At 35.1% G+C, this 135,826-nt stretch overlaps 6 protein-coding genes and 3 long non-coding RNA genes across 11 annotated transcripts; 4 read left to right on the top strand and 5 right to left on the bottom strand.

Annotated features, from left to right (window-relative positions):
• The first annotated feature begins 9,393 nt into the window (after positions 1–9,393).
• On the top strand, positions 9,394–11,662 carry LOC122299902 (probable isoaspartyl peptidase/L-asparaginase 2). 2 transcript variants are annotated; one of them, XM_043110385.1, is made up of 4 exons: positions 9,394–9,635; positions 10,026–10,259; positions 10,565–10,651; positions 10,767–11,662. In XM_043110385.1, exons 1-4 carry the CDS (start codon positions 9,474–9,476, stop codon positions 11,262–11,264), a joined length of 981 nt encoding a protein of 326 aa, XP_042966319.1. In that variant the 5' UTR covers positions 9,394–9,473; the 3' UTR covers positions 11,265–11,662. The 2 variants fall into 2 exon arrangements, with proteins under 2 accessions (XP_042966319.1, XP_042966320.1); XM_043110386.1 differs by lacking the exon at positions 9,394–9,635 and adding an exon at positions 9,651–9,806.
• Positions 11,663–22,972: 11,310 nt separating this feature from the next.
• LOC122299852 (transcription factor MYB44-like) lies at positions 22,973–24,321 on the top strand. Its single transcript, XM_043110315.1, has one exon. It carries the CDS (start codon positions 23,061–23,063, stop codon positions 23,982–23,984), a length of 924 nt encoding a protein of 307 aa, XP_042966249.1. The 5' UTR covers positions 22,973–23,060; the 3' UTR covers positions 23,985–24,321.
• Positions 24,322–43,380: 19,059 nt separating this feature from the next.
• Positions 43,381–46,049, bottom strand: LOC122299666 (putative receptor protein kinase ZmPK1). The gene has a single exon (XM_043110065.1). The coding sequence runs from the start codon at positions 45,919–45,921 to the stop codon at positions 43,528–43,530; it is 2,394 nt and encodes a 797-aa protein (XP_042965999.1). The 5' UTR covers positions 45,922–46,049; the 3' UTR covers positions 43,381–43,527.
• A 4,365-nt stretch (positions 46,050–50,414) lies between these two features.
• LOC122299692 lies at positions 50,415–51,945 on the top strand. The gene is made up of 2 exons (XR_006239727.1): positions 50,415–50,561; positions 51,072–51,945. It is a non-coding gene; the product is annotated as an uncharacterized LOC122299692 (long non-coding RNA).
• Positions 51,946–52,684: 739 nt separating this feature from the next.
• On the bottom strand, positions 52,685–55,464 carry LOC122299653 (putative receptor protein kinase ZmPK1). Its single transcript, XM_043110045.1, has one exon. The coding sequence runs from the start codon at positions 55,274–55,276 to the stop codon at positions 52,883–52,885; it is 2,394 nt and encodes a 797-aa protein (XP_042965979.1). The 5' UTR covers positions 55,277–55,464; the 3' UTR covers positions 52,685–52,882.
• Positions 55,465–85,940: 30,476 nt separating this feature from the next.
• Positions 85,941–88,836, bottom strand: LOC122299757 (putative receptor protein kinase ZmPK1). The gene has a single exon (XM_043110185.1). It carries the CDS (start codon positions 88,674–88,676, stop codon positions 86,277–86,279), a length of 2,400 nt encoding a protein of 799 aa, XP_042966119.1. The 5' UTR covers positions 88,677–88,836; the 3' UTR covers positions 85,941–86,276.
• A 4,542-nt stretch (positions 88,837–93,378) lies between these two features.
• LOC122298677 lies at positions 93,379–96,725 on the bottom strand. 2 transcript variants are annotated; one of them, XR_006239502.1, is made up of 2 exons: positions 96,683–96,725; positions 93,379–94,641 (listed from the first exon to the last, which is right to left on the bottom strand). It is a non-coding gene; the product is annotated as an uncharacterized LOC122298677 (long non-coding RNA). The 2 variants fall into 2 exon arrangements; XR_006239503.1 differs by lacking the exon at positions 96,683–96,725 and adding an exon at positions 94,991–96,616.
• A 23,164-nt stretch (positions 96,726–119,889) lies between these two features.
• Positions 119,890–121,405, bottom strand: LOC122298550. Its single transcript, XR_006239441.1, has 2 exons — positions 120,823–121,405; positions 119,890–120,126 (listed from the first exon to the last, which is right to left on the bottom strand). It is a non-coding gene; the product is annotated as an uncharacterized LOC122298550 (long non-coding RNA).
• Positions 121,406–122,683: 1,278 nt separating this feature from the next.
• On the top strand, positions 122,684–123,803 carry LOC122298747 (probable carbohydrate esterase At4g34215). The gene is made up of 2 exons (XM_043108607.1): positions 122,684–123,286; positions 123,606–123,803. The coding sequence occupies exons 1-2, from the start codon at positions 122,684–122,686 to the stop codon at positions 123,801–123,803; spliced, it is 801 nt and encodes a 266-aa protein (XP_042964541.1).
• The last annotated feature ends 12,023 nt before the right edge of the window (positions 123,804–135,826 follow it).

The raw sequence follows: 135,826 nt of genomic DNA, 5'->3' as shown, positions 1-135,826 counted from the left end.
ACATCATACTATATCAGTCTGTGACATAGTTTCTTATGATTATCTTTGTGAATCTAGATGTTCTCATCTCCTATTGATGTCTGTTTTAAACTCTTTAATACTCAAACATTACTTCTAACAATTTCTTTCCCGAGATTCATAAGTAATATGTTTGAGAGCTTGAATAATGATTAACAGAAAAGCAGAACTGACAGCCAAACATGGTCCATTTTGTGGCCTATTGTTTTGGGGTAATGTGGTCCAAATGTAGGGTAGATGGGCCTCTCTCCAAGTAACTGCAAATTGGCTTATTCCCGGTGTGGGTTTTGTTGGAGATAATGATTTGTAGGTAATGTAAAGCTCTGCAGATGATTTTTGGGCCTCACGTGTTCCTTTCTGTGGGGTAAGAAAGAAATAAAAGGATGTTGCTGTAGTTTAGGGTGTGTCCAGGCGGGCTTAATGCCCTCCACCCAAATCTTCAAAATTTGGAAGCATGCAAAAAGCAATTACTTTTGGATGGTTTAACAATATCCCTTTTTTTTTTCAAAAGATTTTGGATTGCTCAAGAATTCTTGGAAAGGAGAAGATAAGATAGGGCACATAACTGGTAAATTACATGCTTACGCTATATAAAAATGTGCCTATAGATATGTGTGGAGAGTTCTGCTACTTATAAGTTAGCGTGTAAACATATAATTTATCGTGGAATTCATTAGAGTTATTAAAAAAAAGTTTAGACATCAATATTGTTTTACTAACTGATATGAGAAGTTTTCACATTTACAGTGTATTGGATATGCACCTAAATGAAATTGATTTTTTTTTTTTTTAATTGTATATATGCATGTATGGAAGAGTCTTAGAAGCAAGGCTACAACTTTCTAGAAACAGCTAGGGCAAGCTGACCCCATTCTTCCAAAATCTTTTTGGAAGGACCTGGCAAATCAAACTTTGAGGCCCAGGCCCAAGATGACTATACCTCACTGGCTTTCTGTTTGACAAGTTTTCTTTGAAGATTTGCGTTGTTGGGCTCTTCAAATAATTGGGTCTATTAATAAAACAGAGGCACAATTTATTCGAGTTTCATTTTGCTAAAATTCTTTGGTTAAACCTGAATACTTATTTGAGTCCTATTTAGGGTGGCAATATGTCACACGACCCGTTAATTCAATATGAACACGATACGATAATAGCGGGTTAGGGTTTAACCTTAATGGATTCGAGTCAAAATGGGTTGACCCGTTAAGACACGATTGCTTAACGGGTTGATAACGGGTTAACCCGTTTTGACCCGTTATGACACGTTAAGAAAGTTAAAATTACAATTATATCCTTATATCTAAAAATAAAATTGTTAGAATTTCAATTTCGATATTTTTATTATTTTGATTGTAGTTTTAGATTTATAATTAGTTTTATAATTTTTATAGATATTGTAATTTTAACATTTATATAAAATTATGCTAAATTTAATCAGGTTAAAAAGGTTAATTTCAGGCCTATTCAACCCATTTATATAAATAGTTTAAAATGAGTTGTATTGTGTCGTATTAACCTATTTCGTAATATTTTCTTAATTTATTTGTTTACTTATAAAAAAAACATATTTCGTAATATTTATTAATGGGTCAAAACGGGTTGACATGACACGACCCGTTATGTTAATGGGTCGTGTTAGGGTTTGAGATTTTGACACGATAAGCTTAACGGGTCGGGTTAGGGTTGACCTATATGACCCGTTAACACGATTTGACACCCCTAGTCCCACTCCTCCTTAGGAGGCACGTGGGTGATTATACTCCTCTTTGAGAGGATAAAGTATAGTTGTATTCCTCTTTCTTGAAAGGATGGAGTTTGTTTGTACCTCTCTTCTTTAGAAGAGAGGTCGGTTAGCTCTTTTTTAACAGAGCGTTTTTTCTATTGACTGTTGTCAAGAGAGAGTTTATAGAAGTTAAGACAATATCCGTCATAAAGAAATTTGTGGTCGGAGGAACCCCTAACAGATATGTAGTTTGGCTAGTAATCTGGGTTTTTCCCTGTATTGATTAGTCACAGCTGTAACTTCGGTTTCATTGAATGAAATGAAGTCTATTTCTATCCAAAAAAAAAAAAAAAAGATGCTACGTTTGAATATTGAGATGAGTTGAGTTAAGTTGTAAATATCAATATTTTGTGAGTCCTATTGAGATGAGTTTAACTTTTAAGATTGAAATATATGAAGTAGGTTGTGATGAGTTTAACTTTTTTATAAGAAGTTGAAAAAATAGTAGGTTCTATCAATGATTAGTTTGAGATGAGTTAAGTTTGGTTCGACAACCAAACACAACCTAAAAGCTATTTTTGGCACGTACTACTAGATCTTTTAACTTTTATTTTTTCTTAAATAACTTGAGAGAATCCATAGACGATGCCAAAAGCTGACAAAGATTTCTGAAGAGCTCCCTCTCAAACATGGCTTTGAGTGGTTAAGCTTAATGTGCATGCCAAGAGGAAAAGAAAGAAATAAAGCAAGCTTGATTTTCTTTGTGCTCCATTAGAATCCCATTGGGTTTATGGATTTACACGATAAAAGGTAAATCTATATTTTTCTAGTCTGTTTAATTACAAACCAAACGCATCGCTGATGTGAAAGGCTACCACATCAATTTATATATATATATATATATATATATAAGAGTATCAATATTTTAAACCTTTTTATGGATATAATATGCCCCACAAGAAATGTTGTTACACGCCAGACTTGCAAATAGCAGAAGTCTAGAAAAAATACACTTTGCATGCTCAAAATGGTTGGCAATTTCAACCTTGCTTGTTTTAAATTTTTATAGTATATAGTGACTTCCACTCATGATCACAAGCTGAAAACAGGGGTTCTAAGATTCGAACAGAACTGTGTGAAAGCAATTGCTTCCTGCCCACAGCAGTGAGTGGGGGTCTATGCAGCATGCATTTACCTGTCAATAGGTTTATGATCGACAAAGTCGATCTACCTAGCACTGTCCTGCAACAGAGACTCACTCCCCACTTGCCTGAAAAAAGGCAATAGGCCAGAGAAAAGAACGTTTCAAGCTATCACAACTAAGAAAAAGTGTGGGTATTGATTAAGATTGGTGAATCTGAGCCACCATTTTTACGGTGGAATGCACACGACATCTTTGTGACAAAAACATACAATTTTTCACAAACATAATGATCATCCTACTATTGTGAATAACATAGTTTTTGCATTTTAAACTACATACCTTTCACCTAGACCCCATGTTAGTTTAGAATGCAAATAACAAATGCAACTCTTTCTATCTTTATAATTGTTAAATTAGTTTTGAGAAATGCTTTAATCATGAAGAGATTCTATAAAAATAAACTCATAAACTGATGTGGTTTGATGTGGTACATTAGGTTGTAGAGCTACTTTTATTGTAAAATAAATCTAGCGTGCAATATGAAATCACGCAAGTTTATAAATTTTTTTTTTTTGTAGAATCTTTTTGTAATTACAACACTTTTTATAAATTTTGTCTCAAAAGTTTAAAAATTTAATTCTATAATATTTTTAATTTTTAAATTCTATAATATTTTTAAACGATCATCCTTATTTTTAGCCTCTCCTTTGACTTCAAAGGTGTGGAATCATGAGCCCATGTACAAACAAAATAAAAATTACAGATGGTCCCTTACCACATGATGTACAGCCTTACTGGACCAAAATTTTAGGCACAACTAAATTTATGTTATATTTCTTTGTTTTTTATGAATATTTTTTATTCAAAGGAAGTCTATATATTTACCCCCAAGTCTTTTGCACTTAATTTGGGAAAGTCTACCATTAGGCTTGGAATGCCCTAAGTCGGGCTAGAGAATACAATAAATCTCTAAATAATGCAAATGTCTAATGCAAGTATCGATTGGTGCAATCACAGTCGATAGAGCTCAACTAAAAGAAGTTCCACCAAGTTCACAAAACTCAAAGAAGTGCCATGAAGTTTACAAAATTTTCAATTTTATGGGCACAATTTCTGATAAGTGCTACATATACATAAATATTTTTATAAAAATAAAGATATAAATTGACGTAATTTCATATGATATGTTAAATTTATTTTATAATAATATAAATTTATAATATAATGTATTATATTGAACTATCATATCTATTTATAAGTTTATTTTAATGCTTAAAACATTTTTTCTTTTCTCTCGAAAACTTACTGAAATTATAACCTTTATATTCAGGAAAAAAAAAGGTGAAACAAACTCAGATCAGAACACTTTAAAATATTTTATTTTTATATTTTGTCCCCATGTATTAGCAAAAGAAAATTGAATATCTCTTCATAGATTTTATTTACTTTTTGTGGACTTTGGAGTTTGGACAGACAACTTTACGAGCCAAGCAGCTTCCTTCCTTTGGAAAAGCCGAAACAAAAAAAAAGGGGCGGTGGAATCTGTAGATTCTGTGAAAGACACAACACGTGATGCGCACAAAGTAGCCCTGGGTAATTGAGAGAGAGAGAGAGAGAGAGAGAGAGAGAGAGAGAGAGAGAGAGAGAGAGAGAGAGAGAGAATCTTTGAAGATTCCACGACATCTGTGGCTGAGTAATTCTGACGTTTACCAATCTTTGTGCTGTGGTTTTGTTCAATGTCTTGGCCACCTGTTCGGCTTCGTACAGTGCCAGAACCTCAACTTGCATTGGTTTTAAATACAAGTCGAACATCTTGGAAATGCAGTCTGGAATCTGCATACTCCTCTGCCTGTGCTAGCTGCTACTTTAATTTGTGTCATAACTGGGGAAATACGAGTGTTTATTGTTTTATGGTATCTCTTTCTTGGCATAGTTTTTGATGTTTTTATTTTTCATTATCTTCTTAAATGGCATACCCAATGAAGCTAATATAGAAAGGATATGTATGCAGGCCGTATCTAACAATACTGAATCTCCCTAGCAACACCACCTTCCATTAATTGTGTTTGTCATGTTCTCTACCTGACATATCTTTCCATCTTGCCAGGATGCATCTCAAGGGTTGAAGGTGGATGGCAGGAAAGGAAAGAATTAGGCTGCGTTTGGATATTAAGATAATTTAAAATGATTTGATTTAATTTATAAATAATAGTATTTTTATAAGTCTCATTAAGATGTACGTGTTTGAATATAAATAGATTGAAATATCTGTTTTAATGTATGGAATAGGTTGAGATGAATTTAATTTTTTTTATAAAAAATTAAAAAAATAATAGATTTCATTAATGATAAGTTTAGTATTTCAAATCACTTATCGATGTAGTGTGTCTAATTTGTTGGTAAGGAGTACTTTGTGTTTCGCCTTTGTTTTGAGACTTGAAATGTCAAATTAAAACTACATTACCTGTGTTGAATCAATATATATATAATCAGTTGATGTATGAGACATTAATTCAAATCAATTGATATATATATATATATATATATATCTATATGGGGAAATGAAAATGCTCATGTATTTAATATCAAATATACACGTATTATCGAAACACTTGTCAAGCGCCGGCCACGCAATTAATTTGCATTATATATTAAGACTAGAAGTTGCTTACGCATCTAATACCTACCTAAAATTAGAAATTAAAATCACTTTTTTGTTTGGCAGTGTTTCAATAGAATGCGAAGAGTTGAAAAATGGGATGAATATCTAATAAAAAGGTGGACAACCTACAGAGACTTTCATCGGCTGTCCGTCCTATTAAAATCTTGATCATGAATATATATGAAGATCATGATATCACACGTATGCTGGTCGAATCATGAGGCGGGAAAAGAAGCGAGCACGCATGGATGCATGCATGCAGATCAAAAGTGCTGAAGGTGGTGGAAGTGGAAGCGATGCAATGTACACAGCAACCGGTCGTGTCGCTGACGGGGACATGGTATGAGTCATCACCATCCTCAACTACCTCAATTTTGGGAGTGCTCTTAATTATGCCGTTTTATATATTGGTTTTACCCCCACAATAATCCATGTTTGAATGACCTTTCTTAAAGTTCTTTCCACTTTACCTTCTTTTTTGTCCGCCGCCTACCCTACTTCCTGGCCATTTCACAACGAGCTAGAGCCCACCTGAGCCATGCAGCCAGGGTTTCGTCTTTTTCCTTTTTTTTTTGGATTCTTTTGCCAACATTCCTGCATTTTTGTCTGTCCTCAACTTCTGCACAGCTTTTCGGAGCTTTTGTTTTCAGATCTATTTTCTCCCTAGCTCTCTGGGGTCTTTTTTTTTTTTTTTTTTATATTTTTTATTTTTAAGCTTGCCTTTGTTCAGCTACTGTGTCTACTGCACAGCTTTTCGGGTCTGCTGGAGCCAACTAGCTTTTATTTCATATATATTTTCCTTTTTTTTTTCTTCTTCTTCTTCCTGATCTTCTAAGCTTGCTTTTCATCTCCACACCTGATTATGAGGTGATAATTGTTTCAACTAGCACGACAATTCTGATATTCATCCAAAGTTATATTCATCATCTAAAGTACTGTTAATTCATACAAAAAACTAAAAATGAAACTTGCATTAAATCCCGGTTTCCAAATAAGGCACATTGGGAAAGCTGATCCTCTCTCTCTCTCTCTCTCTCTCTCTCTCTCTCACATTATGGTGTTTATTTTATAATCTCACTGGCCTATAGAATTCTGACAAAAACATATAAGAAAATCTTGATTCTTATCTTTGATATACAATTGCTACATTCTTAATTGGTTTGATAACTACCAGCCCACGTTCAATGAAGCTTAAATAGCTAGATGCAGTCATGCAGATAAGTGAAAAACATAAATAAATGTTAGTTTTGCACTCCTCAGTTTTCGTGTTTATATATTTAAACGTTCAATTAAATATTAGATTCCGTGAGTGATCAGGAATAAAATAATTACTTATGTAATTCCAGACTAAAATATGACAATTCCATTTTTCACTTAAAGCAATCTTGTATTGGGTTTGTGGAGCTTAGTTTATTAATTGTTGTACAATGATTGTTATAGTTTTTAATTAGATTTTCAATGAGATTTGTGCCATGAAGTGCAGGCTTGACACCATTTTTACTCAAGAAATGTGAGACAGAATGTTCGCTTGTCGATTAAAATTTAGACAAAAAGTTTGCTTGAGTTTAGGCTCGATAGCGGGTACGAGCAAAACTCAAGTAAAGAGTTCGTTCGATAGTCGCTGGACTCGACGCTCGAACAAAAATCAAACGTGCAAAAAGTTCGTTCGACAGTCATTTGACTCGGCGCTCGAGCGAATATAATAGAAAAATAAAAATTAGGGTTTCCACCATATAATCCTATAAATATTTTTTATTATGAACAGTATCCATATGAACAGTAAAAATTTTCCAAATTGTATTTTATAATTCTTCAGCATAATAAAATCCTCTGTAGCTTTGTGGACTTAGACTTGTGGCCGCACCAAGTAAATTTGTGACATGTGATTGCTTGTTTAACGGGATGTAGGCCAAACCAATTAATGGTTCTAGTCCGGAATCTAATGATCTGTATTGCTCTCTTTACCATAGAAAAGTAGTAAACTTGTTATATCTACGCCTTTAATATGAAATGGGCTTGTAAAAAAAAGGGACATGGAAGTAATTACGAAGGCATGGAATCGTGGGAGGAGGAGGAGCTGAGTATTGATCTACTCAGCAAGGGAAGTATCTGTTTGTGAGATTTTAATGATGTCTTTTGTTGCATTGCTAGGTAGGTCTATCAGCATCAGTACTATTAATACTGATCTCCAGACCAAAAAACAACAGCACCTGTGTCGACTCATGTATCATAGAATGCTACAGTCAGTCATGCTAGCTGTTGGTTCTTCAGATCTGCATGTTGATTAGAGTACTACTATCAGTATCATCATCGTCATGCTCGTTGCTTATATATATATATATATATATATATATATTACTAGTTAATTTCCTTTCCGGCCATCCCACGCGACGAACGCAAAAAATAATTGTCACAAGACAGATAAAAGAAGCTCATAATCTAGCTGTATGAATGTGATAGGCAGCTGCCCAAGAAACATGATCTGGTTCCATTATTTCTAGGATAAGCTTCTATTTGCGAGCGAACAACACGTTTATCCGATTTGAGAATATTTAATGATTGGCTGCTTAAAATAAAATGTTAGGTGCGTGTTTTTTGCAACCAAATTTGATTCAATGAATGTGATAGCATTGGCATTAATTAGCTGCCTAAGTGGTTTAGTATTTAGAGTAATGACATTAGCTGAATGTAGTATATCTAAAGTAGTAAATTATGACTAAACCTGAGTACTTAAGGGAACGCATACAGCTTTTAACCATCTAGATTCCTTCTGGTTCCCAATGGGTAGGTGTTACTATAGTTATATCTAGATAGAAATTAAAGCTACTTTTAAAAAATAAGTAATATTATATACAGTTATTTTTATAAACTTCATGTGCATTTCAATACTGATGTGATTGGCTATATAAATTTTTTTTAATACTCAATCAACTACATGAGTGGAATGTGTAAAAAAATATATAAAAGTAACTGTACGTAAAATTTTTATTCAAAAAATGCAGAGTATATTCATTTCCTTTTTAAAAACTACAATTATTTCGTGTAATTTAAATGAAAATGGCAAATATGACTCCCTAGCTAATATATCTTTCCTTGAAATATGGCAAGGATGTAGGTATGCTACCCGCCCCCAACAGGCTGACAACAACTGCAAGGGTCGGGGGAGGGTTAGCGAGTTTGGTCCCCAGGCCCTAACCCTGTCTAACATGAGTAGGTGACCCCGCTCGGATGTCAGTCAAGAGGTTGACCTATGGGCCATCCAACCACTCATGATATTGAGCGGCAAGACAGAGAGTTGATAAAGGAGACCAAGAGGTGATAATAGTGAACTCGGTGGGGGGTTGATATTACCCTATAATAAAACGACATCATTTCATTTAATTCTTTTAAATACATGCATTTATGCATATATAATGTATTTATATAGATTTATATAGATTTGAGTAGGCGACCCAACACTTGCCCCTGCTTTTTCCATGGAGCTGGTGCTTAATTTCTGTGAGTTTTGTTATATATAAACTAATTTATGTATTAATCTGTGTATTAATATTATTATTTTTATATTTAAAATTTAAATTAATATAATTTTTATTAAAATTTAACTTTTTGACTAATTACTTTAGATGTTTAAATATATTGATGAGGAGAATCATTTACAACTAGATCTTTTTGTCTGCCTGCTCATATGGGTAGCTACCCTGCCCGCCCCATGCATGTCCCAGGTGGGCTAGGTGTGGGTACCCGACCCCCACCCGGGATGGGTGCAAAGGAGTCTAAATCAAAATTAAACAAACAAATAGAGCCTTGGAGTCCGCCGCCGCTCCTATTTAAACGCACCAAATTCCCTCAGCGTCTTCTCGTAACTCAGTAACGTACTTACGCAACGACAGCGGGAGAGAGCGAGCGAGAGAGCCGGAGAGAAAACAATGGGAGGGTGGGCTATAGCGGTGCATGGTGGCGCTGGTGTGGACCCAAATCTCCCTCAACAGCGTCAAGAGGAGGCCAAACAACTCCTCACTCGCTGCCTCAATCTTGGTATCTCCGCTCTACGCTCCAATCTCCCTGCCATCGATGTCGTCGAACTCGTTGTACGTCTCTCTCTCTCTCTCTCTGTTTGTGTGGGCTTTTCTAATCTGTCCCCTTCAGTTTCCCTTTCCTCTGTTATGTCGCCATGCAGTAACCTTCGGCATTTGAATCACACAAAAGAAATAGGAAGAAAAAAATCCGGAGTCTTGCGAGTACTGTCACTCCAACCCCATGTCTGTATTTCGTTTCCTTTATATTTTCTTGGATATTAAATAAACAAGTGCGAAGAAAAAGTCGTGCATATCCCATTTCTTTTATAGATTGTTTAATTTGTTTGCATGGCCTGTGTGTCTTGTCCGCATGATGGAATGCCAAATGGCGCTATGTGTTGGAGTTTATTACCGACAAAAACAACTTTTACATGATTCTGTGATTTGGTTTGCGCAATACAGGTTAGAGAACTGGAAACCGACCCCCTGTTCAACTCCGGCCGTGGATCTGCCCTGACGGCGAAAGGTACGGTGGAGATGGAAGCGAGCATCATGGACGGGTGTGGGAGGAGATGCGGTGCTGTTTCGGGCGTGACCACCGTCAAGAACCCCGTCTCTTTGGCCCGACTCGTCATGGAGAGATCTCCCCACTCCTACCTAGCTTTCTCCGGCGCCGAAGAATTCGCCAGGCTACAGGTCTAATTTTCACCATAAAAAAGTTCGTTTGGCTTTTCTTTTCACGAGTAGAAGGATTGTACACTTGGTTCCACGTGTTTGTTGTACTTGGTTCTGCTAATGCAGTTTGTTCTGTGGCAGTGCTGCTTTTTGTGTACGTGTATTTGGCCTTATTTTTTTGGTTGATTTTCTGATTTAAGAACTAATCGTTGAAGAGGCAGTGTTTAATCCTTTCATTCGAAAATAAAAATGCATGTTGTTACTAGTACGAGGGTACTGAATCTTTACTCTGTTTTCATACATGGTGTGGATTTTAATTTCTGCAGGGTGTGGAGGTCGTGGATAATGAGTATTTCATCACGGAAGAAAACGTGGGAATGCTGAAATTAGCAAAGGAAGCAAACACCATCGTGGTACTTATAATCTGTAATCTGTTTAATTATCATCGGAATCTTCAAAAGAAAAATTATGAAACCAGGTGATGGGAGCCGGATGCCCACTAACTTTCCTTAAATGTCCGGATCTCAGTTTGACTACAGGATCCCAGCGCTTGGATTGGAGACATGCAGCGCCGTGGTGGAGAGTCCAATCCAGATGAACGGCCTGCCAATCAGCGTGTATGCGCCGGAGACGGTAGGGTGCGTGGTGGTGGACAGCCAGGGAAGGTGTGCGGCTGCAACATCGACCGGCGGGCTGATGAACAAGATGACCGGTCGCATCGGAGACTCGCCGCTGATCGGTGCCGGGACCTACGCATGTAATCTCTGCGGGGTGTCGTGCACGGGAGAGGGCGAGGCGATCATAAGGGGGACTCTGGCGCGGGAGGTGGCGGCAGTGATGGAATACAAGGGGCTGGGGCTTCAGGAAGCTGTGGATTTTGTGGTCAAGGAGCGGCTGGATGAAGGGAAGGCTGGCCTCATAGCAGTGTCGAGCAAAGGAGAAGTTGCATGTGGGTTCAACACAACTGGGATGTTCAGGGGCTGTGCTACTGAGGATGGATTCATGGAGGTTGGCATTTGGGACTGAGTGGGGAATTGGCTTCTTTTCTTGCTGGTTTGGTTGTGTTAATTTGCTGCTGCATGCTCTCTGCTTTGGCTGCGTTACTGGTGACGTTGTTTCATGATTTCATTACATTGGCCATTGGGGGTACCTTTGATGTAGTCTATACGCCTAAGTATGTAAAAAACCTTGGAAATAAAAAAGAAAATGCCAAGGCCAAGTTTCCTGTCTCTCTGTTTCTTGTTCTTTTTTCTTTTTCTAACTCAAGTCGGCTTGAGACTGGTGCATGCATGTTGTGAGATTAGAGACTGCGTAACCAAAAGCTCGAGACTACAATGGCAGTCATGTTACCTTTGATGACAACATGTACACGTTCAGAACTTGCACACCTTAAAATTATAATTATATTTAGCATTACTCGTAAATGAATAATTGCTATGTATCACCCAATTTCAATTCCACACGTTTGATTAGGTTTGTTTATAGGGAAACAAATAGAAACCTTTGCATATGCGAATTGGTTTATTGTTGTTAAAATTAGATACAATTAATGTATATTGCAAAGTAGAATTTCGCTTCTGTTTTGGTCGTGGAAATGGAAAGAAAAGTCTAGTGGTGTTTGGTGAGTTTCCCAAGTGAGAAGTGTGCCTGCGTGTGGTAGTCAACATCCCATATTTTGCCTTTCCTTTGTGCTTATTCCCCTTAAGTGATGAGCGCCGGCCATTGATGGTGTAACTGAGAGAACTATGTGAGGAAATGGGGAAGAAACTAGGGCTCATGATGATAGTTCAAAACATAATCTTTATGCTTATTAAGTTACCATATCACTACAACACAGTCGACTTATTGCAACGAGAAAAACTAACAAATTTTCGTTGTAAAAGACTATTTGTAATATTGATAATCGAATCAGATCCTACCTCCTAATTTTCTATTAGAACGTATATATAATTAAGGGGGATAATGTTCATATGTTATTGTTATTTACTTTGGGATTATATCAACGATTATTGCCGAACTTGTTAAATAATATTATACTCTGATCCCACTTTTATTCTGTTTCGTTAACGTGGCATCGTCAATTTTTTGACTAGCTTTAAAAAGGTTTCAAAAATTTAGTAGATATTGCATTCTATTTATGGAGTCCTATGTTGAGAAAAAGTGGGATTGAGCATAATAACATCCTATATAATCCTTCAATTGCCAAAACAAAAACTAATGATGACAGTAATTAGTAAGAGTACTGCTATAGCCGCAAAGATATTACACAAAAGTAATCAGTATTTTTATATATTTTATTATATATACTTTGGATTAAAAAGTAATTTTATAATTTAATGAGCTACATTATGCTAAATCAGTTTATGAGATTATTTTTGTATCATTCGTTTGTAGTTAAGATTATTTTTCAATTAGTAATTCAACAAAGCTAGACGAAACTTATAGTGCTTCTAACCCCCACATTAACTTGTGACACAAAGTTGTGCCCACCTCCTCATTAATTTGTGTTAATAAAAAAAATTGTCACATTTGTTCACTAATTAAGATTCATGTCACACCTCTTCATAAACTATGACCCATCCTCACATGGATTCTAGTCACTTCCATCTCCTCGTGTCCTCTATTAGGTGTATTTTTTAGTTGGGACATCAATAAATTATGTCCAATATATATTTGATTTTAAAATTTCAAGATTTGGGATTTAGAAGTAATATCAATTGCATCGATTTTAACACATAATTGAGAATAATATATATATATATATATATATAATTGAAGGTATAATGAAAACGATAAATATTAGTTTAGCATTGATAATCTAATCAACTTAGACTTCTATTATAACATTATCGTATTACATCATTAAATGTCTCCAAGTTTCAAACTGATGACAAAAGAAGATTTTAATCATTGTGGATCAAAATATGAGTGGTGAGAGACAATCGAATCTCAATCTAAGAATTAATGATTTCAAATCTCATTCTCCAACATTGGAAAAAATCCGATATCTAAGCCAAAAAAGGCCTACCGCATGCCGAAATTTAGGCAGAAAATTGGGTTATATGAGGGTCAAATAATGGGCCTTGTTAAAAAATACAACCAACAACAATAGGCCCAAAATTGATCTGGGGAACAAAACCAACCCATTAACATATAAAAAGTTGGGCCAACAAAGGGAAAAGAAAAGATGGCCCCCACGTGTAGGCGGTAGCCATGCATTGCCCTTCGCTTGTGCCTATCCACCAACCATTTGTAATGTTCAGAAACCCCAAGCCCAAATGTTTTAACTAATTTTGCATATAGCTCTTCAAATTCTATTCTACCTATTATTTTTTTTTAAGATAGCGAAAATTAAATCATTTAATTACAGTAATGAGTAAGTTTTAAAAGCACTAATTTTCATTTAATTACAGTAATGAGTAAGTTTTAAAAGCACTAATAGTTGTAATTTGAAGTTCCATATCTAATCAATCAACCTGTTGGAGTATGAATGCAAAAAGGCAGTCTTTGATTCATCAATAACTTTGTACGTAGCCATTCGAAAAATGTTCCAGCCACAAAAATATTTTATAAAAATAAATTTATAAATTGATATGATTTTATGTAACACGTTAAATTTATTTTATAATAAAATTAATTTTATAATCTATAGTATCACATCAATTCATATCAATTTATGAATTTATTTTATAATTACAAGTGATTCATCGTTACTTTTGTAGAAGAGAAGTATTATATCCATAAAGAGATTTTATAAACTGACATAATTTTATATTTAGGATATATTAGATTTACTTTACAATAAAAATAGATTTATTATTTATATATTGTATCAAGTTATATCAATTTGTAGATTTATTTTTATGAAATCTCTTTGTGTTTAATGTATTTTTATTTTCATAACTGCATAATCAAAGCCTTTATATTCTCCTCTAGTTTATCTTATGAATTCATTTATTTATTTTGACTGATTATATATTTTAATTTATTATTATTATTTTTTAATTTAATAATTAAGAAAATAAATATTAACACTCATTTACAGTGAGGCGCCCAGCGATGACGGGACTGTCATCAATTGACTGGAAATTTATGTATAATATTTGTTTTAGCTACAAAATAACTAAAATGGCTAGCTAAAAAGTGGTACGTACCGACGCGAAAAGTCAAATATGGCCGGCTGCCCTTCGATCCTTGACGAGATTCCATTACTAGTGGTTCCTGGAATCACTCGTACGAACAGGGACACATAGTATATATGGCCTTCCTAGTCCTCTCTTATTTATCCAAATTGCTATCTTCTTGTCTGCATCATTCTAGTTGGGGGTTGGAATAGTAAAAGCAGCGACTCGGCCTATACACTTTCCCCGCTCGTTCTGATAATTGATGGATAATGTCACTTCAACGTAAATGGGATTACAAAAACTCATACGAGTCTTGTAGAGGTCAAATCAACATCATATAATTTAGCTTTAATATAAAGCTGAAAATTAAGTTTGAAAATAAAACTAAAGAGAGATAAAATAAATATAATAAATAATTTTTATTTTATTATTATAATTATTTTAAATTTTTATATAAAATATAAAATATAATTTATTTTTTTATTTTTTTAAATTTTAAAATAATAATATTTTAATATTTAATTTTAAAATTTTAAATTTTTATTTAAAAATTTTCAGTGACCAAAAAAATCTTAAACTTTTAAAAATGAAGAGATTTAAATTTTCAAAAGGAATGAACTTTACAAAATAAGTTGGAATCAATTCCTCAAAGAAAATATACCTCTAGATAATGCGAAGACTCACCACAAACTCTAGAGATAAGTTCCTTCAACAAAATCTCTCCACATAAGTTTCCTATGCCAAATTTCATCATACATAATAACTCCAAAGAATCTCTATTAAATTATTATATTATATTGAGTAATATGTATGTAAGTCTGAGAGATTGTAAAACTATCAATTATAGTAGATTTTACTCTAAAACAACTCGTGGATGTATGGTTAATTTTATACTAAATTATATAAATCTATGTATTTTTTTTATTTATTTTTATTCTCTTATTTATTTTATAAATAAACGTGAAGACCACCGTATCAAAGCATGAATCATCAACGTGGATCGAGAATCATTCTTTCTCCTCTTCCAGAAGCCTATTGTATAAATTAAGGGACCAACAAGTCTATTAGGTTAACTTATACTGTTCTTGGAGGCGCATGTGTTCATAACATCATGCCCATATTCATGATCATTTACTTTCTAATTCTTTTCTTTACCAAAATTATCAAAATAATCATAGAACTTCTACTAAGTAGATATAAAATATCATATAAAGTTATATTAATTTAAGAGTTTACTCTTGTAGAATTTTTTATTTTTTAATAGTTGTAACATTTCTCAATCTCTAATGTTTTCTAAAATCAGTCCTTAAACCCTCCACACACACACACACACATATATATATATATATATATATACACACACTTTATGAGGTTTTTATTTTTGTTTTCTCATATATATACTACAATTTAATGTTTGAGGACTATGCTAAAACATTTCAGGCCATACTTGAACTTAGAAAATTGCTAATTAATATTGTTCATGTTCATCATCAAGCTGCAGCCAGCCTAAGCCAATTTGGACTCATTCTTCCACTCACAAAACCACGCCATGCATGCTTATATCTTGATCATCAATATATAATTAATAAGCACGTTTAATTACTTTCCATGCATGTTTGTTTGTTTTTCTCTAATTTGGTGGGCCAACCTATCATTTTGATGCCAATCCATTGACCATTGTCTTAACCATTGGGGGAGGGAGAAAAAAAAGAAAGAAAGTTAGCAAGTGATTCCAGCACTTCTGAAAATGACCCCCAACCGATTGCTTTCAGAGACGTGTAAGGAATTAACTACGCAAGTTGTACTTGCCAAATCGATCCTGTATATACGCTTGAAAAGTGCATAGTTAAAAAGATAAATTTTAAAATTTTAATATTATAAATCGATATTATTTATCTCACGTAGATGATATGTGGTATAAAAGTTTTTAAATAATATTATTTTTATAACATAATATTAAAAAGAGATTTAAACTTTAGAACTGACTGATCAAATCTAAATCCTCATTTTTAAATTTGATTGTTATAACCGATCATTATATATAATATATAACTATATGTAGGTATATAAAAAGAAAAATTATATTTATAAATTGATGTGAATAACATTGCGTATCAGTAAAAATATTTAGATGACATAATTTAATTTAAAAAAATAATTTTAAAATTTAAATCTTACAAATCAGATCTTATTATTTAAGTAATATAGATGATATACCTTACATATTAACTTTAAAATAAAATAACTCATATATATATATATATATATAATGTGACATCATGGAATTCTTTGTAAGGTAGTTGTAACGCACTTGCTGATTACTGTATGTGCATGTCCGGATCACAAAGACGTTTCTTTCAAACCAAACTGTTTTAATTATTGAGTGGAGAAAATGCGATTATAAATTCAACAAGTTGGAGTTTAAAAGGACAGGCCGACCCATAACGCTTTCATGCTTATAAACAACTTCCAACCCTGACTATCTGAATATATATAGTCAATTCCTGGATGGAGCCTCCGACGTTGTATGTCTTTTTCCGTGAATTAAATATGCAGCACGACAACCACCTTAATTATTCTTAATTCTAATCATTCTAATTCCCTTACTATTATTATCATTATTTTTATTAGTATAGTTAGCATATACTACTGTTATGTAGCGCGCCCTGTTATTTAGATAGAAATGTCACTTTACACGCATTAATTATAATATAAACTTTTTTTAAAAATGAAACAATTTTTAGATTGATAAAATAATGATAGATACAATTTTAAAGTGTGTAAATCTCGTATTCACTTTAGAAAAAGAAATCAAAATTTTCAGATTTATTCACTTTTTTTAAAAAGAAATTCACGAGATTGTATTATTTTACATAATTAAAACCAACGAAATATAATCGAACGAGAATGTGACTTATTATAATTTTAAATTTATTACCGTGAAATCATTACTTGTATATAAAAGATTATGTAGGTGAAAGATGTAGATTTTATTATTTATATTTTATATCTTAACAGTTATGATTATAATTGGAATCAAGACCTTGAAGTTGTTATAATTAAACTACCATAAGTATTTTTGGTGTTGTATAGGATGTGGATTTATTCATCATTTTATCATACTAAGTCCAAAATGTTATAATTACAAGCTAATTAATTATTATACAAAAAACAATAAATTTATGTTAATTTATATAAAGGCACATGAATATATCCCAAAAGCGAGAGAGAGAGAGAGAGAGAGAGAGAGAGAGAGAGAGAGAGAGAGAGAGAGAGAGAGAGAGAGAGAGAGAGAGAGAGAGAGAGAGAGAGAGAGAGAGAGAGAGAGAAGAAATTAAAAAACTAACAATTGCAATAAGGCCAAGCAAACACAACCAAATCCCCAACTAAACAAAACCAAATAATAAGACAATCGACAGTGACAAACTTGATGAATGTCAAAATCAAATTACGTAAAAAAGTGGTGGTCGAAATAGATTTAGAAAATGTGGACTAGCTATTGTTTTATATAGAAGCGTGACTATCAATTTATGAATTTAGTAGCCTTACATCACATATATGTTAAAAAAAAATAAAAAGATAAAAAATAAAAGAATAATTTTAATTCTCATCTCCACACACCACACATTACATATATTTTAATTTTTTTCATTTTTCCTATAACAAATATGTGATGTATGAATGATAAGTAGAATAACTCAATTAGTTTAAGAAAAATAAAGTAATTTTAAAATACATAAAATATGTGATATGATTAGATTATAAGTAGCATCCCTCAAAATAAGAACCTATGTCACTAAGTGTGTGGTGTAAATCAAATGAATAGAAGAAGTCTTAATTTATTATAAAATGTATCATCATTTTCATATAATTGTAATTGTTGCAAGAAAGAGATATCCTATCACCCTTTGAAAAGAAAAGAAAAAAATAGAAAAGAACACCATAAAGAACAAAACCAAAGCATCAATTTAGATTAAAAAAAAAAGGTAACCCCATATATAATTATGTAGTGTATAAGTATTATGTAGTTATTTTAAAAAAGAGTATAATTTATTATTAAAATTTTAATTTTTTAATATGGATCTTATTTTAATTTTTTTTAAAATGATTATACATAACTGAAAATATTATTTCAAAAAAATAAAAAATAAAGGGTTAAGAATTCCTAAACAATTTTATAGTATTTTCTATAGGTATATGGAATTTTTTTTCCTTTTGTCACCGTCTGCTATTATAGGATTGATAGTCACCCTTGAAATCTGGAAAATAGAATTACGTTTGGGCTAATCATTTGACATTATCGCATTAACAAATGTTAAGAAGATAATAATAAATAAATATGTTCTCCTAAATTATGAATTCGCTCATTATTGAAGTTTTACGTGGTTGAATCCTATATACCATTTATTGTTATAATAAAATTTTATTTATAATTATTTTTGTATATTTTATGTATATTCTATTAATCTAATTGATTATATTATTTTTTTAATATAAAATAATTATTTTGACTAATTATATTAGTAGAATACATAAAAAATATATAAAAATGACTGTATATAACATAACTTACTATTTAAATATCTTTACATTATACATTATCTACGTTACATAATTTGAGTTGTAAAATTTAAATTTTAAAGTTTATTTTTTAAATTAAATTATATTACATAAATGGCATGTGATGTTAATTTATTCAAGAAAATTTATATTTATTGATAATTATAAATAAGTAATATAGTTAAACATTCTTAAGCCTACTTTAGGGTGTTGGGTTCTGTTATAAATAATAGTATTTTATAGATTTTATTAAAATAAATTTAATTTTTTTAAATTGAGATAAATTTATTTTTTTAAATTAAAATGTGTAAAGTAAGTTGACATAAACTTAATATTTTTTATAAAAAATAAAATAATAAAAAATATATCAATAATTAATTTAATATAATTTAAATATGTTAAATTTGAACAAACCAAACACAACTTTAATTTTCATTTAAAGAAAAGAAAAGAATAGGGTTAATGATGAACATCAAAAGCAAGCCAAATTTCCCCAAGTTTGGCGCGGAAATACCGTAGGTGTGTGTCCGAAATTGATATAAACTGTTATAATGTAATATAAAATAATAAATGCGTCATACCTCGGCTGGTCACATCGTACGGCAAAGATTCATCTGTTGATGCGGAAAGTCATGGTCTGGGACCCACTTGAGGCAGCGCGAATCCCAATGGTTTTATTCTTTCTTGGAACTCGTGATGTGGTTTATAGCTGGCACCAACTGACGTGTCCGATGATTTTTTCCCGCCTTCAGTTAGGTCCGTTAATAGCCACGTCAGTCACTAACTTGCAGGATTAAATTACGGGGTCGCTCACTGTAACGTACCCTTCCCCCACCTGATTCAGTGTCGGTAATTAGCTCCCCATGGTTATCAGAATACTGGTGCTACAGTTACATAAATTTCTTCAATTTTTATTTTAAATATTTTAATAAGAATTATATAAAAATAATTTTATAAATTAATATGAATTATATGATTTGTTAAATTATAAAATTATTTTTATTATAAAATAAATTTAATAAATCACATAAAATTATATTTATTTATGAGATTATTTTTATATAATTTTTTTTATAATTGTAGCATTCCTTTTATTATCTATTAAATAGTAGATTTTTTTTTAATTTTAATTTTAATCATCTTCAAATATTTTAAAACCCATTTAAAAAATTTTAAAAAATTTAAAAAATAAAAAAAATAAAAAATTAAGAAAAAATGCTTTCTTAATTATTAAATAAAAAAATTAAAAAGAAATTCAGTTCAAAAGAGGTTTAATTTTTTGGATAATTCTATCATTTCTCTTATTAAAAAATCCACGTGGCATCATTGACCCCAACCCGACGACCCCATCCCGTCTTTGCAAAGAAAGAAAAATATATTTGTTAGGAGAAAAGAAAATAAAAAAATAACAAATAAAAATTGACATCAAAATTTTAAAGAAAAACAAAAATGTCAGATATAATTTCAGTAGTAACGCGTTTTGTATATAAAAAAATTTTATATGCAGTTATTTTTATGTATTTTTTTATATTTTATTAATAAGAGAAAAAACATTTCTTGTCAAAAATATAATTTTTTTATATAAATTTATAATTTGTTTATTGTTATCAAGAAGTGTGTTACACATCTAGACTTTAAATATTATTTACTAAAAATTAAAAGAAAAAAAAAAAATAGCATGGGATAAGCTGCAACTCGTAATTGGAGAACCACAAGGAAGCGTCCCAAACCCTTAGGAGTTAGGACCATCCTACATTTTACTACAGTCTATACTCTGCCATTCTGTCAGGGATGGACCGAAACGGCATGGTTGTCGATGTCGTGCCAAGAATAAAGAAGTTGCTGGTCAGTGGTCACCCCAACGGTCTTATTATTATTATTATTTTAATAAAACATCAAACCTTCATTCTTAAAGAAGATAACGATCGAACATGAACCTACACAGTTCCATGCCACCATCTATCATTACTCTAGAATGAATAAATTTGGACAAGCATGCCATCATGGTAAGTTTGTAACGTATAATAAGGTAAGCATGTCGTGTAATAAGATGGACGACTTCTTTTCCTCGACGACCAACATGACATACATTGTATGAACCAAATCAAAGAAGAAAATTTTGAATTTCAAATATCACGAACCCCTGATTAGATAGATTAGTATCTTTAAAACGAATAACTTCAATAATGGTTAAAAACCCACTTACAAAATCGGATTAGTTATACTCATATATAAAATTAATTATGATTTCGTACTATATATTAGATTTATTTTATAATAAAAATAATTTCATATTTTAAAATATAATATAAAGTCACTTAAATTTATTTTTAGTAAATCTCTTTATGATTAAATAATTTATCTTTATCCATGTCTCGAGACTTTAATTAGCATAGACAATTTGAATTATTTTAAATCTATCATTTGAGTTTTAGTTAATTTAAAATTTTAAAATATATTAAGTCGCTTTAATTTGAAGTGTAATTAATTGGATCATATATATAAATTCTAATTTGATAATTTTGAGGGAAATTGTTAGTTATATTAAAATTTTTTAATTCTAAATTTTAGAATCATTCCTTGTGTGTCAAAACTCTCGAATAATTATCGATCATTTTTGTTAATTACGGTGAGACTGAGAATAAGTATTTAATATATTATAATCAAAAGTAATAAAGATACAATTAATTTTTTATAAATATTTTAATTATTCTTAAATATTATATAAAAATATTTATAAAATAATATAATTTAATATGATACAATAAATTATACGCTAAACATGTGGAAGATTTGGAGACGTCGGTTATGACGGTTTGGGAAGGTCGAGTAAATATGTGACACGTGGAGAATGGTGTGAGTAGTACTGTTGGGAGTTGGACAGATTGGAGTGTAGTAGTTCAGCGAAGACATGTTTAATAAATGAAATCGAAAGTGAAATAAAATATAATTAATAATATTATTTTATTATAAAATTAAAAAATATTAAATTATTTATTTATATTTTATATAAAAATTTAAAAATATAATAATAATATGAGATAGTTTAAAAGTAATTTTTCTACATCTAAATTAAGAAAATTTTATTTTATCTTATTTATAATTATATTTTTAAATTTTTATATAAAATATAATAAATAATTTAATTTTTTAAAATTTTAAAATAATAATAATTAAAAATAATATTTTATTTAATTTTTAACTTTTAATTTAAAAACATTTTAAATCATCTCATTATTCAAATAATCTCTCAACGCGTTACTTTTCTTCCCATACAGGACAAAAAAGGAAAATCCAAATTGCTCGAAATTGCTCCCCACGTTACCTCGGTCAAACCATATCCGCTCCCAACTGCATCTCGTATTTCCTTTTCATTTCATTACACTTATCTTTATTTCCTTTTATTTTCTCTTAAAAACGGCATTTTTATATTTTTATTTATTTGGAGTTATTTGATGCATCTCAATAATTAATAATTAAGAAAACATTTAATTATAAAGAATTTCATAAAAATAAATTTTAAAATTGATATAGTTTAAATGTAAAATTATTTTTATTATAAAATATATCTAACTTATCACATAAATTTACATCATTTTATATGTTATTTTTATATATAATTATTTTATTTGTTGATATGTAGAGTATTTTATCGGTAACTATTCACATTATTTAAATAATAAGATTTAATTATTTAAATAAATAAATGGAAAGGATTTTTGGTACTTGTCAATCTGTGATCCTTGTTAATTATTATTTATTTATTAAATAATTGGCGAAATGGTTTTGGTATGAATTTGACGACGTGCTTAGTTGGAACGGTACGTAGACGACGCCAGTCGTCGAAAGGGACTGATAAAGACGTGTAAGCTGGGGAGAGTTACAAGACGACGCGTGTCAGTTTGACAGCTGTAAGCTAGTAACTGCCTTGCCTGGAAGAATCCCCCTCAACACACACCCCCCCGACTCTCAACGGTCATGACCGGTCATTTCCACAGCCTCAACCGGTCATCCTTATCCTCTCTTATATATCTACCGCTCCGCTCGCGGTTCTTTATATTCTTCTCTTTGTGTAAGAACAGGAGGCTCGGCATCCATCCCCACTATCTTGATCTGTTCGCTTTTGAAATTGATTTCCATGGCGTCCTCGAGGGATAGAATTAAAGGTCCGTGGAGTCCTGAAGAGGACGAAGCGTTAAAGAGACTCGTACACTGCTACGGACCGAGAACCTGGACTTTGATCAGCAAGTCGATCCCCGGCCGATCCGGTAAGTCCTGCCGGCTCCGTTGGTGTAATCAGCTCTCGCCGGAGGTGGAGCACCGTCCTTTCAGTCCGGAGGAAGACGATGCCATTATTAGTGCCCACGCCAGGTTCGGCAACAAATGGGCAACCATCGCTCGCCTCCTCAATGGTCGTACCGACAACGCCGTCAAGAACCACTGGAACTCTACCCTCAAGCGCAAGTGCTCGTCCATGACCGACGATTTAAGTGACGACGTGCATGCGCATCAGCCCCATAAGAGATCGGCCAGTGTCGGCGCTGGCGCCGCCGTCTCTGGTCTTTGCCTGAACCCAAGTAGCCCGTCCGGATCCGACTTGAGCGATTCGAGTGTTCCCGGCATATCGCCATCGCACGCATACAGACCCTTGGCGAGAACCGTCTCTCTAACGCCTCCAACCCAGCATCTTGACACCTTGTCTTCGAATACGGATCCGCCTACCTTACTGAGTCTCTCTCTTCCCGGATCAGATTCGTGTGAGGTCTCGAACTATGGTGTGGGATGCAATCGGGCTGGGAGTCCTACTCAGGCTATAAATCCATTGGTGCCTCCACCAGCAGCAGCAGCAGCAGCATCCGTGCAGCAAACTCCGGTGGCAGCTCAGAACGGGTACGAGAAGAATTTCTTCCGCGCCGAGTTCTTGGCGGTGATGCAGGAAATGATCAGAAAGGAAGTGAGGAGTTACATGTCTGGGATTGAACGGAGCGGGCCGTGTAATTTGCAGACGGACGCCATTAGGAACGCCGTGGTGAAACGGATTGGGGTTAGCAAGATCGAGTAGCCAAAACGGACTTGGTCTTAAGTTATTGGAAAACCCAGTCCCAACCATCAATGAATTTGGTTTAAGCGAAGGAACTGGCCGGTAGTGGGAAGAATGAATTAACCCTGGCCTTTGGTTTTTTCTTCTAGTTTTTCCAATGGAATAGAAAATAATTTTGTTAGTGTACAGTTGGAGAAAATGGGGTTTGAAAAAAGAGGAGGGAGGGAGAAAATTTGAGAAACATGTTATTAAAAACCGAGAAAACATGAGAATTTGATCTTCCAGCTAACTATTTTTGAGCTATTTAATGGAATGACAAGAAGGAAAGGAGCCGAAAAAGAAGTAATATTTTCAATTATCTTGAGGACTTAATTAAGTCGCAGTTCATGATATTACTGATTAGATACAAAGAGCAAAGCTTTTTGTTTGGTTACATGGAATTGTAAAGAAAAATCGTATACCCAAGTTTTGTTTAGGGTACGGCTCCTGTTTGCTGGTCGTGTTGAATGATACATGTAAAATCCAAATAGATGCGTTTGAGCTTATTCTCTTAAAAAAATAAAAAAGTATAAACTATATTTATATATATATATATATATATATATATACTAAGTTGAAATAACGTGTAAAGTAAGTCTAGTTAGATGAAACAAGAATTTTGATAAAAATAATATATTTTTTTATAAAAAATTAATTAATCATCAAATTGAAGTCTTTGTTGCAATATTTTTCAAATATGATAATATTTTTTATATAAAATATAATAAATTATTTAATTTTTTTAATTTTAAAATAAAAATAATATTATATTTAACTTTTAATAAAACATCTCGTTTTATCTAATCTTATCTAAATTTCATAATTAAACAATATAAAGTTTGTAATAATTTAAATTTTATTGAAAGATAATATAATAATCTAGTTTATTACCATCAGATCACATAAAACATTTAAGTTTGTATTTTTATAGAGAATTTGTTAAATAAAATCTTAAAAAATGTAATCGTTTTTTCATTTATTTTATTTTTGGATATATTTGAAGGAGTGGGATTTCAAATTTTAGACTTCATTTTAGAAACGGTAAGTTATGTCAATCAGATCACATATATTTAATAAAAAATGTAATTATTAAATAAGAACTGAAATGAAATTTTTATATATGATCTTTTGTATTTATTAAATAAAAACTTTTTATTAGATCACTCTATTATATTCATGCATATTTTCATTCCTTTTAATTTCTTAAACAGTCATAACAATTACAACATGTTCACTTGTACTCAAAAGGATGACTAGACAAACTCAGGTCTATCCATTTGGGTATTTAAAAAATAAAAATAAATCCATTGTCAGAAAGGAGCTGAAAAAAAAAATTTGTGACTAGCACTATCCCCTTTCCCCTTACCCCCTAAAAGTGGCCGTTAGTTATAATTTATTTTTTTAACACAGTGATTAAGAAAGTAATTTTAAATGTATTAATATATTTTTTAAAAAATATTTAAATATATTAAAAAAATATGAAAAGAAAAAAAAAAGGTCCTAGCAGTCAGCTTGAGCAGTGCATTCTGAGCGGCAGAGTAGCACTGCCAAAAAAATAAAAGTGTATCTTCAGTTTTATTCAACATTTAGATGTGTCCCAAGGCTAATTGTGTAATTGCACATCTCATTTCCCTCGCTTTAAAGCAATAACCTACTAAAAACAGAGGAGAGAGGGATACTAATAAAAGAACTGCAAAAAAAATTTCCCCTTATCTCTCTCCCTATGCAATTTAGTCGTATTTGACTCTCTTTCTTCAAAATTGCAGGGTTAGGTTTTGTGAGCCTCCTCATTTGACTTTTCTTCAAAATAACTAGAGACACCCAAAGGCACGGACGCGAGGACGGAAAGAAAGGAAAAAAACATATGCTGGAGGGCGTATAAGAAAGGAAAAAATGGCGTAGGGGGTGTTTTTTATTTTTTTCTCTTGGGTTTTATTTTCGGGACAAAAAGAAGCGTATCTTGAGATAATCTTCTTTCTTTCCCTCTCTCTGCCCAGAAACCAAAACCCCAAAATCGGGAAGTGAACTGAAAAAATATTGGACAGCACCCTATTTTTTTTGCGCTTCCTCATACACATCTCCACCCATCACCAGCCACTGTCTACCAAACCAGAGATTTCCAGCAACATCTAAATACACAAGCACGAGGACAAAAAGAAATAAAAGAAATACATGTTGGAGGGCATATAAGAAAGGAAAAAAATGACGCATGGGTCTTCTTCGTTTTTTCTCTTGGGTTATATTTTGGAACGAAGTGAAAAGATCAGAAGAATTAAAGAAGAGAGAAGACGAAGAGACAGAGAAGGAAATGAGTTTGGTTTTGAAGAGAGAAATGAATGGAAATATGCAGAAAAATAGCGAAGATGTAAAGGTGAAATAAATTAAATAGAAGAACTAATATCGAAATTTACAATACAAACGGCGTTAAGTATAATAATAAAATATAAGGAAAATAAGAATTTCTGTTAGCAGCCTAGATAGCCACTTTATATATATATAAATATTTTAAAGAAACTTAGATTTCGTTTGTTTATAAAATACAAACTATTTTATTTTATCTAAGTATTATACTTTTTAAAATTTTTATACTAAATATAATAAAAAATTATTTTTTTTTTAAATTTTAAAACAAAATTAATATTAAAAAATTATATTCAAACAATATTTTACTTAACTTTTATCTCAATACATATTTACCCTTCCAGATTTGTCTCTTTAAAATTTGTAGTTAGCTTGGAAATGTGATATATATGAGGTGGAGCTTGGATTGATTTTCCAATGTTTCTACTGAAGAAGTTTATAAGCCAAAGCATATTTATGTCATGGTCCACATCTCTTATTTTGTATGATTTCATAATTGTAGCACTTTTTATTTTAAAATTATTAAGAAAAAGTAAAAAAGAATATTTAAAAGAACAAATAAATATTTAAAAGGTTTTACAAAAATAAAAAAGTGGTTTTTTTTTAATCTAAAATTTTTTAATTTTTTTTTTTTTAAATTTGAAACATCCAATCCACTTGCTCTACGGATTGAGCTCTCCAGTGTGGTAGTTACCTTCCGATATCTTCCTTGATCAATCCCTTCTGCTAAAGGGTATAATGTTAAAACTCGCATAAAATGTTAGGAATGGGAGAAAATGTCATTACCGGTCATAGTGGCGGCTTGGAGCGTCCAAAAGTACATGTGTAATAGTAAATAGAAAAAGAATAATGGAAATGTAAATAGAAATGGAGATATACGAATTTATGTAATTTGGTACAGGGCCTATATCCACAAGTCGTTTGTAGGACAAATTCACTAAAATAGGTGTCAACGTCGTGTTTCACATGCCTTTGGGCCATGCTCAATGACTTGGATTTTTGGGGTTGGACATGCACACTTAGAGAGAACATAGAGAAGCGATGGCCTTAGTGGAGGTAAGGGATTCTTTGATACTTAAGTGAGTATTACTTTAGCAGTTCATGCGAGAGAGTAGAGGAATCTGAAAGAGTTCTTCATACATGGAGATTTGACTTTTATATCGGATTAATTGCTCATACTCTGTGTCAGGGCGATATGTTCTATCAACAGTTCACTTAGTTAGATTCCTTTAATGCGACGTGGCTCCTTGTCTCTTCTATCCTGTTGGTGTAAGCCGTCAGACTCCTCCTCCTTTGCCTGTATAGTGCTATTTGAGACTAGGTGTCATAAGGGAATACCGGGGTGATGCGTCCGCTCCTTCCTTGTATTTTGGGGACTTCCCGCGTAATTATGGTCATGGGCTGACTTTTGATTCAAGATCGAGGACCTCTAATGAGAGGAGGGGTCACCTAGTAGGGTTGGGCTTCCCACATTTGGACTTGTCTTCTGGACCTTCGGCCCAAGGGAAAAAACCCCCTTACAGTTACCCTGCCAATTCCTGTTGGACTTGTTTGATGGGAATTTCTTCTTTCCTTTGTCTTCATGTCTTCCTGCAACCACTATCATTTGAAATCCTCTCTTTTCGAAAGGGGGGTCCATTTTACTTCTTGGCTCTTCCACGTGTCAAGTCCTTGGGCACCCCTGTATAGTCTTTTAGTCATTTGATGTGACATGTGATGGTTCCCTTCTCTACTTTATTGGCACGTTTTCTTACGGTTGGGTTTCGGCACTTGATTGCATCCGTTGCTGTCCCTTACACATTGATGGTGTCAGGAAGTCCCCCCACGTCGCATCGTGTTGCATGTTTCATGGGATTTGAATTGTTTCATATCCCACATCTAATACATGGGGGCAGAAAGCCTACTGCCACTTCCCTTTATAAGCTTCACCCTGTCCTCTCTTTTTCCATTTATCACATTTGCATTCTCGTGCCCCAACTTTCTCATTTTTCCTCACTTGTCTCATCCTTCTTCCTATTACTTTTCTTATCCTCAACTTTAATGGCTTCCAAGAAGGTCATCCAACCTAAGATTCCTAGGAAGTTAGACGAGTCTGAGGTCTGCACCACGATGCAAACCTATGCTGGTTACCATTGGCACTTAGAGGCTATCCTTAATTTCTTGTCATCGCTGATTTCCACCTATTCCATTTTAGAGAAGGTAGTTTTCGAGGTCCTTGGGCCACAGGAAGGGGCCATCGACGATAAGAGTTATGCTTCGCATGTTGCCCTCTTCCCTAGTATGTTTTCCTATTGGTTGAGGTTACCATTTCCTCACCCTGTTCGTGACGTATTGGATTGTCTCGAATTGGCCCCCTTTTAGCGTGGAGGATCTTGATGTGTTCTTGTGTTCTATGGTGGCACGCTTTGTTGAAGTTGAACCTGGAGCATGTTTACCTCACTAGTTGCGAATTTCTCCTCGCTCACAATCTTATAAATATGAGGGAAATCTTTGCAGCTTTAGAGCGATGCATGCCCTCGTAACACTGGAACAGTGCTATCGCAAGGTCAAAGACTTGACCAACAAATTTTTCTTTGTGTCGAGCTCAGGATGGAAATTTCCCTTTGGGTAGATAACGCGTCGGGAGTTCCTTGTACTGGCCATATAGGAGGTTGTCCTTGATGACATAGAGGTATGACCGATGACTTCTCCTAAAGAGTTGCATTTTATCACCCTTGTTAAAGAGTGGGTGAAGAATCACCCAGATGCTCCTCTCAAAAGCCCTTCTTAGGGAGGAGAACCTAATGGCGAACTTGCCTCCCCTTAGCCACACCTTCTTTGGCTATTGCACCATTCCGATGCGGTCGTAAGAAACCATTCCGATCGCACCAATCTGGGGCCCTGCTGATGATCATGCCGAAGGCCCCAATCCAAAAGCAGAGAAGGTGCCTTCATTTGAGCCCCTTGTCCTCACTGTCGTCGGGCATATGGTGACTTCTACTGAGAAGGTGGTTGAGAGAACTTGTGAGGGAGAAGCTGAGCTGAACTTGGCCACGGTCTTTGACCACACAGCTGAGGCGCCAATTGCCCTAGTCTCTTCACCGTCTACCACTGACTTGCAGTTGCTGAGGAGGAGGTGTTTGTGGAGACAAGGGCTGAGAAAAGAGGTACGCACGCTACTAGCGAGGGGAGGGAGTGCTCAAATCTCAAGGAGGAGCTTCCTTCTGCCATAAAGGGTCCTTCTTATTCTTCAGCTATTGACCCTACTGAGAGGACTGCGGGTGCAATTGAGGATGTGGGGGTGACCATGCGGCCATGTCCTAAGGATTGTCCAGTGGAGTCTATCCCCATCTCCACCAGCTCTGAAGTTGGGGGAGCTTAGGCAAAGTCTCTGGAGCGAGTGACCAAGTTTTTAATGGACTTCTTTCTGAGGTCTATTTCACTCATTGATTTATCTCTTTCACTCTTTTTCCTCTTTTTTCTTTTCCCATTGACTCTCTTGGCGTTTGCTAAAGATAGTATCCATGTTGAGTATCTGGAAATACAGTGGCAATTGCACTTTTCATTACTTGATTTTGATATGTTATTATCACTTTGGGAGCTCGACCACACATGCACTTCAACCATATTTGGAACAAGCAAACAAACGTACTTGTGGTCAGGCTTGAAATCAAATAAGTGCTTAGCAGTATAGATTTTCTATGATGGTTCACACCCAAAAAGGGAGAAAAGGCATACCATACCTATTTGTTAGATACATTGTATCGAAGGTGATTACATCTCCAAAGTACTAATAAGATGCTTAACTGTATGACACCCAAAACACTTATTTGACCATAAACTCGTCATCCAGATCCATAATGGATACAAAACCATCATTCAACTATGTCATTCTATCAAAATAGTTACTAAGTGTTTTGGCACATCCTTTACCAAACCTTAAGTGTTTGGCCTTGTTAGAAAAGTCCTTACAATTTTTCTCTATAGATTCATGATTCTCATACGCTTCTAGGTCAACAACAAGGGGATTGAAATTTTTGTTCATTCAAATACTTGCTCTTCCATTCAACTCAAGCATCCTTTGATTATTAATCTAAATACTTTTACATAAAAAAAATTCTTGACTTTTGTGGGCTTTAACGATATGATTGTAGTAATCTCAATAGTGGTCAAAATCCATAACCTAGTAACCAAATGAGAATTTTCATTCGCCTTACAATTGTTTTAATTGTTGGGCATGACCTCAAGATGTTACAATGGCTAGGTTTATACTTGCTACCTCTCGCTTCCTCCTTTGTTTCATTACACCAAGCTTACTTTATCATTTCTAATAAGCCAAAAACTCTTTCTCATTTGTAAAAGTCATATTAGATCTTGGTTCTTGAACTTGTTCCTCATTATCACCATCACCATCATTAGTCCCCTCGGCCTCTTCTTGTATACCCGATGTGGTTTCTTTATACTTTGTGTGTGATGCACCCCAACATTCTTACGTTCTATACTATCAGACATGGAGGAAAAATTACTTACGTGTTGTGTGGTCTCTTCAACACATTTGCACGATGGATCACTTCTATGTTGTGTGGTCTCTTCAATACTTCTTAACGTTGCAGGATTACTTGATGAAGAGTAGGGTATGGTTGGTCCAAGAGTTAGCAATACAGATGCTGTAATTATATATATGTGTTAAATGATCAGTACACAAATGTAAACATAACATAAAAAAAAAAAAACCCAAATCAATGGCTTTTACTTGGCTTCCCGAAGGGTAGGAATATGAATTTGGGTATCTATTTGGAGGAATCATAAATGTCGGATACAATAGAGGCACAAGTCCATAATATCCCTATAATAGACAAATAAACAGTAGAAAAATTAAATGAAAAATAATATAAAGATGGAATTGTTAAAAATATAAACATGTAATGACAAAAAAATTAACGTGATTTAAGGGGAACAACTATCGTACCTGAGATGATGACATTGACATACAAGGCTTGAATAGCCTTCCATCTTCCTCTCGCCCCATCAAACCTGTTTTCCTGCCGACAACTATAAAGTTTACATTCATAATGGAGTAAACACTAGTCGGGATGTAAAGCTGGCAATAAAGTTCAAAGATATATAGAGAATATTTGTTTTGATCTTCACGAGTTGCCCATTTGAACTTAGTGAAAACTAAAAGAATAAATATTGAAAAATAAATAAATCTCAAAGAACAACAATATTAGCAACTAGAATGAAAAGAGAAGAAATTGAAATGAACCAAATTTATATGCCACAAAACAAAAAATAAATTTTGAAGTGAACCACAAATCAACAATATTCTTAAATAACAAATAAATCTGAAAGAACAACAATATTAGCAACTAAAATGAAAATAAATAAGAATCGAAATGAACGAAATTTATATGCAAAGAAAACAACAAATAAATCTTGGAGTGAAGCAAACATAAGCACAAACAAATCATCAATATCCTTGAACTTGAACAACAATTACATTTCAAAGAACAACAATATCAGCAACTAAAATGAAAAGAAAAAAATTGAATTGAACCAAATTTATATGCATATAGAACAACAAATTAATAAATCTTGAAGTGAACCACAAATCAACAACAACAAATAAATCTCAAAGAACAACAATTTTAACAAAAGAATGAAAAGAAAAGAAAATGTCTTAATGAACTAAATTTATATACACAGAAAAAAGGGCATCCTACGTTATCTCTATGTGTGTGTGTTGAGGAAATAATACCTTGCAAAATGGTTCTTTTTAGGTGGTTTGGGCTAGCTAGAATGGAGACATTGTGGAGATCTCGGGCAGAATGGGGAGATATGGTCTGGGTGATTGGAGCGGAAAGGGGAAATGATTTTGTATGGGGGAGCCTAGGGCGACAAGGGTATATGATTTGATTTGGAGAGGTCAGGACGACAGATTTGGCCTCGGTAGAAAGTAGAGCTTGAGTTTTTTTACTCTTCTACTTTGGTATGTCTCAGGCAGGAGCAAGGATATTTTGTTGTTCATTTAAAGAAAAGTAGACTCATAGTAGAACAACTCTTTACAGAAGGAGAAAAGTAGGTATTTTAGCTATAATTTAGGCTAATTGTTTGTCTTAATAGAAATATCCAAGCCACTTGCTCCAGGGATTTAGGCTCTCCAGTATGCTAGTTATCTTCCTATATATCTTCTTTCGGTTCCTTCTGAAAGGGTATATACAAGATGAAGTGGGATTTGAAGCTTGATGAACAAATTAAATTGTATTCCCCATCTACCAATCAAGACAATTTTTGATGAAATAACTATCAATTTTTGTATTATCAGATTCAGATCAACAAATTTTATATTTAAAGTTCTGGTGAAAATTTGTTAAAAGACTTGGTTAATTTTGAACAAGTATTTTAATTAATTTAGTCATATCTAATGATATGCCATTCTTTATATCAATAAAAAGAACATACTAAATGGAGGATGATGTCGTCAATTTTAATTTTTATGTGCCAATTATAGCTATTTCAAAATGAGGGAGGTATGTGGATTCAGTCATCTTGGTTGCTAGATATATGCTTATTATATTATGGTATTAAGAATGGAGTAATGATTTGTAAAAGCCTTGAATATACAAATCTTGAGTAGACGTTTTGTAACATATAAAACCTTTCATGAAAATGTTAAAAAAAAAAGTCACTTTTTCTAGTGAAGCTCAATTTTTTACAAAATGCCTATGGGAGGCTTGCAAACTTAAGATTTAGACCGAACATTACTAGAATAGAGTCAGACAAGTGGCACTTCCATATATGTAGCATCAATATATACCTACAAAACTTTGCGCTCATTCCTTGGTATCTCATGTGTGTTTCACAATGGCAAGAATTGAAAATTATTATTGTTTTTAGATATGAAAATTATGTATTGTTTATTATATTTTGTGTGAAAATTTAAAAAAGTTGTAATAATGAGATGAGATGATAAGAGATGAAATGAAACTGTTTTTGTATCCAAACTAAGCCTAATTTATTTTTCCAGCGACAGAAGTCTATCGTAGGCATTTAGAGAGAAGAAAAAACAATAAAACCATTAATTCACTACAAGAAATCTGGCCAACTACATCGATTTTTATATTGTTGAAAACAAAATCGCTACAAAAGGTGATTTATTGCAGCGATTTTTAAATAGTTGTTAAGTTTTTAGCTTGAAACTCATAATTTACCTTATATTTGCATTTGCAGTGATTTAAAATCACTGCATATGTAAATAAAATGTTACAATGCTGAAATAATAGACAGAATTAGCTCTGTGTGCCAAATTTCTCATTTTATTTTTCCCTCATTTTCTTTCCTTTTTCGCCAGTTCTCTCTATTCTCTCTTCTTCGAAATTGCACGATTTCCTTTACCCTATTTTCAGAAGACCATTTCCTTTGTAGTGTTTCTGCCCCTGCGTCGTCTCCTTGCATTTTCGCCCACCACCACCATTCCTTGGGGCCATCTCAGGTGGGTTTATTTCCCTGCCCTCATGCCGATCTCGTTCTGGCCTCACCTCTCTCTCTCTCTCTCTCTCTCTCTCTCTCTCTCTCTCTCTCTCTCTCTCTCTCTCTCTCTCTCTCTCTCTCTCTCTCTCTCTCTCTCTCTAATTTCTCTATATCGCTGCCGCTTGGGGCGTCGTTCGCCACCACCCACACCTCGATGTCGTTGCCAGTCCTCCATCGGAGCTTCCTTCTCCTCCACGCCTAGCCAAGCAGCCCGAGGCCCTCCCTCTCTCCCTTGCTCTGTTCGCAACCCACAGCCCTCAGACGTTGGAAAACTCTGCCACTCCCTTGTCAGTTTCGCTTCTTCTTTTCTTATGTTTTTCTTCATGTTTTGCTAGAATATATATATATATATATATATATTTATATATATATATATATTTATATATATATATATATGGTATTTTGCCCCCTTGCTCTCATGATTTCCCATTTGTTACATTTCCGAGGCACAAATCTATGTTCATTGATTTCAGATTGCTATCTCTCAAGAAATACAGGAGAAAGAAGAGAAGAGCACTGGACCTCCCTGCAACTGCATAGCAGAATAGGAGCTCCTCTGCCATTCCAGTAGCATAGCAATGCGTTCCATTACCTGGCTGCTGTGCAAGATTGAATTCTGTTATGTTTTCTTTGTCCTCTTTTGTATAGGCTTGTACCATTAGCTGACACATTTCATTTTTGTCCCTTTATTCCCTTATTCCTTTTTGATAGGTTATTGTGCATTCTTTTGGGTGTATATAAGTTGGGGGTCTTGCTGTATAGAAATTACATAGAGTAATGAGAATAATTTTGATCTCTTTCAATTATGTTTCAATCTTAGAATTCTAACATGGTATCAGAGCGCCCCAGGTTCTCTCATTCTCATATTGCCTAATTTTCTTCTAGTCATTTTATGAGTCATCTTCTTTGCATTTAGTTCTTCATCTTTTTGCCATCTTTCTTTTCTTCTTCTTAAGCGCTGCTTCATCAATGGCAGAGGATAATGATTTTACCAACACTCCCCCTCATTTCCCCTTAGAACAAGATGATTCTACCAACACTCCTCCACCCAATGCTCCAACTCCCTTCATTTCCCCCTTAGAAAACCCAAACAGCCCATACTCTTCATCACAGTGATAACTCCCACACTAAGATCATCACTCATTCCTTCACTGGGTCGAACTATCTCACATGGCACAGGTCTTTCACTCTGGCTATTTCGATTAAGAACAAGATGGGTTTTCTAGATGGTAGCATCTCAACCCTAGATTTGGCTGATTCTCTCTATGTTCCTTGGCTAAGCTGCAACAACCTTATTCTCTCGTGGATACTCAACTCTATTTCGAAGGAAATAGCTTCCAATGTTTTCTACATTAGTTCTGCAAATGAGGTGTGGGAAAAGCTCAAGACTCGCTTTGCTCAACTAGATAATGTATAGATTTTTCAACTTCAACAGCAACTCAGCACCATTGTGCAATGGACACAGATGGTAAGTGAATATTGCACTCAACTAAATGGTATATGGGAGGAATTGCACAACTATAGGCCATTACCTTGCTGTTCTTGTGGGCTGTGTACTTGTAAAGCACTTAATTCAGTTGGGGATATACAACAATCAAACTATGTGTTCAAATTCCTCATGGGATTGAACAATTCCTATGAAACAATTAGAGGACAAATAATCCTAATGCGTCCAATCCCTTCACTAGACAAGACTTTTTCCTTGGTTCTACAACAAGAAAGGCAAAGGCAAACTAGGAGCTTAGTTTTGCCAGCCATTGAGTCTTCGGCTCTATTATTACTCAATATTTATCTATATAATGTTCAATTAGTTGCATAGAGAAATTGCGTAGGACACATTATTCATTTTCTCTCATTCTATTGTGTTTTTTAAGAGGATGTTTGTCATTCTGGTATAAAGTTGTAACATATGGTAATAAAAAAGTTTAGCTCTATTTTCTTCCAGGCTTTTGAGTTTTTTCACACAGATCTCAGCAGTGCCACAGAACAACAGAGGGAGTATGAATCCAGCTAGACTCATGAAGAATCCTTGGATACACCTTTATTATTGGATCAAGTACAGGCTTAAACTTACAAGCTTTAACTACTGGTTTATCTTCTTCGCACTACCATTACCTATTATTTTACTAGATTAGATTAAGGCTTTTGCTCGACTATTGTGAAGGAAATGTCAACTGTGTGAAGATATATATATATATATATACACACACACACCATAAACAAAAAAAGATCAACATGCTAGTGTTAATATGGTAGTATCTCAGTTACATTTTAAGTGCTGAATACTGCAATTTGCTAGGTAAAAGTCTCCCCCATTGTAAAGTGTGAATTGTATACTGGTTTCTATGAGAAAATGTGTATGAATTTTCAAAGCAAATACCTTAAAAGGTTTTTGTGTCACTTATGCATGTAGATTCCTGATTACGTTTCATTCTTAAATTTTGTCATTTTATTCTAGGATCCATTTTAAAACATTACATTAGTTCATTATTCTGTCTCTTCATTAATATAAGTGGTGATTTGTAATCAGAGTTTAAATCGATATTTCTGGTGGAGTTCTGGTGTTGGAACTCCTTGTCACTAGTAGTGTATGTGAATACGAGTTTAAGTTTGTAAGATTTTTTTTTTCAAATTAAGAGAACTTAACAAAAAAGTAAAAGATCATGCATCCTAGTACTCGAGCACAACATGGACATCACAAGTTATTAAAAGAAAGAAGTTTTGTAACTGAAAACAACTAACTGGTTTATTCTTTTGTTGTATAATAGAAGTCTTACCTCTGAACTTCTGGGTGCTGGATTTTGTGGTGTTGGTGAATTTCATGACTTGAACTGCTAGTTGTCATGAGTAACCATGAAGTCAAATTGGGGGGATAATGAGAATCAGAAGAGGTGGTTTCAAATATCTTGATTTTCCTTTATGGATCATCACAATATCCTTCTTCTATCTGTCACCTGCAGTCTGTACCCATGATAAACAAAGTTTAGGTTTAGTGAATCCAATTCGTGATGTTTATCTAAACAAATTTGAGGTTGTAGATTTTAGCCTTTGTAGGTAAGAATTTTTATGTCTGTATCTTCTTAGTACACCTGTTCGTCACTGTTGGACTGGAAAGTATACTCCAATATTTGCTTATCAGTTGCTTCGGTTGGCTTTCTAGAGAATCTTTCTTCTTGTTGTTTCCTAAAGTTTATTGATCTGCTTGTGGTGATACACATGTATTATTGAGTGGGTGGAGAAGTAGTTGGCCAGGCCTGAGTGTCTATTAAAGTCATTTTTATTATTCATTAGCTCAATTCTAATATTTTATATTTGGCTAGATAAATTATGGTACTAAATTATGTTGCTTTTATTTTTTACTTCTTACGATCATTGTTTTATTTTATTTTGTGGTAGCAATATGGTGATATCAGAACTCTGTATACTGCCAAAGAGCTTGAGGTATATAACTTAATTAAATGTTTTTTGGGAGTAGCATATGCCTGTCATAGAATTTGATTATGGTGTACAGGCCAAATTTATTGTAGTGTACGAAAAATTAGAAATTGTTTGGTTGGACACAAGAAAATTCCAAGTTTTCATCACTAAACCGTAGATGTCAGAGGGCTGGGTGTTGACTGTTTTGTGGTACCAGGTGCTTGCCACAAACTCTTCCTTAAACAATCATAAGTCATTACTATGTGATATTCTGGTCAATTAGAATAATCCAGCTTTTCAATATGGTGTTGCCACCATGTCAACCAAATCTATTGCTATTTTACATACTTATCTTAAGGAAAGCCTATGCAGTATGCATCATTTCAATGCCCCATGATTGGGCTTTTTTACTAAATAATCTACGATTGTTTTTTTGCATTAAATGATCAACAATTTTATTCGTTTCCTCTGTTGGCTCAATGGCAATGAGTAAGTAATCCATTTATTTGCAACGTCTTGGTGATTATCTCATTAATCTCCCAAATATTTTTTTTTATTAAATTCTAAGTGATAATTACTAAAAAAAGGTTCTTTAGTGGTTTGGGTTTATGAAGAAAGGAAGTAACTGGCCTTCCATGGTATGTCACCCCAAACTTCTCACTGGATTTTCCAATTTTTCCAAAAAGCTTAAATTGTTAAGATATAGGCACCAGAGTTAACATCTGCCTTACTCAGTGTTGAACCCAAGGTTTCAAGTTTCATGTGATTATAAATCTACACATGGATTTTGATGATAACAAATGAATTCAAAGAATAAAGGAGTTTCAAGCTCAAGTTGTTCACACAATGGAATCAAGTACATCAAAGAACCAAGCATGAGCAAGAAGGAAACAAGTTCACATTAAAGTCATAGAGTAATGTTGTAAATCTCTTAAAATTTGAAATTAGGATTAATGCTCAAAATTAATATTTTATCATAAAGCATTAAAATACATTTTCCACATGTACATGAATATTTTTGAAAATTAAATTTGAAAATTTTGAAAGATGATTGATTGTCATCTTTTGCATGTGCATGCCTTGATTAAAGGGTTGAACTTTGAAAATATTAAAGATGATTGATTGTCATCTTTCACATGTGCATGTTTTATTTGAATATTTTCAAAAGTGATTGATGCTTTTTTAGACTTATACAAAAGGTAGATGATTTTGTTTGAAAAATTTGAAAAGTAAAGTGTGCTCATTTTGTCATATGCAAAAAGTAAAAGATTAGGTTTGAATTTTTTGAAAAGAAAAGTGTGCTCATTTTGTCATATGCCAAAAGTAAAAGATTAGGTTTGATTTTTTTGAAAAAGTGAATGATGTTGTCTTTGACAATTGAAAAAGAAGAACCTTTTATTTGAATTTTTTGAAAAAGTGAATGATGTTGTGTTTGACATGTGCATCTTTTTAAATTTGAATATAAAGTCTCATATGCCTATAAATAGATCATTTGAGAGCTTCACATTTACAACACCAAGAGCATACAACATTCATTCAAAACTTTCATTCTCTCTTCTCTAAGCATTGAGCATTAATCCTTGTTCATTTTGAGAGATATAGTTTGTGCTGTATTGTTCTTATTTCACTCATTGAGGAGTGTTTTCTGATAACCTACCCATTATCAGCTTTTGTATCAGAAAAAGGGTGTGTATAACCCTTGTGCGTGTAGAAAGTATTCTACACGGGGAATAATTGAATCATCACGTGTAAGGTGATTGCAAGTGTAGAGGGTGTTCTACACGGATCCTTTGTAGCGGTGTTGTTCAAAGGTGTAATAGGTTTCTATCTCCACCTGAAGGAGGTTGAATAGTGAATTTGGGAATCCTCAAGGGGTAGCTTGAGGCGAGGACGTAGGCAGTGAGGCCGAACCTCGTTAACATACTGAGTTTGCTTCTCTCTTACCCTTACTCTTTATATTTATTGTTATTTCATATTTTGTTTATATTTTATATTATATATTTGATTTATAATTGTTATTTTTTTAATACAACTCAATTCACCCCCCCTCTTGTGTTAGTCATCTGGGCAACACTCAGTTGAATCCTCTGTGTTCCTCTCTTCATTTTCTTTGTGTGAGACTGACTCACAAGTGTTAATGTAGGTGTTTGCATGTCAAAATGCTGAGAGCTGCTCATGCTTTTGTTATTTACCTCTGTTGCCTTCATATGAGTATTTGAGGTGACAATTGACTACAAACTTTCTTGGATGTAAACACTATCTTGTATGTTCTTATACTCTTAGGAAAGAGAGGCCTGTATCTTGGAGGTAGGTGGCGTTTCAACTAGATAGGATTGCTTGGGCTATTATCACATGCTCCATGTGATCTATGCCAAGCATGTGTTTTCTCTTTCTTCTGCTTGATCGGGCTTATATTTTATTGAGCTCTGTTGTTCATGGTTGGTATTATATAGTTTTCTCTTTGCAATTTGATCGTAGGATTCCTATCATTGGAGGTAAAGACCTAGACTTGCATCGACTTTTTCTGGAGGTAACTTCTCATGGAGGTATCGAAAGTGTAAGTCGAAGTAATTTACAACAAGTTAGTTGATTTTAGTATCATCTTGTATGTGAATGAACATTTGGGACTCCTCCATATTCGGCTTTTGTTTAAAATTTCAATTTTGTAATCTCATCATAATATCATTTTAAAAATGCCCCGTTGACAAGTGATTGAAAAGTTATGGTGGTCCTTTGGGTCTTTGACTCTTTACATTTTGTTAGTGTTAGCTAAATGATGTCATTCATTTTATGGGTGTTCTGTATTTATAAGATCAAGCCATCCCATTTTTCTATTTAATGGGAACATATGTGAACGTTTAAAATTCCACACCTAAGATCTTTGAACGTTAGATTTCCTCCCTAAGAGATATTTTAACTAGAAATACTTCAACTCCAGATGATGTCAATGTCATATCTCGAGTGAAAGCCCCTTACCATTGTCTATCTTAAATGTAGGGTGCAATTTAAAGAGAGAAAACCCAACGAGGAGGAATCCAATTGCTTTAACGCTGCCCTTGTAGAGCTCTTGGGCTGCTTTAAATGCAGTAGGCCTTCCACATTGCATTTCTCTCTTCTTTGAATACTGTAATTCAATAAGCTAAATTTGGTCTCTCAATTCTATATTTCCAACTTTAGTGTCCATACATATGCATATTTTTTTATCTTTCATGAAAATGATGAATAGAAGGGTGGAATGCTGATGTGAGATCTTTTGTAAGCCACTTTCCTGTCATGAAGTGACTTCAGTTGTTAGCTTTCTGCAATATCCAACCTTTCTTTTTCTACTTTTAACATGAACTTACACTGCCTTTTATCAGGAGCTACACAACAATCTAACTTGAGAAGCTCCAACATACAGATAATAGATAAATCGGAGACATGTAAATATGAACCTTAGTTGTCTTTGCAGATTTCTTCTTTCTTGTGTTCTACTCGATTATTTTTTCTTACCGTTTGCTGGGTGCAATTTTATATGTAATTTCTACTTATCTGGAAAAGTGGAATTTACAAGTTATTAGGCAGAGAAGATGGAAAGAAGTAACTGCTGTTTTCAACTTTCCTTGCATAGCTACTAATGCTTCTTTTGTGCTGCGCAAGTACTATTTTTCATTACTTCACCACCGTGAACAAATATATTTTTTCAAGGCTCGGGGGTGGGTGCCTATATCTTCCGGTGAGTGCATACAGCAACCTGCCCTTCTTTTAACAGTTATTCTTGGATTCAGTTTTATAATAAACCTATCTTTGGCAGATTCTTTGACGAGCCCAACCTTAACTCCAGTTCCAATTCAAAGAACAGAATCTTTGCAGCCAACACTAGAAATCCAAGCAGCTCTGCTCCAGTAGCAACTACAGAATTGGATGGAGGTATCCGCATTTCTTTTCAATTCCTAAAATCCGGGAGGAAAAAGAGAGGATAAAACTGGGTGTGGCGATATTAATATTAGCTATAAATCTTATTTAGTGTTAGCTATTGTTTTGAAAACAGAGTACAATAATATCAAGGGGGCATACCGGCATACTCCCATGTACAACCATAAGGAGGCTATATAAAAGAAATCTTAGCAATGGCTACACCAAATAAGAGACCAAGCCAGACCATAATATGTAAACCATTTAACTTAGCAAAAGAAATTACCCAAGTGTCTCCAAGTCTTTGCTATTTCTGTAGTCATTGAAAATGATTGAAAGAGAGTCATGACACAAACTGTCTGTTAGAATAAATAGCCCAAAACATATCAAGTCCAATGTGAGCTAGAGTTATATATACAGGCACTCCATATGAAGTAAAACATGGTCAGACGTAAATTGTTAGAATGGAGATGCTTGCCTTGGCATTTATGAACTTATCAATTGTTTTCAATTGCTACATTTTAATTGGTTAAAACTGTTGCAGATCAATAACAGATGTTGAAGGGAAGGTAACCCCAAGGGGTTGGCCCAAGTGGTGAAGGCCTAGGTCTTGGGGTCTCACTCCCTTCAAGGTCTAAGGTTCAACACTTCATGGGTGCAAACAATCCTTTGAGGCCATACCCATTAGTGAAAAGTTAGCAATTTAACCAGTTCTGTATAAGAAAATTTTTGAGAATGCGGTGCACGGGACTAGAGTTTACTCTGCAGGGATGAGTCCAGAGGGCTTGGCTTTGAAGAGATTCCCCAACATAAAAAAAAAATAATAAATAATAGATGCTGAAGGGATTCTATATACTTGGACTTTGCTCAGGAGACTTGGTGTTCTATACGCTGTAGCTTCGTATTTTCTATATGGATTTTGATCAAATTTCCAAAAGCCTTGAAGAGGGAGGAGAACAAGGAAAGAAAGAACTACCTGAAGGTGTCTTAAGGTAGAGTTTTCCTGTTTTTTTACACTGTTCTTACAATCATCATATAAGTTCCATAATCTATTAATATGTTACATAATCTATTACACAATAATAAATAATTGAATATGCTAGAAACATAAGTTTTATAGTTTTTTCCTGCATGGTTTGATTTCTAGTGCCTTGATGGTATTTTCCTAGCTGTAACAATTATGTGATATAGGATATTTTCTATTTTCCCCCCCTTAATACCTCATGGTTTATGTTTTGGATAATACATGTCGATTTATTTTATAACTTAGGCCAAACTTTAATACAATTCTTGATCTTCTAACATAAGTGAAAAAAATATTATTACTGAAACTGTATTTTTCAAGATTAATTTTTAATTTTTTTTTTAATTTTGTAATTGAGTATTTTCAGTGAGTAAACATAGCTGAAAATAGGCCTAAAATTGTTGCAATTGCTCTTTTCCAGCGATTTCTATGCATTGGAAAAAATTTTATATGCAACAAAGAAAGCAAGCACTGTTTTTGATATTGAGTATTTGTAATGATTTTGTGAATTTTTGCAGCGATTTAGTTGAGAATATCAATCTTTTTTATGGGTCTAATTTTCTATTTCTTTTGTTTTGGGTAGTGAGTAGTAGAAAACCGATTGAGTCTTTAGTCATGTCTATTACATGCCTGCAATCAATGGTGAATTTAGGAGTGGTAATTCATGTTTATAGATTGTGTTTATATCATGTCAAATTATAAACATTCAATTAAATGAATCAATCTGAGCACGACTCGCTAAGCTAAATGAGTCAGATTTTCAAATACTATTAGTATTTATTTAAATAACGGGTCATATCCTATCATCTATTTTATCCCGTTTAATAATTAATTATAAATGAGTTAAGATCAACATGATGCAATTCATTTCAATCTGTTTGATGTAAATGTGTTTAAACTAATTTGTATAATTGATTAGCAGTTACAATATCTGAAAAAATCAAAAAATAATAATACTACCAACTAACAAAAAATATTAATATTTTTTATCTTTTAACTAACCACTATTACAAATTAACAATAATAAATACGAGCATTGGTCCAACATAACAATATATGCATATTGAGAAATACTAATATTGTTTTTGATAGGTAAGAAATATCAATATTACAATTCAACAATAATAAAATTGTAATTTTAAAATAATATTTAAATTGATCATTGTGGATTGATTTCGGATAAAGCAGATTGACTTTTTTATTAATCATCTCTTAATGGTTCAACGTATTTTAACCTGAACTCATTTATACCAAACTCAAACTTGCTAATTCTGTGTTTTATTAATATTGAGTTCACGAGTTGTGTCATATATTGCTACCTTAACCATCATTTTCTTGGGCCAAAAGCATCTCAACGACTTCTCTCATGTTGGGTCTTGCATCTTTTTCTTCCTCCACACATTGCAGAGCAACGTCAATAAGAGTTTCCATCTTTCGTACGTCATATTCGCCTTTCAACCTTGGGTCAATGATCTCTTCAAGCCAGGACTCCGTTAAAGCTGCCCTATTCTTCTTTTCCCTCACCCACGAAACAAGCCTTTTGTGCTGTGGCTGCTCTCCACTTTCTATGTCATTGACACCCTTTGCTGCATCTTTTCCAGTCACCATCTCCAACACTACAATCCCGTAGCTATAAACATCTACTTTGGAGGTGATGGGCAGATTAAATACCCACTCTGGAGCCATGTATCCCCGGGTTCCTCTCATTCTCGAGAAACTCGGATTCTTGGGTTCTCCCCTGCTTTGTAGTTTGGACAGGCCAAAATCTGCAACCTTTGGTTGATAATTAGAGTCTAGGAATATGTTTTCAGGTTTTACATCGCAGTGTAAAACCCACTCCAAGCACTCTTCATGCAAATAAGACAGGCCTTTTGCAGTGCCCAAAGCAATTTCAAACCTTTTCTTCCAGTCAAGTGAATTGGTAGTGAGGTTGTCTGCCAATGAACCATGCTCCATGTACTCGGATATCAAAAGCCGCTGCTTTCCCTCGGCACAGTAACCCCACATTTCTATCAAGTTCATGTGGTTAAGCCTACCAATGATGTTCACTTCTGCTAGAAATACTTCTTCTCCTTGGTTGGCTTCATGGAGTTGCTTGATTGCTGCAACTCGATTGTCCACCAACACCCCTTTGTACACAATCCCCCCTGCACCTCTTCCAATCTCCTCAGTAAAACCCTTAGTGGCCCTTTTGAGCTCCGAATATGTAAATTTTCTGAATCCGGTGATGGCAAGAAGATAGCCTTGCTTGTCTGCACTAGAACTTTTAGGGGTTCTAATGAACAGAAACCACACCAAAAAGATGATCACAATTTCTAGTCCTCCCAATCCACAAACAAACCAGAGCATGAATTTCACTGTCCCGTTTACTTTGCTTTTTGAGTATGCTCTTTCCAGTAGCAGCAGACCTTCACTCGAACAATTTAAACCAATTTCTTCTGTAAGATTGGCATTCGAGAGGAGATTCTTTTCCGGCACTCTCAGATAGAAGCTTCCATCAAAAGAAGGTATACGATATCCGTTCGTCAATAGAATCTTGGGGAAACAATCTGAAGTTCCACTAGCCGTGCTAAAGGTATATTGGAATGCTTTGCAGTCGGCCAGTTCCAAGCATAACTTCTTGCATTGATCAAGTGTATAATTGTAGGAGGTATTATAATCATTACCATAGAAATCAAGATAGGAAACCTGCAAAAAATCAAACTTGCTTTTCCCAAAAGTGAGATCCAATTCGGGCTCACACCCTTGAGACCAATCGATATGATTTATCATCTTATATCCTGGAAGACACGAGCACTTTCTACCAATACCAGGAGCATAACTGCATATACCGTTAGGCCCACAAACACCATGAATAGCACAAGGTCTCTGCCAGGCCTGCCATGAAACAACCCAAATCTCGCCCTCCTCGTCCCAACTGTACAACCGAAGATTACCATCGGAATCAACTGTCAATCTTCTATGGAGCAATTGTCCATAGTCGGCTGGCGAAAATGTAAAGTTATCCGAAGAACTGAAGTAGCCGAAGGAATCAAGCACTGCGATTCTACTACTGTTGTACACGAACCTTCCGTCACTATAACCGCGGATAAGCCATGGTGCAGGCCAGTAAATACTGGAAAGCTCAGCCCCATCATAAAGAAGGCAGAGGACGTTATCATTATCGAAAAGAAGCTTGTAGAAGCCAGAGGAATAGTTGGTCTGGCTTCTCGAGGAGACAAGCTGTGTATTTCTAGTTAGTAATTGCTGGGGAAGCAAGGTATCTGTGGGAAAGTGGAAGCTTTCCCACAAATTTTCCCCGCCCAAAGTTCGTAGAACAAGATTACCAGTATCGTAAAGATGTAATTCTAAAGAAGAGAGAGAATTAGTGTTCGTCTGCCAGACGGTTAACTCACCAGCGTCGGTTAAGATAAGATTACCATTTCTGAGCAGGGAGAGCTTCGATTTCCTTCCGTTAACCGGTTGGTCTCGGTTGGCCATCCAGACAACGGTGCGGTCCTGACTCCTTGAGGGTCGGGAGGCAAACCATATTGCAAAGCAATAAGCATTGTGACCGACGGAGTAAAACCCAGCGGAGAACACTCCATTCGGCGAAGTCAAAACATCTTCCGGGTTCTCGCTGGAGAGAGACAAACCTCCGCTCAAAGTGCGATTTGTGGATGTCGCCGGAGCAAACAATGCCGAGAAGAGGATGAACAAGATCAGAGTGCCCATGAACTTGATGGAATGAAAGCTCAAAAGAAGAGGCGGCGTGGGAAAGATAGGCAGAGAGGCACGCAGAAGCGAGAATGGCCTTTACCCTTTACTTTTTGCTCGTTTTGGGTGAGTAAGCAAGTCAATGCCCTGCACATGTCGGCGAAGCAATGAAAGGGACGCCAATCCACGCGTTACCGGTCTAAATGGTTGGGTTTGATTCGGTCTGGTTTTATATATATATATTTTAAACCAAATCGTTGTAAGTTAATTTTACAAATTTAAGAGTTGTTATGTACCGATTCATTACTAGAATATAAGTAAATATTTAACTATAATATATGTAAGCTCTAGAGTTTTTATATAAGTATAGATGATCAAATATGTAAAAATTTATTTATCAATACGAATCTATATTATAGTTTTTTATATAAAAATGTATTTATCCTTCATATAAGTTTTTATTAATAATTTAATATTAATTTTATATTATATCAAAAAATTTGTAAGATTAATTGGCATGAATAATAAAATTAAAATTTTATATAAATAAATATATAACACATATATAATATAAAAAACTAGTAATATAAATAATATTTAATAAATCTATATTCTGATTCTGTTAAGTACAACTCCGTTTTTAAAACATAAAAAATTGGGATTGAGAATCTAAACCAAACCGAACCAATTACAAACCGGATAAAGCCAGTTGTTCAACGAGTTTTCGGATTTGTTTTCTCCGCACACTGTAGGCGTTCAACTCTGGTTGCTACATTTAAGAAAAGTGGTTCTTCTATTTATGGCTCACAAACGACGACTTGGCTATAAGATTAGACCATAAAAGTGATAAGAACGCCGATGGTGGACACGAACTTTTGAATACTAATTAATTAATTAATATTATTTATAATATTAAAATGTACGAGTCTTACTTATTTTATTTGAAAAAAAAAGGTAAATATATTACTTATATTAAATATGTTATATCTTATTTTGTGGAATGAAAATAAAATAATATAATGGTTTATAAAATTTTTCGTTAATTGTTGTGCGACAAAACTTTAATCCCCCACAACTCCCTCCTTGTTACAATGGCAGTGTAGTTAAGAGGTTATGAACTTTAAAATAAAAAATTAAAAAAATAAGAGAAAAAAGAAAAGAGGATATGAACCTAGCACTAGATATAACCAATAATGATAGTGCCCTTGGTGGAAACTAGGGGTGAAAGTTTAAATTAAAAAATTGAAAAAAGGGTCCAGATCGGTCCAGTTTTGGAATGGTTTGGAACCAGTTCCTATATTGTAAAAATGGCTAGACTCGATCCAGTTTCTGTTACGTGCTTTTCAGGATCGGGCCGGTTTTAAAATATATATAAAAATTAAATTTTTAATATTATATAAATTATAAAATATATTATATATAAATATAATTTATATATATAATATATATGAAATTTTTATATATAATATATAAAATTATATACCTTATATGAAATAATTTAATACTATAATTTATAACATATAATTTTAATTAAATATGAACATTTGTAATTTGTTTGATCATATGTTATTAATATAATATACATATATTAATTACATTTTATGGCCTAATAAATTCTCAACATATTCATTTTGATAAATACATAATACATTAGTAATACTAATATTAATATACATTAGCATATTAATTACATTTTTCTTTGATTAATTTGTATACATTAGCATGCTAATGTATATTAGTATATTAATTATATTTTATACCCTAATACTAATACTAATAGTATTAGTAATCCACTTTAGGTCTATATATAAAAAATTACATAAATCATTATAGTATTAGTAGTTATACTAATACTATATCACTATATAATACTATAGTGATATAGTAATATAAATACTATAGAAAATGTCTTTTTTCAAAAATGTTGTGAGTTTTTTTTAAAATGATTAAAGATATAATTGGTCAAATAGCTTTATTGGGAGAATCTCTCGAGTTACACCCTCTATGGATCTAGCATGATCCTTTCCTAATATTAACATAAAACAACATAAATGATAAATGTACCATCGGTGCAACCCTTTGTAGACAGAGACCCTTTTTTGTTTGTTTTTAAATCTTGTATTTGTGCACATGAACTGAACTAATTAGAAGTTGTTATTAGTCATTGCATCAAGTAGTGGCATAATCTCAATTTCAGTCTCTATTTTAGCCTTTGTTTTGACTGTCTTGGAAATCGAAAAGCAGACACGTACGAGGGTGGCAGCTTGCATATTTTAGAGTCAAAGTACTGTTTTTTGTGATTTGTCAAATTATAAAATTATTTTTATTATAAAATAAATCTAAGATATTATATAAAATCACATCTGTTTATGAAATTATTTTTGTGTAATTTCTATATAGCTATAGCAATCATTATTTAGAAATGATAATTACAGTTTTAAATTATGTAAATTTTGTGTACTTATTTTGAAAAAAATAGATAAATATTAGACTCAAATGAAAATAGTATTTTTTAATAGTGGACTCTAGCTACTTTTTTTTTTCAATAAAAATGTGTGATACTTGCACACCCTAAATCTATATCCAATATTACTCAAACAATCGAAGAAACTCTCAACCACGCTATTGATGATGGTGTTGGGAGGCTTGTTAGCTGCTAGAGGACAAGCGTCTGACATGAAAAGTGAGAACTGAAAACAAGGGAAGAAGCTGAGAGACTTGAAGAGTTTGCTCATTTCAATGGTTTTAATGTCTGACATGAAAAGTGAGAACTCTATAGGAGAAAACAAGGGAAGAAGCTGAGAGACTTGAAGAGTTTGCTCATTTCAATGGTTTTAATCCTTTCATACATGCTCAAAATTAGATCATTAAATTGGATGAAGTGTAGACTTGAACTTAAAAGACTTCTTTGATACATTCCAACTCCTTTCGAACAGTGTCCCATAGAAGTTTCAAGTTTATGCTAAAATTTCTCTTCAATTTTTTTGTTTCTTTTTGTTTTTGTTTTTGTTTTTGTTTTTGTTTTTTTTCTTTCTTTCTTTCATGTGATTCAAATAGAAGAATGAATCTGATAAAGAATGGAAAAATTAGAAAATAAAAAGGAATGACGTTTAAATTTAAGCTTAATAATAAGAGGGTGGAAGGAACCATTGCATGAAAACATATTTTCTTTTTAACTTTGAGATTTCTATATAATATCATTTCAAATTTTGCATAATTGTCTTTCATACGCAATGTTATGGAAATAACTGACTTCAATGGAGTTTCTATTTCTTGCCTTCTTACCAAATGGAGACGGCACCAAAAGAATTTTTATGACTCAATTTCTCAACTTTGTTATTATTATCATTATGACAAGAAAAATCTATTTACAGCTAGGGTTGTACATAAAATCGGCAAACTGACCTACACCGGCAGAAACTAATTGCCTGATGTCAGAACCGGCTGAAACCTGCGAAGAACCAGTCGGGGGTCGAGTGAAATATATAGGAACTGACGTTGGCCGGTTCATTTTTGGTTCTTCTGTGCAAAAAGCCGTTGAACCGGCTGACTGGTTCTTAGATTTTTTTTCTTGTTATACATATATAGAAACGACGCTGTTTCACTTAAATAAATTGGATGATTCATTTTGGACCCTTTAATAGTGAAAAAAAAAATATGAACAAGCCAAACAGTGTCGTTTTGTATGAGTGTAAAGTACCCCTTCCATCTTCCACTTTCCATTTTAGCATTTCCCACTTCGCCAATCGCCTCTGCAATTCATTATCCAAGTTTATTAATATTTGATGTTTTTTATTAATATTTGATGTTTAATTTTAATGTTTTTTATATCTATATAGAATTGGAAGCACAATTAGGCATCACAACTATTGATGACTGAAGACTGTTTTCGACTATGGAATGAAGAATTGAAGATCTACGATTTTTCATTTTGTCATAATTTAATTTTAATTTGTATTAGTTGCTTGCTTATTGCTTAAAACAATTTGTGTTGGTTTGTAATATTTGTATTAAACATCTACTCATCTAGTGGACATTTTTATTGATTACATAGTAGTTTATAGTTATTAACTTATTAGAGTATTAGTTAGTAATTATTAGTTACTATTACTAATTACTTAATTATTAATTAGTTTTATTGTTTTTAGACTTTTAGTAATAAATTTTAAAAATACAAGAAGAAAAGTCTAAAATATTGTGAATATTGACTAATAGATTTGAATGAAAAAAGTCCAAAAAACATAGCAAAAGGAGGGAGGGATGGTGGATTCACTTATCACTGTTGTTGGATATATGCTTATTATGTTATAGTATATATTAAGAAATTCTACATATGAACTACACTTTCATTCTACATATTATGTAATAGTACTGTTATATATAGTCTATTTCATGCATGAACTTGCACACCCCACTGACGTGGTGGGACTTTTAAAAAAAAAAATAAATGAAACAAACAGGCTGTCGAAGAGAAATGAATTAAAGAAAAACATGAACAACCATTGAATAGATCCTTTTATTGTTCGTCTCACTCTCTCTTGCAATCTTTCCTCTCTCTCTCTCTCTCTCTCTCTCCCCTTTATCGGCTTGCTGAGGTTTGCCGTCACCTCGGCCAGAAGCTCCCCACTTCTCGGTGTTGAATCTAGCAATTCTTGTAGGTAAGAGGTTTTCCCCCACTGTAGCATCGTCCTTCAAATAATTTTCTACACAAGATTACTGTTGTAAATGGGAAATGACTTTAAATGGAGGCGAATTTCGTTTTTAAACCACATGGGTTAATTTCTCCTTGAATTTGGTTATGATCCTATTCTTCCTATTTGAATTAATTATCGTCTGGATTTTCACAATGTGGTTGATTTGTTAAGTCTTATTTAACATCCAAATACTTTTTCCCCACTGGGTTGTTGCATTCATACTAGATTTATTGTCTATATATATTGCAAAATGGATTTTTTGCAAGACTAGATTTATGGTAAAATGGGTTGCTGCATTCATAGGACTAGATTTTTTGCAAGACTAGATTTTTATGTCTATGAATTGATGCTAAAGGCGGATGAAAATTATTGTGCTTGCAGCAAGGTGAGCTTGTTTATTATTATTATTATTTATTGGGTTATAAATCATTGTATTTGGACTTCTATGTTAACATGTTGGAAAATATTGACCAGATTACAACTTGGAAAAGGAAAGCATCGAGATGTCTCTTGAGTATGGAAGTGCTTTGTGGTAAGGCTTTTGAGTTTTAGATTTGATAACATAGTTTAACAGGGTAGGGGACCATAGTTGTGTCTCTCATGCCCCAAGTATCCCATCAATATTATCTCACTTTCAGCTTTCTTGTATTGCCTTCCCCGTCAAATTTTGGAGTTTAGTGGAATCCAGTTTGATCAACTAGTAATTGAGACTCAAGAAAGTGTACAGTCTCAAGTTTAACTATGTCAGGCTGAAATATTGGGGAGAAAGCATGAGAGAAAATTAGGGCTTACGGAACGTAAAGTAGAGGTGACAAATCCAAGGGCAAGGTGAGAGAAAGGGAGTTCAAGGGCGGGTTGAGAGGGAACCACCATACCGACGGGGAAGGGGAACTCTACCGACAGTAATGGGGAAGGGGAAATGGAAGGGGAAAGAGAGATCAGAGAAGTGGATGGCTTGTTGCTATGGGGGAATAGAGCAGGCGGGATTTGGTTGGTTTTGACTAGGGTTAGGATTCAGAAGACTTGGAGAAGAGAAGAGGAGACTTGGAGAAGAGAAAATGATTCGCTTTTTTTGCTTCTTTCCATTCCTCCTGCCAGTAGCATTCATTTCTGTACGCACCGTTTTACTTTTTACACGGCAGCTAGCTGGGTTTCTTGCGCAAAGGGTGCCTGGTTTTAAATTTTTCCATTATGTAAAGTTTGACACTTCTATGATTTTATCACTATTGGATTATCTTTCATCGCATAATAGTTAAAGAAAAATGGAATGAGTGTAATTTATAGAATTTTCATTTCTATTTTTTCTTTCTCTTTCTGGTAGAAAATAATAGATATTTGATGTTTGGGACTTGGTTTATTAGTGGACGCATATGATATATATTGAGTTTGGCTGTGATTTCTATTTGAATCAAGATAAGACCCATGCGATCAGTCGAATAGAGATCTCTCAAGGTTTTTGTCTTTTTGTTTCCCACTATCGGCCCAAAAAAAAAAAAAATCTATAAGATTGAAATCGTTCTCAGCCATCTCTTACTATCCATAATAGCATTGCATTCAGCTTCGTGGGTGTGAATTATGGGCAGTTCACAACATCTGAATGCACAATAGACCAGATTTTGCTTAGGGCTTTTATGAATCCTTCATAGTTCACACCACTAGCAGTTCGTATTAGCATTCTAGGTTTTTTTTTTTTTTTTAATATATATATATATATATATATATATTTTTCTGTTCGGGATTAAGAAAGAAATGGTTAAGAAAAATAAAAGGAAAAAACTTAAGAAATAAAACGAAATTTCGCGAGAGAAAAAAAATCAACTAAATTTTGTTTGTTTTGGGGGAACCCCAGGAAAAAACTTAAGAAATAAAACGAAATTTCCCGAGAGAAAAAAAATCAACTAAATTTTGTTTGTTTTGGGGGTGGGGTTGGCAAACATGATAGCCATCACTTTATTTTCTTAACTACAGTAAAAACGGTGGCGTACACACTTTCTTATTCCCTCGGTATCTCATGTGTATTTCATAATCGTAGGCATTTAGAGAGAAGAAAAAACAATAAAACCATTGATTGCTGTTGCTTGAGAGTATTGAAGTTCAAAGAGCTAATTTATTTTCTTAAAAACGAGTATTAAACATCATTATTTTTATTAATGAACTCTAAGCAAGGATATCATAATTACAACAACAGAAAATCAATCATCTTTTCGGGTCTAATTTTCTTGTTCTTTCTATTCTGGGTAGCAGAAAATCAATCTAGTCTTTCTTCATGTATGACATACCTGCCATCACTGGAGATCATTTTCTGGGGCTAAAAGCATCTCAACTACTTGTCTCATGCTGGGTCTTGCATCTTTTTCTTCCTCTGCACATTGCAGAGCAACCCCAATTAGAGTTTCCATCTTTCCAATATCGTATTTACCTTTCAACCTTGGGTCTATGATCTCGTCAAACCAGGACTCAATTGAAGCCGCCCTATTCTTCTTTTCCCTCACCCACGAAACAAGCCTTTTGTGCTGTGGCTGCTCTCCACTGTCTATGTCATGGACACCCTTTGCAGCATCTTTTCCAGTCATCATCTCTAACACAACAATCCCGTAGCTATAAACATCTACTTTGGAAGTGATGGGCAGATTGAATACCCACTCCGGAGCCATGTATCCACGGGTTCCTCTCATCCTCGAGAAACTTGAATTGTCGGTTTCTACTCTACTTTGTAGTTTGGACAGGCCAAAATCTGCCACCTTTGGTTGATAATTAGAGTCTAGGAATATGTTTTCAGGTTTTACATCGCAGTGTAAAACCCACTCGAGGCACTCTTCATGCAAATAAGACAGGCCTTTTGCAGTGCCAAAAGCAATTTCAAACATTTTCTTCCAGTCAAGTGCATTGGAAGAGAGGTTGTCTGCCAATGAACCATGCTCCATGTACTCAGACACCAAAAGCCTGTGTTTTCCCTCAGCGCAATAACCCCACATTTCTATCAAGTTCATGTGGTTAAGCCTACCAATGATGCTCACTTCTGCCAGAAATACATCTTCTCCTTGGTTAGCTTCGTATAGTTGCTTGATTGCTGCAACTCGATTGTCCGCCAACACCCCTTTGTAAACAACCCCTCCTGCACCTCTCCCAATCTCCTCAGTAAAGCCCTTTGTGGCCTTCTTCAACTCTGAATATGTAAATTTTCGGAAACCAGTGATGGCAAGAAGATAGCCTTGTTTGTCTGCAGTAGAATTTTTGGGGGTTCTAAGCAAGAGAAACCACACAAAAAAGATGCCCACAATTTCTAGTCCTCCTAATCCACATACAAACCAAAGCATGAATTTCACTATCCCGTTTACCCGGCTTTTTGTGTATGCTCTTTCCAGTAGCAGGGCACCTTTACTTGAACAATTTAAACCAACTTCTTCTGCAAGATTTGCGTTGGAGAGGTGATTATTTTTCAGCACTCTCAGATAGAAGCTTCCACCAAAAGAAGGCAAATGTCCATTTCTCAATAGAATCTTGGGATAACAAGTTGAATAACCATCATCTGAGCGAAAGGTGTATTGGAATGCTTTGCACTCGGCCAATTCCAAGCATAAGTTCTTGCATTGATCAAGTGTACGATTGGGGTAGGTACTATAATCATAACCATAGAAATCAAGATGGGATAGCTGCAAAAAATCAAACTTGTTTTTTCCAAAAGAGAGATCAAATTCGGGTTCGCACCCTTGAGACCAATCGGTATGATTTATCACCTTATATCCTGGAAGGCACGAGCAATTTCTGCCAATACCAGGAACATGGCTGCATATACCGTTAGCCCCACAAACACCATGAATCATACAAGGTACCTGAAAGGCCTGCCATGAAACAACCCACATCTCGCCCTCCTCGTCCCAACTGTACAAACGAAGATTACCATCGTAATCAACTGTCAATCTTCTATGGAGCAATTGCCCATAGTCGGCTGACGAAAATGTAAATTTATCGGAAGAACTAAAGTAGCCGAAGGAATCAAGCACTGCGATTCTACTACTGTTGTACACGAACCTTCCGTCATCTTGTCCGCGTTTCAGCCATGGTAGAGGCCAGTACATACTGGAAACCTCAGCCCCATCATAAAGAAGGCAGAGGACGTTATGATTATCGAAAAGAAGCTTGTAGAAGCCAGAGGAATGGTTGGTCTGGCTAATAGAGGATACAAGCTTTGTATTTCTAATTAGTAATTGCTGGGGAAGCAAGGTGTCTGTGGGAAAGTGGAAGCTTTCCCACAAATTTGTACCTCCCAAAGTTCGTAGAACAAGATTACCAGTATCGTAAAGATGTAATTCTGAAGAAGAGAGAGAATTAGTGTTTGTCTGCCAGACGGTGAACTCACCGGCGTCGGTTAAGATAAGATTACCAGTTCTGAGGAGGAAGAGCTTCGATTTCCTTCCGTTAACCGGTTGGTCTCGGTTGGCCATCCAGACAACGGTGCGGTCCTGACTCCTTGAGGTTAGGGAGGCGAACCATATGGCAAAGCAATAAGCATTGTCACCGACGGGGTAAAAGCCCGCGGAGAACACTCCATTCGGCGAAGTCAAAACATCTTCCGGGTTCTCGCTGGAGAGAGACAAACCTCCGCTCAAAGTGCGATTTGTGGATGTCGCCGGAGCAAACAATGCCGAGAAGAGGATGAACAAGATCAGAGTCCCCATGAACTTGATGGAATGAAAGCTCAAAAGGAGAGGCGGCGTAGGAAAAATACGCAGAAGGCATGCGGATTGCGGAAGCGAGAATGGCCTTTACCCGTTACTTCTTGCTCTTTTTGGGTGACAAAGCAAGTCAATGACCTGCACATGTCGGCGAAGCAATGAAAGGGAAGCAAATCCACTCGTTACCGGTCTAAATGGTTGGGTTTGATTCGGTCTGGTTTTATATATATTTTAAACCAAATCGATATAAGTTAATTTTAAAAATTTAAGAATTGTTATGGATCACCGAAATTAAAATTTTCAATTTGAATCTGATTCGATTCAGTTTAACAGGTTTTTCTTTTTCTTTTTTTAACGTCTTACTAATATCTAATTTATTTACATGTTATGATCCTAGTATTTAATTTATTTCTTACTTGATTATATATGATAATAATATTGTGATATTTACATATATTAAATTATTAGTCTGTTTATACTTTAGTATAAGTAAAATATTTAATTATATTATATATAAATTCTAGACTTTTTATATAAGAATATATGATCAAATAGTTTCTCAAAAAAAAAAAAAGATCAAATATGTAAAAATTTATTTATCAATAAGAATATATATTATAATTTATTATATAAAAAATATATTTATCGTTCATAATTTAATATTAGTTTTTTGTTATATGAAAAAATGTATAAGATTAATTGGTATGAATAATAAAAAATTAATAATATAAAAAATATTTAAAATATCTATGTTCTGATTCTGTTAAGTCCAAACCTGTTTTTAAAACACGAAAATTGGGGTTGAGAATCTAAACCAAACCGAACCAATTACAAACCGGACCAAACCATTTGTTCAACGAGTTTTCGGATTTGTTTTCTCCGCAGTGATTCAACTCTGGCTGCTGCATTTAAGAAAAGTGGTTCTTCTATTATGGCTCACAAACGACGACTTGGCTATAAGATTAGACCATAAAAGTGATAAAAACTCCGTTGGTGGACACGAACTTTTGAATACTAATTAATTAATTAATCTTATTTATAGTAAATGTACGAATCTTACTTATTCCATTTAAAAAATATATATATATTACTTATTACTATAAGTATTTTTTTTAAAAAATGCATAAAACTTTCACACCCTATAACTATACATAATATTATTAAAAATTATGTGAAGAATAGAAAATACATAGAAGATGTATAAACATTTATCTACAACAAGGTAAAGCTTTTTAGTTGTGAGTAATTCTATACAATATATTCTCATCTTATTTATATCATATTGAATAAGATGTGGCACATTCGTTATTATTAAATTATAAAAAATATCTAATAAATAATCATTTAATAATGATAAATATATGACAGAACTTCAGTCAAATCAGTCTCCACAACTCCCTCCTTGTTATAAAGGCAGTGTAGTCAAGAGGATATGAACCACTAGCACTAGATATAACCAATAACAGAAATGCAAGTCTTACGGAGAGTTGTGTCCCGATTGAGTCACGATAATTTTTCTTTATTTAATGATTAAGGAAGTATTTTTTAATAATATTATAAATTTTTAAATAAATATATATATTAAAATATAAAAAAATTAAATAAAGAAAAATAAAAATAATAAAAAGACCTTTTTGATCTTCTCAGGAGCCGATAATTTTTCTTTACTTAATTATTAAGGAAATATTTTTTAATGATATTATAAATTTTTAAAAAAAATATATATTAAAATATAAAAAAATTAAATAAAGAAAAATAAAAATAATAAAAAGACCTTTTTGATCTTCTCAGGAGCCGTCTCGCGCTACATCCTTAGAGGATGTATGGCTCAACCATTATGGATGTACGGCTCAACCAATAATGATGGTGCAGTTGGTGGAAACTAAGAGTGGGCTTGGACTCTGATAGAGTCGAAATGCCCACCTCCAACCTTTGGTTCCAATTGGGGTTGGAGGACAAAATGTGCTTCGACTCCGACAATTAGGAGTGTAAAAAAAAATCAATAAATTGGTAAATCAGACCGGATCAAACTGATGAGTTTGGTCGAATACCGAAATTAGTTCGATCTGGTACCGATTTTATTTTTCTTAGAACCGGTTAAAATCGGTCCGGTTACGATTTTTCTTTTTCTAAAACCAGACCAGTTTATTTATATATTTAAATTTTTTATATTGTATATAATTTTTATATATAATATATAATTATGTATAAAATAGTTTTGTATTATATGATAAATTATTAATTAATATAATATTAAATTTAAAAATCTTATATCACTATAGTTTATTGTATTAATATTTATATTAATATTATATAGTGCATATTAATAGTTATAATAATACTATATCACTATATATTGTATTATACTATAATATATCACTATATTATATATTATAATATATCACTATAGTCTACAATACAATTATAATATACTACAATATATTATCACTAAAGTATATTATATATTATATATTATATAATATAATATATTAAAACCAAAAAATCAGACTGAACTAGACTGATAAAACTGGAAGAACTGGTTTAGGGGAGTAGCTCATGCAGAATTGATTTTTAAAATATAAAACTGGACCGATTACACCCCTATCGACTCAGATTGTAGTCGGAGTTCAATTCCAATTGAAAGTCGGAGCTTGGAGAATGGAGTTTGGAGCCCAGCTCAGAGCAGCATTCAGGATTCGGTGTTTATATTTTACTTACGGATTCAAAAATCAAACACAAACATGCAAAAAAATTATAGGCTGAAATAGAAGATGTATTGCATGTTATAAAAGAAAAAAAAATAATGTATGTATTAAAGGGGAGAGAGAGAGAGAGAGGGAGGGAGACAGGACCGAAATGTTAGAAAAAAGAAAACTTTGCAGGGCCTAGGCTTGGACTGGAAGTGGTGCTGCTCGGACATGGCTCCTGCGCTGGAGAGATTGAGAATTTGAGAGGCCTTTAAGTTCGCGATAGACGTAGAACTGAGAAAAATAGAGAGAATCTGCGCTGCACGAAGATAGAGAAATGAGAGAGAGAATTGTTCGTGGGGTCTGGGGAACATTTGTTCAAGGACGCTGCTACGTCCACAGAAAAACGCCACCGAAGGTGGCCACCGAAAAGGTAAAACAATTTTTTTTTTTTGTTTTTTATTTTTTATATGTATTTTTTTAATATATTTAAATATTTTTTAAAAATAAATAAAAATCACAATATCATTTAAAAATACTTCCTTAAAAAAATATATATTAAAAAAATTAAAAATTACAATCGGTGGCCACATTCTTATTTGGATAAAGCATTATCCTTGTTCAAAAAGCTTCAAAAGTTGACGTGGGGGACCCACTAATGGGTTTACTTTAATATTGTATTAGTTTTAAAAAAGCTTCAAAAGTTCACGTGGGGCTCGACTCCATTAATGGAGTTTAATAAGAACGTAAATGATCATTAAGCCAATTGAGCATCCTTACCCTCGTTGTAATATTAAATATATTAAGTATATCTATTAGAATCAGAGTAGACATTATAGAATCTTGTTTAACTCTGAACTCTGACTCGAAGTTTGATTTTTTTTACCCACCGATTTCATTCGAATTGAAATCAGAGCTAAGGTTGGATGGAGTCGGAGGCGGAGGGTTTGCATAGCTCTAGTGGAAAAATAATGCTGAGAAAGCAAGAACTGGCAGGTGCTTAGAGCCACATGCCCATTAGTTGAGCTGAACAGGTCCATATATTTCTTGGAGGTTTCTCTTTTAATTGAAGGGACGATAGTATATTTTTGTTGCTTTTCTAATGAATCTATGCATCCCCGATGATCGATATCGACATTGTAAAGAATATGACCAATGAATTGGAGTTAAAATTAATTTCATTCATGTATCCATTGCAATATATACAGAGTGTAGCGATGCAGTAGAAAAACTAAGAAGGGAAAGATTAGAGTAAGGGATATGTACAGATTACAATAGTCTATAAATAGAAGATTTCTGTACAAAAATAATTCCTAAAATCTCGCATATTGACCAGATGTGATGATCTTCCAGAATCTGTCATGATTTCCTTTTACTGGTATCATTATCTCTAATATGCCCCCTTAAGATTTGTGTTCCATCAGCAACACCAATCTTGGTTGAAAGCCGTTGAAAATGTTGACGAGATAAGCTTTTTGTTAGGAGGTCAGTAAGTTGATCCTCTGTACTAACATGCGAGACACCCAAAATTCCCTTACCAACTAAGTCCCGTACAAAGTGTAGATCAATTGCTATATGTTTCATGCGCGAGTGAAACACAGGATTGAGACTTAGTTGAGTGGCACCAATATTGTCACAGAAAAGTGTAGGTGCCATAGGAATTGGAATGCCAAGTTCACTGAATAGAGACAAAATCCAAACCAATTCAGATGTTACAGTGGCTAAGGCTAAGTATTTAGCTTCGGTTGAGGATCGTGCAACACCATGTTGTTTATGAGTGGACCAGGATATAGGAGTTGCACCAAGAAAACTAAGATATGCTGAAGTTGAGGTGCGGTCTGTCTTGTTCCCAGCCCCGTCGGCGTCTGAGTAACCATGCAGTTGTAGCTTGGTTGTCCTGTGTAGGAGCATGCCATGGTTGACAGTATTCTTGAGATAACGTAGCAACCTTTTTGTTGCTTGCCAATGAATTGTAGTGGGCTGATGCATGAACTGAGCAAGTTTGTTAATTGGAAAAGCTATTCGGTCGTGTAAGCGCTAAATATTGTAAGCCTCCAATGACCCTTCTATACTTAGTAGCATCAACTGGTGGAGAACCATCATTTAGCACTAAGTTGTCTTTGGAAGCAAGGGGAGCTTTAACCTGTTTCGCACCTTCCATTTTAGTTCTAACAAGAAGATCACGAATGTACTTGTGCTGTGTGAGGAATAATCCATGCTTGCAAGGAATTACTTCCACACTTAGAAAATAGTGGAGAAGCCCGAGATTTTTAAGAGAAAATTTTTCTTTGTGTTGACAGATGATATTGTTGACAGTAGCAGAATCACTTCTAATGATGATCAAATCATCCACATAGACAAGGAAATAGATTGTTACTTGATCTTGCTGAAGAATGAATAGAGAAGGATTCGTTTTAGACCTAAAGAATCCCAATTGCAGCAAATAAAGTTGGAGCTCCTTGTACCATGCTCGTGGAGCTTGCTTTAGGCCACAAATGGATTTCTTTAGCTTGCAGACATGTAAAGGAAAATTAGGATCAATAAAGCCAGGCGGTTGAACCATGTAGACATCTTCTGCAAGGTTTCATGGAGGAAGGTATTATTAACGTCAAGTTGTCATAAGGGCCGGCGATAACTCATGGCAAGAGTGAGAATTGAATGAACGATGATGGGTTTGACTACGGGACTAAATGTTTCAGTATAGTCAAGGCCTGGCCATTGATGAAAACCCTTAGCCACTAACCGTGCCTTACAGCACTCAATACTACCATCCGGGTTCCGTTTGATACGGAAAACCCACTTACATCCTACCAGATTTTGAGTAGTTGTTTTAGGCACTAGTTCCCTAGTACCATGTTTCACAAGAGCTGTGAATTCATCTGACATTGCTTGATGCCATTGTGAATCTTTCAGGGCTTGTGTAACACATGTGGGCTCCACAGGATGAGGGAGAGGGTGCTTCATAACGAGGTAGAGTTGCTTTGGTTTATAAATGTTATGCATTGATTGTGTGGTCATTTGATGGATTTGGGAAGGCTGTAAAGAAGGAGGTGAGGGTGTTGGGTTCTTTTGGAATTTGTCGGTGGAAGATGTTGTAGATGGCTCGGGTGAAAGGCTCTGTGGGGTCTAGACCGAGATAGGATGATCAACATTCTGTAGTGGTAGTTGTCCAGATGGTGGATGTGATGCCCCCAAATTCCGTTTGGGATTGGACGGACATTTGAAGCGTCGAGACATGCAACACAAGGTTACCTGCCCCCGTTTATGACATATAAGATGCAATATTCCTAACATGCATCTAACAATATGCAATATTTGCAGCGGATAATTTTTTTTTTTTTTTAGCAATACTATGCACCAAATTGAAAATATCCCAAATGCTTAAAACATACTTCATACATAAAAATCCATTGAACAACTAAGATCACAACACTAGTCCAAAATGGTTATGATCCAAAAAGTAGTAGAGATGCAACTCAATCGTACAAATAGTAATTTACGTTAATTACTATATCAACATTTATGTCACACTGTCACTTAGTCAACTGTGTCTAGTTGATCAGCTCCTGATTCTCCTTCAGGTCCTGTAACAGGATCTACCATTCGGGGGGAATGGTAGTTGGGACTACCAAAGTGAGATTTGATTACAAATCTCAGTAAGTTAACAAAAAACTTCCACACAAGCTAATGATGCATGGATGACAGTAAAAGCATAAATGCATAATCAAATTCATAAGTAATTAAATTATAACTTGGAGTACAACATAGCATAATTGACATAACTTAAATTGAAACATGAACTGAACTTGACTTGACATGAACTTGATCTGAAACTTGACTTAGCATGAACTTACTTTGAAACTTGAATTAACATGAAAAATACATACTCCACAGTTGTTGTGGCCCCATGTATTCTACGTGTAAATACATACTCCACAGTTGTTGTGGCCCCATGTATTCTACACAAACTTGACTTAACATGAAAAATACATACTCCACAGTTGTTGTGGCCCCATGTATTCTACGTATAAATACATACTCCACGATTGTTGTGGCCCCATGTATTCTACGAAACTTATTCTTTAACTGCTTAAATACATACTCCACAGTTGTTGTGGCCCCATGTATTCTACGTGTAAATACATACTCTACAGTTGTTGTGGCCCCATGTATTCTACACAAACTTGACTTAACATGAAAAATACATACTCCACAGTTGTTGTGGCCCCATGTATTCTACGTATAAATACATACTCCACAATTGTTGTGGCCCCATGTATTTTACGGAAACTTATTCTTTAACTGCTTAAATACATACTCCACAGTTGTTGTGGCCCCATGTATTCTACGTGTCACAATTGCTGTGTCTCACGTAGTGTATGCGCCACAATTGCTGTGACCCCATACATAAGTAATCAAGATGAAACGTGACTGGAATACGAAATGATTGAAGCCCTGACGTAACATAACGTGACTTGAACATAACTTGAAATACATGACCAACTTGAGATAGAAACATTTCGTAACATGACATAATATATAATAGACAACATATTTAACATTACATACTTGCAACAGTGAATATTACATGACTTGACATACATGTAATAGATGGCATACTTAGCATGACGTACTTGTAAGGTACAGTAATACATGACAGAATATATTATGTAACAGATAAAAATTGATGACAGAATAAATTCTGTATAATAGACAATTACGTGATAACTTGGCATGGCATGACATATATGATAACACACATACATACACTGTAGTTCCTTTACTTAGCACACATACACAGTAGACTGCTAGTAAGTTAAAAGCTAACTTACCTTGATCTCCGCGTTTCTTATAAAACTTCAAGTGCGATCACGAAGAACTGTAATTAGTGATTCTAAAAGTTAGAAGTAAATCACTAATAATTTGAAATATGGAAAATACTAACTTAAAGAGTAAAATTTTCATTTTACTCTCTACATGTGGAAAAATGACCGTTTTACCCATAACTTAAGGATTTTGCATACTAACTCCAAAAGTTTCCAAAATTTACATTCCTCATGTAAATTTTGTCCTAAACTTAAATATCAACTTAGAAAAATTTAAAACAAAACACAATTATGAAGAACACACTATGGCCGAAACATCCATAGGCCATTTCCCTTGATTTTTGTTGCAATTCCTTCCAATTTCAAAACTCATGTTTAAACCAAAATTTTGCAACAAACATCTTCCAATCCTAAGTTCAAAACCATACTTAAAATATCCATTTAGAAAAAGCTAATAATTAACACCAAACTTTTTTGTAAAAAGATCCAAGCATTTAAATCACAAGTTTTGACCTTAAATCAAAACATCTCCAAGAATTTCAAAAATCAAATCTTACTTCTAACATATTCATAATATCATCCTAACATCAACCATTCTTTAAATCATCAAACTAAAGTCACCAAAATCACAAAATAACATTTGGAGTTTTTGATTTTACACTTAGCCAAAAACAGAAACTTTTTCCTCAACTAGTTTTGATAAATCTCTTGATCTATGACTTATAAATATATGATCTTCAAACCAAACCATCACATGGTTTAAAAAGATGTCCTAAAACATATATAAGCTTCTAATTCAAGATCACATGGTTAGAAATTAACCAAAACATAAATTTAGCCAAGAATATCTACACTTTGGCTTATTTGAATATCTCTTTGCATAAAATTTCATATCTTTGAAACTAACATCAAATATCTTCAAAATAATAATATAACATGTATATAAGATACTTAGGATCCTCCAATAAAATTATTAAAGTCATTAGAATAGGTTTAGACCACCAAAGAGTTAAACTCTCTCAAAACAGAAACTGTTTTTCTTCTTTCAGTTTCTAAGTTTCTAAATCTAAGAAAATCTTTTATTAAAACCTTTAATCATGCAAAAATCCTCAACCAATAGTCACATATACATGTTAACAATACTCCATAAAAATTTCGGACCAATATCTATCCATTAGCTTGGTCAAAAACTCCAAACTATAACATATTCTCCAGTTTATCTCCCAGAATGACCTTTCTATAGTTTACACAATATTTGACTGACCAAATGATCTTCAAATGGGGCAAATAAGATATCCATGTAAACTAGACTAAAAAAGTAACAACTTATATGAAGGAGACTTTATGATAAAACACTTACAAAAGTTTCGAAATGGGCGTGCAAAAGAACTCCTAAAAGCTGTCCGAGAGAGAGTGTTTGATATTCTTTTAATGGAAAGTATAAATGGAAATAATTTCGTGAGGAGAGGTGACTGGAGATACTTATGGATGAGATATGGAAGAGATGAGGCTGGAGTTGAGAGTTGAGTGTAGTTTTCTCCTCCCCAAAATATCTATAAAAGATTATCTCATAATATTCTATCCAATAGTATTTACAAAAAATCAACTTAAGATATTTTTATCTAATAATATCTATAAAAATCAACTCAAAATATTTTTACCCAATAATATTCATGAAAATTACCTCAAGATATTTCTTTTTATCCAATAATATCTACAGTTTTGAACAGACGTTTTGTCCGAAAATATGAAAAAATGTTATTGCGCCATAAGACTTTAAATAACCCTCCGAGTCTAATGGCACAAACCATAATACATTTTGACACTTCTAACTATTTCCAATAATCAAAAACACACTTCTGATACCACAGTAAATAATAACACTAACTATGTAGTTAGACAAAAATCTATACGATTAATGGATTCGTGAAAACTTATGGGGTTTTCACGAGGTTCCTAAAGTTAATAGAAATTTCACAATTGAATTTCTAGCGGGCTGTTATAGTGGAGATTGAGTTGGGGGCACTAGATCCAGATGCAATAGTTCAATAGGTGGTCCTGCACGAGAGGATGAAACTAGTGGCATCGGTGAATGAGTAGCTGTAATTGCAAAGGGAAAAACATGCTCATCAAACTCAACATGTCTAGATATATAAGTTTTGGAGGATTCTAGATCTAGACAACGATAAGCACTTTGGGAAGTGCTGTACCCAATGAAGAGACAGGGACGGGAGCGAGGGTAAAGCTTGGTGGCATTATATGGTCTTAACCAAGGAATGCATTGACAACCAAGGTTCTTAATTTGAGATAGTTTGGTGGGCGCTTAAAGAGGACTTCAAATGGGCATCTATTTTTAAGAACTTGAGATGGCAGTCTGTTTATCAAGTAAACTGCAGTTTGAAAAGCATGAGACCAATAAGACAAGGGAAGAGAGGCCTAATGTAGCAAAGTTAGACCTGTTTCTACAATGTGTCGATGACAACACTCACTGGTCCAATTTTGTTGGGGAGTGTGAGGAGCAGAAGTGTAGAAACAAATACCATTTTTGGTTAAGTATGGACTTAATGCTTGAAATTCACCCTCATTGTCCGAATAAAAATTTTTAATTTTATGTTGAAACGTATTTTCCAGCATGGTTTTGAGATGAGTAAAGATTGAACTTATGTCTGATTTTTTGCAAAGGGGAAAGAACCAACTGTGCTTGGTGAAATGATCAATGAAAATGACATAGTATCTGAAACCATCAACAGGGTAAAAAATGCTTGCATCGGCATAAATATACTCTAATGGATGGGTACTAACAAGATATGTTTTTCCAAAAGGAAGATGATGACTTTTATTGCATTTGCATGAAGTACAAAGAGGTTTCAAAGAATAATCCTTAGCCAACACAGGTAAGGTATTTTGATGAACAATTTTAGACACAATATTAGAAGTGGGATGGCCTAATCATTGATGCCAACCAGCCATTGAAACACGTTCACCCATGAGTGCAAGAGGATGGGGATAACTAGAAGCAACTGGTACCGGCAGCGGATATACACCATCTTGACATCTACCTCAAAGGAGTGTCATTCACTTGCTCCGATCCTTCACAAAAAATTCAAAAGGGTGAAACTCAAGAAATACATTATTTGCTTTGGTAAAGTTATGCACAGAAATGAGATTTTTGTGAATTGAGGGAACACAAGGTATCGGGTAAAGTAAAGGTTTGAGAAGAGGAAGGAATGGACATGGAGCCAACATGCATAACACGCAAACCTGAGCCAATAACTACTTCGTCCGTGCCATCGTATTCAGAGTGGATGGAGAGATTGGCCAAATCTGAAGTAATTGTATGTGAGGCAGCAGAGTAAACAAGCCATTTCTTGTTTGAAGCATGTCCATTTGTAGCACAATTTGCAGATGGTTCAAATTTATTGCGTGAGGGATACTTCTTAGCTGTATGGCCCTGTTCAGCATAAAGCTGATAGGTAACAATCGATTTGCATACTTTGTCACGATTGGGATAGCATTTGCCACCATTAGAAAATTTTCACTAGTGCCGTTTGTTGTTGTTTCTGGGCTGATTGCTGCGTCGTTGAGTTGAATTTGTAGTAGCAACCAAGGTAGATGTAGCAGCGTCCATGCGCTTGAGGTAACTTTCATGACCTACCAATAAATCATGAAGTTCTTCAAAGTTGAGTGAATTTTCTCTAGCTCGAATGGGCGCCACGATTTCCCTGAAGTCTGACCCGAGGCCATTCAAGACATAGAGAGTGATATCATCTGTAGAAAATGATGCATCAATCACTGCAAGTTTGTTTGCAAGAACTTTCACAGATTGAAGAAAGTCACTAACAGGGCGGTCACCACGTTGGATCAGCGTAAGATCCTCTTTAAGTTGCATAATACGAGTTTGAGACTTGTTGGCATACAAGCGTCGAAGTCGTTCCCATGCGGAATGTGAAGTCTTCACAGATGCAATGAGAGGCATCACTGCCTCTGAAACTGAGGCAAAAATGGCATGAAGCAAGAGTTTTTCTTGCCTATACCACAACAAATAAGCAACAGATGGTGGTGAAGTAAGATCACCTCAAGATGGACAACAAAGTGTGCAGTCAATAAACCCCATAAGATCATATCCTATGAGAAGAGTGAAAAACTGAGCCCTCTAGGAAGGATAGTTGGTAGGGGTAAGCTTCAAGGGTAGTTGGGTGTTGAGATTGACAGAAATAAGTTGTTGTTGTTCTGTCAATGAAATGGGTGGAGTAGTAACCACAGGAACACTAGAGCTAGTGGAAGCCATAGAATTAGGATTAGAGCAGTCTCGTTAGAGAAGGAATTTCTCTGATACCATAAAGAATATGACCAATGAATTGGAACTAAAATTAATTTCATTCATGTATCCATTGCAATATATACAGAGTGCAGCGATGCAGTTGAAAAACTAAGAAGGGAAAGATTAGAGTAAGGGATATGTACATATTACAATAGTCTATAAATAGAAGATTTCTATACAAAAATAATTCCAAAAATCTCGCATGTTGACCTGCTGTGATGATCTTCCAGAATCTGTCATGATTTCTTTTAACTGGTATCATTATCTCTAATACAGTGGATTTTGATTTATTTATTTTTATGTAGAGATTAAGAAAGTACTTTTTTTTTTATAATATTGGCAATTGTTTTTAAATATTTAAAAATATAAAAAAATATGGAAAGAAAAATTAAAAAGAAAATACCAAATTGCTTTATTGAGAGAATCTCGTGAACTACACCATCAATGGATGTAGCACGATCCTTTTCTAATATTAAGAAAAAAGAACAGAAATGTACCATCGATGCCTTTTATCGGTGCAACCCTTTGTAGAATGACCCTTTTTTGTTTGTTTTTAAATCTTGTATTTGTGCACATGAACTAATTAGAAACTTTTATTAGTTATTGCCTTAAGTAGAGGTATAATCTCAATTTGAGTCTCTATTTTAGCCTTCATTACCCTCAAGACATCATAGTTACTTTTGACTAGTGTATATCTCATTTTTATGTCATTTCTCCATTGATCCATTGATCAAAGATATATTTTTCCCATAGCAAATTAACGTTCTTCATATGACATATAACAAATGCATGCCTAGAGAGTGACCCTCATCTCAAACAATGCACACATACATTTCACATCACACTCATCTTCGTTATAGTAAACTTAGTTTTGCACATTTTTCAAATGATCATCAATGTTTATTTGATCCAAGAGTGCAAACGTGGAAATTACATCATCATTGCTAACATGTATGGAATTACATAAAATCATTCATAACCTTTCTCGTTGGACTTCCTTGATCTTTGCATTTGTATACACATCTTTCTCTTTCCCCATCAAGCCTATGTTCCAGCCAACAATTATAAAGTTTACATGCATAATAAAGCAAACACCAACTGGGATGTAAAGCTGGTAGTAAAGTTCAAAGATATATAAGAATAATTGTTTTGTTTATCTTCACATCTTGCTCATTTTAACTTAGTGAAAACTGACAAAATAAATATTGAACAACAAATAAATCTCAAAGAACAACAATATCAGTAACAAGAATGAAAAGAAAGAAAATCGAAATGAACCAAATTTATACACACAGAGAACAACCAATAAATCTTGAAGTGAACCACAAATCAGCAATATATATCCTTAATAAACACAAATAAATCTCAAATTACAACAATATTAGCAACCAAAATGAAAAGAGAGAAAATCAAAGTGAACCACAAATCAACAATATTCTTGAACACAAATACATCTCCAAGAAAAACAATATCAACTACTAGAATGAAAGGAAAAAATTCAAAATGAACCAAATTTATATACACACGTAACAACAAATAAATCATGAAGTGAACCACAAAACAACGACAAACAAATCAACAAATAAATTGAACTACAAACTAGGATGCGACCCATGCGTTTGTGAAAATGGGAATTGGATCCAAAAGTCAATAAAATGTGAATTGGTATAATCATCAGAGATGAAGAAGGGAAAATACTAGCATCCACCTTCTGTGCACAAAAGAATTATGTTTTACAACCTGCATTGGTAGAATGCTATGCTCCCTAGAAGGCTATAGAGGTGTGCAACGAATTAGCATTCAAGAGTGTGATTTTGGAAGGGGATGCATTAGCAATTATTAATACTTTTAACCGAGGTGTTGAAGACTTATCTTGGTATGAACACATAATTGAAGACACAAGTTCCATTGAATCAAGATAATGTTGTGTTGAAGTGGTAGGGAAATGTTTTTGCTCTACTAGGGTTTCTCTCTGCGCGTCGAATGGTTGCTGCGGAGTTCCTTCTGGGCTCTTCGGCCACGGCTGGGAGGCTGCACTGCTTTGCAGAGATGGTTTGTCAATGCCCTTCTCCGCTACCAGAGGTGTAGATCCTGATTCATCCACCAAAGGTTATTGATGGAGAGATTTGCATCATGTTTTCGAGGGAGGAAATGGAAAAATCGGCTCAACCTTTTTGATTCTCTCTAGTGATGAAATTTCTGTGCCAGAGACAATTGCTAGATGTGATTTTCTCTTTCATCAAAGGCTGATGGGGTCTGGATAAGCAACCGGTGGTATCTAGCATGAGAAGACCACACAATGTTTTTGTGAGGTTTTCCAACGAACCCGATTATTTAGAAGCATTTTCCCGTGAGGTTTGCGATGTTGAGGGGTCTCCTTAGCGGATTTTCAACTGGAGTACTGATTTCTCAGAGGAGCAAGAGCCTTCCATGGTCCCTGTTTGGGTGTTTCTTCCAGGTCTACCTCCAAACCTGTATCATGAATGTTTCCTTCATAACTTGATGCCGATTGGTCGATATCTTAGAAGGCATAATAGTACGAGATGTGCTACACTCACAAATGGTGCTAGGGTCTGTGTGGAGATAGATGCTGCTCAGATTCCAATTCCAAGATTCTGGATTGGTAATCACCGATTGCCTTCTAGTCGTTATCAAGAAGTATCATATGAGAACTTCTCGGCAATTTGTAAAAATTTTCAATTGCAGGGGCATAATTCTAAAACGTGTAAAAAGGTTGAAAGTAAGAAGCTGAAAGATGACCAAATCAAGAAGAAATGGGTTAAAAACAAATATATGAAAGAGGGCGGTGTGGAAGAGACAGGAGCAATCTTAATTTCAGAAGGAATTTCTAATGAAACAAAGGAAAGGGAGGGGGGCTGTAGTGATGGAAATGGTGTTAGGAATGATGCCTAAATACAACTTGAAGCCCCTTCGATTGAGAACTAAGAGCCGATACTAGTAATTGTTGAGGAGCCTGGGGAGACGTCTCAGGAGAAAGTCTCAAGTGTGCCCCTGTTTTCTGAAGGTCTGGTACATGAGGAAAATAATGTTGTGGTTAATACAAGTCCTGTGAGGGTTGTGGAAATGTTTTTGCAGGAGGATGCTCTTGATCAGCTGGAGGTGGTGCATGTTGAAAATTGCTCTGAGGATGAGGAGTTAGATGAGGAGACCAGTGATCAAATTGGTTTTTCAGATGGTGAAATGGATAATGCGGTGGCTCATTTACAGAAGGTGCCAGAGTCATTATCGGACATGGAAGAAGGTGAGTATCAACAAGAAGCCGATGGGGGTGTTAAACTATGGAGTTCCAAAAGGGCTAAAAGTAAGCCCTCAAAATTGAACCTATGATTAAGCCTATTTTCTTCTGGAATATTAGGGGTCTTGGTACCTCCAAGAAAAGGCTTGGAAAATTAGTGCGGATGTATAAACCAAGAATTGTTGTGGTAGCTGAACCTTTTCTTAATGATAGTCACATGTGCCATTTACAAAAAATGCAAATGATGGGTATAGTTTTGAATGAAGCAAATGGTGGAAAGCTTTAGATTTTCTGGGCGGGAGGTGTAAAAGTTAATGTGTTGAAGACATGCTCTCAATCGTTAACAGTTAGATTAGAGGAAAATAATGACTACTGCATTATGTCTTTTATTTATGCGAAATGTCAATATTTACAGAGAAGAGTCTTGGGGGATAGTCTTCACAGTATAAATCCAGGGATTAATCCTTTGATGGTTGTTAGGAATTTTAATATTATTCGAAATGATGAGGAGCGTAAAGGAGGTCGACCTGGGAATGGCTGATTATAATTCTTTCATAAAGGATTCTGGCTTAGTGGAAATGAACCATGCTGGAAATAGTCTGTCATGGTGTAATGGACAGCATGGTCTCTTAAGAAGTTGGGCTAGATTGGATAGAGTTCTGATAAACACCCCTTTGTTGCTAAGGTGTTCAATTGCCTCTATGAAATACTTTTCTAGATTATCATCTGATCACTCTCCCATGATTGCATGGTTGGAAAGTAATAACTCTAAATATGGTTATTCCAGTTTCAAATATCAGAAGATGTGGGAGACTCATGTAGAATTCCAAGAATGTGCTCTCCGTTCTTGGGTTGTGGAGAGTGGTGAAGTTGGTATGGTTCGGCTTGTTCGAAAATTGAAGGCTCTTAAAATGTGTTTTAAGGGCTTGGAATAAAAGTGTTTTTGGTCTAACTACAGAGAACATAAAGGTCCTGGAGGTTCAGGTTTTGGCTCTAGAAGAAAGATTGCAAGAAGGGTTTAATGAGGAGGTTGATCTTGACCTGATGGTTACTAAACTAGAATTGGATATGTGGGTACAAAGAGAGGAGACTCATCTGGCACAACAAGCAAAGCAAAGTTGGCTAAAATCAGGTGAGGCTAATGTCTCATTTTCCATGCTCTAAATTCAAAAAAATTTAAGGTTGTAAGGGAGATGAGGCTAAGTGATGGGCGCTAGCTAAAAAATTCGGAGGAAGTTCATGACAGGGCGGTGCTGTATTTTAAGGAGTTTTTGGGTTCTAATCATATTTGTAGTCTTTCAAATTTATCAAATTTGGTTGATCCAGTGATTACCGAGTGGGATAATAGGAAGATTATGGAGCTTCCTTCGATCCAAGAGGCGAAAGATGCAGTGTTTTCTATTCCATTGGATAGTAGTCGGGGGCCGAATGGTTTCAGATCCAGTTTTTATAAATTCTATTGGGAGTTTATTTCCATGGAGGTGGTGGAGGCGGTGCATGATTTTTTCCGAGGTAATCCTTTCCAGAGATTTTTTTCAGCTACTTCTCTTGTACTTCTTCCAAAGATCGATAACTCAAAGAGTTTTGACAAGTTCCACCCTATCAACTTGTGTTTAGTATTTTACAAGATTTGTACTAAGATTTTAGTGGCTCGTATTTCGCCATTGCTTTCTTGGTTCATTTGCCAGGAACAAGGCGCGTTTATTCTTGGGAGAAGTATTTTTGATAATATAAGTTTGATTCAGGAAATGATACATTACCTTCATAGGCCAGCTCGGGGTGGTAATTATCTCATAAAAATCGATATGGCTAAGGCCTACAATAGCATTGAGTGGGGGTTTTTGATTCATGTGTTATGTGCCTTGAAATTTTCTATGGAGTTTTGTGGTTTGATAAGAAGTTATGTGTCTTCTCCTTGGTTTTCGGTGACTATGAATGGGGTTTCCAAAGGTTTTTTCAAAGGTGAGCGAGGGTTTCGACAAGGAGACCCCATCTCCCCATACCTTTTCATAGTGGTGGAGGACATTTTGTCTAGATTGTTGAAGGAAAATTTTCAGCAAGGTTTGATAAGACCTTTTCATCATCATAGAGACGCCCCTCTTATCTTTCACCTGTTATATGCGGATGACATTGTCATTTTTGCTAATGGCAATAAGTATTCATTAAAAAATATCTCGGAGTCTTTAGAGTTGTATGAAAAATAGTCGGGCCAAAAGGTGAGCAAGGAAAAATCATCGATTATTTTTTCGAAGCATATCTCTCATGTTAGAATTCGGATGTTGCTTCGATCTACTGGTTTTTCTGAAAGCTGTTTGCCGTTTAAATACTTGAGAGCTCCCATTTTCTCCGGAAGGCTAAAGGGTATCCACTTTGACGATTTTTTGGGGAAGATTAGAGATAGAATAGGAGGATGGCAAGCTAAACTATTGTCAAGTGGGGCATGGCTTCTTCTCTTAAAGCATGTCCTTGGGAGCATGCCTATCCACCTCTTATCTATTTTGCACGTTCCAAAGTCGATTATAAGGTCCTTCAATCAGTATTGTAGTAATTGTTTTTTGGGCCTCCATTAGGGGAAGCCGAAAAAGCATTAGAGGGCATGGAAGGGGATGTGCCATCCTAAAAAAGAATAGGGTATTGGTTTGAGAAATCTAGAAGACATTAAAAAATCCTTGCATATGAAGTTTGCTTGGAAGCTACTTACGGAAGATAATCTATGGGTTCGGTTTTTCAAATCAAAGTATGTTAAAAACTCCCATATCTCTTTACTTAATCCCTCAGTAGGTACAAGTTTTTGGGGGAAAGTAATTTGATGCATTCCGGAAGTTCTACAATTTGCAAGATGGCGAGTCAATGATGGCAATTTATCCTTTTGGAGTGATACTTGGTTGGAGGATGGTCCACTTTACAATGACCTTAGTAGTGTGGCTAATCCATCCCCGAAAATTAAAGAATGCACTTTGGAGGATGGATGGAATTATGAGCTTATAAATCAGTTGGTTGGTCATAACCGTTTGGAGGAAATCTTGATGGTTTTGGGCAACAGGAAAAATGGAGCAGATGTGCTAGTATGGACCCTATCCCCAGACAGGGTATTCTCCACAAAAAGTGCATGGGATTGTGTTCGGATCAAAATGCCAATTGATGATTGGGCTGTTTGGGTATGGCATCCTTCTCTTCCTAAATTCATGGCTACTACTATGTGGAAGGGGCTTCATGGTGCACTGAGTGTAGATGATCGGGTGACAAGAATTGGCATTCCTATTCTGTCAAAGTGTAACTATTGTGACCATGGAGCTTATGAAGATCTAAACCGTGTGTTGGCTAAGGGTGAGTTTGCTAAATGTATTTGGAGGAAAAGTGCTTTACAGGTGGGAATGACTATGAGGGAGGGTCGGTCTTGGAGGGAAATAGTTGTTAGTTGGAATAACACTACTACTAAATCTTCTACTATGGGTAACCTTATTGGGATCATCCCTTCTATTATTACTTGGAGATTATGGCCAAGAAGATGCAAAGCTCGTATGGAAGTCGGTGGTGAGTCTGTTGAACAAGTTTGGAAAAATATTTGCTATTGGATTACCAAAATAGGTGAGAAATTAAAGGCTGGAAAAAAAATTGAAAAGAAGAGATGAGGTAATCTTAAAAGAGGTAAATGTTCCTCCAAAAACGGTTACAAAGAAGACGCTGTAGGTGGTCAAGTGGTTTCGACCAAAAGAGGGAAGATACAAACACAATACCGATAATAGTAGCCAAGGCAATCCGGGGCAAGCTGGAGGTGGAGGAATAATCCGAAATTCCTCAAGTAATTTGATTAGAGCTTTTTTGGTTTCCCTAGATCAAGGAACAATTTCTTTTGTGAAATTAATGGCGGTTTATCATGGATTAAAATTGGCTAAAAGTATGGGTATTGTTCAGTTAGATAGAGAACTGGATTCTAGTACTGTGATAAAATGGTTGAAAACATCAGTTTGTGGTTTATGGTATGTGGAAGATTTTTGGGAAGAACTGGCGGTTATGATGAGAAATATGAATGTAGCTATCAATCATGTTTATCGGGAAGCCAATGCTCTAGCAGATTTCTTAGTTAGAATGGGTTCGGAGGGATGCACTAACTGCTGGGAATATTTTTCTGACCTACCTTGGAACCTTCATGGTCTTCTGAAGATGAATAAAGCAGGACTACCATATCTTCAAGATGGATAAACTGCCCTGTGTTGGGTACTCTGTCTTAGGCGTTCTAGGATTTTGCTTGGTTGTGCTTGGTTTCTTTTTTTTGGGTTTGGAATTTGCTTTGTTGTAACCATGGTTTTTCTCCGCCACACGTGAAGTTTTGAATAAACCTCGGAGGGTCTGTCCTCCTTTGTCAAAAAGAAGAAGAAGAAGAAGAAGAAGAAGAAGACACAAGTTTATTCCAAGAGAAGGTAACACAGCAGCACATAGGAGTGTAATTGGTCTGGTTTGGTCCTGTTTTGGACAAAATTTAGGACCGAACCGGTAGGTACTGGTTTAACATTTTTCAAGACCGATTACGCACTGGTTTCTCTCCTAAACCAGTACTTCGGTTTTCGGTTTTAATAAAATACAAATTTGTCATAAAAAATTTTGTTTAAAAAAAAAACTGATTAAAAAAATCTGTTTTATCCTTAAGTCAATTTGTTATTGTTAGTTAATTAGTGGGTTGTTGAGTAATGCAAATGGTAGTGGGTCTGGATGTGATCTTGTAAATTGTAATGAGTATTGTTTCATTGTATTTAAATTCCTGTGAATCTGTGATCAATGAAATGGATAATGAAAATTCTCACTACTAATGATTCAACAACCCTAATAACACAATTACAAAAGTCCTAAATTTTGGATTTAACAACGTTAATAACACAAATACTTATACCATCTACCAGATTCACAAAACCCTAATTATTCATCAAGTTTCAAAGTAATTTCAAATAACTTAAATAAGTGAAATGAAAAACAATAATTGAGACAAATTACAGTGGGTCTGTGCATGGAACGATGGAAGAAAAAAAGAAGAAGGAGAAAAGGCAAAGCGCATGGACTCACGGAGCAAGGAGCAAGAAGAAGAAAAGAAGGGAGGAAGAAGTAGTGCTGATTTGCTAAAGCCTGAAGTGGTCTGGGAGTCTGGAAGGCACAGCAGGAGGATTGAGCGAGCAAAGGAAAGAAAGAAAGCAAAAAGTAAAAGTAAAAGCTAAAGCCCTAATAACAAAGTCCAAAACGCACCATATTATTACTATTAATATATTATAGACTTGCACGCAGCACAGATAATACTTAATATAGTATTAGAGTTAAAGAATATAAATATATATATATATTAGTATTACTGTATTAGTATATATATATATTATAGACTCTTGCATGCAACACGGATAATAGAGTACTATTAGTTTTAAAGAATATAAATATATGTATATATATATTAGTATTACTGTATTAGTATATATATAATAGACTAATAGACTATATAGTTATACATAATACATTAAAGAATATATTATATAATAGACTATTAGTATTAATACTATAAGTCTATATTAGACCATTAGTATTAGTGTATATATATATATATATTAGTATTAGTTATAGCTATATAATATATTAGACTATATAATAGTATTAATATTAGACTATTAATATAGATATATATTAGTATTAGTTATGGTAATTTAGTATAACTATATTAGTATTATAAATAGACTTAAAGTATATTACCAATAGTAATATTGTATTAGACTATTAGTATCATTATAAATATTAGTATTGATTATAGTGATTAGAATAACTATATATTAGTAGTTGTTAATTGTTATAGTGAGTTTAGTTTATTATAAGAATATTATTGATAGACTATATTGATAGTATTTGTATAGTAATTTAGTATTAGTATTACTATATCATTATTTGATATGTGATTATTTAGTATAATGTTTTATATACTAAATTATACATAGACTTAAAGTATAATACTAATACTAATATAGAATTAGATTATTAGTATTTAATTAGTATGAGGTCGTAAAATTTAAATTGTATTAATATATATAATAGACTAATAGACTATATAGTTATACATAATAAATTAAAGAATATAATAAACTATTAGTATTAATACTATAAGTCTATATTAGACTATTAGTATTAGTATTAGTTATAGCTATATAATATATTAGACTATATAATAGTATTAATATTAGACTATTAGTATAACTATATATTAGTATTAGTTATGGTGATTTAGTATAACTATATTAATATAAATATAACTATATATTAGTGTACTAATATATTAGTATAGCTATTTATTAGTAATAGTTATAGTGATTTAGTATAACTATATTAATATAAGTATAACTATAGTCTATATTAGAATATTAGTATTAGTATTAGTATATATGTGAATATTTTATATGTAATTATTTTTTTTTGAAAAAAATAACCTCAGAATCTTTTATTCCTTCAACTTCAGTAACAACATTTTTGTCCCTCAGTACATAAAATTGCATACCTTCCGGACCCTCTTCCATCCATATTCTATCCTCATTTACAGTAAAAGAAAATTTAGCAAGAAAATGAGCTACACAGTTACTCTCTCTATATGCATGTATAACCTTCCAACTAGTCCTATTTCTCAACACCTCCTTCATATCTTCAACTACCTGACCATGCCATTCCCAGCTTGACTCAGGATTGTTTACTGCTCTTACCACTTTCAAAGCATCTCCTTCAAATATCACTTCTGTTATATTCAAGTCTGCACATAGTTTCATAGCTTGTCTTAAGGCCTGTAGTTCAGCCACTAAAGGATCTCGCACATTCCTTTTCTGTGAGCATAATGAAACCATCACATCCCCATTCTCATCCCTTATCACTACACCAATCCCCATCCTTCATTCCTTAAGATTCAGTGCAGCATCCCAATTTACTTTAACTTGGTCTTTTGTAGGAGCCTTCCATCTACAAGATCTCCTCATTCTTATACCTGCATCTTGATTCTTATGACTCTGTTGTTGAACTTGTTTAAACTGAAACAATCTGTCAGCAGCTAGCTTGAAGAGCACATCAGGCTTTTCAAATTTGTTTTCAAACACAAAACTGTTTCGCCTCAACCAAATACTTCTAAGAACCATTGCCATCAACTCCAGATCATTTATACTCAGCTTTTCACACCAATCTGCCCACAACTCTTGCATCTCCCTTTCATTTGAAACCCATTTTTGTATAGGACTAGCATTTTCTGCCCAAACATCCATGGCTCCTCCACAACTCCATAAAGCATGAGATACCGTCTCCTTATGAATTTTACAGACTGGGCAGTAGTAATCCTTTACAATCTTTCTACAAGCCAAGTTCATGTTTGTCAGTAAATAATTGTTTAATGCTTTCCATAGAAACATTTTAACTACACCAGGCACTTTCAATTTCCACATAATCTTCCAATTTTCTAGGTTTTTATCTGATACCTCTCCCTTTTCCTTATTTCTTCTACTCACTTCTAAATGATAAGCACTTTTTATATTAAATTGTCCATCCTGTGAGTGAGCCCAAATTAGTTTGTCTGGTAACCCTGATGTACTCATGGGTAAACTACAAATTAATGCAGCCTCCTCTTCATTCAAAATACCCTTTATCATCTCTTCCTTCCATGTCTTTGAACCCTCTTCAATGAATTCTGAAACTTTTGCATCTGCTTCAAGAAGAGTTCTAGGAGTTTGTACCCGCAAAGTGGATAATTTTGGTATCCATTTATCCCCCCATATATTGATCTGCCTTCCATTCCCAACTCTCCACACCAACCCTTCTTTTAATAACTCCAATGACCCCCATAGACTCCTCCACATAACGGAGGGTCTATGCCCCAAATTTGAATCCAATATCGTGAAATGCCTGAAGTACTTATCTTTTAAAACCATAGCAGCCATAGATTGAGGTTTAGTCAGTACTCTCTAACATTGCTTTGCCAATAAAGCCATGTTAAAAATTTCAATCTCTCTAAACCCCAATCCACCACCACTCTTAGCTGTCCCCATTTTTGCCCAACTCTTCCAATGGATTTTATGATCATCTTTCTTGAATCCCCACCAGAATTTTGCCATCTGAGCCGCTATCTCTTTACATAAATTCTTTGGGAGCTTAAAAACTGACATGTAGTAGGTTGGTATAACTTGTATAACAGCTTTCAATAACACCTCCTTACCTGAAGGTGATAAGAACTGATTTTTCCAGTTACTAATCTTCTTCCATACTCTAAAAGAGTGATTAGAATAACTATCTATTAATATTTGTTAATTGTTATAGTGAGTTTAGTTTATTATAACTATATTATTGATAGACTATATTGACAGTATTAGTATAGTAATTTAGTATTAGTATTACTATGTCATTATTTTATATGTGAATTATTTAGTATAATGATTTATATACCAATTTATACATAGACTTAAATAGGGGTGTTTAACCGGGTTTCGGACCAGGTATATCCGGGCCAGAATCCGGATTCAAAATCTGGATCGGGTTCCGGCCCAGTCATATCCGGGTTATGACCCGGTCCGAAACCCGGAAATCCGGGTTTCGGATCAAAAACAGGGTTTTTTTATTTTTATTTTTTATTTATTGATACTGTAACCTTTCGGATTGGATTGCTGGTAGCAGTCCGAACAGGGCTGGCATTGGAGCCAGTTGATGTCGCTACCGGTGTCAAGGACCACGTAGAAGGGCTTGGGCAGGCTTCCCACACCCATGCACGAGAAGTACTTGCCACTACCCTGGCTCGTCCCGGACACGATCGGAGTGGACAGGTCCTTAGGGCGAAGCTCCGTCCTCATGGGTTCAAGATCCGACTCACTCACGCCGTCGATGGATACCTGGAGCTTGGTTTTGAGCGATCTGACTCGGGCCGAGTCGGGCTCGAGTCGAGAAAAAATGAGGCTCTTGTAGTCTTTATATGAGGTCTTGAGTAGAAAGTCTCGTGGGTGAAGCTGAACCGAGAAAGACGAGGAGTTAGCGAAAGTTTGTTGTTGCATGTCTTCATCATGTTCGCCAAAGGGTTGAGCCATTTCAGGGTCGAAATTGAGGACTGGTTGGGCTTGTTTCAGCGAGGCCGACACGTCGAGGAATGCGTGTGTAGCCTCCTCCGTTAAGCCACGGGAGAGAGCCAAGGGAAGTAAAGAAACAGCTAGGGCGACGAAGATGGCGAAGAAGAAGCTACAGAAAAAAAGCTGGGGAGGGAGGCGAAGGAGTTCATCGTAGAGCACAGAGAGAGAGAGAGAGAGAGAGAGAGAGAGAGAGAGAGAGAGAGAGAGAGAGAGAGAGAGAGAGAGAGAGAGAGAGAGAGAGAGAGAGAGAGAGAGAGAGAGGGAAATCAGAAGGGGGGGCGGCGCTAGAGAAGTAGGGATTTTTTTTTTTGGTTTATAAAACCCGGGTACCGGGTTTTAAACCCAGATCCGGATTTAAAATCCGGTTTTTTAAATCTGGGTGCCGACCCAGATTTAACCCGGGCCGAAAACCGGAACCGGAATCAACCGGATTCCGGGTCGGGCCGGATTTTATCCGGCCAGGATGAACAGCCCTAGACTTAAAGTATAATACTAATAGTAAATATAGTATTAGACTATTAGTATTTAGTATTAGGTCATAAAATGTAAATTGTATTAATATAAATTATATACTAATATATATAATTTATATTTATCTACTAATGTCTTATGTACTTATAAAAAAAAATATTGAGAGTTTTAAGTTTATTAGGCCATCAAAATTTAGTAATAATATTTAAGTGATTTTCTTTCTTTTTTGGTTCTCACTTATGATAAAATGTTATTAATAAATAATAAATATTTATAATATTATATATTTAAAGCATATGATCAATTAAATTTTCATATTTAAGATTAAACTTTTATTTTATAAATTATAATAACATTATCTTATATATAATTATAATTTATATTATTATATATAAAAATATTATATATTAAAAATAAATAAATAAAATATATTAAATAGTACAGGTCTAGACCCAACATGACTAGAACCGGAATCGGACCGGTTCTGGCCGGTTTCTATCTCTAGAAACCGGTTCTGGACCGAACCAGTCTAAAACTGGAACAATTGGGCCGTTCTGGGCTAGTTTTCCGGTTTGTCGGGATTTTTTTACACCCCTAGCAGCACACTTGCTAGCAATGTATGCTTTGAGTTTGAATAGCGAGGGTTAATAGGTCTAGATAGAGGAAAGACCCGATGTAATTATAAGCATTGTCCTTGAGAGAAACGCTTTAATGTTAGTAGACTTTGTTAATAATACGAATTACATGTGCTTACCAAAAATTACATTTGCTTGAAAACTACATTACCACAAATTACATAAGCACAAAAACAACCCATATAGTTTGAAAAATACATTGTCACAAAAATAGCCCCACTTCAAAAATTACATTGCCACAAGGAATTGAAAAATGCAACATTATCACAACAAAGCTTACAAAAACTCCACAATAACAATTTCTTGTAAAAATTTGGGAAGATTGCAACAATCACTCTCAAGGAATCATTCAGATCCAAATAAAATCTTTGTGCTTGGTTTATATGCCTCAAGTTCTGGAATGACCTCAGATTCTCCAGAGAATGACATGTTTGTGCTTGGTATAAAAATGACATGTTTGTGCTTGGTATATATTTATTCACTTCTTTAATTACACACGATCCTTATAGTCACATTTATGAAATAACACAAGCAGATCAATAGCTTCTAGAGTTAATAATTGCTGAAATAGCCAAATTTGAATGACTATTAATAATTGTTTGAAAACAATTAACCAAATATGCATAGTTGGAAAACAAATAAAGAAATGGTAAATGATAGCCTCACTTGGCCTCCTCATTGCCTAATAGCCTTGGTTGTGTGATATTACTATACTAAGTTCCAAAAAAAAAAATAATCATGATCATTATCACCAAATTGAGATAGCAGGAGGGCCTCACTTCAATGAGATTCATCATCATAAATTTCCTACAAGTCTAAATTTTAGGATAAAAAAATAGACATATCTATTAGAAAGGAATAAAAATATGTTCAAGAAAATATATATAATTGCAAAAAAAAAAAAAAAAAAAGAAGTTATTACCTATTTTTTCTTTATCATAGTTGCAACCTTTTCTACAATCGGATCCTTTGTTTTCGTTGGGGATCTCCATTTTCCCCATACAATGTGAGGGCATAATATTTTCTTACATTTGTCCACGACAATTTTAGTAGTCACAATTGGTTGAAGAAAGTTTTGACTCAAATGTTAAGCCTTCACATTTATCCTCAAATTTATCTAAATGGCGTGAAAATGTATTATTATAATGTTGGTCATCATTTGGGGATACAAACGTCTCTAATTTCAAACATCTTTTCACCACAATCTCATAATTCCGTCCATCTTCATTTTCCTGCAAGTCATCATTGCTACTTTTGACCCTTGTGTATCTCCTCTTTAAGTCCTTTATTCATTGATCCAAGATATATTTTTGCTGCAACAAATTAATATTCCTCATATGACATATAACAAATGCATGCCTACAGAGAAGCCCCTCATCTCAGAGAATGCACACGTGCATTTTGCCTCACACTCATTTTCATTGTAGTAAACTGAGTAATGCACATTTTTCAAATGATCATCAATGTTTATCTAATCCAAGACTTCAAAACTGGAAATTACACCTTTAGTGCTAACAAGTGTGAAATTACATAAAATCAGCCCTAACACCTCTCATTGGACCTCCTTGAACTTTGCATTTGTATACACAGCTTGGGATTGCTTTGCAATGCTAAACAGAGATATGAATGGGATTGAGCAGCTGAATGAATTGAAATCAACTTTCACTTTGCCCTCCACTTGCTTGTTTAGTGCAATGTTAAATTGATCCACAAATCCCTTTAATGTTGTACTAGAATTACAAACCTGTTGAAAAAAGCTTTCACGCTTTCAAACTTCTGTGTAGTATTTCTCATTCCAGCCCAAAATATATTTTTCAAGTAAACTAGTACCCAAAACTCGCTCTCATTGTACAACCCTTGAATCCATGCAGTAGATGCAAGATTGTATGTATCAAGTAGTTTCCCTTATTTATCCTCAAATTTTCCATAGGTCTGTGAATCATAAAGATAACTCTGAATATAAGTCTTCAACCCAACATTGAATTGGGATGAGATCCCAATTTTTTTGGCAGTTTTCGCATGATGTGCCAAAGATAGTATGCCTGGCGAGTATCTGGAAATACAATAGCAATTGCACTTTTTATTGCCTGATCTTGATCTGTTATTATCACTTCAGAAGCTCGACCACTCATGCGCTTCAACCATATTCGAAACAACCAAACAAACGTAGTTGTGTCCTGGCTTGAATCAAATGAGCACCTAGCAGTATAGATTGTCGATGATGGTTCACACCCAAAAAGGGATCAAAAGGCATACCGTATCTATTTGTTAGATATGTTGTATAAAAGGTGATTACATCTCCAAAGTACGCATAAGATGCTCAACTGCATGACACCCAAAACACTTTTTTGATCCTAAACTCATCGTCCAAATCCATAATGGATGCAAAACCATCATTCAACTATGCCATTCTATCAAAATAGTCACTAAGTGTTTCGGCACCTCCTTTACCAAATCTTAAGTGTTTGGCTTTGTCAATAAAGTCCCTACAATCTTTCCCTATTGATTCAAGATTCTCATACCCTCTTGGGTCAACAACAAGGGCATTGAAATTTTTGTTCATTGAAATACCTACTCTGCCATTCAACTCAAGCATCCTTTGACTATTACTTTAAATACTTGTTAGTTGTTACATAAAAAAAAAAAATATTGACTCATATTAGAACAACTATTCACAAAAGGAGAAAAGTTGGGTTTTTTTAGCTATAATTTAGGCTAATTGTTTTTCTTAAAAGAAATATCCAAGCCACTTGCTCCATGGATCTCGGCTCTCCGGTATGGTAGTTATCTTCCTATATATCTTCCTTCGGTTCCTTGTGAAAGGGTATATACAAGATGAAGTGGGATTTGAAGCTTGATGAACAACATAAGTTGTATTCCCCATCTGCCAGTCAGGACAATCTTAGATGAATAACTGTCAATTTTTGCATTATCAGATTCAGAACAATAGATTTTATATTTAAAGTTCTGTGAAAATTTTGTTGAAAGATCTTGTTAATTTTGAACAAGTATTTTAATTAATTAAGCCATATTTATTGATATGCCATTCTTTATAGCGATAAAGAGAACATACTAAATAGAGGATGATGTTGTCAAATCTAATTTTTACGTGCCAATTATAGCTTTTCAAGATAACAAAATGAGGGAGGCATGGTGGATTCAGTCATCACGGTTGCTGGATATATGCTTATTATATTAAGTTATTAAGAATAGTGTAATGATTTGTAAAAGCTTTGAATATACAAATCTTGAGCAGATGTTTTGAAAAATATAAACCCCATCATGAAAATTTTAAAAAGAGTGGTGGTACTGTGCCACTTGTATGCTTGAAGATGACTACTTGACGTGTCTTGCCATGTCACACTATATTAAAAAAGAAAAACACACACACACACACAAAAAGGGGTTGAACGAAATACAGATGTAATTTGAGATTCATCCATTGATATACGCTCGACTACCCTCGCCCTCTCCTTTCCCTCCAGTTGCCCTCCTGTCGTTGTGCCGTCGCCTTCCCGTCACTGAACATCGGCTCCCTTTTCCAAATCTGGCAGCTCAAAGCTGCTTTGAAGAAGTGGATTTACTCACGCGGTGGCAGAGCTTCCCCACCCAAATCCCCACCTAGATCTGGCCATACGGTGAGCTTTGAATAAGTGACTTTATTCTTCATATGTTCTTGGTGTCTGGATTGAAATAGAGGACATTTTGTTTGGCAGTTGATGTTGGGTTTGAGCAGAAAAAAATGGATACCAGTTTCATTCCACTAGAAATAATGGATGTTTTTTCAGCCCCTTTCCCGTTAACTCCTTCTCCACTAGAAAGCACTAGCCAAAAGAATGAGAGACTACTTGAGCTTGTCAATAAAAAGAATATATTTTCAAAACAGAGTCCTTAAAGCTATGAGGGAAATTTTATATTCAGCATCAAGAATATATTTGTAAAGACTTCACGCAACAGGTCAATTTTTTATTAACAATAGGTGGGTTTGAAGAACAGAGCATGATCTATACCAGGTGGGTTTTTGTAGAAAAAACTGTCGGTGAGTACATAATCTACCATGAAAAAACTAAACCATAATCTCCCATGAAAATACTAAACAAAGAAAAAGAACACTGAATCACATACATAATCGCATACAAAGTGAAGTGTCAGTGGGTACATAATCTAGCCAAGCTCAATTTTTTTTACCTTTTACTTACCACTGAATCGCATTGGAGTGAATACACAGAGAAGCTGTCGATGAGAGTCTAGCCAAGTGCAATACATAGATAAGCTGTCAAACCCAATATCGTGTGGAATTTCTGTGGATGGAAAGTCGTTGGAAATGGGGCGGAGAATGGTAGTCAACGCCGTAAGAAGGGGGGAAATGTGGATGCGAGGGATTGGTCTTCACAATTCACACACACAAACAGACTACGCACATGAAAAGGGTTGAATCTTTTTTGTCTTGATGGCATGCCACATCAAGAGCTACGTCAACCACCACGTCAGGCGGTCATTTTTTTTAAAAAAAAATCACTTTTTCTAGTGAAGCTCAATGTTTTACAAAAGGCCTTTGGTAGGCTTGCACATTTAAGATTTAGACCTAGCATTACTCGAATAGAGTGCGACAAGTGGCACTTCCATACAATATATGCAACATCAATATCTACAAAACTTAGCTTATTCCTTGGTATCTCATGTGTGTTTCACAATGGCAAGAATTGACTCCATGAGTGATTGGAGTCAGGGACCTCAATGGTGATTAATTTATTTTTCCAACGATAGAAGTCTATCGTAGGCATTTAGAGAGAAGAAAAAACAATAAAACCATTGATTGATGTTGCTTGAGAGTGTTGGAGTTCAAAGAGCTCATTTATTTTATTAAAAACAGGTATGGAATGTCATTATTTTGATTAATAAACTCTAATCAAGAATATCAATATTTTTTCTGGATATAATTTTATGTTTCTTTTGTTCTAGGTAGTGAGTAGCAGAAAATCAATCAAGTCTTTATTCATGTATATGACATGCTTGCCATCACTAGTGAATTTAGGAGTGGCAATTCGTGTTTCTGGGTCGTGTTTATATCGTGTCAAATCATAATCATTCGATTAAATGGATCAACCTGAATACGATTCGCAAAGTTAAATGAGTCAGATTTTCAAATACTAATAATACCTATTCAAATAACGGGTCATATCCTATCACCAGTTTTGACCTGAATAATAATTAATTTTAAATTAATCAAAATCAACATGACGTGACTCATTTCTACCCATTTCATGTAAATGGATTGAACTAAACTGTATAAATAAAAGTTAAAACTTACATTTACTAGTAACTACAAAATCTTAAAAAAAAAAAAACAATAATACTACCTACTAACAAAAAAATCAATATTTTTCATATTTTAACTAATAATAAAACCGCTATTACAACTTAACAACAACAAATACGAGCATAGGTCCAATATAACAACATAAGCATATTGAAAAATACCAATATTACAATCCAGTAATAACAAAATTGTAATTTTGAAATAAAATTTAAACTGTTTATTGCAAGTTGATTTCCATTTAAACGGATTGACCTGTTTATTAATCATGTCTTAATTGTTCAACCCGTTTTAACTTGAACCCGTTTATACCAAACTCAAACCCGCTAATTTTGAGTCTTATTCCGGTTGCGAGTTCACGAGTTGTCTCATATATTACTACCCTAATGATAATTTTCTGGGGCCAAAAGCATCTCAACGACTTCTCTCATGCTGGGCCTTGCATCTTTTTCTTCCTCTGCACATTGTAGAGCAACCCCAATCAGAGTTTCCATCTTTCGTACGTCATATTTGCCTTTCAAGCTTGGGTCTATGATCTCTTCAAGCCAAGACTCAGTTAAAGTCGCCCTATTCTTCTTTTCCCTCACCCACGAAACAAGCCTTTTGTGCTGTGGCTGCTCTCCACTGTCTGTGTCATGGACACCCTTGGCTACATCTTTTCCGGTCACCATCTCCAACACAACAATCCCGTAGCTATAAACATCTACTTTGGAGGTGATGGGTAGATTAAATACCCACTCTGGAGCCATGTATCCGCGGGTTCCTCTCATCCTCGAGAAACTCGGATTGTTGGGTTCTCCTCTACTTTGTAGTTTGGACAGGCCAAAATCTGCAACCCTTGGTTGATAATTAGAGTCTAGGAATATGTTTTCAGGTTTTACATCGCAGTGTAAAACCCATTCCAAGCACTCTTCATGCAAATAAGACAGGCCTTTTGCAGTGCCCAAAGCAATTTCAAACCTTTTCTTCCAGTCAAGTGAATTGGAAGAGAGGTTGTCTGCCAATGAACCATGCTCCATGTACTCGGTCACCAAAAGCCGCTGCTTTCCCTCGGCACAGTAACCCCACATTTCTATCAAGTTCATGTGGTTAAGCCTACCAATGATGTTCACTTCTGCTAAAAATACTTCTTCTCCTTGGTTGGCTTCGTATAGTTGCTTGATTGCTGCAACTCGATTGTCTGCCAACACCCCTTTGTATACAATCCCTCCAGCACCTCTTCCAATCTCTTCAGTAAAACCCTTTGTGGCCTTCTTCAACTCCGAATATGTAAATTTTCTGAATCCAGTGATGGCAAGAAGATAGCCTTGCTTGTCTGCAGTAGAACTTTTGGGGGTTCTAATGAAGAGACACCACACCAAAAAGATACCCACAATTTCTAGTCCTCCTAATCCACATACAAACCAGAGCATGAATTTCACAGTCCCGTTTATCCGGTTTTTTAAGTATACTCTTTCTAGTAGCAGGCGAGCTTCACTTGGACAATTTAAACCGATTTCTTCTGCAAGATTGGCGTTCGAAAGGGGATTTGAGAGATCTTTTTTCGGCACTCTCAGATAGAAGCTTCCTCCAAAAGAAGGCAAACGATGTCCATTCATCAATAGAGTCTTGGGGTAACAACTTGAATGTGTATCTTCCGGGGAAAAGGAGTATTGGAATGCTCTGCACTCGGGCAATTCCAAGCATAACGTCTTGCATTGAGCAAGTGTATAGTTGTTGTAGCTACCATAATCAAAACCATAGAAATCAAGATGGGATTGCTGCCAAAAATCAAACTTGTTTTTCCCAAAAGAGAGATCAAATTCGGGTTCACACCCTTGAGACCAATCGGTATGATTTATCATCTTATATCCTCGAATGCACGAACACTTTCTGCCAATATCAGGAAAATAGCTGCATATACTGTTAGCGCCACAAACACCATGAATAATACAAGGTACCTGCCAGGCCTGCCATGAAACAACCCACATCTCGCCCTCCACGTCCCAACTGTACAATCGAAGATTACCATCGTAATCAAGGGTCAATCTTCTATGAAGCAATTGCCCATAGTCAGTTGACGAAAAGGTAAATTTATCAGAAGAACTAAAGTTCCCGAAGGAATCAAGCACCGCGATTCTGCTACTATTGTACACGAACCTTTTGGCTTGCCCGCGCGTAAGCCATGGTGCAGGCCAGTAAGGACTGGAAATGTTAGCCCGATCATAAAGAAGGCAGAGGACGTTATCATTATCGAAAAGAAGCTTGTAGAAGCCAGAGGAATAGTTGGTCTGGCTTCTCGAGGAGACAAGCTTTGTATTTCTGGTTAGAAATTGCTGGGGAAGCAAGGTATCTGTGGGAAAGTCGAAGCTTTCCCACAAACTGTCACCACCCAAAGTTCGTAGAACAAGATTACCAGTATCGTAAAGATGCAATTCTAAAGACGAGATAAAAACAGTGTTTGTCTCCCAGGCGATGAACTTACCGGCGTCGGTTAAGATAAGATTACCAGTTCTGAGCAGGGAGAGCTTCGATTTCCTTCCGTTAACCGGTTGGTCTCGGTTGGCCATCCAGACAACGGTGCGGTCCTGACGCCTTGAGGTTCGGGAGGCGAACCATATGGCAAAGCAATAAGCATTTTCACCGACGGGGTAAAAGCCCGCGGAGAACACTCCATTCGGCGAAGTCAAAACATCTTCCGGGTTCTCGCTGGAGAGAGACAAACCAGAGCTGAAAGTGCGATTTGTGGATGTCGCCGGAGCAAACAATGCCGAGAAGAGGATTAACCAGATCAGAGTGCCCATGAACTTGATGGAATGAAAGCTCAAAAGGACAGGCGGCGTAGGAAAGATACGCAGAGAAGTATGCTGAAGCGATAATGGCCTTTACCCTTTACTCCTTGCTCTCTGTGTCATAAGTTTTGGGTGGCTAAGCAAGTCAATGCCCTGCAGAAGTCGGCGGCTAAGCAAGTCAATGCCCTGCAGAAGTCGGTGAAGCAATCGAGGGACGCAAATCCACGCGTTACCGGTGTAATTGGTTCGGTTATTTTATACTTATTTTACAATCCAATTCATAGTTCAATTTTAAAAATTTAAGATATCGATATCCAACCAATTCATCACGAAAATTAAAATTTTCAACTTTTTTTTTTTAATTATATATAAGTTATATTATAGTATCTAATTACGTATTATGATACGAGGATCTAATTTATTTCTTATTTGATTATATATAATAATAATAATATTATGATATTTACATATATTAAATTATTAGTTTATTTATAGTATAGTATAAGTACAATATTTAACTATAATATATATAAGTTTCAGACTTTTTATATAAATATATATTATTAAATATGTAAATAAACATATTTGTAAGATTAATTGGCATAAATAATGAAATTAAAATTTTATGTAAATAAACATATAACACATATATAATATAAAAAATTAATAATATAAAAAATATTTAATATATTATATATAAATTTAAAATATCTATATTCTGATTTGGTTAAGTCCAACCCCATTTTTAAAACATGAAAATTGGGATCGGTCAGGTTAGATTTGATTTCCATTCATGAGAATGTAAACCAAACCGAACCAATTACAAACCGGATCAAACCATTTGTTCAACGAGTTTTCGGGTTTGTTTTCTACACACACTGTAGGCGTTCAAATCTGGTTGCTATATGTAAGAAAAGTAGTTCTTATCTTCATGGCTCACACACGACGACTTGCCTTCAAGATAGACCAAAAAACTGATAAGAACGCGGTTGGTGGACACGAACTCTTGGTAAGAACGCTGTTGTGGGGTATTGAGTTTTTGTTGTACGACAAAACTTCAATCAAATCGGCCCTCACAACTCCCTCCTTGTTCCTTGTTATAAAGGCATTGTAGTCAAGAGGATATGAACCTAGCACTAGATATAACCAATGGGTGATGATATTCTTATAATTCACTTATAATTTATTTATAATTTATTAATAAAATAATATTTGTTTAAATTTCAAACACATCAAATCAAAATCAAAATTAAAATAAATATATAAAATAATATTATTTTTTTAGAAGGTTGTAGAAGAATTATAAATGAGTAGTTATTTTATCATTTTCCATAACCAATAATGATGGTGCACATGCCCATTATCTGAGCTGAACAGGTCTATGAGGTTTCTTTTTTTGTTTGTTTTCAGTCTCAGCTAGTATTTTCTAGCTTGGAGCTTTCCAAACCAATTTCTTCCCATGGATCTCTTCTAGTCTCTGTGAAGGATACAGAGCAATTATAGACTCATGGCATAAATTAGTGACTTCAGTTGAAAGTTTCAATACAAGTTTTGGTATAATTTAACACTCTGCTTTCATGAGACTCCATACAAAACTGTGACTTTTGTTCTGCGTCTCCAAAACCTATAAAAAGAATCCTAAATATTGCCAAGCTAATCTTTATGATATATTTTAAATAATATTTTCTGTCCAAATGATTGAAAGAATATTCACTAGACACATAACTATAACATGCCTGAAGTGAAAATTAAAATGAACCAAATTTATAGACACACATAACAATAAATAAATCTTGAAGTGAACCACAAATCAACAATATCCTCAAACACAAATCAATCTTAAAGAACAACAATATAAGCAACAATAAAGAAAAAAAAAAATGAAATGAATCAATTTATATACACACATAACAACAAATAAATCTTGAAGTGAACTACAAATGAAACATCTGGTCTCGGAGAGATGATCTGATCTGGGGAGGTCGAGGCAAAATATCTGGTCTCAGGGGAAATGGGAGCTCAAGTTCTACTACTTTGCTACCCTGGTATGTCTTTGGTGGGAGTAGGAAAATTTTATTGTTTATTTAGAAAAACAAATCATACATTGCTGACCGCGTAGATGATATGGAGAGTGTAAGGGACTCAAAGTAGAAGAACTCTTTACAAAAAGAGAAAAGTGAGTTTTTTTAGCTAGATTTAGGTTAATTGTTTTTTTTTTTTTTGAAATATCCAATCCACTTGCTCTATGGATCCAGTCTCTCCAATACGGTAGTTATCTTCCTATATATCTTCCTTTGGTTCCTTGTGAAAGGGTATATCCAAGATGAAGTGGGGTTTTGAAGCTTGTTAAACAAAATAAATTGTATTCCCCATATCTCGGTCAAGACAATCTTAGATAAAATAATTGTCAATTTTTTTTAGTATCAGATTCAAATCAATAGGTTTTATGGTGAAAATTTGTGCAAAGAACTCGTTTGGTATTTTAATTAATTTAGCCATATCTATTGATATGTCAATCTTTATAGCCATAAAAAGAACATACTAAGGCCCGGTTTGTATACAAGAAGTGTTTCATTTCATCATTATAAATTTATCAAATTTTCACACAAAATATAATAAAGAATTTAATTTTTTCAAATAATAATAATATTAAAAAATAATATTATAATAATATTTTATTTAACTTTTATTTCAATAGTCTATCCAAATGACATCTAAATAGAGGATAATGTCGTCAATTCTAATTTTTTATGTGCCAAACATATCTCTTTGAGATAGCCAAAGGAGGGAGGGACGGTGCGATTCACTCATCAGGGTTGTTGGATATATGCTTATTATATTATAGTTTTTTTTTTTTTTTGTTTCTTGTTCGGGATTGAAAAAGAAATTAAATGGTTAAAAAATTAAAATAAAATGAAAAAAAAAGAAATAAAATGAAATTTCCCAAGACTAAAAAAGCAACTAAATTTAGAGGAAAAAAAATACAATTTAAAAAAATCTCAGAGAAAAAACATCAAATTAGGGAAATACAAAATGGTGGCAACCATGCTATCCATCACTTTATTTCACCACCATACGGAGCAAATGGAGGCGTACACCCATCTTCAGTCTACAGATGTCGGCCTCGTTCCTTGGGCTAGCTGAAAAGAATCGAGTAATGACAAATTTGAAGTATACAAGTCTACTCAGTCGTTTTGTAAAATATAAGGAAAAATATAGTTATAAGTACAATTATGTACTAATCTGTACATCAATATGATGCGATTGGTTAAAAAGTAGATTTTATTGAAAATAATGTTAATTTAAATTTTAAGTATGAATAAATCAGTATTGATATGCAGATTAGTGCGTAACTGTATTTGTATGTAGCAAAACTCAAAATATAAACCCAACCTGAAAATGTAATACAAAAATCACCTTTAGGTGAGACTTATTTCTTTCACAAACAGTCTATGTCACGCTTAACTTAAGACTTATACATAACATTATTATAGAAGTGGCACTTCGAAACATTACAGGCAGATTCAATACCTACAAAGCTCAGCTTATTCCTCGGTAATCGGTATCTCGTGTATTTATAATCGCAAGAATTGACTCCAAAAGTTATCGGAGTAATTTCCAGTGATAGAAGTCCATCATAGGCATTTCGAGAGAAGAAAAAACAAGAAATCATTGATTGTTGTTGCATCAGAGTATTGAAGTTCAGAGAGCTAATTTATTTTCTTAAAAAAGAGAATTGCACATCATTTTTTTATTAATGAACTCTAAGCAAGAATATCATTGCTACAACAACAGCAAAAAATAATCTTCTTTCGGGGTCTAATTTCTTATTCTTTTTCTTCTAGGTAGCAGAAAATCAATCGAGTCTTTCTTCACATATGACATGCCTGTCATCTCTGGTGATCATTTTCTTGGGCTAAAAGCATCTTAACTACTTTTCTCATGTTGGGTCTTGCATCTTTTTCTTCATCCGCACATTGCAGAGCAACCCCAATCAAAGTTTCCATTTTTCGTACGTCATATTTGCCTTTCAGCATTGGGTCTATGATCTCTTCAAGCCAGGACTTGGTTGAAGCCGCCCTATTGTTCTTTTCCCTCACCCACGACACAAGCCTTTTGAGCTGTGGCTCCCCTCCATTGTCAATGACATGAACACCCCGTAGCTATAAACAATCCCGTAGCTATAAACATCTACTTTCGAGGTGATAGGCACATTGAATACCCACTTCGGAGCCATATATCCCCGAGTTCCTCTTGTCCTCAAGAAACTTGAATTGTCATTTTCTCCTCTGCTTTGTAGTTTCACTACAACAAAAGCCACTATTTTCGGCGACTTAATATCGCGGCAAAAGTCTAAAAGTCGCTGCAAATACTAATTTGTGGCTACTCTGTACCCGCCGGTATTGTGCCGCAATTGTTGAGTGAGAAAAAGATGTTTTCGGCGTGGGTTATCGTGGCCGGAAATAATATTTTTAGCCGCGACAAATTGTGGCCGCTAATGATCTAATAGTGCGCCGGAAAAGTGTTTTGCATAGCCTGTTAATTTAAAATGAAATGAGTTTTTGCTGCGATAAATAGTCGCCGCAAAAAGTACTATGATTCGCCACAAAAGTCTTCCATGCTGCATTTCCGTGATTTACAATTTACCATGTCAGCCTCTTTTTTTTTTAAACATATGTAGTCCCCCATTAGATACAATATCCAACGCATGTAATAGATTAACATATTCTCTAATAAGTATATAATATCATGAATTAATCGTTTACATGATATAGATATTTGAAATACCCCCAACATGTATCGGTATATCATTCATTCATAAAAAAAGGTGCTATTTGAAATTCACCCCAATATGCCACATTAATATATCAATGTAAGTTTACATGTATACTCCTCATATTTATTGTATAATAAGGATTTCCTTAGCAAGTCTTGATCATCATGGAAGCTGCCTTCTTCATCTCAAAACCTAAAGGTATACCTCTTCATCTGAAAACTGGAAACCTCCTTCATTGATCTCAAAGCTGCAAAAATTTAGATTCACAAATTTTTCTTTAGTTTCCAAAACCCAATAGAAATTTAAATTGCAACTACAAAATTAGGAAACCTAAAAACTATTATAAACCAAAAGAAAATGGGTGCATGCATGTAAGTCATATTATAAACCAAAAGAAACCTCCTTCATTGATCTCAAAGCTACAAAATTGGGAAAAAGATCCTTTAAAGAATCATTCCATTCCACCCATATTCTGGTCATATAAAAGAAAAAATTTGTGGATGATATGATTTTTATATTAATGTGGAAGATCTAAGGTGTTGTTCCTTAATTTTTGTGATTATATATTTTCAACTATTTATTAACTAGTTGAATCAAGATGCACTTTTTGTAGTCACCACAGTACATAGAATATGGGAATGTAAATTTAAGCACTTGGAAACTAGAGATTGATATCACCATAGTACATCATTATATATACTGAACTGCATATCATTATATATTAGAAACTGCACAAGGTACCTAGTTCTCCAACATATACACACAGCTAAACTTATAGTAGCATAATGTCATTTGGGAATTAAATAGTACAGTTGATGAGGTAAGCACAATTAACGAGAACTATTTGCTAATTTGCCACTGGTGAAAAGATCAGACCGTTAACATTAACATTTCAAACCGTAATTGCCGTTAATTTTAAATCTTGTTTCTATTACTGGAATCTCCAGTAGCTAAATTTGTCTCACATCACACGTACGAATCTCCATTGTTGTGTTTTGTGTGGTTCTTGGCAAACACTCCAAGAAAATTATCTCAAAATGTGCACTTGTGTGTGGTTTCCTAAAATCAGCTATAAACATGCTGGAATTAAACGAGTAATCCAAGACACTTAACTAGAATTATCTCAAAATGTTTGCCAGAGTTCCCCACCACAAAGATGCGTTCAACCTTGGTGATCTCATATCTCAACTTGAGAAACGCCTGCAGGCAAATCGAGAGAAGGACAAAACAGGAATAAAGTCAATAGAGGAGTTTTGAAGACTTAATTAATATTGACAATGATATTATGAGATAAGAAAATTAAGAAAGGGGGTAGTGAAGGTGAAGGAGTCAGGCTAGTTATAAGAAAATCAAACTGATGAAAGTAATGATTAAAACATGTTATATGAATGGATTAGATCTGAATTCCATCCCCAGACTGTGATTTGCATAAAAGAAAACCAACAATCAAGCATAACACAATACTAAAATAGAACATTATGCATATTTGTGGTTTGTAGTACACACATGCAATAGACAGAAACAGGGCACAAAAAACTAAGGAACTCACCCACTGGTAACTATGGAAGCAGAACCCAGCCAGAATTGATCTCACACAGTTCTTTAACATTTAAACCTTTATTTTCTGAGGAAAAAGAAAATAAACTGATCTCACAAGCCTACAACTAAATCCCAACCAACATCACTTCAATATCTAGTACCAATTCCTATCATTCCACTCCAATCTTCCATATACACAACTTAAATTCATAAAAGATACTAGCATACTTGTTGCACATATACATCAATCCAACACAATTACAATTCACAAAGACTAATAAGCTTCTTTCACACAAACATGCATACTCAATCCATACATCACTTCCATATAATTTATCATACCCAACATATTTATGCAAAAATCTGTCCAATTGTTGGACTTCATGGTTCTCATGTACATTCAAATTCATAAACCATTGCATTTAAATAAAATCTTACCAACTCTTCAACTAAATAAATATGCGCCCATAAACTAAACCCATTACACAAATTATGATCATATAAACCTCATATTACTTTCAAAATGCATAAAATCTGTCCATCCAACACTTAAAATACTTTACTCAATATATAAGCCTCTTGGCAATACCTACAACACACATACTCAATACAAAAGTCCAACTAAACTCCACATAGAACAACCAACACAACCCCATACTTCACAATCTCTATGCTTCACTTACAACTCCTTTAATATTTGGATATCTCTTCTATTTTCTTTGAAATCATAGAAATCATCAAGTAGATCACCCATTTTTGTTCTTTGTGCAGGACCTATTTTTGTGAACACCATGTTGTTCATATAAGGTGACGAATTGCCTTCAAATTACTCCAACAATTAATTTATAACAACAACAACAGCAGTATTAGTCTCAACTATAACTGCTCTTCTAATAATTTGACTAGATATGTGAAGTTCAGGGGCCAAAGTAAGCAGGTTTGTGCTTCAATCAAACATTCTCTTCAATCTACAAACTCACAAAATCCATATAAATTTCCTGTAAACAAAGGGTTAAACTGCTTAGAAGTCCTTCGGTAAAACATAAAGAGTAATGACTGACAACTTCTATATATCAATGGCAAACAAGTTTCTAGAACCAGCAGTTTATACAAAGATGATTACCAAACCATAAAACGAAATGAAAATTAATACAAAGATTGTTCAAACTTAAAAAATAACTCTACCAAATGGCCCTTAAATTAGCTCATTCCAGAATTACATTACCAAATCTTGAATATGGTGTACAATGCAGCCATCTCTGTGTCATTTATGCATAGACTGAGAGTGAAGCTTCAATGTTGGTGAACGAACACATTCCATCTCTTTATAGCAATCTTCCTAAACATATTCTAGAATCAGTTTTGCAACTGAGTTTGGCTTTTCCACATGAGGAACCACACATGCACCGCAGTACTCAAACCACTAAATTAGGTTGGAAAAACAGCCTAAACTGGTTATTACAAACCCCAAAATCGAAAATCCCTTGATTACAATCATAATTAACTAGTTATTAAACATTTTTGGTAGCCAACGGAAAGAAAATCAAAGAGAAAAGGGCGAGAAATGGACTCCATGACAGTGACAGATCGAGAAATATTAAGCTACAATCCGAGAGAGAGAGAGAGAGAGAGAGAGAGAGAGAGAGAGAGAGAGAGAGAGAGAGAGAGAGAGAGAGAGAGAGAGAGAGCATGAGAAACTGACCGGCGTCGATGAGAAGACAGCGGCGAGAAGACGGTGTTGGTGGCAACAGCGGAAATTTGTGAGGATGTTAAACCTCAGAGAGAGAAAGAGCGAGATAAAGAGAGGGTGAAAGTGGGCAAATCAGGGGAGGGGGGATTTAAATTGCTTATTACCGCGACTCCAAGTCACTGTAATAAGTCAATTTAAGCGGCGACTGAAATTGAGGCAAATTTGGGTCGCTATATTAAGTTATTAAGACAAGAAATTTGACTAGACTATTTGCGGCGACCAATACTCGCACGAAAAAGTATTTAATTTCGGTCTGAAATAAAAATGTGATTATTTCTGGCGATTTTAGTGTCGCAAGAAATAAAAATAGCCCAATCTAGTCTTTTTTTTTGTAGTGTTTGGACAGCCCAAAATCTGCCACCTTTGGTTGATAATTAGAGTCTAGGAATATGTTTCCAGGTTTTACATCGCAGTGTAAAACCCACTCCAAGCACTCTTCATGCAAATAAGACAGGCCTTTTGTAGTGCCTAAAGCGATTTCAAACATTTTCTTCCAATCAAGTGAATTAGAATAGAGGTTTTCTGCCAATGAACCATGCTCCAAGTACTTGGACACCAAAAGCCTATGCTTTCCCTCGGCACAATAACCCCACATTTCTATCAAGTTCATGTGGTTAAGCCTACCAATAATGCTCACTTCTGCTATAAATACCTCTTCTCCTTGGTTAGCTTCGTAGAGTTGCTTGATTGCCGCAACTCGATTGTCCGCCAACACCCCTTTGTACACAATCCCTCATGCATCTCTTCCAATCTCCTCAGTGAAATCCTTTGTGGCCTTCTTGAGCACCAACTATGTCCATACACCACTTATTTGGTAAGAAAAAAATTATGTGTAGTATGGGGATGATGAGTATAATTTTTTGTGTTTAAATAGAAGAGTAAAAATGACCACTCACATATTGATGTGTGGTGTAAGTGAGGATAAGTAAAACTTTCCTGTACCAATAGTACAATTTTATTGTTTTTTTAATATTAAAAAAACAGCTGAAATCCCTTTAGTCCCTGTACAAGGACCATTCTTTGTTAGTTTTTAAATATTGTACTTGTGCACAACTAATTGGAAGCTTTTATCAATTATTTAAACTTAAATTGCCTTGAGTTGAGGCATAATCTCAAATTGAGTCTCTATTTTAGTCTTCACTTCGACTGTTTGACTCTTAGAAAATTGAAATATAGATATGTATGAGGATAGCAGCCTGCAGGTTTTAGAGTCTAAGCACCATTTTTGTAAGTACTCCTGTCTCAGTTTTCTTTCAATCTCAGCTAGTATTTTCTAGTTTGTGTCTTTTCAAACCATTTTCTTCCGATGGATCTTTTGATCTAGTCTCTGAGAAGGATACAATACAATTATATACTAATTGCATAAATTAATGAATTCAGTTCAAAGTCTCTTCAGTACAGGTTTAGGTAGCAAACACTTTGCTTTCATGAGATTCCATAAAAAACTATGAATTTTGTTCTACATCTCCTAAACCCATAAAAAGAATCCTAAATATTGCTAAGCTAGCCTTTATAATATATGTTGTGCACAAAACTGCCCAAAAATCACACAAGATGATATTTTAAGTGGTTCAGCAATGGCCTATGTCCACTGGAGCCAAAATTCAGTATGTTTGTATGAGATTACAAACACTCAAAGTATACTCACATCCTCTATTTTTTGCACACTCAATTTACAGGTCTAAGCTTTCCTTTTATAGGAGAAACTTAACTAATAATACAAATGGTGTCCTATAGCAACTATATAGGTTGATGCAAAGCTTGGACGATGCAGACCATTAAATTTGGATGGTGTAGAGCGTGAACTTTGGACGGTGCAGAGTTTTGGTGCAGTGCAACCCTTTTTATTTGTTTTCACACTTAGGTGGTCAACAATCACTCCCTCTATACAAGTGTGCCATATTAGGCTGCTTACAAACTGTTGCATCCTTCAAATGATTGCACCTCTGCTATTGAATGCGCCATAAGACTCCAAGGCACCCGAAGGTGCTCAGCAGCGTGCAATATTGATCAAGTCCAAGCGGTGTTGGAGCTTGATCCCTGTGACGACTTTCGTCAACATATCTACTAGATTATCATCAGTGTCAATCTCCTGAAGTATGATGCCCTCTTCTTTTAATATTTCACGTACAAAGTGAAATCGAACATCTATGTGTTTCATTTGAGAGTGATACACTTGATTCTTGGTCAAATGACTTGTACTTTGACTGTCACAATAAACGGTAACCTCTTGCTGCTTAAAACCCAAATTTGTTACTAGTCTCTGTAACCAAATGACTTCTTTCACAGCTTCTATTACAGCCATGTATTCAGCCTCCGTGGATATTGTAGACTGCAAATTTAATCGCCAACTAACTGGTGCTCCAGTTGTGATACTTCGTATTTATGTATATTTTGACTAAGTAATTATTGCATTTCTTAGGATTATGAGCTTTCTTGTTTTAAAATTTAGATGATTTACATGGTATTATTTTATGACTTTTAAGTGTGAAATTTAATTTAAAGTGTTTTCTCGTTATTAAATATTGTTCATTATTTAAATTTCTCTTTATTCTAGATTAGTTTAATGTTGGATTTTATTATTTTATTTTACTTAGTTATTGCGTTTAAATTATTTTATTAAAATTGCCGTTTTGAAATCCTTTTCTTTGGATCAGTTTTGAGACACCTAGTTGAAAAGACTGGATCTTATTTCTTTCCATTCTTTTTTCTTTTTCTTTTTTTCTTTTTTCCTTTTTTCTTTTTCTTCCTTTTCTTTTTCCTTCTTCCCTTTCCCCCCATCCAGCCTGCGCAACCTCTCTCTTTTCTCTCCTCCAGCCCAGCCAGGGTGCCGCCATGACTCATGCCGTCGACCTCCCCTACACCGATCCCCAGCCACCGCAACTTGCCCTTCCCTTTCCCTTCCAGAAATGCCCCTCCCTCCACTCGGTTTCTCCCCTACTGCAGCCTAGCACCATCGTCAATAGCCACCCAAGCCTCACTGGTCCACCACCGACCCCCCCAGCAGTTAAGCCCAAGCCACAGCAGCCCCACACGTAGCCTCTTCCCTCTTTTCCGAAATGGGTCTTCTCCTTTACACAACTTCACCATCACATGGCCTTAGCACCGCCGTTCACCGGTCCTCGCCCTACCGAGCACCACCACCCTGACCACCCCTTCCTCCTACCCTTGACCCGAAGCCCATATCCCACCCATGCCCCCCCCCCTCTCTCTCTCTCTCTCTCTCTCTCTCTCTCTCTCTCTCTCTCTCTCTCTCTCTCCCATAAAGTCAGATCCATTGTGCGCTCCCACCCACGGCCAACCACCACCACCATTAGTTTCACCAATACCACTAAGCCCTTCCTTAGCCATCCCAAGTCTTCGTTTGTGGTCGTTCAGAATTAGGTATTTTGAGACCCATGGTTGTTGCTTGGAAACCTCAGATCCGCTGCTACTCTGCCACTTTTGGTATGATCTTTGATCTTCTAGAGTGCCTTTCATCATTGTAAGTAATTTTCCAAAAAACTTTTTGAGATTTAAATATATTTTGCACTAACAAATCTTTTGTGATCTGGTTGGTTGTGTCGAACATTGAGTTCAAGGAGTTTGGGGGTCGGTTGGATTGGAGGATGGAGTTGTTTGTGTGATTGGATGATGCTTGGAACTGTTGGTTGTTGGATAGTGTCATGTCATACACATTGCATAATTGCACGCATGTTCATGTTTGTAAATGAAAACTAGATTTTCGCATAATTGCATGCATGTTCATGTGTATATTTGAAAATTGGATTATCATGTGAAAAATAATTTTTGGGTGCTTGTATTACGACCCCAAGCTGAGATGAGGCATTATCTTGGTGGAGCTCCTCTAGTCACTTGGGAGCGTAATATATTAAGTGACGTCTCCTAGGTTATCGCTAGACGACAATAGGATCGGAGAGGATGGTAATACTCTAGGGTTGACTCCGTGGCCCCTCTGCTAGTTGGGGCTAGAGGATGGTTAGCCATGAATGCACTGGGTGCTGAACTAGGTATTGCTCTTTACGAAGTCACACGCATGGTCGTTACCCGTGGTGTGACAAATGGAGCCAGGGTATGCAGATGGTCCCTAGGGGAGATCATGGTCCATACAGAGTAAATGGATAATGGGCTATTTTATGGGAAAATAGCGGTTTTGATAAATGGATATATGTGGACCATTTTCTGGAAAAAATAGTGGATTTTTTGTTGGGCCATTTACTGAGAAAATGGCAGATGTTAATTTTAATGGACTTGGTTTTCGGACCAAATGAGATTTTGGCGTGAGTTGGAAAATAATCATTTTTAGAAAAAGTGGATTTTTGGGTCTCATGCATATTTCATTATATGCACACATATTTGTTCTTGCATAAATGTATTTTCATCTATTAGGCTGTTTGGTTTATTACTTGTTGAGACTCACCACCTCATGCTATTCGAACCCTGCGGTACTGTTTTATGGTATCATAGATTTTGATGCAGATGATGATGTTGGGCTTAAGGATTCGGCTCCATCGGAAGAGTGACCCGAGGTCTCTTTCTCTTGTATTGGGATTTGTTTCCCACTCATTTATGTATTTTGGTCTTTGTAATATATTTTTCGAGATAACTGTATAATTCTTTTCAAACGGTTTTATTAAAGTAAATCTGTATTTAAAATTCTGGTATTTAGTTGATTGACTTTAATTTATCCGTTGTGTCTTTGTTGTACACTTTCTACATGTACACACACTTGGCACTTACCATTGGGATGCGTGGCCCATGTTGTCATCATCCTGACGCCTTGATTCCTATGTGTTTGTACGTGGGAGTCGGGGCGTCACAGGTGGTATCGGAGCGGTTATGCTCTGGGTAAAATCACATGTCCTATAGGTGCTGTACCAGAAAATTTTAAAGGTTTAATTTGAAATTATTTTTATTTAATTTGATTTGATATGAAATTATGTCATTTTATTTATGGAATCTATTTTATTTGGTTTTATTTTGTCCAGAGTTGAAAAGTGGGTTAAGGGTTACGTTATGGCAGGAGAATGATACGACCAAGAATGCCATTGTTAGGTATGAATATTTAGTGTAGTAGGCTTGAACTTTTATCGATGTGGTTTTCTTTTATAATATTGAGGCTTGAAGGGAACGACATGGTTTAGGCGATCTTTTTGGAGTAGGAACTCAAGTCGCAATGAGGAAGGGAATTAGCTTTAATTCGCTTAAGATGATTGAGGTCTTAGGTTCTGTAGAATTTATGTAATGAGTCTATAGGGTAGGAGATTGTAAGTTCAATGAACTTGAAGGATAAGTTTATGAGAAGTTCATCCAAGGTTTGAGGCCCTATAGATTTTATGAAACAAGTTTATGAGATTTAAGGTGGTAGGTTCAACAATCATTTGAGGGGTTAGAAGGTTTAGATTTTGCCAATTCTAATGAGCAATTCGATAACATTTGGGGTTTTAGAATCTACAAGCTTTACAAGGCAATTGTTTTTATATCTAGGTTCATCGATCTTGAGGATTTCGGAAAATGATGCTTATATAGTTTAAGGTTTTAGAATTTGCAAAATTGAAGGACTGATTTGTAATAAGATTTGAATTTTTAGTTCCGCAGGCTTGGTGTGATAGCTTGATTTATTTTGGAGATTGATTGGTTTGTAACCATTAAAATGGGGTTGATCAGAGTTGAGTTGCTGATATAGGAATTTTTCATGAGTGTTTCTTTGGAGATTGAAGGTAATGATCTAGTTCGTGTATTTTTCCAAGAATTGTAGATATCGATGTAGTTTGAAAAATGATTGTTTTTAGCTCGAGGTTATAATGGCAGGTTTAGGATTTGATCCATATCAATTTTAAGGATAATAGATGGTGCATATTTAGAAAATGATTATTGTTGATTTCAAGGATATAGGTCCAATGATGGAAATGGTAATGATGGATCACTTGCACATTTGGAGGAGTATTGGTTTTGACTAAGGATACATGAGATCAACGCGTAGTAGTGGTGAGTTTGTATGGATTTCAGAGAGTACAGGTCTTAGTCTCATTTTTTGGCTTGGAAGAAGTGGCTTTGGTAGGTGTTGAAGAGGAGTCGATACGGTAGTATTCAATTCAAGAGATCTTGGTTTTGAGTTTTTGGTGAGTTGATCAGAGTGTAGTCGAAGTGGGTTACTCAATGGAATGTTAGTTGGCAGTAATTGTTGTGATTATCTTCAGGAATTAGTTGTGACTTGAGGTCACATAGGAATTAAAATTTTGGAAACTATACTTTTCCTTGGAGATTGAGCGTCCAGTTGGGAGAATTATGGACATTGTTATTTAACTTGAAGAGAGATTGTTGGATCACCATGTGTGGTGTATGATAAGACTCAGAAGTCGAAACTTAGGCATCAACGGTGGATAACATAACTAGATCTATGAGGTAATAAAGCATTAGGATCCAAGAGTGTTGTGCAATAGTTTTTAATGGATTGGAGATTTGAACAGCATGGCTTGCTTTGAGGTTTAATCGCGATCTGCTATTGAGGAACTAGTTGTGCTAATACTGGAGTTTATGAGAGTAGAAGCAGGAGTTACCAAGAGGGTTTCGATAATGTTTCGGTGAATTCAATGGTGGTTCATATTGAGTTTAGTCACCGCTAGATTAGATGGTATTCAGAATTTAGGTGATAAACTTTTAAATATTTGTGTTGGGTAAAAGTTTATAGGCGCTCTTATTGGTTTGGGTTAGAGTCTTTTTGTGACGGCCCTAGATTCTGTTTGGGATCTGACGGACATCCGAAACGTCGGGACATGCAACACAAGGTTACCTGCTCCCGTTCATGATATATAAGATGTAATGTTTCTAACATGCATCTAGCATTATGCAATATTCACAGCAGATAATTTTTTTCTTGACCAATACTATACACCAAACTTATAATATCCCAAATAGTTAAAGCATAATCTATACATACTTAATAAAATAAACATCTTCGATTACAGTACGGGTCTCGAAAGACTGAAATCTCAAAAGGTGGGAGACGGGGCTCCATATTTACATTACCAAAATATACTATTGGGCTAGTTCGTCGAGTAACTCATGTAACTCGACTAACGAGGCCATACTTTTGCCTAAAAACCCAACTATGGAAGCTGTAAACTCTGCACCGCATCTGCGGCGTCTAGTCAATATCCTCTAGTCTACTAGTGTTCACTCTCTACTCTGATCCTGACACATCGCCTACCAATCGGGGGAATGTTAGTTAGGACTACCACGATGAGATTTGATTACAAACCTAAGCAAGTTAACAGAAAACTCCCACACAAGTAAATGATGCATGCATGATAGTAAATGCATGAATGTACAATCAAAGTTAATAGTAAGCATGACATAACTTGACATAATATGGCATAAAATAATAAGCATAATGTGACTTAACATAACATGGCATGAACTGACATAATTTGAACTAAAACTGAAATTGAACTTGACTTGACATGACATGAATATGAACGTACAACATAACATGGACTAGCAACATAGCATGAACGTGAACTTAAAACATAACATGGACTTAAAACATAGCATGAATATGAACTTATATAACATGAACGTAAACTTGAAACATAATGTGAACATGAGCATAGCATAACATGAACGTGAACTTAAACTTAACTTGACATAAACTTGAACTTAACATAATGGCAGACTATACTCTTTCATCGTAGTACTCGGCAGTGCATAGCCTTAACCGCAGTACCAGGTAGTGCGTATTATTCTTGATTGTAATACAACTTAACTGATTTCTTCATCTGTAGCATGGCAGATTATACTCCTTCACCTTTGTACTCAGTAGTGCATAGCCTTGACTGCAATACCAGGCAGCGCATATCATCCTTCTATAGTACAAATTAACTGATAATTGAAACTTAACTACTCTCAAAATACACAATTGTATTCGAGATGAAACGTGAGTGGAATATGAAAGGATAGAAGTCTTGATGTCACATAACATGACTTAAACGTAAATTGAGAGACATGACTTACTTGAGATAGAAATATTTTGTAGCATGATATAACATGTAACAAACAATATAACATAACATGGCATAACATGTAACAGTAAATATTACGTGACATGGCATACATGTAACAGATGGCATAATGTAATCTGACATACTTGTAACATACAGCAATACGTGACTTAATAGATTGTGTAACAGATAAGCATTCTTGACAGAATAAATCATGTGTAACAGATAAACATGTAATGACGTGGCATGACATGGCATATTCGATAACATATGTACATAAATTGTAGTTCCCTTACCCATCACACATACATAGTAAACTGATAGTAAGTTAGAAGCTAACTTACCTCAATCGTCGCGTTCTACTAGAATAAAGCACGAAACACGAGGAATTGAAAATAATGATTCTAAAAATTAGAATTTTAATCACTAACAATTAGAAGCATGAAAACAAGCTAACTTAGAGTAAAATTACCATTTTACCCTTTACATGTGAGAAAATGGCAATTTTATCCCTAACTTAAGAATTTCACATCCTAACTCCAAAAATTTTCAGAATTTACATTCCTCATGTAAATTTTGTCCTAAACTTAAATATCAACTCATAAAAATTTAAAACAAATCACAACTATGAAAAACACACTATGGCCGAAACATCCATAGGCCATTTCTTTTTATTTTTGTTGCAATTCCTTCCAACTTCAAAACTCATGCTTAAACCAAAATTTTACAACAAAGATCTTCCTATCCTAAATTTAAAACCATACTTAAAACATCCATTTAAAAAAAGCTAATCATCAACACCAAACTTTTTGTAAAAAGATCCAAACTTTTTAACAAATAGTAAACCGTTGAATCACAAGCTTTGACTTTAAATCAAAACATCTCCAAGAATTCCAAAAAATCAAATCTTTCTTCTAAAATATTCATAAAATCATGCTAAGATCAACAATGCTTTAAATCATTAAACAAAACTCACCAAAAATCACAAAATAACACTTGAAGTTTTTGGTTTTACACTTAATCCAAAAACATAAACTTGTTTTTTAAGCAGCTTTGATCAATCTCTTGATCCATGGCTTAAAAAGATAAGATCTTCAAAATAAAACATCACATAGTTTAAAAATGTGTCCTAAATAAGATCCAACCATCAAACTTAAAATCACATGGCTAAAAGTCAATAAAACATGGATCTAACCCAAAAACATCAAATCTTAGGCCTAACCGAAATCCTCTTGCATAGAAAACTCATATCTTTGAAACTAATATTAAATATCTTTAAAATAACATCTTAAAATTAAAATAAGATACTTAGGATCATCACATAAAAATATCAAAGCCTTTGGAGTAAGATTAAATCACGAAATATTCAAACTTTCTCAAAACACAAACAGTTTTTCCACTTCCAGTTTTCAAGTTTTTAGATCTAAGGAAAACTATCATCAAAAGCTTTAGTAATGCAATAAAATCTCAATGAAAATTTATAAGCATATTCTAAAAACAATCCATTAAATTTTAGGACCAAGATATGTCCATTAGCTTGGTCAAAAAATCCAAAACATATCATACTCTCCAGTTTTACGCCTAGAATGATATTTCCACGATTAAAAATACTTTTGATCAATCAAATGACCAGGAAATGAGACGAATAAATATCCAAAGAAACTGAACTCAAATATGAACAACATTTGTGGAGGAGTAATTGTGAGAAAATACTTAAAAATGGTCCAAAAGCTGCATGCAAGAAGACCTAGAAATCTACTAAGAGAGCTATTTTGGGTTTCTCTCAAATAATGGAGTGAATAAGTGATTAAAGTGAGAGACATGTGTCATGCACGAGTTTAGATCTCTGGAGGGGGAAGTTATGGGCTTGAGTGACCCTTGATTGGAGATGCTATGTCACATAAAGTGGAGAATAGTGAGGGGCAAGGAGTGCCTCCTACTGCTGTGAGGTATGAAGGATGGTGAGGTGGATTTCTCTTTCACATCAAGACACTATTGGGTGCAGCTATGGGCAATGGATGGCCTGCCATGTGGGGGAGGAAACTTCTCCAAGAAGCTTTGCCAAGGTGGCCAAATTCATGAGACTTGGTGGGCCTCAACTAAGTGGGTTTCAATTTGGGGTTTAAAGGGGGTTTGGTTAGGGTTTGAGATGCTATCAAGCCAAAATCTAATTTTTCTTGGCCCAATCAAATTTTCAAGGTTTAAAAGGTTGGATAATAATGTCACAACAAGAATTTGATAAATTAATAGCATGTGGAAGTGATTGAATCAAGTGATTAAACACAATGCTAGAAATTGGATCAAAAGGGGTTTGGAGGCTAACTTTAGGGTTTAGGGTAACCGTTTATGGTTTTGGTTTCAACCAAACTTTTGGGGTTTCAATTGGATTCTAACCATTTAGGGTTTCACTACGGTTGAAACCCTCTTTGGTCTAGCACAATTTGGTTGATTAGATGTAAAAGGTTTTGTTTAGATGGCATGATCTCACACCTTGATTTTCATCACAAATCCATCTGATGGTTCCTTATGGTGTCAAGTGTCTAATACTATTCACTGTGATTGTGCGGCTAAGATCTTACCAAGTGTCCAAATAAAACTTATCTAACCTAATTTTTACATTCCACACTATGATTTGTATAAACAACATTTGGTATGCTTATCGAGTTTACTATTCACTTTAAAAAAATGCATAATAAACCTAGTGCTAAAAAATCCTAAATATTCATATTAACATACAGTGAAAATCGTTTACCAAAATTCAACCTCGAAGTGCCCCTAAAAATAATTTTACAGTTTCGAACATGCGTTTCGTTGTTAAAATCTTAAATAATCAACTGAGTCTGATGGCGTAGACCATAATGCATTCTGACACTTTTAACTACCTCAAATAATTAAAATTACATTTTTGGTACCATAGTGAGTGATAACACTGATTATGTTGACAGACTAAAACCTGTGCGGTTGGTTGATTTTTGAAAACTTATGAGGTTTTCACGAGATTCCTAAAGTCAAATAGAAATTTCACCAGTAAATTTTTAGCGGGCTATTACACTTTTAGGGTTTGTTCTTTATCTTAAATGGGGCCTATGTATTTTTAGATGATTTTACTTGTTTTCAATTTGGGATGCTAAGGTTGATTGGTAATGATTGTCTGTTAACAATCATAGATGTATTTTGTGGAATATTGATTTTGATTAAGACAGTGGGAGCTAATTGAGGAATATGAGTAATAATTCATGATTTTGGGAGACAGATGATTTTCTACCAAAATATGTTAAGAGTTTTCTAGTTAGTAGGTGTTGAGCCACCTTGTACTTGATGATGTAATTTTATGCATGCGGTGAATTATTAGAGTGCATAATGAAAGCGTGATATTTGAAGATAATTAGGTGTTCAAATTTTGTACTGATATTGAGGCATTAGCGGTGACTCGAAATTTTGAGAGATACTTGTAATTGGAGATTAATCATTTGGTTGTGCAAATTTTGTTTATGGATGGTTAACTTTGGAAGTGGCTATTAGGTTACCAAAGTGTAGTATACAATGAAGGTTTGGAGGTTATAGCATAGGAGTCGATTGAGGTTAGCACAGTTTATTGTGTGAAGATATTAATCATTGGAAATTACTGGGTGTTGTATTAAGGTGCTTGTGAAAATGGAGATTTCGAATTACATAGCCACCCTAGGAGTACTAGACGTGATGTTCCATTGGGAGACTAGTGCGAGTATGATGGAATCGCCTATAGGAGTGGACTTGGGAGTGCATTACTCATGCTTGTTTGCGAGTTGTTGATGATATGTTCTTCTCAAGCGTGTTTGGAGTTGTATCTGGTAACTTGCCTTGGCATTAATGTTTGATCTTACCAATTTCGAGGACAAAATTATTTTAAGGGGGGAGGATGTGATACCCCGTATTTATGTGTATTTTGACTAAGTAATTATTGCATTTCTTAGGATTATGAGCTTTTTTGTTTTAAATTTTAAATGATTTACGTGGTATTATTTTACAACTTTTAACTGTGAAATTTAATTTAAAGTGTTTTCTTGTTATTAAATATTGTTTATTATTTAAATTTGTATTTATTATAAATTAGTTTATTATTGGATTTTTTTATTTTATTTTACTTAGTCACTGCGTTTAAATTATTTTATTTAAATTGCCATTTTGAATTGAGACCCCGAGTTGAAAAGACTGAATCTCATTTCTTTCCCTTCATTTTTCTTTTTCCCTTTTCTCTTTTTCTTCTTTTTCTTTTTCCGTCTTCCCTTTCCCCCACCCAGCCCGCGCGACCTCTCTCTTTTCTTTCCTCCTTGTGCTCTCCTCCAGCCCAGCCAGGGCGTCGCTATGACCCAGCCGAATCGCCACCACCCACCGGTGTAGCTCACGCTCTCGACCTCCCATACACCAATCCCTAGCCACTGCAGCTTCCCCCTCCCTTTCCCTTTCCGAAATGCCCTTTCGTCCACTTGGTTTCTCCCCCATTACAGCAAGTAGCCACCCAAGCCTCGCCGAACCAGCATCAACCCCCCAACAGTTGAGCCTAAGCCACAACAGTCCCACGCGTAGCCTCTTCCCTCTTTTCGGAAATGGGTCTTCTCCTTTACACAGCTTTACAATTGTAGGACCTTAGGGCCGCCGTCCACAGGTCCTTGCCCCACTGAGCACCACCACCTTGACCACCCCTTCCTCCTCCTTTTGACTGGAAGCCCATATCCCTCCCACACCCCCTCTCTCTCTCATGGGTTCCCTCTCTCCCACACAGCCAAATCCATTGTGCACCGCCACCCACGGCCAACCACCGCCACCATTAGTTTCATCAACACCACTAAGCCATTCCCTAACCATCCTAAGTCATCGTTTGTTCCCGTTCAAAATTGGGTATTTTCAAACCTAGAATCATTGCTTGGAAAACTCAAATCCGAAGCTGCTCTGCCATTTTTGGCATGACCTTTGATCTTCTAGCGTGCCTTTCATCACTGTCAGTAATTTTCCAAAGAACCTTTTGAGATTTAAATATATTTTACACTAACAAATCTTTTTTGATCTGGTTGGTTGTGCAGGATGTTGAGTTCGAGGAGTTTGGGGGTCGGTTGGATTGGAGGATGGAATTGTTTGTGTGATTAGATTATACAGGGAACTGTTGGTTGTTGGATATTGTGTCGTGTCATATACATTGCATAGTTGCATACATGTTCATGTTTGTAAATGATAACTGGATTTTTGCATAATTGCATGCATGTTCATGTGTATATTTGAAAACTGAGTTTTCATGTGAGGAATTATTTTTGGGTGTGTGTATCACGACCTTAAGCCGAGATGGGGCATTATCTTGGTGGAGCTCCTCTGTTCACTTGAGAGCGTAATATACTGAGTAATGTCTCCTGAGTTTTCGCTGGGCAACAACGGGATCGGACGGGATAGTAATGCTCTCATGCAGACTTTGTGACCCCTCTACTGGCAGGGGCTAGAGGATGTTTGGCCACGAACGTGTTGGGCGTGGAACTAGGCATTGCTCATAACGAAGTCACATGCATGGTCATTACCTGTGGTGTGATGAAGGGAGCCAGGATGTGCGGATGGTCCCTAGGGGAGATCATGGTACATACGGATTAAATGGATAATGGGCCATTTTCTAGAAAAATTGCTGGTTTTGAGTAAATGATTTATGTGGACCATTTTCTGAGAAAATTGTAGATTTTATGTTAGACCATTTTGTGGAAAAATGGCAGATGTTATTTTTAATGGACTTGGTTTTTGGGCCAAATGGGATTTTTGCGTGAATTGAAAAATAATAATTTTTTGGAAAAGTGGATTTTTGGGTCTCATGTATATTTCATCATATGCACGCATATTTGTTGTTGCATGAATGTATTTTTATCTCTTGGGCTGTTTGGTTTATTACTTGCTGAGACTCGTAATCTCATGGTATTCGGACCCTGCGGTACCATTTTCTGGTACCGTAGATTTTGATGCAGATGATGATGTAGAGTCTAAGGATTAGGCTCCACAGGAGGAGTAACTCGGTGTTGTTTTCTCATGTATTGGGATTTGTTTCCCACTCATTTATGCATTTTGGTCTTTGTAATATATATTTTTGGGATAACTTTATAATTATTTTCAAACATTGTTATTTAAGTAAATCTGTATTTGAAATCCTGGTACTTAGTTGATTGACTTTAATTTATCCGCTGCGTTTTTATTGTACACTCTCTACATATACACACTTGGCACTTATCGTTGGGATGCGTGGCCCATGTTGTTATCATCCCGATAGTGGGAGTCGGGGCATCACACCAGTCATAGTGAACACATATCCAATTGTTGATCGGTGTTTGTCAAGATCACCTGCATAATTTGAGTCAACATATCCAATTACTAGACTATCTTTACTTTTCTCAAACTTCAAACCAAGATCTACGATCCCTAGAATATACTGTAAAATCCATTTAGCCACATGCTAGTGCGTCTTTCTAAGATTATGCATATAGCGACTGACTAAGCTGACGGCTTGGGAAATATCAGGTCGTATACACACCATGGCATACATTGAGCTTCCAACAACACTTGCATATTGGACATTCTGGATGTGGTCCTACTCTTCATCATTTTTAGGAGACTACAATGCACTTAGCTTGAAATATGGGCCATTGGAGTACTCACCAGCTTCATCTTCGAGTCCATGTCGAAGCATTGTAGTACTCTCTTCAGATACTGTTTCTAAGTAAGCTGAATTGTATATTTCACCCTATTTCTTTTGATTTCCATCCCCAATATTCTTCGTGCTTCTCCTAAATCTTTCATTTCAAACTTATGACTTAACTGAGTTTTCAAACGATTTATCTCCACCTTGCTTTTACATGCAATCAACATATCATCTACATATAAAAACAAATAAACAAAATATCCATTTGCAAGTTTTTTGAAATACACAGTGATTATATTGGCAACGAGTGTATTGCATGTCCATCATAAAGCAGTCCAACCGCTTGTACTATTGCCGAGGTGACTGCTTTAATCCGTAGAGAGACTTCTTTAGACTGAAAACCCATTTTTCTTTTCTCGCTTCTTTAAAACCTTTTGGTTGAGATAGATAAATCTCCTCTTCCAAATCACCATGTAAGAAAGTTGTCTTCACATTAAGTTATGCTAACTCAAGATCATTTTGTGCAACCAAGTTAGCAATATTCTAATGGACGAATGCTTCACAACAGGAGAGAATACTTCACTGTAGTCAGTTCTCCATGTCTGAGCGTAGCCCTTGGATACCAATCTAGCTTTGTATCATTCTCCATTTTTTGCATCTTGATCATCTTTTTTTATTAAAGAGCAACTTACAACCAATTGAATTCTTTCCTTGTGGAAGCGGCACAAGCTTCCAAGTCTAGTTCTTAAAAAGAGACTGCATCATCTCATTCATCGCCTTTGTCCATTCATCCTATTCACTGGACTGTATAGCTTCTCTGTAAGTGGTTGGGATCTCACCCCCTTCAGTAGGTAGTGCATATGAAACAAAGTCTGCATAACGTGTCGATACACGTTTCTCTCATCTCGGCCTATTGGTTGCTATTGATTCAGTTTGACTTAGAGGTACTGTGACTGGACTATCAATCTCCTCTTGTCTGTGCTCTCTTGAATCATTTGTAGTAAACTCTACCTTTTGTGAATCACCAGGTGTTTTGCCATCATGGCTGCCTTCATTGAAATCTTTATGCTTATGTGACTTAAGCATCTCAGATTTGTTGAATGTAACATCCTTACTAATGATTACCTTCTTAGACTCTATGCACTAGAGTCTATACTCTTTTATACCAATACTAAAGCCTAAAAATTTTGCTTTCTTGGCTCAAGGATCAAGCTTACTTTCTTTAGTATGAAAGTAAGCAGGATATCCAAAAACGTGTAAAGAGTTATAATCAGTAGCATGTGTACCTCTCCACATTTTAATGGGTGTCTTCCAGTCAGTGGTAGCTATGGATAGTCAATTGATAAGGTGGTAGGTATATGACATAGCTTCAGCCCAAAATTATTTACATCATCTAACATCTAGTAACATACATCACACTTTCACCAGCAAAGTACATTTCATCCGTTCTGCCACACCATTCTGCTGCGATGTTCCTCGTACCGTAAAGTGTCTGACAATTCTCTCTCTCTAGCATACTTCCTGAAGGGTTCTAGAGTGTACTCCCCTCCATTATCTAATCTGAACCGCTTGACTTTTATACCGGTCTGAGTCTCAATCATTTTCTTTCAAACAAGGAAGATATTTAGCACTTTTATCTTTATGCTTCATCGTGTACACCCACACACGATGAGAATAATCATCTATAAAAGTTACAAACCAATGCTTACCTCCCAAAGATGCAATTTTGGTAGGTCCCCAAACTTCGATGTGTACAGCGGTTTTGAACTTGATCCACATTTGTTTCTTCAATACACAGTGCTCACAGAAAGACATTTTGCTAGTTTTGGCACCTTTGAATAAGCCTTGCCTTACTAGTATTTGCAAAACTTTTTCTCTCGCGTGTCCCATACACATATGCCAAATACTTGTGGTGTCAGCATCAGTTTCATCTAACTTCTCACAACTTTGGAAGATCTTCCATAAACAGTACTTCCTTGCAAGAAGTACAAGTTGCCTCACTTCAAACCTTTCATAGTCACCTGAACTCCCATTACTACTTTGAGAGTTCCGTCTTCAATGGTGATTATGAATCCCTTTGAATCCAGAGATCCAAGTGAAATGAGATTCTTCCGCAAGTCTGGAATGTACTGAACTTTTGTTAGAGTCTTGAAAATTCCATCATGCAGCTTCAACCAAATGCTCCTTATTCCCCAAGTCTTATAGGCACTGTCGTTGCCCATAAATATTGCTCCATTGTCAATCTTTGTGAAGTCAGTAAACCAGTCTCAATTGGGACACGTGATAGGTACATCCGGAATCCATAATCCATTCATCAAAATGACAAATGAATGATGAACTTGTGAAGGCAATATCTGAATCTTTATCTTCGTTAGCGACATTGGCTGTAGTGGGTTGATTCTTCTGTTATTTCTTCAATTTGGGACAATCTTTCTTCTAGTGTCATTTGTTGTGACAAAAAGAACACTCGTCTTTGGCGAGTTTTTTCCCGATTGATGAACCACGTGATGTGGTCTGAGTTCTCGATTGAGAACCTTTCTGCTTTATAGGATACTTTGACCGTGTTCTCCCTCTTGCTGTTAATGTTTCACTTGATGTATCTAGCTGTACTTGCTTATCTTTTTTGCGGTACTCATTACTTAAAAGAGAACTAAATACATCGCTAAAACTGATATTGTCCTTCCCATACAATAGTTTAGTAATTAAATGCTCATATATATCAAGCAAGGAATTTAATAACAGTAAAGCCTTATCTTCATCTTGGATCTCGACATCTAAGTTTACTAGATCAGCAATAATTTGATTGTAACTGTTGAGGTGTTCAAACATAGAAATACCTTCACAAAATTAGAATCTGAAGAGCTTCTTCTTCAAGTGCAAGTGGCTCTCAATGCTCTTCTTCATGAACTTATCTTTCAATTTCTGCCAAAGTTCACTTCCTTCTGTTTCTCTCATGACAAAGTACTTATGATTTTTAGGCAGGCTGTACTACAAGCTTGGGTACTAAGCTTCTTCCAATCATTTTTTATCATATCATCTGATTTCTCCTTTATCGCGATATCCAACTCATGTTGGATCGAAACGTCCATCACTTCGCATTGCCACATTCCGAAGTTGCTAGTTCCATCGAATTTATCAACTTCAAACTTGACATTCGACATTGTGTACCTACGCCCAGAGCTGCTAGCATTTCCAGAACTCTTATCTCTCCTAGAACCTTCTATATGAATTCTAAAAAATTTAGAAATTAAATTTCACAATTCTAACCATACGGATGAGTCTAGAATGATTCAAATAGTTGGAAAGCACTATTTAATTGTTGAAATTGGACTCCAAATGGCTTAGATCAAGCCAAAAAATAGATCTAGCATTTGAATGGTCCTGATCGTCTGATGCGTGGGATACATGCGTTGAGGTAGGGCGTCTGGGGCACGTGAGGCATGTGGGCGCGTGGTTCTCATGTGTCTTTAACCTCCAAATGCACATGGGGCCATGTGGGCGTGTGAGGCTCAGTCGTCTTCAACCTCTAGCTGGGAGTGGGGTGCGTGGGGTTCATGCTCCAACCTTCTAGCAATGCGTGTGGGCTCCTTCGACATCCATTTGCTATGTTGTTTGTGGCAACAGATTCATCTTGTCCCGAGGAAAGTCGTGGAGTTGTCAAAAGCTGATTTTGATCAACTTAATTTCTGGACAGCACGAACCAACGGCTTTTATACTAATTGTTGCGCACAAAACTGCCCAAAAGTCACACAAGATAATATTTTAAGTGGTTCAGCAATTGCCTACGTCCACCGGAGTAAAAATTCAATATGTTTGTATGAGATTACAAGCACTTAAAGTTTTCTCATGTTCTCTATTTTTTGAACACTCAATTTACATGTCTAAGCTATCCTTTTATAGGAGAAGCTGAACTAATAAGACAAATGGTGTCCTACAGCAACTATATAGGATGGTGCAGAGCTTGGATAGTGCAGAACATTAAATTCGGATGGTGCAGAGCATGAACTTTGGACAGTGTAGAGCAGCCTTTTTTATTTGTTTTCGCACTTAGGTGGTCAACAATATATTCTAAAGAATTGTTCCGTCCAAATGATTGAAAGAATATTCAATGGTGCATGCTTGGCAATAACAAGCTAATGTCTGGCCTTCAGTAGGACTTGGCCAAATTTTTTTAACCACTACTAGCTTAGAAATGATATTTACAATATTAAGTTGTGCAAGGTGCACTCATTTTGAAAACATTATTTGTTTTTAATGATGGACCCCACAATTTTTTCAATAGTAGTGTGCAAGACTTGCACATACTAGGTGTAACAGCCCGCTAGAAATTCAATTGTGAAATTTCTATTGACTTTAGGAACCTCGTGAAGAGTCTATAAGTTTTCACAAATCCATTAATCATATAGGTTTTAGGCTAACTACATAATTAGTGTTATTACTCATTATGATATCAGAAGTGTTTTGATTATTGGAGATAGTTAGAAGTGTTAAAATGTATTATGGTTTGTGCCATTAGACTCGGAGGGTTATTTAAGGTCTTATGGCGCAATAACATTTTTTTTCATATTTTCGGACGAAACTTCTGTTCAAAACTGTAGATATTATTGGATAAAATATCTTGAGCTAATTTTGTAGATATTATTGGATAAAAATATTTTAAGCTAATTTCGTGGATATTATTAGGTAAGAGAGTCCTACACTTAACTCTCACTCCAGCCTCATCTCTTCCATATCTCATCCATAAGTATCTCCAGCCACCCCTCCCCACGAATTTATCTCATTTACACTTTCCATTAAGAGAATACCAAACACTCTCTCTCGGACAGCTTTTAGGAGTTCTTTTGCACACCCATTTCGAAGCTTTTGTAAGTGTTTTATCATAAAGTATCCTTCATATAAGTTGTTCCTTTTTAAGTCTAGTTTACGTGGATATCTTATTTGTCCCATTTGAAGATCATTTGGTCAGTCAAATATTATGTAAACTATAGAAAAGTCATTCTGGGAGATAAACTGGAGAATATGTTATAGTTTGGAGTTTTTGACCAAGCTAATGGATAGATATTGGTCCAAAATTTTTATGGAGTATTGTTAACATGTGTATATGATTATTGGTTGAGGATTTTTGCATGATTAAAGGTTTTGATGAAAGATTTTCTTAGATTTAGAAACTTAGAAACTGGAAGAGGAAAAACAGTTTTTGTTTTGAGAAAGTTTAACTCTTTGGTGGTCTAAACCTATTCTAATGACTTTGATAATTTTATTGGAGGATCCTAAGCATCTTATATACATGTTATATTATTATTTTGAAGATATTTGATGTTAGTTTTAAAGATATGAAATTTTATGTAAAGAGATATTCAAATAAGCCAAAGTGTGGATGTTCTTGGCTAAATTTATGTTTTGGTTAATTTTTAACCATGTGATCTTGAATTAGAAGCTTATATATGTTTTAGGACATCTTTTTAAACCACGTGATGGTTTAGTTTGAAGATCACATCTTTATAAGTCATAGATCAAAAGGTTAATCAAAACAAGTTAGAAACAAAAATCAATGGAAATAGCATATAGGAATTTCGGCCCTATGGAGTTTTAATAGTTGTGATTAGTTTTAAATTTCTCTAAAGTGATATTTGAGTTGAGGATAAAATTTACATGAAACATGTAAATTTTGGTGACTTTTGGAGTTAGTATGCAAAATCCTTAAGTTATGGGTAAAACGGTCATTTTCCTACATGTAGAGAGTAAAATGGAAATTTTACTCTTTAAGTTAGTATTTTTCATATTTCAAGTTATTAATGATTTAGTGCTAACTTTTAGAATCACTAATTACAGTTCCTCGTGATCGCGCTTGAGGTTTTATAAGAAACGCGGAGATCGAGGTAAGTTAGCTTTTAACTTACTAGCAGTCTACTGTGTATGTGTGCTAAATAAAAGAACTACATTGTATGTATGTATGTTATCATATATGTCATGCCATGCCAAATTATCACGTAATTGTCTATTATACAGAATTTATTCTGTCATCAATTTTTATCTGTTACATAATATATTCTGTCATGTATTACTATACATTACAAGTATGTCATGTTAAATATGTTGTCTGTTATATGTTATGCCATGTTACGAAATGTTTCTATTTCAAGTTGGTCATGTATTCCAAGTTATGTTCAAGTCACGTTATGTTACGTCAGGGCTTCAGTCCTTTCGTATTCCAGTCACGTTTCATCTTGAGTACATTCAGTTTGTGTAGAATACATGGGGCCACAATAACTGTGGAGTATGTATTTAACTACAATTGTGATGTGTAAAATACATGGGGCCACAACAACTGTGGAGTATGTATTTACATGTAGAATACATGGGGCCACAACAACTGTGGAGTATGTATTTTTTATGTTAAGTCAAGTTTATATAAAATACATGGGGCCACAACAACTGTGGAGTATGTATTTAACTGCATTGTGATGTGTAGAATGCATGAGGCCACAACAACTGTGGAGTATGTATTTACACGTAGAATACATAGGGCCACAACAACTGTGGAGTATGTATTTTTCATGTTAAGTCAAGTTTGTGTAAAATACATGAGGCCACAACAACTGTGGAGTATGTATTTACACGTAGAATACATGGGGCCACAACAACTGTAGAGTATGTATTTTTCATGTTAAGTGAAGTTTCAGAACAAGCTCATGATAAGTCAAGTTTCAGATCAAGTTCATGTCAAGTCAAGTTCAGTTCATGTTTCAATTTAAATTATATCAATTATGCTATGTTGTATGCTAAGTTATGTTTTAATTACTTATGAATTTGATTATGCATTTATACTTTTACTGTCATCCATGCATCATTAGCCTGTGTGGAAATTTTTTGTTAACTTGCTGAAATTTGTAATCAAATCTCACTGTGGTAGTCCCAACTACCATTCCCCCCGAATGGTAGATCTTGTTACAGGACCTGAAGGAGAATCAGGAGCTGACCAACTAGACACAGTTGACTGAGCGACGATGCGACATCAATGTTAATATAATAGTTAACGTAAATTACTACTTGTACGATGGAGTTGCATCTCTAGTACTTTTTGGATCATAATCATTTTGGACTAGTGTTATGATCTTAGTTGTTCAATGGGTCTTTATATATCAAGTATGTTTTAAGCATTTGGGATATTTTCAATTTGGTGCATAGTATTGCTAAAGAAAAAATTTATCCGCTGCGAATATTGCATAATGTTAGATACATGTTAGGAACATTGCATCTTATATGTCATGAACGGGGGCAGGTAACCTTGTGTTGCATGTCTCGACGTTTCAAATGTTTGTCTAATCTCAAACGGAATTTGGGGGCGACACACTAGGACTTAGATTGTATCCAGCATTATTGAAACTATCAAAGAAACTCTCAACCACATTGTGGATGATGGTGTTGGGAGGCTTGTTAGCAGTTAGAGGACCAGCGTCTAACATGAAAAGTGCATAATTCTATAGGAGAAAACAAGGAAGAAATTGAGAGACTTGAAAAGTTTTCCCATTTCAATGATTTTAATGCAATGATATATGCTAAAAATTAGAGCATTAAATGGGATAGACTGCAGACTTCGAACTTAAGACTTCTAATACATGCCTGCTCCTTTCGAACAGTGTCCCATAGAAGTTTACGTAGTCAAGGTGTGCTTTTAGGACTAATGTTTGACTGGAGAAAGTAAAATTCACTACCTTATTGAAACACGAGGGTGGGTTGAGTGCATGGTTTTTGAGAATGTTACCACAATCTTGACCTATAAATTCTGCAAGCAATGGGGGACAAAAGGGAAGGAATTTCTTCGGTCGAAAGGAAGAATGCAAAGGAAAAAACTTAAAAATTAGTTCAAATCTCAAGTGATAAAAAATGAAATATGCATAAAAAATATCTGAAAGTGTTCTCTTTACGTAATTGTTGTTGAGCTTGAGAGTGGAATTCAGAGTTTGAGCTAGGATGTCCCTTCAATTCTCCTCTTTCTTTTTTTTTTTCTTTTTCTTCATGTGATATCCACGAGAAAAACCTCTACTCTTGGTGACACAGATTCGTCGCAAAAAGCATATATATCACTAGTAATCCTCATTTCCATCTATTGTTGCTCGCTGCAACAAAGTCGCTAATGTTGAGTCTTGAAAGGGCTATCCCGGCATCATTTGAAGTAATCGAAAAGGGCTATTTGTTTCTGTTGAAAAAAAATGGACACAAATCCGAAGAATTTGAGTCGCAAATATGGCTTAAGATGGTGTTAGCAATTTGTAGAAAAGGACCTTTGTGGCGATTTATAGTCTCCGCAAATATGGTTAAAGCCTTCCAACAGTTGCGGCGATTTACAACCGTGCCGCAATGTACATTTTCGCATCGATTGCCGGTAAAAGGTAATGGCTGCAACTCCCTCAGCAACAGAGTTGCTAATGTCTGAAATCGCCATCAAAGAAACTAGCACTAGATATCTATTACTATATATAAAAGCAGAGTTATCTATTGCTTGTTTATTACTATATATAAAAGCGGAGTTATCTATTGCTTATGTGTCATTAAAGGCAATTTTTTCGGCTATGTAAAATACATGGGCCATAGCTTTTGCAATCTCAGACTACACGTGTCCAACTGCTTTCTACAAATTCAAGAATTGCATTCCTTGGTTCATTCGGTTCTATTGCGTCGGTTCTTCTACAAATTGGTTATTGGAAGGTGGAAGTTTATTGCGCGCATAACATGAATGGATGGAAGCTCCACTGCACTACAACATACACATTATTAGGTAAAGTAAATACAACTTTCTAGCCAAAAATATGGCTCTATGGCACGAGACCCAACCTCAGTTTGATTCCCATTTCCAAATCCCCCAATATCAAAAAATAAAAAAAGAAAGTACAACTTTCTCAGCAAAATTGATCCAGTGCAATGGTTTGTCCATGTGTCCTAAAGCAGAGTTATCATGTTTCATTGGAACCGACGCTTTGAATGCAAAGTCAAGCGATAATGGTGTTGAAGAATCACTTAAATTCTCACATGTAATGGTGTTGACAATATTAAAAACGCCAATATTATTTTACATGTTTTTTCTATCTTAACTTTACACTTGCATTCTCTTAAATAGGTACACTAATTATTCATATTTTAATCCTATTATCTAATTTGAACATACTTTCTTTACAAAGTGTCAAGCGGAGCATGCAATTCTCAAATGGCAACCCAATAATGGTTATAACCGAATGGCAAGTACCAACCGCCAACTCAAAAAGAAGCCGAATAAAACACTTCTGTCGATCTATGGTGGCTGTGAGGTTAATTCTCAGATGAGAATAATTGTGTATCTTCTAAGAAAAAATTAAATTATTTATCATATTTTATATAGAGTTTTAGGAAAGTTATAAAGATGAAATGAGAATTTTGTATTTGAGATGAAAAATTCAAATGACCAAACAGACCTGTCACGTGTTAGCTGAAATTAAGCATAATGGACGAACCAATAAGATCAACCACAGCAAAACAGAAACCCCAATAGCTTTCGCTTCCATATCTGTCACTAAATTGCTCTCAGATCCAAATAATAACCCACACCCACCAAACTCACCATCACAAATAACCCCTACAAAATCCCTTGCACATCCCAGCCACCGGGATCGTCTTCCCGAGGAGCTTGATCGCAGGGTCTATGGTTTTCCCACCTTAAGCTTCGGAAGAGGGATTGTTTCTGTAGGCACTGTTTTCCGTCGATCTATGGTGGCTGTGAGGTTAATTTCTGTTACGCGAGGCAGAGTAGGGAGGGGTGAGAAGAGAGAGAGGGGCTGTGAGGTGGTGTCGGCTTGAGGAAGAGAAGGAAGGGGTGTGAGGGAGAAAAGGGGTTTGGCGTGAGAGAGGGCTCGGAGAGAGAGAGGCAGAGCAGAGACGAGAGATGAATTGTGCGGCGCGAGAGCGAGAGAAGGGAGGGAAGAGAAGAAAATAGGGTTTTCATTCCTACGGCCAAAACGTAGCCGTTTAGGTAGCTGAGGCATGGGTTTAATTTTTGGGCTGGACTGTTACACGGATTGGGCATTTTTAGATCCCAAACATATATTATTTTAAAGAAAAGCCCATTTACAAATTATATCAAAGAGAAACCAAATGCCATAATGAAATATCTCACCATTTATGTTCATTATTTGAAAGTTTCGGTTTGATATAAATATTAATATTGTTGTTTATCTTAGATCATTTGTTCCACGGTAACTATTGTCATGCATTTATTCGTGATATAATTAATTAGCTTTTATTATGTTAAGGGGCCAAAACATTTATGCTAAAATGCCAATATTATTCTACTGTTATGAAATCAATGAAAAGAGAGAGAGGGAAAGACAGAGAGGGTGAAAGAAAGAGAGATGAAAGAATGCGTAGGATTATTCAATATTAAAAACCTTGAAAGATACCTATATATATAAGAGTACAAAGGAGTTTAGGTATAATTTAAGTCTTAATTGACGGCTAAGGGCGGTCATAATTGACGGTTAAAGACGGTCAATTATAACGGCTAAGGGCGATCATATATGATGTTGTTTCAGGTATGTTTATGTCACAAGTCATTTGTTTATATTGTTATTGTAAATACATGTTTATGAAATATCGCTTTGTTATTTTGATATTCTTTTTTATTTTGCATTTTGTACCATCTTGCACATGTTTACACACTTTGAATCGATGGACTCACCTGTTTATGTTCACCATTTTTTTCAGATGACTTTCATAGTTATGACAGTTGACCAGAATAGATGGCACATGACAAAATTATAAGATAAATGTGAGGTAAGTGTCAAGTAGCATAAGTTGATTGGTGAGATTTTAGAGCCGTAGTAGAGTTTAGTTTATTTTACTTGAAAGAATTTTTTTAGGTACTTGGTTTGTTAGGAAATATTATATTTAAGCTTTCTTATTATTATGGATTTATGTTAAAAGGTTCCCATGGTACGTGGCGTGACAAAAGGAGTACTATATTTTCGAAAATAGCCTCCTCAATGGGTAGTAAAAAAGTTGTAAAAAAATATTATGTCTCAATCATTTTCCTAAACTAAAATAAAAAATCACAAGACAAGCAAACATGCTATTTTTATAGTGGTTGAAAACTCCTGATATTGAGTGCTAGTAATTTGTTTTCTTGGTTAGAGAGTTAAGGGCTAGAAACAAATCATACACTCTGTACGCAACCTAAAATGGAGTTCCAAGTCATATATAAATGTAAGATGCAGCCTGCTGCTTCGCTTCCATCATTGCACAACTTTCACTCTTGCAACATCTAAAAGACAAGAAAAAAAGATGTTTATTTCCTTCATCTTCTTCGTATTTGTTCTTGGTGTTGGGAATGTTATTCCCGGAGGGCCCTCCGGGCATAACCCCAACAACATATTCCTTTTAGCAGGACAAAGCAATATGGCTGGACGTGGAGGCGTTTACAATGACACCAAAACCAGCTTGCTCAAGTGGGATGGAAAAGTTCCTCCACAATGCACTCTCACTCCCAACATCCTCACATTATCTTTAAATAAGACTTGGGACATAGCTCGTGATCCTCTCCATAAGGAAATTGATAATTTGAAGACTTGTGGGGTGGGACCAGGCATGCCTTTTTCCAATGAAATGTTGGCAAGACGTCCAGACTTAGGAGTGATTGGTCTAGTCCCTTGCGCAATAGGAGGAACAAAGATAGAAAAATGGCAAAAGGGTACTACACTATACAATCAGTTAGTGGATAGGGCAAGAGCTGCAAGGGAAAGTGGTGGAAATATTCGTGCGTTGCTTTGGTATCAAGGAGAGAGTGATTGTGGAGAGCAAGACTCCATGCTCTATAAGGGAAGGCTGGAGAAGTTCTTTAATGATGTTCGACAAGATCTCAACTCTCCTGACCTCCCTATTATCTTGGTATTTTATTTTGTTTATTTATTGCTTTCTTAGTTCAATATGTTTGTGTAAAGTTTCTTAATTTTATGTATGGTTTTAAACTTACAGACTGACATAGTTTCATACCATATATGATACATTATATATATATCTAGCTTATAATAAAATTGACTTTACAATCTAACAGAAGCTTTTTGTGGCTAAATCATTTCTCCTTCACAGATTGGTTAGAGTACATGCAACATATACACATATATATATACACATATATAACGCATCTTTGCAAATCATTATAAAAATTCTAAACATATATATATATATATATACATATTTTTTGTAGGTTGTAATTTCTGCTGGAGAAGGAAACTTCCTAAGAAACGTAAGAGATGCTCAGCTGAGTATAAACCTGAAGAATGTTGTGCACGTTGATGCCATGGGCTTAACCCTATTACCAGATCGTTTGCATTTGGATACAAAGTCTGCTGTTAACATTGGTCAAAAGCTAGCTGACAGTTTTCTAAACAACTTTTACCATTAGAAGTAATCAAGCCAGTAATTAAACTTGGTTGATTGTTGAAACTCAATAATCTAAGTAAATTATAAGATGATGTGTCTGTATCGATCATGTAAAATGGGAGAGAAATGTCCTATATATGATCCATTAATATTGCTCTTTCTTTCTATGTTAATCTTTTTATTTCGTTTGATTATGATGTAGTACTCTAGCTAATATGCTGCCCTTTGGTAGCTAGAGAAATATTTGAACTATCATGAGAATTAAAACTCATGCATGCATGGAATCATGAGTAGTACTTACCGGGAAAAAATCATAATTAAGCGTATAGGAAATGTTGTGCTTAAGTTGCTTGGAATCTATGATTAGCATGCATGTTTCTCCATTATCTTCTACGATTTCCATTGGTTGCGTGCACGACATTTTTAGTCATGCAGTCTGATCAATTATATTTTAAATGGTTTCATATATCAACCACTTAATTAAATTAACAACCACTCAAAATATGATGTATTAGCTATTAGTGTATTTGAAAATGACAACATCTAGAATGATAATAATAACAAAAAAAATCATTTATCCTGAGATGGCGCTAGCTAGTGGGATGCTTGAAAGTCTAATATTCCATGTTTTTTTTTTTTTTTTTTTAAAGAGTTGGGGCCACATGTCCAAGAGTGACACATTCTCATTTTATTCATAAACCCTTACTTATGGGGGAGGAATACCGTGGTAATAAAATACACTTGGGTGGTTACAAGATAGGAGTAAATCAACACCATCACCCAAGTGTTAAAAAAATAATAATAAATAAATAAATAATAGTTAAAAAAAAAAACCTTAAACTCTATAACCAAGACCAAGAAAAGCAAAAAAAATATCATTAAGAATGTATAAAATAAACAAAATTAACCAAATCTAATATGTGGAAGACCCAATTTGTCCATCTTCAACATTCCTTTTAGTAAATATGGAAGTAAATAAAAATCCTCCCATATCATACTATCACCTTTTGAACCCATTCGAGCCAAAAAAATCCGTAGGAGCATTACCTTGTCTGTACACATGAGAAATAAAATAATTCAATGTACCAAGAGTTTCAAGAATTTCTTCCCAAAAATCTTCATAATACCATTGACCACAATGAGCTTTCTGCACCCACTAGAAAACAATCATAGAATCAAGCTCAATATCAATATTAACTAGATTTAGGCTTTTCACAATCCGTAATCCAAAAAGGAGCCCCATCCCTTCAGCATAATTATTTGAACCAAGTTCAATATGTTCCGCAAAACATCTAATCAAATGTCCACTATGATCTCTGATAACCCCTCTAGAACCAGAAAGGCCCGAATTGCCCAGAGAACTGCCATCCACTTTCAGCTTCACACGACCTTGAATAGGTTTAAACCACTTGACAATGTGCATAGGTTTAGTTTTCGAAGGTTTAATAGGAATCCTGAGACTTTGTAAAATAATCTCATCATCATGAGCTATTGGGGATGCATCTACTTTCAATTTTTCACCAACTCGTCCAATCCAATACAAATGTCCTGCCAGACTTCATTGATCGTGCTTCAGAGAACTTCCATGTGGCATTTACATCTTCTGATCCAGAGTCGCCAAGTGATAATCATAGGAATTAATCCCACAAATTGGCCCAATTGAGAATGCTTAGAAGCCTTACCAAACCACGTACATGAAAATAGTGTTATGCCAATCTTGCCGAGGAACATAATTGAAGCCAACAAGCACAGTAGCTTTCTTCCATATCTCTTGAGCAAAATCCCCACCCGCCCAAACATGGTTTTGATCTTCATAGCAACCCTTCACATAGCAATCACACTTGGAGGCAATGGGAATGCCCACCTTTCTCAACGGATCATCAACACTTAAAGAAGAATTGAAAGCCTTCCAAGCGATAACAGAAATATTATGGGGCAAAATAGAATTCCAAACCCAGTGTGACCACTATACCTTGGGAGATCGAAATCACAGAGTGTCCCAAGCATTATGAGTAGAAAATTTACCATCAGAATTACCTGTTCACACTAAGATGTCTTCCCTAGCTTTAGTATTACAAATCGTATGGAGAATGATAGCCGCATGTCTCTCCCCAATTAAATTTTGAAGCAAAGAGACATCCCAACCAGACTCTACTCTACAATCCTTCACTCTAAGATTTGAAAAATTGGAAATGGAAACTTTTTCACAAAGCGGGCCCTCCTCAAGCCAGTTGTCCCTCAAAAAGGAAATATTGACATCCTTTAGTATGCATTTGGAATTTTTTAGAACCTCCAGCATGCAAGACATAATACTTTTCCAAAATCTAGTACCTTTCGCCTTGTTGACAAGAGAAATATGATTATCTTCAATGTATTTGCCCTGAAAGAAATTCGACCAGAAGGAATTCTCCTTAATAACTTTCCAAGCAAACTTCATAGGAAGAGATTTTTGAACCTCTTTGAGGTCCTTTATACCTAACCCGCCCTCCTGACATGGCTTGCTAATATTTTGCCAAGAACACCAATGTTTCTTTGGTTTGCCCTCCCTAGCACCCCAGATGAAATTCGACATGCATTTTTGAATTGTGGTTAACATTGACAAAGGTGCATGAATAATAGAGAGTGTGTGTATGTGAATACCTGCAAGAATAAGCTTAATAAGTAAACAAGAAATTATTTTGCCAACCCCCTCTACTCGGCGTCTAATCCTACTCACCAGATCATCCAAATGGAGCCTTAAGTCTTCCAGGTATAATAGGAATGCCAAGATACTTGAATGGTAAAGTACCCTAAAAAAACCCGGTAATACTATGGGTAGATCTTCTCCTATGCAAAGGTATTCTCTTGGAAAAAATAATAGAAGATTTTGCTTTACTCACTCTTTGGCCTGACCAATTTTCATAGAGCTCTAAGATCTCAGAGATTGATTTCATAGAAGCTTTATTCCCATTTGCAAAAAAAAAACAATTTCATCGACATAAAGGAGATGAGAGACAATAGGCGTACCTCGAGAGTGATAAAAAGGCTGAATCTTGCCATCCAGAAAGTATTTCTTAATTATGCGGGATAGAATCTCCTCCACTATAATAAAAAGATATGGCGAGATAGGATTGCCTTGGCATAAACCACGCCTAGCTGGGAAGAAACCTTTTGAAACTCCATTCATCACTACAGAGAACCATGGAGATCAAACACATTGATTTATAAGACCACATGCCATATCCGAAAAGCCCAAGTGTTTAAGAAGACGAAGAAGAAAATCTCAATTGATACTATCATAAGCCTTAGCAATATCAATTTTTAAAACCACATTGCCCCCCTTGAGAGGTTTGTTAATACTGTGAATCATTTCCTGAGTCAAGCTTATGTTATCAAAAATACTTCTCCCAGGAAGAAATGCACCTTGCTCTGGAGAGATGAACTTAAAAGTCGTCCAACTAGGATCTTGGAACAAACTTTATATATCACGGTGCACAAACTAATAGGCCTGAACTTATCAAAACCCGTTGGTTGATCTACCTTTGGAATAAGAACCAAAGAAGTAGCCGAATAGTATCTTAGGAGAGAAGTACCTTTAAAGAAATTTTGAATCGCATCTACAACATCTTTACCAACAATATCCCAGCAAGAGTAGAAAAAACCCGAGCCAAATCCATCTAGAACTGGACTACAATCAACCGAAGTAGAGAAGAGAGTATCTTTTTCTAATATCCCATTGTTACTACGAAGTTGTCCTGATGTTAATACAAAACTAATAAATTTTGGAATGAAATTCTTACGTACCCATGATCAAAGTAGCAAAACTAACTGATCCATATTGACCAATTAAACATCTTATGTCACTAAAAGTAAAATGACCATTTGTGATAGATTATATGTGATGACAATGACTATTTGCGACCAAAACCAACTCATTTTAGTAGAAAATAGTCATTTTCACTGGAAATAAATGGCCACAACTATTGTAGTGTTGAAATTTTTGGGTCAAAGACTATAATAGCATGAGATATATGTATAATAATTTTCAAAAAAAGTAAGATGAGTCGGCTTGACACGAAGATGATCGATCAATATTGTAATGAAGTGCATTAATTAGTATTATGATTGAAAGATAGTCAAGCAAAAATTTTCTTCCAGTGACCTGAACTAATTTCTTCAAAATGATATTTGATCACTTGCTTCACAATGTCAATTAGCATCCTAAAGTGTTTATGAAACCTACGCTTATTATAATGTCCAAATGTTGATTACATCAATTCACTCACAGTTTGAGCATCCTCTTTGCAAGAATCCAATACAAATTAAGGGTTATGTATATTTACTGAGTAATGCTAGGTACAAGTTCCAAATAGACAAGTCTTGTGCAAGATCTTTGTAAAAAAAAGTGGATCACACTATTAAAGAATAGCTTTTTAACAATGTTTCAAGGTGTGGTCCACGTTTTTACAAAAGCTTACACAAAATTGGTCTATTTAGAGTCTGTATAATTCATTTCTCATACTAATAATCTACCATTCAAGGTACTTATAATTACCATTTGCTACTAGAGCAAGAACTGGACCCTCTGGCTTAGGAGTGATTGAGTGATAGGTTGTGTATGTATTAAGGGACTCTTGTTTGTTGTGTGGATCATCTTCTACCAGCCATGCAAACTAACCCATTTGATGACACACACAGATTAGAGGCTACATTGGAGGATTTAACCACTGGGGAGACAAGACTTACCTGGGTCGACATTGTGCCGATGTTAGATTGAGTGCATGCACACATAAATTCACATATAGCTGCTCTTCATATGCTAGCTTTTAGATATAGGATGCATGCCCTAATCACTAGATCGGATTGCTTAGATTGATTGACCTCCTAAATGAGAAGATGCATGCGTAGATAGGGTGCCCATGCATGCAATGTCTAGCTTGAAGAGTTAGCGGAGAATATCTTCTAGGACTATCATAAATTAATCATAAACTTTTAAAGCTACGTCGATGATTTAACATTTGAACAAAAACTAAGAAGATCGTATAATTTAACGTTCAAATGTCAAGTATATGTATGTTTGATGAAGAATGTCAAGTAAACGTTTGGAATGATGTCATACAAACATCCAAACATTAATTTACTTTAAAAGATGTCATACAAATAATTATCGAAATAAATGTTTCATATACAAACGTTAATTTACTTTAACTGGTACTTACTAGTTCAAATATGTTTCTATTTAAACCTTTGAACATGAATAAAATCTTTGAGTAGTCTTGGAGGGGCATGTTCATCCCCCACCTCGCTAGCCCAGTCCACCTCGCCAAGGCCCAAAGGCCAAATACTACTAGCTAGCCTAGCAAATGGCAAAGGAGAAGAAGGTTCAAATCTACATAGGAATATGAGACAACATCCACATGGATGTACGTCTGTCTAGATAATTCATAGGGAGTCATGCCCCATTAAATGACCTGATATATTTGGATCATAGGCAGGAGAGATCCCAACGGAAGATTTTGTCTTTAATAGGGTACGTACCCTAAGAAAGGCTGCGCCTCACCACCTATCGTGAGAGACATGACCCAAGGAGTAGAAATGAGCAGCCAATTTAAATGCGATGGCATGATACCCAAATCAATGAGTGAACACCAAACACAAAGGAAAAAAAAGGCTCAAGCTAGAGAGACACAAAGATATATATATATCTATATATATATAAATATATATATAAAGGCTAAATACACATAAAACTCATACCCGAGAATTCATGAAAAAACTCTCTCCAAGAGTATATATACAAATAATTTAGGCATAAGAGGTATCACCCACCCATTGAGCCCTCTCTTTTCTTGTGTTGCAGGTTGGTTGAGTCCGTTGGTAGAGATACAAAACATGCATTAAATAATTTATTAGCTCGATAAGATAAGAAGTTGATCCAGTAAGAAAAAATTTATTCCGTAACCACAGAATTCTGGGTTTTGTGAAATTCCAATATAACACAATCCAACTTGGGCTAGAACTATGAAGCCCAGCCCTAAAGACCCAAGCCCATTCCTTTTATCCATTCTTATTGTGAGCTTGGCCCTTGTAGAACCCAAGCTGTGAAACAAATAGGCCTAAATCCCTTACCCCATATGACGTTATTTCGGCTTAAAGGGTGAAACCCTAAATTTTTCTTCTTTCTCTTTTCTTCCCGCCCTTTCCTTCTTCTCTTGCATACCGCACCTTCCCTTTATAACCCGAGAGCCCCACACCCGCCATGATCTCGCCGATACCTCGAAGCCACGCATCGGAGCTACCTGGCCTCTTTTCCCACCGTCTGACCACCAACCCTTGTTTGCTCTCTCCCTTGTCTTCTCTCATCTTTCCACCCCTCATCCTCCCCACTATGTCTCAGTTCCCAACTGAGAGTGGTCATGTCATTACCCTCCATCACCAGCTTCATCTCCGCATGTCGTCGTCCTCCAGATCTCGACACCACCGTGGAACTCCCCATCTTCGTTTCTTTCCTCCCTCGACTGCAAGCTTCATGATCCAACCACCGATGACCTCAATGACATGCGAAGCTCCCACCTTCACGACGTGACCCAGCTCTCTCTACCTCTCTGATCTGCTAATAAACTAGTGCCTAGAGCTATCTCTCTTTGAGGGTTTTATTTACCTTCTATGCTGCCATTGACCACTGAGAGCCTCTGTCTATCAAACCCTCAGTTCCCACCACACTTGTCCCTATCCCGATCCTCACTATAACGCCACTATTGGCTGTACCAAATCTAACGTTGTTCACTATGCACACTATTAGAGCCCCTCGGCTGTCGTTAGAGGACATCAGGCTCGATCAAGATGATAACGCTCTCGGTACAACTTCGTGCATGGCCCCTCTGTTGGCTGGGGTTAGAGGATGCTTGGTCGCGTAGGCACCAAGTGCAGAGCTGAGCATCACTTAATACAAAGCCATATTCACGGTCGTTACCCGTAGTGTAACAAAGGGAGCCAGAGTGTGCAGATGGTCCCTAGGAGAGACCATGGTGCATTCAGTAATAAAGTGAATGCTTTTTAAATGGAAATGCAATTTTCGCCTGAGTGGTTTCTCTTTAAAATCCTTTGGGTAATGACAAATGAAACTTTTGTAAAACCCCTTTTTCACGTTGGTTACGTGATTGTATATTTTTCTATGTTAGTATTCTTGGATGTCATTTCTGTGATTTTTACTTGCTTATATTGTGAGATTTTATTGTGGTGTTTCCACCTACAGTTCTGTGGAACCGTAGACTTTGATGCAGAGGACGGATTTGAGCATGATGGACCGGCCCCACTTGAAGACTGATGACTTGGGATTTATTTTCCATTGTGGGTGAGGGTTTTGCTTTTATTATCATTTTGATCAACTGGATGACTGTAACATTCATTTTGAGAACTTTCTATGGTTGGGTTGTATTAGAATTTCTAGTACTATTAGCAGTCTAGACTGCCTGTTTTAATTTTTTCCCTATGTTTATAACTGTACACATATTGCATGTGCATTGGAGGTGTGTGATCCATGAGGTCAGCACCTCAACATCCCAGCTCCCTCCAACACGTGGGGATCGGGGGTGCCACAAGAGCTACTTTTTAAGGTTTAAATTTTGTCTATAGAAAACTTAAATGCGTGTTTTATATTGTATTGAGATATTCTACATCACATACATATACCTAATTAATATGTGATTTGTTATTTTTACCCTTCTATCTTAATGCTTAAATGTGTGAATTTTTAAATAGAATGACAAAAATAAAAAAACCACATACTAGTTAGGTGGATGTGTGTAGTATATAAGGCTTCCTTATAGTATTTCTCTATTGTATTATGTGGCATCATATCAATGCGTACGTGTATATATGTTAATTGGATTTGTCCGTTATTATATATGTTTGAATATGGCGGTTCAGATCGTAAGGTAGTACAAATTAACAATCGCAAGTTATTAATTGTTATTAAAAATTACTAGTTGAACAGTCGCATGATGCACGGGAGATTGTTAAGTTTTTAATTATAATCTGATTTTTAACCTTGTTTGTTATTTGATTGTGTGAAATTTTTTAAACATGATTTTCTTCGATTACTATTCTAAAAGATAAATTTCACGTTGTTTTATTTAATTTATTGGTATTATTATGTTAATGTTTCTTGTTAATAATAATTGAAAAATAATAATTAATTAGCAGTACCTAACAATTGGTATCAGAGCAATAGTCGATTGAATAGAATATATGATTTTCATAACTTTTTTAAAGAATGCCTTCATTATGTAACAATCAAATTTTCAGGAAGTACTGGTCAAAATGAATCTCATCCTTAGGACCTACGGTGGAAGCAACGAGCCAAAAAACACTGGTTAGCACAAGGTGATAGAAACTCAAAATTCTTCCACGCTTGTGTAAACCAAAGAAGGAAGAAAAATAGTATAAAGATAGTGGAGGATGAGGCTGGCAGGGTTTTAAACGGGCCAAGAGGACATAGCAAGGGGCTTCGGGCTTCACTTTTCCCAGGTCTTTGCAAGCTCCATATCGGAAACTAGCAGCATCGAAAGTTGCCTCAGGGGGATTCAACCAAGAATTCCTCCAGAAATGTAGGAACGACTGAACTTACATTTCCTTAAGGTAGATGTAGAGGGTGTGCTGAAACAAATGTCTCATTTTAAATCCCCCGGGCTGGATGGATTCAGTGTAGGCTTTTACAAAGATCATTGGGACTTGTGAGGGAAGATGTTAGTGCAACCATATTGGAATACTTGCAAACTGGAAGTATGGCTTAGGGACTCAATCACACTTATATAGCTTTGGTGCCCAAGGTAAATTCCCCCTCTACTATGCATCACTTTAGGCCTATTAGCTTATGCAACATATTGTACAAATTGATCTCCAAAGTTCTAGCCAATAGACTTAAAGGGGTGCGGTCAAAAATAATCTCTTGGTACCAAAGTGCTTTCATTCTCGATAGATTAATCTTTGATAACGTTATGGTGGTGTATGAGTTGCTCCACTCCATGAACTCAAAGCATAAGGGGAAATCGGGTAGTATGGCTATAAAACTTGACATGTCAAAAGCCTACGGCTGCGTCGAATGGGCTTTTCTAGAAGCCATGTTACTAAAGCTGGGTTTCTCAGGAAAATGGACTAGTTTATTAATGGGTTGTGTAAAATCAGTTAGCTACTCTATTAATGGGATACTTGGCGAGAATATCACTCCAACTAGGGGGCTGAGACAAGGAGACCCCCTATGTCCTTATCTCTCCTTATATGTGCGGAGGGTCTCTCCTCACTCTTATAGTAGCTGAATGGAATGGTGGTATCCAAGGAGTTTCGATTAATAGGGGGGATTAAGGATACATCACCTCCTCTTCACTGACAATTGCGTTATTTTCTATAGGGCTAAAATGGAGAAGTGGGCAAGAGTCATGCATTTGCTGAACATCTATGAAAGAGCATCGGGCCAAACACTAAACAAATAGAAAATGTCCTTATTTTTCAGTTTTAGCACCAGAGCTATGCAAAAGATTTTATTCTTCAGCTTGCAGTAGGAACTTCTTGTGATGACTATAACAAATAACTTGGGCTACCTACTTTCATTGGGAGGTCAAAATATAACACTTTCCAAGCATTAAATGAGAAAATATGGAAGCAGATGCACAGCTGGAAGAATGCCTTTCTCTCAGCTCCGGGAAAAGAGATCCTTATCAAAAGTGTACTGCAAGCCATTCCAACATATACAATAAGCATTTTTAAACTTCCAACGAGGCTAATCAAAGAAATTGAAATGATGTTCTCTAAATTTTGGTGGAGCCACAACAAGGAAGGGAAAGGAGTTCATTGGCAGAGGAGGGAAAGACTAGGAGTTTCCAAACAGCTTGGTGGCCTTGGTTTGTGAGATATGCATTGTTTCAACTAGGCACTATTGGCAAAACAGATATGGAGAATTAACAAACATCCATATTCTCTAGTGCCCCAGCTCTACAAAGTGAAGTATTTTAAGTATTCTCAGGTTCTTGAAGCTCAACTTAAACCTGGCTTCTCTTACATTTGGCAAAGGTTATGCTTAGTTATGGACCTAGTCAAGAAGGGGTTATTTTGGCAAGTTAGAAATGGTAAAACTATACAAACATGGAAGGAAAAATGGATCCCAAGAGCAAAACACTTTCGAGTTACAAACCATTTCCAACACTTTCTCACCAGAATCAATTGTCTCTTGTTTTATTGATCCAAACAGCCTCAGCAGGAAAAAAGAGTTGATTGAAATTGTCTTCAACCCAGAAGAAGTGGACCTTATTTGCAGCATGCCCATTAGTCTAAAAGGTGCAGAGGACACTTCAATATGGGGCTTCTAAAAAAAAGGCTCCTTTGGTTAGGAGCGCCTATTTTGTTGACTTGGACTCAAAACATCAAAAGTTTGGGAAATGCATATATCAGAGAAGACTCATTATCAATTTTACCTATTCCCACAATCTTCCATTTTGAGTTGTCTCCAAATGTCACATGTTCTTCTTTGGATGTAAGATCAAAGAACTTAGTCTTGTTTGCCTTCATGTGCCTTGAATATCCACTATCTAAAAACCAATTAATTTTGCTTGTGGAGGACTTCATGCATACCTACAAAAATAATTAAAATGATTTTTCTTGGTACCCAACGTCTCTGGGTCTTTTATTTATTAGTATTAGAAGAACCAAGATTTTTAGATACCCATATGGCCAAAATAATCATTGTATATTTTCTTCTAATAGGAAAAACATGATAATTATGACTATTTCTATTACAAAAATTGCAAATAACATGTGACATATATGAAGAACTCTAGTGATTGTAATAGTTTCTTTCTTTGAAAATTTTATTTTTATGTAAAAAAATTTTGAATACTGAACTTTGATGTAGAAGGATTATCGAAGAAATTTTTATAAAATTTGTATTTTTGTTTTGGCATGTCTCCCAAGCTTGCCTTGTCAAAAACACATCTTTGATTACCAAGAAATTTTTTAAAATTTCTTTTTCCGTTCATAAAGTTTTCAACAATATTTTCCAAATCAGGTATTTTCTTCTTCAACTCAAGTTTTTTATGTTTTGAAACAATGTTTTCTTTTCTTAAAACATCAATTTCGTTTGTTAAAGAAGAATTTTTCATTTTGAAAGTAGTATATTTGATACCCAATTTTTCAAGTTCCTCATATATCTCTTTCAAAACATTTTGCAATTCCTCATATGAAGGATCTTCTATATTATCAAGATTTGCTACCTCAAGGATATCTTTAGCCATAAGACAAAGATTTGTTGATTATTCATTGCTTGCTTCGCTGCTACTTGAATCATCATCCCATTTAGCTTTCATTGCTTTCTTGCCCTTGTTTCAATCTTTCTTTATCAGAAGACAATCTACTTTGATATGTCCAGACTTATTGCATTTATAACAATTAAAGAGTCATTTTTACTTGAATCTTTCTTGGAAAACATTTTTAAGGATTCCTTGGAGTTTGCTTTCTCTTTAAGAATCTCTTAATTATTTTTATTGTCATCCCAACTTCTTTATCTTTTTCATCACTTTTCTCATCTTCATCACTTTCAATTTCATCTACCTTTTGCATATGTCAAAAAGAGCATCAATCACTTTTGAAAATATTCAAACAAAACATGCACATATGAAAGATGACACTCAATCATCTTTCAAATTTTTAAAATTTGAACTTTTAATCATGCCATGTACATGTGAAGGATGACAATTAATCATCTTTCAAAAATTCAAATTTAATTTTCAAAAATATCGTGCACATGTGAAAAATGTAATTTAATGCTTTATGAAAAAATATGAATTTTGAACCTTAATCCTAATTTCAAAATTTTCAAGAGATGTATAAAATTACTCTATGAGCTTTAATGTGAGCTTCTTCTCTTTCTTGCTTATGCTTGGTTCGTTGATGTGCTTGGCTCCATTGTATAGACAACTTGAGTTTGAGACTCCTTTATGCTTGAATTCCTTTGTTATCATCAAAATCTATATGTAGATATATAATTACATGAAGCTTGAAACCTTGGGTTCAACA

This window comes from Carya illinoinensis, chromosome 16 (genome assembly GCF_018687715.1).
Source record: "Carya illinoinensis cultivar Pawnee chromosome 16, C.illinoinensisPawnee_v1, whole genome shotgun sequence".
In the NCBI taxonomy this organism is placed as follows: Eukaryota; Viridiplantae; Streptophyta; class Magnoliopsida; order Fagales; family Juglandaceae; genus Carya; species Carya illinoinensis.
Note: the sequence above shows the minus strand (reverse complement) of the source record. Positions and strands in the feature narration are given on the sequence as shown.

Coding starts and splice junctions, on each gene's coding strand:
- LOC122299666 (XM_043110065.1), bottom strand. CDS start 45,921: ATGGGCACTCTGATCTTGTTCATCCTCTTCTCGGCATTGTTTGCTCCG.
- LOC122299902 (XM_043110385.1), top strand. CDS start 9,474: ATGGGAGGGTGGGCTATAGCGGTGCATGGTGGCGCTGGTGTGGACCCA. Junction 10,260..10,564: donor AAGAATTCGCCAGGCTACAG/GTCTAATTTTCA, acceptor TAATTTCTGCAG/GGTGTGGAGGTCGTGGATAA. Junction 10,652..10,766: donor AGGAAGCAAACACCATCGTG/GTACTTATAATC, acceptor TCCGGATCTCAG/TTTGACTACAGGATCCCAGC.
- LOC122298747 (XM_043108607.1), top strand. CDS start 122,684: ATGTTTATTTCCTTCATCTTCTTCGTATTTGTTCTTGGTGTTGGGAAT. Junction 123,287..123,605: donor CTGACCTCCCTATTATCTTG/GTATTTTATTTT, acceptor TATTTTTTGTAG/GTTGTAATTTCTGCTGGAGA.
- LOC122299852 (XM_043110315.1), top strand. CDS start 23,061: ATGGCGTCCTCGAGGGATAGAATTAAAGGTCCGTGGAGTCCTGAAGAG.
- LOC122299757 (XM_043110185.1), bottom strand. CDS start 88,676: ATGGGCACTCTGATCTGGTTAATCCTCTTCTCGGCATTGTTTGCTCCG.
- LOC122299653 (XM_043110045.1), bottom strand. CDS start 55,276: ATGGGGACTCTGATCTTGTTCATCCTCTTCTCGGCATTGTTTGCTCCG.